At 45.9% G+C, this 144,179-nt stretch overlaps 2 protein-coding genes and 1 long non-coding RNA gene across 3 annotated transcripts; 1 reads left to right on the top strand and 2 right to left on the bottom strand.

The window, feature by feature from the left end:
- Positions 1-21,771: 21,771 nt before the first annotated feature.
- On the bottom strand, positions 21,772-24,406 carry LOC137220602 (large ribosomal subunit protein eL42-like). The gene is made up of 2 exons (XM_067730041.1): positions 24,394-24,406; positions 21,772-22,160 (listed from the first exon to the last, which is right to left on the bottom strand). The coding sequence occupies exons 1-2, from the start codon at positions 24,404-24,406 to the stop codon at positions 21,772-21,774; spliced, it is 402 nt and encodes a 133-aa protein (XP_067586142.1).
- A 53,016-nt stretch (positions 24,407-77,422) lies between these two features.
- Positions 77,423-137,973, top strand: DAP (death associated protein). The gene is made up of 4 exons (XM_067730377.1): positions 77,423-77,629; positions 90,366-90,462; positions 136,229-136,271; positions 137,715-137,973. Exons 1-4 carry the CDS (start codon positions 77,575-77,577, stop codon positions 137,826-137,828), a joined length of 309 nt encoding a protein of 102 aa, XP_067586478.1. The 5' UTR covers positions 77,423-77,574; the 3' UTR covers positions 137,829-137,973.
- LOC137221137 (uncharacterized) lies at positions 127,002-143,755 on the bottom strand. Its single transcript, XR_010941882.1, has 3 exons — positions 142,449-143,755; positions 140,567-141,683; positions 127,002-130,765 (listed from the first exon to the last, which is right to left on the bottom strand). It is a non-coding gene; the product is annotated as an uncharacterized lncRNA (long non-coding RNA).
- Between the last annotated feature and the right edge of the window lie 424 nt (positions 143,756-144,179).

Genomic DNA, 144,179 nt, shown 5'->3' with positions numbered 1-144,179 from the left:
ATCCATTGAGGACAAAACTATTTGTAACTTTCAGCCTTAATTTTTCCAGTCATTCCATGGGCATGCCCATATTTACCTTATTAAGAGAGTGAATTCCAATTTTCAAAGTATTAACAAATAGTCTTTCTCCCCATCAAAGTATCAAACACTTTCCAAGTAAGAAGAAAGGCTACAATATTTAGGGACAATACAGAATACTAGGTTGCTGGAATTCAAATTCAAAAGGCTTTCCTCTATTGTCCTTTTATTGGTCAAACAGGGATGGAGAGAAAAGACAAGCCATATTCAATATGATTGTTAATTTTCTGGGGTGTGATAACAGTATGGTGGTTATATAAGAGATTGCCCTTATTTTAAGGAAGTGCATGCTGTAGTACTTAGGGATGAAATGTCAAGACATTGGCAACTAACTTTCAAAAGATTCAGTAAAAACCATAATATATATTTACATATATTAAAATTTGCAATTGTTGAGCTTAGAATTTAGATCCTATTATGCTATTTTCCCACTTTCTGTATATTTGGCAATTTTTATAACAAAATGTTGTGAAGGAAAAGAGATGGTGACAATGGGAAAAGTTTTCTTCTTCTGGTAAATATGTCGATTAACACTCATCCTATATCCACACATCCAAGGTTCAACACATCACATCCCCTCAACACCCCAAAAGAACATAGTAAGGCTTAAAGCCCTTGGAAATATTGTTGGGAAGTGAAAACATTTCCGTTTATATTTTCAAATTATTGCTTACTTGATGGAGTGTTTTGAGGTTTAAATGAACTATTTTGAGTAAGGTGCTTAGGACAATACTTGGCACAAAGTAAGTACCCAATGCAAGATGGCTGCTGTAAACTGTAATTGCCTACAAATACAATGCATGCTGGTGGCCTGGTGCTAGCAGTTAAGTGCCACAAGTGCAGTTCTACTAGGAAATTAAAGGCATTGGTAGGAAGAAAAGACCCCTACTGGCTCTGGTGAATGGAGAAGGTGAGACAGAGCTGGCAGGACGGGGGCTTCCACCAGCAGGGAGGTTAGAATTCAGAGATGCGGAAGGGATACACATGCTCTCTCACTCTCAGTAATTCGAGAAATAAAATAAATATTCTATTAAAATGTGAATCTTTAACTGACCCTACCCTGACCCCAGCCCAAAATGGCATGAAGTGTAATTACTGTGATGAACACTTGTCAGAGTTAAGCAAGGACACTTTTTTTTTTTTTACAGTTCACGGGCCTCTCACTGTTGTGGCCTCTCCCGCTGCGGAGCACAGGCTCAGGACGCGCAGGCTCAGCGGCCATGGCTCACGGGCCCAGCCGCTCCGCGGCATGTGGGATCTTCCTGGACTGGGGCACGAACCCGTGTCCCCTGCATCGGCAGGCAGACTCTCAACCACTGAGCCACCAGGGAAGACCAAGCAAGGACACTTTGAGTCAGAAAAACTACTCCTTTAAAATGTTTGTTGACTTATTTCATTAAAAAATGTCTACCTTTCTTTACATAGGAAACTTCAATTTTTCTTTGCAGAACTTGAAGAAAAGTTGTGATGTAAGCCATATCATACCGATCGGCTAAGACTCTACTAAACAAAATAGGACTACATTTTTACCATGAATATACACGGAACATTCCAAGGGAGAAATACTCTCCATGTATTATCTCCTTTGAGCCTCCAGAACTCCTGGTGGCAGTCAGGGTGTGAGCCTAGCTTGTCTCTTGCTACACCCCACACTTTCTTGTGGAGAATTTTGAAGGGAAAGTCAGCACGTGCATTTCTGGAGCCTCACTCTTGAAACCGCCAGCTGGAACATCTGGAGCACGATTATAATCCAGCCAGGAGATTCCATCTGGGAGCTATATTAGCTGAAGAACCTTGTGTGAAACTTTCAACATTTCAGAACCTCAATTTTCTTATCCTTATTTACCACCCAGATTATTATGTTGATCAAAGAAGGTGTATGAAGGCACTTGGTGAATTTTAATACACTATATGAATGTTATTGGTATTGCTCTAAATGACCAATTCTCTAAAGAACTTACAGAGGAAAACTTAATAAAGAGCAGTGAATAGTTTCACTCTCCAACTTGACATCTAATACAGACCACCACTTACTAAGTGCTAGCTATGGGCCAAACTCTGGGCCCAGCTTCTTCATGCATTATCTTGATCTAACCTTCAGAACAATGCTACAAAGTGGGCATGATTGCTATTCCCATTTTACAGATGAAGTGTACAAATACCCCACCCAATACCACGCATCTTGGATGTGGGAGCCAGGCTTTTTTCCCTCAGGTGTGTGCGTCCAGAGCCAGCCGTCTCCCTCGCTGTGCTTCCTGCAGGGTTTGCAGTCCCTGGCTGTGCACATGGGTTTGTAAGAATATGGTTAACTTTACTAAATCACATCTCACAGAATTGTCTCTCCAACCACCTCAGACGCACAGGCAACAAACACGAGGTGCTGTGCACCACTGTGGTTGTGTGGTTACTTGGTGCACAGCATCACTGGGGCAAGAGATAACTGCTATACCAGGGTGTTCCAGCATGCAGCCAATGGGGAGAATCATTACCTGGTTCATCTCAAGTGTCCTAAACACAGCTCCTTCTTCCCCCAGCACACTGGCTAATTCATACCCCACCACGTCCCTATACATACCCACAGTTCAGGTTCTTGGTCTAAAGGTCATGCCATCTGGAAACATCTTCCCTGGTGCCCTCCCCTCCCAAGTCCCCTCCAGTTCCCCCTCAGAGCAGCTTTAATGCTCCTCTCCTGTCCTCCCAGGGCCCTAGATACTTTTCCCAATAAGCACATCTCCCAATTCATGTTTAGCAGATGGAGAAAAGCTTTATTCTTAGGAGGTGGTGGGAGTATTGAGAGTCTGGCTTACTCTGAAAAGGATTCTGCTAAGTCAAGAGGATGGATAATAAAGAAAGGCAAAAACCAGAAGAGGGTTTTAGTGAGAATGGTTAGAAATGACCCAACTCCGTGTTTGTTACTCTGCAGAAGAAGCATTTAGGAAAGAAGGAGGTGGAGGGAGGGGAGAGGACCTGAATATAACCATCACTAATAACGATCTCAGGCAGAATGCTTTACAGTTTGCACCATGACTTCTAGGCACAAACTCTCAATGAATATTTAAACATGATTAGAACTACCTTATTACCTGTGTCCTTCTTGATTAATTGGGGGAACAGTTCTACATGCCGATAAGTGTTCTGTGCTTATATGTGCACTAGAGCCATTCATCTAGGACAGTGCCACATCTAAATCCAATAATTTGAAATGACAGAATGTAGTATTACTTGTAAAAGAAATTGTCTGTTATATTAAAGTATCACCAACTCAGACCTACCAACAAAGCTTATTATTATTGCAAAATACATTTCCTGGGATACCTTGTTTTTATCTATAGATAAGATCCACTTGCAATTACCTTATGAGTTATACATGTAAATGTAGTGCCTAAAATGTTTGGTGACTGGATCTTGAATTTGAAATTGGCCCCTTGTATTGAAATATTGACATTAGCTTTAAAGAAAGTGTTTGCTAAATGAAAGAAATATCACTTGAGTTCCAGTCTAAATGATTACAAATTTTAAACTGATGAAGCCTAAGTGAATGAGGTATGTTTGCTATCAGAGGTCTTGACTTTCCATAAATTATGATTTAGATTATCAGCATAAAATATATAGATGGAAAATTATACTCTTTATATATTTTATCTTCTGCCAGTGGAAGAATATAAAAAAAACATCCAAAAATTAGGTCATATTTCCCCCCCCAAACTGTGTACCTATATGCATCATAAAAACTGTTCTAGAATGTCCACAGAGGGCCTATTAGTAATAGTCCCAAACTGGAAACCACCCAAATGCCCATCAACTGTAGAATAGATAAATAGAGCTATTGCAGAATATTTGCCTATTCTATTAGTTGTCTGGTCTATTACAATATATTATTTTATATATAATAACATTGTAATAAGGTATGCTCTATTACAATATAGTATTTTATATATAATCATAACAGTATTATAATAAGATAACAAATTCCACACAGTGAAATATTGTGCAGCACTGAAAATGAACACCCTACTACTGCATTCTACAACATGGATGAGCCACCCAAACATATTTTTGAGCAAATGAACACAAAAGACTTCATGTATAAGAAGCATGAAAACAGGCAAGGCCCATGTATGCCGTTAGAAGTCAGCCCAGGGATTACCCTTGGAGGGAGTGGTGACTGAAAGGGGACATGAGGGGTTTCTGGAGTGTTGGAAACTTTGTTTCTTGCTCAGAACACTGAATATATGGATGTGTTTCATTGTTGAACATTTACCGGGTGGAATTTTTCTGTACCATGGTATACATCAAGAGAAGTGTTTTCTTTTTTAAATTGGAATGAAAAAATAATACCCAGATCAGAGGAGTACAGAGCCTGCCACAGAAGAAGGTGTTTACAGTCCACTGTCATTGAAATTGCATTAGAATTCTGTCTGATAAAGAACAAATTCAAAATAAAACACTACAAACAGATGCTAGAACTGCCAGAGGATCCAACACACTTTAAAACGCTGTGTGTGTGAGTGTGTGTGTGTGTGTGTGTGTGTGTGTGTGTGGTGGCAGGTAAATTAGGAGTTTGGGATTAACATACACACACTACTATATAAAAATAGGTAACCAACAAGGACCTACTATATAGCACAGGGAACTCTACTCCATATCTTGTAATAACCTATAATGGAAAAGAATCTGAAAAAGAATCTATACCTGTATAACTGAATCACTGTGCTGTACACCTTAAACTAATGCAACATTGTAAATCAACTATACTTCAGTAAAATACAAAAAAATACCAAAACAACAACAACAACAAAAACCACTGCAGAATGAAGAGACTGCTCATCTGGCTTTGCCAGGCATTATGGAGTTAAAAATACAGACACACCTGAAGGAGCTGAGTGTGGAGGACAATAGAAATCGCTCTGGACATGGTGATGTGCTTGAGGTCCAGGGGAAAATTCTGCATTTGCAAGTTGCACAACCCCAGGCAAATCATAATTTCTCAATTCCCTCACCTGTCAAATGAGGCTAAGAATACCTACCATACAAGCTTGTTTAAAGGATCAAATGAGAGAAAGTGTGGGAAACATTTGTTGACTGCAAGGTACTATACACATGGAAGTTACCAGGTTAGAGTGGTGTTTCTTCAGCATCCTGTACAAAGCAGGCACAAAATACTGTCACTCCTGGCCACAGTGAGGATACAGTCTGAACATAGGGGTGTGTTTTTATACTTAAAGTCAAAATGATTCATCCAGAGCAACCCAATACCAGAAATTGGAATGCTGTTTCACTGTTCATTTATTAAACTTTTATCTAAAACACAAGATCTAATCATTCAAAACAACACCATTTTATTTCGTTTTTATTTAAAATAAAATTTTTTGTTTTTGGCTGAGTCGCATGGCTTGCAGGATTGCAGTTCCCTGACCAGGGATTGAACCCGGGGCCCCGGCATTGAAAGCGCTGAGTCCTAACCACTGAACCACCAGGGAACTCCCAAAACAACACCATTTTAATTCAGAATTATCTCTCATAATCCTTCAAAGAAATAAAAGATTGCTTCATTATCCTAGTGTTCTAAGACCAATATTATCACTTTGTGATCAGCTATGGCTTGCACTTTTCATCTTTATGAGCCCTTCCTTCCAGTGTATGTGCACCTAACTCTAATTTGGTCTAATTCGGGATCCACAAATATAAACTTCACATAGCATTTCACTTATCTCCGAATTAAAGTTATTGCTCTAGTTCTAAATTCCTTCCTCCAAAACATTATTGTTTGTTGAATTATTGATCTTATTTGGAAACTTAGAATATTAGCTTTCAATTCCTTTACATTAAAATGCCATTTGTTCATTTGCATTAAATAGCTGGCATTATGGGCCCACTGAGAATTAACTTTGCTTCTAGCTGTTACTAATTATTAACATATTTTTATCCTTGGCCTTCAAGTATTTGTTTTGATACCCTACTTTCCTAGCTGTTCCAAGTCATAAGTCATCAGGGAGCAAGCAATTAAACTATCAGATTGCCCTAATGGCATTCATCCTGGGAGATCATTCATATTATGAATTAGAGTTTGTGTTTTAACAACTGGTAAAGACAAATCTGTTTAAATATTGAGAATTAAAATACAGAGACTTCCTGATTTTATGTATGAATATCCAGAGTCTTCTGCTTGACGTTGGATTTCTGGCATTGGAGAGACCTGGGGACGTCCATTTCTTCCTCAAAAGCAGAGAAACCCTGGGTAAATATTACAAAATGTTTTAAAAGTACATAGTCAAGTTCAAACGTAAGGGAAATTTTCTGGTGCTGCCAGAAACTGTTAGGGCACTTACACAAAGAAATGCAGGTTTGGACAAGGGCCCTACCAGCTGAGGGCCAGAGTTTTAATGCCCATTTGGGAGACACTGGTGGGGTCTTAGACCCTGGGGAGCTAGAAGTAGCTGAAATTGCTAGCCCTACATAAACCCAGCACCTTTGTAGGCCTTCTGTCTCCATCATAAAGTCATTCTGTTATTCGAAATGGAGTAGGATTAGTTATATATGGCTGTGTAACTAATTACCCCAAAGCCTCTCAGCTTAAAACAACAAACATTTATTATCTCACAGTTTCTGTAGGCCAGGCAACTGAATGTGGCTTAGCAGAGCCCTCAGACTCAGGGTCTGAAAGACCAGGCTGAAATCAGGGTGTCAACCAGGGGTGGGTTTGCTTCCAAGCTCACTCATGTGGCTGTTGGGAATATTTCATTCCTCACAAGCTGTTGGCCTGAAGGCCTCAGTTCATTGCTGAATACTGGTCAGAGGTCTCTCTCAGATCCTCGCCACTGAGTCTCCCTATAGGACAGCTCGCAACATGGCAACAAGCTCCCATCAGACCAAGCAAACAAAACAGTGAGAGAGGGTAGGCATAATGAAAGCCAGAACCTTTTGTAACCAACCTCAGAAGAGGCATCCCATCATTTTTGCTACATTCTGTCTGTTTATTAGGTTCAGGTCATGCTCAAGGGGTGGGATTTACACAAGGCTGTGAAGACCAGGAGACAGAGATGGTTGGGAACCATCTTAGAAGCTGTGTAACACATGGTTATTGATCTGGACCCATATGTTCTTGTCCAGGAGTGAGTTATTAGAATGTAGAACTTTGGAGGAGAGATCGTGCAGACCTAAGATTCAGAGCTCTAAGGTGTGCAACCCAGCTGGTATTGGTGTTTCTTGGGGTAATGCTGACACTGGTGGTGTGAGAAGAAGCTAGAAGCTAGAACCACTGCCATCACTGGGATGATGAACCATTGCCAAGGTGATGCTTCAGGAGTAGTGAGCAAACAGGAAGTCTATTCTCTCTCCTTCTGCCTCCCACTCTCACTCTGAGCCCCTTATTGGCAAAAGCTGAAAGAAAGGAAGATGGCAGAAGGGAAATATGATTTGCAGAATCCCAGCCCTGGCATCAGAAAATACAGTGTAGAAGGAGCAGGGTGAAGGCTGAGATCCCACAGCTGAATAACCAGCACAAACAGCAAAAAGGACTATCTTCCTACTGGCCCAAGAAGGTGGAAGAGGCTTCTCTCTGCCTGGGGATCTGTATGGAAAACAATATTAACGTCTCCTATGAGATATCAAAACAGTAATTTTGTACACAGCATAGATGTGGAGTATGAATTTATGCTATCCACATAATACAGGGATTTCAACAAATAACAACAAAAAATCCCAGGTAAGTGAACCCCTGTGGTTCCCAGTAGAAGCAGATGCAAAAACCCTCTGTAGGGACGTTTATATAACTCAGGGCATATGGGCTTCCTACAGAAAGAAAGAAATCTCCACTAAAGATGAGCTCATTATCAAAATTAAAAAACCGAAGAGGAAATGGTTCACCATAATGGGATTCAATGATCACCAAAACAGAAGAAAGAAAAGAAAGAAAACAGAAGTAGCCCAGTCAAGGGCTTGAGAGGTTAGAAGAATCTTTAAGAGATTTTAAGTTCATCTGTTAAAAAGAATAACAAAGATCAAAAAATAATCATAATGAAAGAACAAGAAAACATGAGGAAAAAGAGGCAGATTTTTCTAACAGTTAAAATAGGACATCTAGAGGAGAAAAACATGTCAATTAAAACTTAAAACTCAGTGGTCAGGTTAAATAGCAGATTAGACAAAACTGAAGGGAGAATTAGCCAACTGAAAGCTCTAGATCTAAACAAATTATCCAAAATGTAGCACAGAGAGAGACAAAGAGTTACTTCTTAAAGGGGGTTCCTAGTTAAACATGGCACCTTCAATATAAACATTTATCACCCTCCTTCATGATATTTCCCCTAAAGTGGTGGTGGTAAAAAGAATGCAGAGGAACTTCCATGGTGGTTCAGCGGTTAAGACTCAGCACTTCCACTGGAGGGGACATGGGTTCGATCCCTGATCAAGGAGTTAAGATCCCACATGCCACAAGGTGCAGCCAAAAAAAAAAAAAAGAAAGAAAGAAAGCAGAAACTCAAAGCACAGACAGAATGGGAGAGTAGTGCAGTAATAAAATGTTAGTAGTTAACATTTAGCCCAGAAGAAGCTAAAACCTAAACTGGCAAACCTAAAATGGCAAAGCTGGAAAGCAGGCTGATTCATGCTGCAAAGATCTGGTACCTCTGAGGGCAGGGGTGCATGTAGAACTCCAAACAGAACTGGCTGAAAGACTGAATGAGAAAAGGTTGGGACCAGTTCCCCTCTCATTCCGTAGCAGAAAACTCTGAGGAGAAGTTGAACTAGACAGACTCTGGACTCAGCAAAATTCACCTCCATCATAGACAAGGACCACACTAAAAACTGACGAGTCAGCAAAATTCTGCAAATTGCAAGATGAGCCCTGGACACTTTCTGCATTTGAGTTTGAGAACGTCGGCAGCCACTGTCTACCCCTCAGACAATCAAGTTCAGGACATCCCCTTTGGGAGACCGAACAGCTCCAAAGAAAACATCTATTTTTAATATAAAATACTTTCCTCCAATGCCTGGTAATTTTTTAGCTAGCTTCATATTAAGAGTGAGGATTAATAAGTTGATTGGGGGACTTCCCTAGTGGTCCAGTGGTCTAGTGGTCCGTCTTCCAATGAAGGGGATGTGGGTGCAATTCCTGGTTGGGGAACTAAGATCCCACATGCTACAGGGCAACTAAGCCCACTGGCCACAATTACTGAACTCGTGTACCTCAATGAGAGAGCCCGCAGGCTGCAAACTACAGAGCCCATGAGCTCTGGAACCCGTGCACCACAACTAGAGAGAGAAGCCTGCATGCCACCACTGGAGAGAAGCCTGCGCACCACAATGAAGGGTCCGCACCACATCGATAGATCCCGAGTACCACAACTAAGACCTGATGCAGCCAAAAATAAAAAAAAAATAAAGTTCACTGGAAGCTCTATGTACTGAAAAGAAAAAGAAAAGAAAGAAGTGAAAAGAAAAGTAAAGAGGCTCTGAGGAAACATAGGCAATACTTAGAAGAAACAGAAAAAAGAAGCAAAAAAAAAGTATAATATCTTCAGAGTTATAAGAGAAGACAGCACATACATTAAACAAAAACAGGAAACAATTAAAAAAGGAACAACTGAAGAACAAAAATAATCTCTTGGAAAATAAAAATATGATGGTAAAAAGAAAATTTTCCATGATGAGGTTGAAAGATAATGGAAGAAAGGGGAATGATGATGAAGAAGGTGTAAATGAGAGCTAATTCCTCATCTTCTGTAGTAAAAAATCAGTAGATGATATCCAAATCTGAAAAAATCAATAATAACATCAGCATGTTGTAGTAATACAGAGGTGAATGTCAGAAGAAGCAAACAAAAGAGTTGAAAACAGTTGTGTCTGGGAGTTGGAATCTAGTGTGAGCCAGGGACTATTCCATCTGGTCATAAGTCTTTTAGAACCATTTGACTTTTAAGCATTACATATGTATTACTTCAACAAAAATAAAGTTAAAACTATATATGTAGAAGACGCCGGAAGAGTAAGATGCAGAGATCACCTTCCTCCCCATGGATACATCAGAAATACATCTACATGTGGAACAACTCCTATAGAACACCTACTGAATGCTGGCAGAAGACCTCAGACCTCCCAAAAAGCAAGAAACTCCTCACGTACCTTGGTAGGGCAAAAGAAAAAAAGAAAAAACAGAGACAAAAGAATAGGGACGGGACCTGCACCAGTGGGAGGGAGCTGGGAAGGAGGAAAGGTTGCCACCTACTAGGAGCCCCTCCACTGGCAGAGACTGCGGGTGGCAGAGAGGGGGAGCTTCGGAGCCGCGGAGGAGAGCATAGCAACAGGGGTGCGGAGGGCAAAGCGAAGAGATTCCCGCACAGAGGATCGGTGCCGACCGGCACTCACCAGCCCGAGAGGCTTGTCTGCTCACCCGCCGGGGTGGGCGGGGCTGGGAGCTGAGGCTCAGGCTTCGGTCGGAGCGCAGGGAGAGGACTGGGGTTGGCAGCGTGAACACAGCCTGCAGGGGGTTAGTGCACCATGGCTAGCCGGGAGGGAGTCCGGGGAAAAGTCTGGAGCTGCCAAAGGGGCAAGAGACTTTTTCTTCCCTCTTTGTTTCCTGGTGCGCAAGGAGAGGGGATTAAGAGCGCTGCTTAAAGGAGCTCCAGAGACGGGCGTGAGCCGCGGCTAAAAGCACGGACCACAGAGACGGGCAGGAGACGCTAAGGCTGCTGCTGCCGCCACCAAGAAGACTGTGTGTGAGCACAGGTCACTATCCACACCCCCCTTCCTGGGAGCCTGTGCAGCCCGCCACTGCCAGGGTCCCGGGATCCAGGGACAACTCCCCTGGGAGAACGCATGGCACGCCTCAGGCTGGTGCAACGTCACGCCAGCCTCTGCCACCGCAGGCTCGCCCCGCACTCCGTGCCCCTCCCTCCCCCCGGCCTGAGTGAGCCAGAGCCCCCAAATCAGCGGCTCCTTTAACCCCGTCCTGTCTGAGCGAAGAACAGATGCCCTCCGGCGACCTACACACAGAGGCGGGGCCAAATCCAAAGCTGAGCCCCTGGGAGCTGTGAGAACAAAGAAGAGAAAGGGAAATCTCTCCCAGCAGCCTCAGGAGCAGCGGATTAAATCTCCACAATCAACTTGATGTACCTGCATCTGTGGAATACATGAATAGACAACGAATCACCCCAAATTAAGGAGGTGGACTTTAAGAGCAAGATTTATTTTTTCCCCTTTTCCTCTTTTTGTGAGTGTGTATGTGTATGCTTCTGTGTGAGATTTTGTCTGTATAGCTTTGCTTTCACCATTTGTCCTAGGGTTCTATCCGTCTGTTTTTTGTTTTTGATTTTTTTTTAAAGTTTTTTTCTTAATAATTTTTTTTATTTTAATAACTTTATTTTATTTTGCCTTACTTTATTTTCTTTTATCCCCTTTCTTTCTTTCTTTCTTTCTTTCTTTCTTTCTTTCTTTCTTTCTTTCTTTCTTTCTTTCTTTCTTTCTTTCTTTCTTTCTTTCACTTTTTCCCCATTTGATTCTGAGCTCTGTGGATGAAAGTCTCTTGGTGCTACAGCCAGCACTCAGTGCTGTGCATCTGAGGTGGGAGAGCCAACTTCAGGACACTGGTCCACAAGAGACCTCCCAGCTCCACGTAATATCAAACGGCGAAAATCTCCCAGAGATCTCCATCTCAACACGAACACCCAGCTTCACTCAACAACCAGCAATCTACAGTGCTGGACACCCTATGCCAAACAACTAGCAAGACAAGAACACAACCCCACCCATTAGCAGAGAGGCTGCCTAAAATCATAATAAGGCCACAGACACCCCAAAATACACCACCAGACGTGAACCTGCCCACGAGAAACACAAGATCCAGCCTCATCCACCCGAACACAGGCACTAGTCCACTCCACCAGAAAGCCTACACAACCCACTGAACCAACTTTAGCCACTGGGGACAGACACCCAAAACAATGGGAACTATGAACCTGCAGCCTGCAAAAAGGAAACCCCAAACACAGTAAGATAAGCAAAATGAGAAGACAGAAAAACACATAGCAGATGAAGAAGCAAGATAAAAACCCACCAGACCTAAGAAATGAAGAGGAAATAGGCAGTCTACCTGAAAAAGAATTCAGAATAATGATAGTAAAGATGATCCAAAATCTTGGAAATAGAATAAAGAAAATGCAAGAAACATTTAACAAGGACCTAGAAGAACTAAAGATGAAACAAGCAATGATGAACAACACAATAAATGAAATTAAAAATACACTAGAAGGGATCAATAGCAGAATAACTGAGGCAGAAGAATGGATAAGTGACCTGGAAGATAAAATAGTGGAAATAACTACTGCAGAGCAGAATAAAGAAAAAAGAATGAAAAGAATGGAGGACAGTCTTAGAGACCTCTGGGACAACATTAAACACACCAATATTCGAATAATAGGGGTTCCAGAAGAAGAAGAAGAGAAAAAGAAAGGGACTGAGAAAATATTTGAAGAGATTATAGTTGAAAACTTCCCTAATATGGGAAAGGAAATAGTTAATCAAGTCCAGGAAGCACAGAGAGTCCCATACAGGATAAATCCAAGGAGAAACCTGCCAAGACACATATTAATCAAACTGTCAAATATTAAATACAAAGAAAACATGTTAAAAGAAGCAAGGGAAAAACAACAAATAACACACAAGGGAATCCCCATAAGGTTAACAGCTGATCTTTCAGCAGAAACTCTGCAAGCCAGAAGGGACTTGCAGGACATATTTAAAGTGATGAAGGAGAAAAACCTACAACCAAGATTACTCTACCCAGCAAGGATCTCCTTCAGATTTGATGGAGAAATTAAAACCTTTACAGATAAGAAAAAGCTGAGAGAGTTCAGCACCACCAAACCAGCTTTACAACAAATGTTAAACAATCTTCTCTAGGCAAGAAACACAAGAGAAGGAAAAGACCTATAATAACAAACCCAAAACAATTATGAAAATGGTAATAGGAACATACATATCGATAATTACCTTAAATGTAAATGGTTTAAATGCTCCCACCAAAAGACACAAACTGGCTGAATGGATACAAAAACAAGACCCATATATATGCTGTCTACAAGAGACCCACTTCAGACCTAGAGACACATACAGACTGAAAGTGAGGGGATGGATAAAGATATTCCATGCAAATGGAAACCAAAAGAAAGCTGGAGTAGCAATTCTCATATCAGACAAAATAGACTTTAAAATAAAGACTTAGAAGAGACAAAGAAGGACACTACATAATGATCAAGAGATCGATCCAAGAAGAAGATATAACAATTGTAAATATTTATGCACCCAAAATAGGAGCACCTCAATACATAAGGCAAATACTAACAGCCGTAAAAAGAGAAATCGACAGTAACACATTCATAGTAGGGGACTTTAACACCCCACTTTCACCAATGGACAGATCATCCAAAATGAAAATAAATCAGGAAACACAAGCTTTAAATGATACATTAAACAAGATGGACTTAATTGATATTTATAGGATATTCCATCCAAAAACAACAGAATACACATTTTTCTCAAGTGCTCATGGAATGTTCTCCAGGATAGATCATATCTTGGGTCACAAATCAAGCCTTGGTAAATTTAAGAAAATTGAAATTGTATCAAGTATCTTTTCCAACCACAACGCTATGAGACTAGATATCAATTACAGGAAGAGATCTGTAAAAAATACAAACAAATGGAGGCTAAACAATATACTACTTAATAACGAAGTGATCACTGAGGAAATCAAAGAGTAAATCAAAAAATACCTAGAAACAAATGACAATGGAGACACGACGAGCCAAAAACCTATGGGATGCAGCAAAAGCAGTCCTAAGAGGGAAGTTTATAGCAATACAATCCTACCTTAAGAAACAGGAAACATCTCGAATAAACAACCTAACCTTGCACCTAAAGCAATTAGAGAAAGAAGAACAAAAAATCCTTAAGTCAGCAGAAGGAAGAAATCATAAAGATCAGATAGAAATAAATGAAAAAGAAATGAAGGAAATGATAGCAAAGATCAATAAAATCAAAAGCTGGTTCTTTGAAAAGATAAACAAAATTGATAAACTATTAGCCAGACTCATCAAGAAAAAAAGGGAGAAGACCCAAATCAATAGAATTAGAAATGAAAAAGGAGAAGTAACAACTGACACTGCAGAAATACAAAAGATCATGAGAGATTACCACAAGCAACTCTATGCCAATAAAATGGACAACCTGGAAGAAATGGACAAATTCTTAGAAATGCACAACGTGCCAAGGCTGAATCACGAAGAACTAGAAAATATGAACAAACCAATCACAAGCACTGAAATTGAAACTGTGATTAAAAATCTTCCAACAAACAAAAGCCCAGGACCAGATGGCTTCACAGGCAAATTCTATCACACATTTAGAGAAGAGTTAACACCTATCCTTCTCAAACTCTTCCAAAATATAGCAGAGAGAGGAACACTCCTAAACTCATTCTATGAGGCCACCATCACCCTGATACCAAAACCAGGCAAGGATGTCACAAAGAAAGAAAACTACAGGCCAATATCACTGATGAACATAGATGCAAAAATCCTCAACAAAATACTAGCAAGCAGAATCCAACAGCACATTAAAAGGATTATACTCCATGATCAAGTGGGGTTTATCCCAGGAATTCAAGGATTCTTCAATATGCACAAATCAATCATTGTGATACACCATATTAACAAATTGAAGAAGAAAAACCATATGGTCATCTCAACTGATGCAGAGAAAGCTTTCGACAAAATTCAGCACCCTTTTATGATAAAAACCCTCCAGAAAGTGGGCATAGAGGGAACTTTCCTCAGCATAACAAAGGCCATATATGACAAACCCACAGCCAACATTGTCGTCAATGGTGAAAAACTGAAACCATTTCCACTAAGATCAGGAACAAGACAAGGTTGCCCACTCTCACCACTCTTATACAACATAGTTTTGGAAGTTTTAGCCACAGCAATCAGAGAAGAAAAGGAAATAAAAGGAATCCAAATTGGAAAAGAAGAAATAAAGCTGTCACTGTTTGCAGATGACATGATACTATACATAGAGAATCCTAAAGATGCTACCAGAAAACTACTAGAGCTAATCAATGAATTTGGTAAAGTAGCAGGATACAAAATTAATGCACAGAAATCTCTGGCATTCCTAACACTAATGATGAAAAATCTGAAAGTGAAATCAAGAAAACACTCCCATTTACCATTGCAACAAAAAGAAAAAAATATCTAGGAATAAACCTACCTAAGGAGACAAAAGACCTGTATGCAGAAAATTATAAGACACTGATGAAAGAAATTAAAGATGATACAAATAGATGGAGAGATATACCATGTTCTTGGATTGGAAGAATCAACATTGTGAAAATGACTCTACTACCCAAAGCAATCTACAGATTCAATGCAATCCCTATCAAACTACCACTGGCATTTTTCACAGAACTAGAACAAAAAATTTCACAATTTGTATGGAAACACAAAAGACTCCGAATAGCCAAAGCAATCTTGAGAATGAAAAATGGAGCTGGAGGAATCAGGCTCCCTGACTTGAGACTATACTACAAAGCTACAGTAATCAAGACAGTATGGTACTGGCACAAAAACAGAAAGATAGATCAATGGAACAGGGTAGAAAGCCCAGAGATATGCATGTAGTTATCGAAGTCTGACAATTTGGTTTTGCAGGTGTAATAACATCAGTAGGTACCATTTATTGAGCGCCAACTGTGTGTGACTCCCTGTATTTTACATGCAGCATCTTATTTAACCCTTGTGACAATCCTATGCAATGGGCACTATCAGGATGCCCATTTTACAGATGAGGAACCCAAGGCACAGGGAGGTTGATTAACCTCCCCTGAAAGATAGAGAATAGCAGATCCAGGGTTTGAATCCAAGTATTCCCAGCTCCAAAGTTAACTTCTCTAGAAAAGGGTTTCTCAACCTCAGCACTACTGGCACTCTGAGCTGGATAATGCTTTGTTGTGGGGCTGTCCTGTGCATTGTAGGATGTTGAGCAGCATCCCTGACCCTGAATCACTAACTCCCCCATCCAATCATGACAAATAAAATGTCTTCAGACGTTACCAGACATCCGCTGAAGGTGAACAATCCCCTGGTTAAGAGCCACTGCTCTGGATCATCTTCCTGTATCCCCAGACTAGAGGCTACAACCATCTCCTTAAATCAGCAGAACAGAGCTCAGGAATTGGGCTCAGGTGTCAGGACAACAGGCTCTGTTGTCTACATGGGGCTCTGAGTCTCTCCACACCTCAGTCTTCCCCACTTTAAAATGAAAGTGGATTGGATGTGAGCTGAGGATTCTATCACCTCTGAAATCACATGATCCCCATACAACCTGGAAATATTTTTGAGTGTGGTGATCCAAAAGTGGTATGTTTTTACCAGTCAGAATGGCCATCATCAAAACATCTACAAATAATAAATGCTGGAGAGGGTGTGGAGAAAAGGGAACCCTCCTACACTATTGGTGGGAATGTAAATTGGTACAGCCACTATGGAGAACAGTATGGAGGTTCCTTAAAAACTAAAAATAGAATTACCATATGATCCAGCAATCCCACTCCTCCACATATATCCAGGAAAGAAAAACACTCTAATTCAAAAAGATATATGCACTGCCATGTTCATAGCAGCACTATTTACAATGTCCAAGACATGGAAGCAACCTAAGTGTCCATCGACAGATGAATGGATAAAGAAGATGTGGTATATATGTACAATGAAATATTACTCAGCCATAAAAAATAATGAAATAATGCCATTTGCAGCAACATGGATGGACCTTGAGATTACCATACTAAGTGAAGTAAGTCAGGCAAAGACAAATACCATATGATATCACTTATATTTGGAATCTTAAAAAGAGATATTAATGAACTTATTTACAAATCAGACTCACAGATATAGAAAACAAATTTATGGTTACAGAAGGGGAAAGATAGGAGGGAGAGACAAATTAGGAGTTTTGGATTAACAGATATACACCACTGTATATAAGTAGATAAATAACAAGGACCTACTGTATACCACAGGGAACTATATTCAAAATCTTGTAATGAACTATAAAGAAAAAGAATCTGAAAAAGAATATAAATATAACTGAATCACTTTGCTGTACACCTGAAACTAACACAATGTTGTAAATCAACTGTACTTCGATTTAAAAATAGTGGTATGTTTCTGAGGCACAAATTGCAGCTGCCTACTCTACCGTGTCCCCTGGTTTGAGCGACTCATTAAAATGGCCCCATAATGGGAGCTCCCGGAAGGAATGGCCAGTGTAGACTGAGAGCAGCTTGTTTATCCTCTCATTTGTAGTCCAGTCGATCGGCCATGTATCTATTCCATGACACTCTACCAATTTACTCAATACGCTGCGGCATCCAGAGGGACACGGAGCAATACACAGTACTGCAACACGTGATTCTTCTCTGAGGGAGCACAGGATTACTAGAGAATTCTAAAAAAGCACCATTCTCCTCTGCCTGAAATGAGTAGATATCTCATTTTTAAAGAACATGAGTTCTTTTGAAAAAATTAACTTGTTTTCTAAAATAAAATATAAATTTACCTGTTTTTCAGCAGAACTTTGAGATTCTCAAAGAATGAAAATGCAGGGTCCAGTTACACAGTATCTAATATCTGTACAGTGCTTTTAAACCTATGACCATGTTTTAGTACCTACTTTTTATTTTCACAACACTGTGAGTTCAATATCAAATTTTCAGCTATTACCATTCTTAGATGAAGAGACTTAGGCACAGACCGCTAATTGCCACAGATGACATGACAGAATACTGCTGAGGTCCTTCCATATCGGGGTTCTCACTTCAGCGGTGTCCATTACCCAACAAAGAACACAGGTTGACCTGAAAGGGCAACTTCTCCACACTTTCCATGGCGGTCTGGTTCCCATTCATTTTATGTCAAGTTTTGAGGCTCTGCAACTCAACAGAGATAGGGGAGAATAAAAGGCTTGGGAAAAGTTCAAAAACAATGGACTCCATCTGAATTTGAAAAATGGAACCTAACAGAGGAAACTTGGAAAAAAGAGGAATGGGGAAGACAAGGCAGAATACAATTGTTCATACAAAAATCAGAATTTTTTTAAAATCCAACTAGAATTAATCAAGTTTAGACCTGAATTAAAGCAATGAAAACTTGAAAGTTTGCAAATAAGGTCCCATTAAGCCCCCTGCGGAGTTGCAGATGCAGGATCCTGGGTAGGATTCACAGGGCAAGGTAGAAGTAGGAGACAGCTGATGACAGATGATGATCTCCAATCCTTGTTTAAAGCTTCCCAAATCATTACCCTCCACCCTCTCATCTCTGCTAAGTTACTCTCTGTACAGAGCTTTGGCAGGGAACCTGGCCCGCAGTTTTCATTGCCCTTGTGGACATTGGAAATAACCTGTTGCAATTAAAAAAAAGTCAGGATTGGAAATCAGGAGACCTAGTCCTAGACTTGCTTCCACTATGGACCAGCCTGATGACCCTTGACAAGGCGTTAAACCCCTGGGGGCAGCGTTTCTCCCTTGTGGAATGACTGTATTGAACTAGCGGAACTTTAATGTCACTTTTTGCCTTGAACTTCAATAAGCCAGTCCAGATGAAGAGAAAATAGTTAAATCCCTGAAGTTTAACTGAGATCCCTAGAATCTCTAGCTTGTCTTTTCTCCCCGTTTCTGTCCAAGCAGTGTCTTCAGTTCTCATTTCCCCATTAAAATAGAGTAGAGCTGATTCCAGCATTTGTACTTTGTCAGAAAGCCTTTTATACCAACCTGTTGTCTCCCGTTATATTTATACAAGTCTCTGAGTCTACAGTAGCCCAGATGAATGGAGTTGCAGCCAAAGCCGAGAGGAGAGATTGAACGTGTAATAAGAATGTCCTCTCAGCTCTTGCTAAGCCTTGCCCTGTGGATAACCTGGCTAGAGCCATTTCAGAAAGTCTGGGAGGTTGGGTCAAAAGAGGGAATGTGGGGGCTTGCCTCCTCCACCGCGCACCCACCCCACCTCCGCCTTTCCCTTCTCTTCATCCCATCTCTTCCCAGAGGGAGGCCCAGGAGGATAGCACGTGTGGGCAGAGGTCTGGGGGTCTTCTTGCCATTGGACCCTGAGCCTGCAAAGTACATCTTCCCTGGGGTCCACACATTTGGGGGACTCTGCACACCTCTCAACACACGCAGGAGCCAATCGTGTGTAGAATATTCCATTGCAGACAAGTAAAACCTGTGACAAGGTAGATCTGACAGACTATACCTAAGAGTTATTGGGGCTTCGTGATAATTAGGAATAAACAATAAGAAGTCCATTGGTCTGGTTTGTGAATGGAATCTATTGCCTGCTATATCAGTAAGCAAAGGAGGTTGCAGCCATCAAGCCATCACATTACAGCCTTCCCGATGGTGAGCCCCGAGGGAACTCAGGATGAAATCAGGCTGCCCAGCAACTAAAGCAGTCAGCCGCTACAGCCACCCCCAGTAGTGCCCCCTGAGGAGACTTAGGATGTGAAAGCACAGGATACTGGCCCCAGATAGCTGAGGTGCATGTCACAGGAATGACTTCAGTGAGCCCAGACTCTTGCATCTTCCCATACACAGAAAAGCGCTAAATTCCTTAACTTGAGATGTCTGTTCTTCCTTAATTAGCAGTAACCTTTTGATGTTCCGACTACCTGGTCTTTGTTATAGAAACTCCTGTGTATCCTGGCTCCCTCTCTTGACTCTTTGGAGCAGTCCCTCAGAGTGATCTGAGATGCTGCGTCCCAGGCTTAAGTCCTCAGTTTTGTCTGCCAAATAAAACACAATTCTCAACTTTTAGGTTCTGCATTTTTTTTTCCAAGTCGACACAGTTGTGTCTGGGGGCTTTTCACTTTGCTGGCCCCTGGTTTCTCCGGGTGACAGTCTTCCCTGCTCTTTTGTACTATTGAATTCTAGTACCTTGCTCGCACTCACTCTCACACCCCCAAACACACTCAGGGGATTTAACTCTGTGCAACAAGGGTTTCATTCTCTTGGAAATCTGTGTCTTCTGCTCCATGAGATTTCCTGGGTTCTGTCCCAGACGCCCAGTTTCACCCTTCACATGCCCAGATTCCCAGAACTCTGCCTTCACGTCCTTCCTCTTCATCCTTTTACCTGTAACATCCCTAATCACCCCCTCGGGAAAGGTCTCCACCACCAGCACAGTGAGTGTGGGCTTTGACTAGTAGATAAATGAAAAGGAAATAAGGAAGCTCAAGAAAGGGAGAGAAACAAAGTCTCCAAACATCCAGAGATGCAGAGGACTTATCTTCTCTGATCTTCTCAAGGCCACTCCACTTTGACATCTCTTATTTTTCTTCTGAATACAGTGCCTAGAAGTAAACTGAGAAAATATGTAAAATAAGAACACATGAATAAATACCAAGAACATGAAACTGGGACACCAACTCTAGAATCTGATGATTCCTTGGAAAACTGTTTCTAACAGACGTGTGTGTCTGACCTTTGAGATCCAGAAGGTCAGACACACCATGACATTTAAAGCACCTCTCGCTGTGTATGAAATGTTCATCCCCATAGGGAGGGGAGGAGAGGATGCAAGTTACAGCCCAGATCAAGGTAGATTGATCTGCAGGAAACCAGGAAGCCGGAAAAAAAGAGAAGGGAGCTGAAATTTCAGGAAGGGGCTTTCTTCACTAAAAAGTCAAGTAATCGGGCTTCCCTGGTGGCGCAGTGGTTGGGAGTCCGCCTGCCGATGCAGGGGACACGGGTTCGTGACCCGGTCTGGGAAAATCCCACATGCCGCGGAGCGGCTGGGCCCGTGAGCCATGGCCACTGAGCCTGCGCGTCCGGAGCCTGTGCTCCGCAACGGGAGAGGCCACAACAGTGAGAGGCCCGCGTACTGCAAAAAAAATAAAAATAAAAAAGTTAAAAAAAAAAAAAGTCAAGTAATCAAATCCAGCTTAACAACACAGATGCTACAGGCTGTGATCAGAGAATTTTAAATAACCAGCAAACAAGACTTCCTTCAAACATGGGTTTCTTCCTCCTGCGAGAAATAGAATAGTCAGTGCATCTACTCTTACAGCAGGAGAGGAGGGGGGAAAATAAAGGAAGAAAACGTGAATATCCAGAAAAACATCCACTTGCTGTGATGCCTTAAAAAAAGCAAAAATATTGACTCTGTATTAATCAAGGAGGAACAGCCACACGCAGCTTCCCAAAGAAGAAGTAGTTATGGTTACTGCACTTTGGAAAGCAGGAGTGGAGGGAAGTGTCACTTTAAATAACTGCAATTTAAGCAAAACAACAGCTTAATAAAGTGTCAGCAGCTCCCTCACAGTTTAAAAACAGATGGGCTTTGCTACTCAGGAAGAAAGAATTTTTCGACGTGCTGAGATTTGGAGAGTCTGTCATCGCCCTTTACTGAACCATTAAAACTCTGAAAAGCAGAAATAATGATACAATTTCCATTTCACTTCAGAAACTTTGGTGCTGTATGTTTCATGTGGTCAACAGTACAAAACCATCATCGTTTTCACATTATTATACAGAGAACAGACAGTTATATATTTGCAAACTTTGAATAAGATTTTAGCTAAAGTATTTTTTTACAATCTTTTCATCTTTTTTTTTTTTTAAAAAAAAAACATAATCTCAAGACTTTATTGTCTTTGGAATGAAACAAGATACGAAGCTGAGAACTGGATCACTTGGTCCTTTCTCTTCTTATCTTTTCCCAGTTCAGGATGTTTGCATCTCTTAAGAGCCAGCGTTCTCCTAGACCTGCAGTTGGGCTCAATGCATTCAAACCTCAGCACAATCTTCTTGGTAATTTTAGGCTTTTTCTGGAAAATCAGTTTAGTCTGCCCACCGTAGCCACTCTGCTTCTTGTTATAATGCTGCTTTCCCTGGGCACACAGAGTCCTTGCCCTTCCTGTTCTGAGGGATTGGTGCCTGCCATACTTCTTACAGAAAGTCTGACGGGTTTTAGGAACGTTCACCAAGTTTACGTGAAAACCGTTGTCATGGAAAAAAAGCTTTTTATTTTTTCCTGATCGAATATTCAGGATGCTAACAAAATAGCTAATATTTCAACGTCAGACCTATGAATACTGTATGTGTGTGTGCACGCACAAACGTGCGCCCACATGTGTATGCATGAGTGTGTGTGTGTGTGTGTGTATTTCAGCTATGCAAGGTATAGCTTTCCTTCCTGCCACAGAGAGGGTGGGCATCTCCTTCCAGGATGTCCAGAATTATTCTAGTTTTAGCCATGGAAAGTTCCAGTTTCCTGGGAAATTCCTCTATCCTAAGCAAACCAGGACTGTTATTTACGCTAGTCACAGGAGACTTTACCTCAGTGCTGTCAGATGCTACTATAAATTGCTGTAGAGTCTTTTCCTTTCTTTTTCAAGTTTATTGACATATAATTGATACATAATATTGTGTAAGTTTAAAGTGTACACCATGTTGATTTGATACATTTATACACTGCAGTGTGATCACCACCAGGGTGTTAGCTAATACATACCTCTATCACATCACATAATTGCTATTTCTTTTTTTTTTTCCTGTGATGAGAACGCTTAAGATCGACTCTCTTAGTAACTTTCAAGTATGTGGTACAGTATTGCTATCTATAATCACAAAGCTAAAGGGAAGTTTGCACTTTTTGACCAACATCTCCCCGTTTCTGCCATCCCCTAGCCTCTGGTAACCACCATTCAGTTCCGTTTCTATGAGTTTGGCTTTTTTATATTCCACATACAAACAAAATCGTACAGTATTTGTCTTTCTCTGTCTGATTTATTTCACTCAGCATAATGTCCTCTAGGACCATCCGTACTGCCCTCAAAATATTAAAACTGGAGCTGACATATGATCCAGCAATCCCACTTCTGGGTACATATCCAAAGGAAATGAAAACAGGATATCTGAGGCCCCTGCACTCCCCTGTTTACCTTTTGTGATAACCATAGCAAAGAGCCTTTTTCCTGATGGAAGGGCCTGGTGCCTTAAGGAAGCTGTGAGAACCCATTTAAACCCTGATCCTAATGTAAGAAGCTTGGCATCTGCCTTAGTTTCCATTTGGAGCTGGAAACCAAATCATTGGAGAAGGAATATGTAGTTTGTAAAACCTGTCCTGTAAACAAACCTAGGAGTTACCAAGACTTCCAAGGGTTCTTTCATCACAAGCCCTGCAGGATATTTAAGAGGAGGGACTATAACATTCCCTCAAAAAGGTAGAAGCAGCCCTGGCCAGTTGAGGAGACCTAGGTTCTTAACCTGGTGCTGTTCTGACTAGCTGTGTAAACTTGAGTAAGTCTCTTCGCCTACATGGTTGGCTAACCAACTGCTTGACCAGTCAGCTGGCAGGTTGGGCTGGGAGTCCTCTTCCCAGATATCTGACTCTCATTGTTACCCCTTTCCAGTTACATGATATTAACCCTGCCCCTCTCTAATAATCTCCATATGCTTGTGTGTCCCAGCGATCGGGCAACTTGAGGCAAAGATATAGACCTTCAATAGGACATGTTTCTTCAGGCTACCAATAAGTTTCCGTAGGGATGATAAGGTTAGGGAACAACAGTTTTCTAGAACATTTACTCCTCTAATAATCAGGATTAACATTTCTCCCCAAATTCTGAAACCAATTAGAATTTCTACCACATGGAAGCTAGTTACTAAACGACACTACACCTTTGTGTTTAATTACTAGTGAAAAGAGAACAATATGGCATCATTTAATTGAAACAAAAGAAAGGACAGCTTTAAGTGATAGAAGAACTATGCTGGGGTTTTAACCTTAAAATAGAGAGATCATATATAGCTTTATCATAATGTTGTATACTTCTTCCCATTACAATTTGATTCTCATTTTGGGGTTACTAACCCCATCATGGCATTTTATTTAAAAATTAAGCTCTTATCACACCAACATAGAAATAAGAAGACAACACTGTTTTCATTGCAGCTCAGTGTCAATGTTGCAGATCCCAAGGTAACAAAGCTTTGTCCCAGAACAAATCTGTCTCCCTCACTTTTGCTTTGTGACATTGGAAGGAACCATCAACAAGCCCAATACTTTCTATGTTCACACTTTTTGTGTTAAAGGAGGAGTAGGTCAGTAAAAATTAATTAAAAGAACTACTTAAGCAGCAAAGAGAAATTTGTTGAGCAATCGCCCACTTCTTCGTGAAAACCTCATCCCAGGCACTAGTTTCTCCTGAGCAAGTGGCTTTATTTCTGATTTAACAGTGGGATATTTCTTAGCTTCCACATACCATCTGCATCCATTTTCACGATGACTGAACAAATGCAATTAGCTTGCAGTGAGCCAAGTAATGGTTTTCTTAAAGGATTGGGAACACTTTCTTAGACTCTAATATGCATGGACATCTGTCCCAGGTTCTTTCAGCCAGGCTCCCATTCGTACCAACCACATGTCTTTTCCTAGTGCAGCAAGGCCAAAGCTTCGTTGCAAGAAAACAATACCAGGGGATTGAAGAGCCAGCTGAGGGTGTGGATGGGGAGCAGCAGGGCCTTACTGCCATTTCTAGCTGGTAAAATCTACACAGAAAGAAAGAAAACTAACACTCATGGCACGCCTACTGAATGCTGGGCATTGCACTTATGCTGTTACAAGCATTATGCCAGTGGTCTAGAACGTCGGTTCCATCAGACCAGAGACCTCATCTGCCTCGCCCACTACTGTATCCCCAGTACATATGAGAGGCACTCAAAGAATATTTGAAGACCCCTAGGAGTCATCTCCACCCTCATATTTGGTAGAATCCAATGTAAATATCTTCTCACTGTCGGTGGTCCGGGAAACCAGCTGGCTTCTCAGCAGTCATCACACCTAGGAATCCTCTGAAAGCTTGAAGGTAGTAACTCCAAGACTTTCAGAGTTAAAAGAACTTGGAAACATTTTCATGGCTACCTTTGATTCACTGTTCAATGCAGAGGCCATAGTGAATAGTGTCTGAATGACCACGTGTGGATAAAAATATTTGAATGAGACAATCTAATCTTGAAAGGGGCCCTCCACCTTCACTGATTAAATTAGCTAACACTGTTCTCTAAAGTTACTGGTCATCCGGTATTCTTCATCTGTATTTCTTCAATATTTGTCTTCAATAATAAATACTTGAGAGTCTGCTATGTGAATGTTACACACTCTACCAGGGACGGTGGGTTTTACAAACTGAAACAGACGTGGCCGCAGTTGACCAACTGGCCAGCATTAAGACTCCTGCATGCCAGCCCACTGGTAACTATATTTCATCAAATCTAAGATATGTTAAATGTACGAAACATCTTGATTTCAGAGATGGTATAATGTGAAAAATGGTATTTTTACCGCTACCTGCATTTAGTTCTGCTCCGTTCTTTCTTCTATCGCTGTTGTGTTACCACTGACCCACACATAGGAATGAAGAAATCTGAAAGTGCATGATGGTTTAGGGTGGAAATGGGGCTCTTCTCATGGTAACAGTTGTTGTAGTAAATAGACTACCCATTGAACTCTACTCCAAGCCTCAATGTCCTTCTATTACCACAATCTACTATATCACTTTCATCTGAATACACATTTTGCAAACACACAGAATTTAATCTAAATGGGAATTGACAGTAAAAATACATGTTTAGTGGCAAAGTAAAGTGATATAAGAATTGAAAAAAACTAGATTCTTATGCTTGTCTACTCTTTGGTTGATCCATATTTAAATTCAACTGACGCTGATAAAAAAAGAATTCTAATGTTTTCATAATTAGTGTAAAATGATTTGGCAGGCTAAAATCTGCATGCTTCAAGTACTTTATTCTCGGTAGAAATTTTCAATGAGTTCATATAACAGACATATCCTGAGTCTCATTCCAGAAACTCACACCAATATCTTATGTTTTTGTAGCCCAGAGGAACTTGCCCAAACAACTTACTTTTTAAAAAAAGAAATTAACAGTAGTTTTCCTTAAAATCATTTCTCTTTCCAGTTCGTTTGGTGGAGAGGGTGAGTTTTCCATTACTAAGTAGAGTTTTCCATACAAATAAATCAAGACTTCCTAATCATCATGATTTCTAATGCTGAATCTTGAAGAATTTTTAGTATACAGAAACTTGATCAGCAAAGTAACCATAGTTCCCTGGAAATGTTCCCTTCTGTAAATTTATCACAGCAAACACACTCAAACAGGAAAGCAAGAGGCATAAATATGAAGTCCCTGAACCAACAGCCTCCCAAAGGGAAAGGATGGGTGCTGGGTTTCATAGCACCTGGCATATAATAGGCTTTTAATAAAGATTTAGTTTTTGAATGAATGGATGGATAGAAGGATGGATGAACGGATGGATGAATGGCTTGCATCACCACGTAAGAAGAAGCTATAATAAGCAAAGGATAATAGTTCCGGGACTAGAGAGCATTAAAGAATAGCTACAAGAAACCAGTGAGGGGATCCACTGGTTAACAGGATGCATTATCTGAGATCAAGTTAGCTAAGATGGAGGTTGTTCTTTATTCCCAGAATGAGTCATGGATTTATTCTATCCCGTAAGGATAGAGAGATTCTGCGTGTTCACACAGAGCAGGGAGGCAAAGTCCAGCAGAATATAGACAGGCTTTCTAAAGTGGGATATTTTAAGAGCTTCAGAGCCCAGTTACTGCTCTGTTGGCTTCCCACTGTGGACTCTGCGAGACTCAAATAAAGTTCATACGGGTTATTTAGAAAATTAGATGGTTTCGTGTATCATTTCTTGGAGATTGCACAGTCCGTAGATGAATTGCAACAGAGGTAGATACCAAATCCTTGAGTTCTCAGTCTGCACCCAGAGCTGGCTCTTCTAAAACATAATGCTTTCCTGAGTCTCTAGCAAGAAGGCCAACGGTTTGACAGATGGACTCTTCTTGAGTCCTGAAAATAACTGATATGGTGGCCAAAGGTAAACAGAACAGTCATTTGACTCCATACTTGCCATCTAGCTTTGTCACGTGTCCTAATCAAAGCCAGAGGGCAGAGTCCGATGGTGAACATTTCTGCCATCTGCTGCAGAACCCCTCCCCCGTCCCACAGTGAGGGGTGGGAGGAGAATGCAGCCAGGAGCCACCTTGCTTTGACTAATTCTAAACCACAGCAGCTCAGTGGCAGCAGACCTGCTGAGCTGGGTTTTACTTCGCCTCAGGTGTCACTGGCAACACTGCCAGTTGAGCAGGGATCGCTGCTGAACCTTTATTTCTGGCAATGAGGCAAGAAATAGCAAAGGCACAGCTGGATCTTATGATCACAGGTCGGGTTTGCAAGGTTTAGGGTTGGGGAGGGAGAGAGTCATCTTTTAATTCACTACCTGAACAGTCAGGCTGGAAGTCAAAATCTATAAAATCGAAGAGGGAATCCCATATTTTGTCTGCTTCCTGTTCTCAGATGGGGCTGTTCTTTCAAAAGAAAGAGCAGTGTTCTTTTAGGTGAGTTAAATGAAACAAGCAACCCCGCCTGCCCTGAAAAGAAGTAAAAGTCATTGGATTTAAATAATTTAAATACAAATCCTGTCTTCTCTTAATAGCTTGTCTATAAACTTCTTGAGAGTAGGGACCTTGTCTTCCCCCTCTTTTATGTCCCACAGTACAATTTATGGTGCCACGCACAAGGCAGGGAGTGAATAAATCTTTTTGGAATGAATGAAAGAATACAGACTCAACAGAGCTTAAATCTCCATCAGGCAGAAGTGTGTAGGCCTGAAAGGAGACATAAAAAACACACAGAGAATAAAAACTTCCGCAACTAGTATATTTGGAAGGAAATACTCCTAGCAGCTAAAGCAAGGCTTAAGGGTAAGAGTACCCGGGGCAAATCCTGGCTCCACCACCTTCTGTGTGACCATCAGGAAATTATCCCACTTCTTCTTCAAACTTCTTTATTGTTTGCTTTTAAAGAAGTTGAAGTATAGTTGATTTACAATAACTCGGGTGTACAGCAAAGTGATTCAACTATACGTGCAGAAATTATCTTGTTTCTTGAGCCTGAATTACTGACTTTGCAGGGTTGTCATGATCCTGTGAAGACATAAGTCAGATTATATCACCCCTCTGCCCCAAGACCTCCCTCCAGTGGCTTCCCATCTCATGCCAGGTAAAAGCCAAAGTCCTGACAAGAACATTCTCCCTACTCTGGCCTCAACCTCGACTTTCTGTGGGAGAAGAACTAAGACAGATCCTATATATTTGGTTGATTTCTTTCATTTATTTCCTGTTTTCCTCCTAGAATGTAAGCTCAGTGAGGGCTGAGAATTCATAGACTTTATCCACAACACTTTGAATGGTACCTGGAACTCAATAAACATGTATTGGATGAATGGATGAGTTTCTAGCACAGTATCTGGCACATAGGAGCACTAAATGGAGATTTTCACCATGAGTCGGCCGTCTCGCTGACTGTTAAATCTGCAGATGTGAAACCGGAGCATACGGAGAACCAACTGTATTCTTTGCACTGGACCATTTTACACAAGGGACTAGAGCATCTGGAGATTCTGGTATTCTCAGGGCTCCTGGAACCAACCCCCCGCACAGATACCGAGGAACAACTGTATCCTTATTTTCTAGGATCTCAGGAGGAAATAAAGCTATGTACTGTGTGCTTTACATTAGACACAAAAATCAGTCTTCTAAGAACAAAACCATAAACATATACAGTGAAATGTTTTTATATAATATTTTTAAGATCCCCCCCCAAAAAACCCCAATAAAACAAATAGGAGACACAGACCACAGGGTAAAGAGCAGCTGCAAGAAGAACCTTAAAAGGCAGGGCTTCCCTGGTGGCGCAGTGGTTGAGAGTCCGCCTGCCGATGCAGGGGACGCGGGTTCGTGCCCCGGTCCGGGAGGATCCCACATGCCGTGGAGCGGCTGGGCCCGTGAGCCATGGCCGCTGAGCCTGTGTGTCTGGAGCCTGTGCTCCTCAGAGGGAGAGGCCACAACAGTGAGAGGCCCGCGTACCGCAAAAAAAAACAGGAGAAAGAGGTAAGGATCTGCAGTGGGAAGAGTTAATATACAAGAAAATGGAGTAAAGAAGGCAGAGAAGGAAGAGGCTCAGAGAAAGGAGAGAGAGACAGAGACTATTAATTACACATTTTTCCAACGCTGTCTCCACCCTTATAACTTTGAGATGCCAGTTTGAGGATTTAAAAAGCTCTATTTTCTTTCCTTGAAGAGATTTTCCCCAGCACATTGCCAGCGTGGCAACTGCATTGATTCCATTCAGTGGTTCCGAAGAGGCATACTTTCTCAGGGATTCAGATTTCAAACATTTTTTCAGAGTTGCTAACATAAAAAAACTTCTCTTTATGATTACACATCTGGAAAACCCAAATGAATCCCAGGAAGATCTACGATGATAATAAAAGAATTTAGTAAGGTAGCAATTTTTTAACAAAGCAAAATAAATACCTGTTATATATAATAAACAAAAAACTAGTGAGATATAAAAAGAGATCACATTTATGATAGTGAAAAAGAGAAGACATACATCTTTCAGGCGTCAATCTTACAAAGGAGCGTCTGAAACCCATATGAAGAAAACTGTAAAACACTCCTGAAAAGACACAAAAGTAGGAAAACAAATGGGAGGACTTTCTGGGGCTGGAAGACTTCAGATCAAAAAGGTATCAGTTCTCGCTAAGCCAATGTATGAATTTAGTGTGATCTAAATTTTAAAATTTATCAGGTTTTTTTTCCCTCTGGGCCAGAGAGGTTGATTATAGAGCTCATTTGGAATAACAAGCAAGAAAGCATAACATCCTGGAAAATAAAAGGAATGAGAGAGAAGGGAGGGTGGGTAGACCTATCAGATATTAAAACACACTATAAAGCTTCTATAATTTAAGAGGTTTTGTATGGGTACTTGAATAGACAAACATGATACAGGATTTTTAAAAATCCAGAAACAAACTCACATGAATATGAAAATTGCATATATAGTAAAAACTACATCTTAAGTCAGTAGGGAAAAGATGAACTTTTTCATAGGTGGTATTGGGATAACTGCATAACCATATGGAAAATTAAAACTTAAATCTTTACTCATGCTGTACACCAGGATACACTGTAAATGTGTATGTTTAAATGTTTAAAAAATATAAGATACTAGAAGAAAATATGGGTGAACACTTTTTTAACCTTAGAGTGAGTAAAACTTTCCTAATTATGACTTGAAATCTAAAAGCATAAGCAAAATGATTAATTTGATTATAAGAAAAACACTTTTTATGGGCAAAAAAAAAGCATAAGCAAAGTAAAAAGACAAATGACACTAAGGGAAAAATTCATGCATCAGACAGTCAATAAACCTAATTTATAAAGAGGTTCTACAAATAAAGGAGAAAAAACTCCACCAAAAAGTAATCTAGAAATATGAATAGATAGTTTATGGGAAAATAAATGGACTCACTCTTAAACAAATGAAAAGATGCTCAAGATTACTTTCAGTAAGGGAAATACAAATTAAAATTATGCTGAGACAGAGAAAGACAAATATCATATGATATCACTTATATGTGGAATCTAAAAAATGATAAAAATGAACTTATTTATAAAACAGACTCACAGACATAGAGAATAGACTTATGTTTACCAAAGGGGAAAGGGCGGGGAGGGATAAATTAGGAGTTTAGGATTAACAGATACAAACTACTATATATAAAATAGATAAACAACAAGGTCCTACTGTATAGCACAGAGAACTATATTCAATTCAATATAAACTAAAATGGAAAAGGATCTGAAAAAGGATCTGAAAAAGATCTGAAAAGGTATCTATCTACCTATATATATAGGTAGATAGATACATCTGAATCACTTTGCTGTATACCAGAAATTAATACAACATTGTAAATCAACTTGACTTCAATTAAAAAAATTATTCTGCCATGCCATCAAATTGAAACACCTCAAATATGATGAAATCCCTATGTTCATAATGATATATATTAAAAAAATGTTTTCATTCTTCCCTCTGGAAGATGTCTGTGAACAAATTCATTAATGTGAAAATTAGTAAACAAAGAGAAAGGATCAAGCATTTATCCTGCCTTCCTTAAGTGATTGTCCTTCAGTCTAGTCAAACAGGTGATAAAGGGAACTTTTGCTTAACAGAACCATTCCAGCTAATGAATGAGGAATTATGGAAATTATATTTCACCATTTTGCAACCCCTAATGAATTAATGGATTGGCAAAAACCTAAAATTTGACACATGTGCTTCTCATTTACCCTATCTATCCCACTTCCGGATCTAACCCAATGATACACTGGCAAAGATTTGAAAACCCATATTCAAAAGGCTATTCTTCACAGCACTATTTTTTGTTTAATTTATTTTTGGGTGCGTTGGGTCTTCATTGTTGCGCGCGGGCTTTCTCTAGTTGCGGTGAGCAGGGGCTACTCTTTGTCGCGGTGCGCGGGCTTCTCATTGCAGTGGCTTCTCGTTATGGAGCACGGGCCCTAGGTGTGCAGGCTCAGTAGTTGTGGTGCACGGGCTTAGTTGCTCCGCGGCATGTGGGGTCCTCCAAGACCAGGGATCGAACCCAGCACCCAAGTAGCAGCCTTGCCAAATAAACCAAATCTGAATCTGATCATGCATCTACCTATCACTTCATAAGAAAGACAGCAGACAGAGGGACAGGTTAAATGTCACAAGCGGGAAAAATCAGCAAAATCTAGACTGCTGGAAACCCTACGGGATAAACACCCAGTCACGTACGCAAGCCAGTGCAGGGAAAACAAAGGATGAAGACAGACATAAGAGAGTTGTCATCCAATGCCCTGCCGGGGCCACGTTTGCATCGTGATTCAAACAAACAGATGGAGCAAAACCATAGAAATGTACAAGACAACCAGAAAAAGGGAAGCCCCACCTGGGTATTTAACAAAATGAAGGCATTCCTATTACTTTTGTTTGGATGTGATGATACATAATATATAACACACACATATACTTTATTTTAAATAAAGTTGCTCTAAAACCAGCTGTGTAGCAATCTACCCAATACACTACATTATTCTTTTTCCGTTCAACTCTAGCTTGCCTCCTGGCACCTGAGTCCACGTCCCTCCATCCTTTTCACGAAATAGGAACAGAGAAAGGTGCCTCCCACGGGTGTCTTTACCAACCAAGCCCAAGACTAAAGCGCCTTCAGTCAGAAAGAGATGCTGCTTCCTTTTATTCTTCACGAAAAGGAAAGCAGTTTCTCCCCCATCAACATCAAACAGGGAGGTTGGGAAACCCATTTGCCTCCCAAGAACCTCCCTCAGAACCTCAGAAATGCCTGCAGTTCTGGGGGGTCCCACTTTTACAAACTGTCCCCTGTGCAAAGCCTTCCAGAAAGTGTGCTGGTCCTTAAGTGGGGATGGAAAGGACCTCTGCAATGACCTTCAGTCCTGCCCTTGGGGTCTGAGATTGCTGGACACAGGACGGTGGCCCGAGAGGAAAGGGGGAGGCCTCTGCAGTGGGGACAGCTGGAGGTGGGGAGGCCGCCCCAATCCTGTCCCCTCCCCCATGACACGGAGAAGTTGCTGTTTGTGATCCAGACTCCTGTGCAGTCATACTTCCCGTTTCCACTTCTAATGCTGATCCTACATTGTCCTCCTTCACCTTTCCGTTCCCCCAAGGACACTGCTTCTCCCTAATCAGAGACTCTCCTGTCCCCGTCCCATCAGAGGAGGGGCGCATCTCTGTCCAGGGCCGCTCCCCTGACCACGCTCCCTTCCTGCCGGCCTGGCCTGAGGCCCTAGGGATTCCAGAAAATCTTTTCCCCTTCCCCCCGGCTTTCGCCTTCTCCCCAGCTTTTCCACTCTTCTCAGTGGCACAGTGTTATTGTGGAGAAAAGTGCTTTTCCAAAACGAATCTGTGCTAGGATATTAGTGTTTAACAGCCTTTAGCGCTTTTTGAGAATTGTCCACCCCAGAGGCTGTTTCATCTGAGAAGGTGCCAGAAGAAACCAGTGGTGACGCCTAAGATGACCCAACATGGGCACTTGCTTTTCTGTTCTACACGGCGGGGAGGCTGGTGGTGCCCAGCTTGGGTCCTCTTTACCATCGGGTAGGTGCCTCCACCTCCGGGCTGCTGAAAAATGTTGACTGGGGTTAAGGATTGAGTTGTGCCACCCCCAAAATTCCTGTGTTGAAGTTCTAGCCCCCAGCACCTTCTGCTGTGACTTTATTCGAAATAGGGTCTGTGCTAATGAAGTCATGGGAGGGGCAGTTAAACCAATATGACTGGTGTCCTTATGCAAAAGTCCCCTTTTATTTGGACCCTTACAGGGGGAAGACAACACGAGGAGATACATGGAGAATATTCTTTTTCAAATTCTTTTCCATTATAGGTTGTTACAAGATATCGAATAGAGTTCCTGTGCTACACAGTAGGTCCTTGTTGTTTACCTATTTTACATATAGTAGCTTGTATCTGTTAATCCCAAACTCCTAATTTATCCCTGCCCTATCACCTTTCCCCTTTGGTAACCATAAGTTTGATTTCTATACCTGTGAGTCTCTTTCTGTTTTGTAAATAAGTTCATTTGAATCATTTTTATAATTTTTTATTATTTTTTAATTTTTTTCACTTTTTATTTTATATTGGAGTATAGTTGATTAACAATGTTGTGTTAGTTTCAGGTGTACAACAAAGTGATTCAGTCGTACATATACAGATATCTATTCTTTTTCAAATTCTTTTCCCAACTAGGTTATTACAGAATACTGAGCAGAGTTCCCTGTGCTATATAGTAGGTCCTTGTTAGTTATCCATTTTAAATATAGCAGTGTGAATAATTTTTTTAGATTCCACAATAAGTGACATCATATAATATTTGTCTTTCTCTTTCTGACTTATTTCACTTAGTATGATTATCTCTAGGTCCATCCGTGTTGCTGCAAATGCATTATTTCACCCTTTTTTATGGCTGAGTAATATTCCATTGTATATATGTACCACATCTTCTTTTATTTATTTATTTATTTTTTGCAGTATGCGGGCCTCTCACTGTTGCGGCCTCTCCCATTGTGGAGCACAGGCTCCGGACGCGCAGGCTCAGCGGCCATGGCTCACGGGCCCAGCTGCTCCGCGGCATGTGGGATCTTCCTGGACCAAGGCACGAACCCATGTCCCCTGCATCGGCAGGTGGACTCTCAACCACTGCACCACCAGGGAAGCCCCTGTACCACATCTTCTTTATCCATTCGTCCATCAATGGACATTTAGTTTGCTTCCATGTCTTGGCTATTGTAAATAGTGCTGCGGTGAACATTAAGGATCTTGATTTTGGACTTCTGGCCTCCAGACTGTGAGTCAATAAATTTCTGTTGTTTAGGCTCCCCCCCACCCCATCTGTAATACTTTGTCCCTGCAGCCTGCGTGGACTAATACAGCTGGTAACGCACTACTGGCCCCAACTCCTGAGCATTCTCCTTGTCCTAGCGGAAGTTGCTGCACCTCACCCCATGGCCAGTGACCAGTGACGAAACGTGATATCAAGGGCCAGCCTTCTTGCCTCTAAAGGGACCAGCTGTGTGGTACGATTCCTGCACCAGAGCTCCCCGTGGGATCTGGTCTCCAGTGGAGCCCACATTCTCACCTGCTTCTCCCCCAAAACACATCTCCCCTACCCGTCCTCTCCTGACCCCTCCTGCCCTTGTCCTGAGAGCACTTCCTCAATGAACCCCCTGCATAATGTCCCTGCTTCTGGGAGCTTGATGTAAGACACTCAGCATCTAAGTAAGAGAGTATCTGGGTAGGTGGTACCCACCACCCCTTCTCAGCACAGAGGCAGGTCCTACCCCATCTCCATGTCTCCAGCTTGATATCCTTCCTCCCTGAAACCTCATGGCTCTGATAGCTAGGACCCTGGGGCACCCCAGAAATCCAACTCCATCAGGGACACTCCAGGGACACCAAGTCCCCCTCCCCTCCACTGAGCAGCATCGCAGAGCCCCAGGGAGACCAGCACATTTTATTCCTCTGTTTCCATGGCTCCTTCCCCACGTACATGGCTTCTCAATGCATTTAATGTGCCACCGTGTACGGATGCCTGTGGCTCATTACAGAGCCTATTCAAGTCCTTGTCAGCAGGCCTCCCAATGTGACAGACAGACGAGGGGAAAAGAAAAAGAAAGGGAGGGAAATCTTACTGTTTTAAGATTCACTAAGGGAAAAAAATCCACCTGTTTTCCCACTAGATTTCACGTCGCTAATGGTTTCATCTCTCAGTTTTCTCTTGCAGTAATGAAAAGAAAATATTTTTCTCCTCATTTTGCAGGCATTTTGGAGGAGAGGTAATATTTTTGGTTTTGTTTTTTGTGTGTGTGTGTTTTTTTTACCTCTAATTGGGTTCCTCAGTCTAATGACGGCCCCAAAAGCAAATAGGAAGGGACAGATTATGTAAATCACTTTCCCTTTGATCATGTTTCAGCGCGTCCAAGCCAACCCACACTTACACATGGTTTCCATGTGCACGCAGAGCAGATGGTGTTAAGGGTGTAGGTTTGCACTCAGAAGCCTGCTTGCTACTGAAAACTGCTGCTCCCACAGCTACAAAGCATCTCAAAGGCAAGGTAATTCCAGAGGAAAAAGAATTCAGAGTCCCCCCCCCCCCCCCCCCGCACCTTCCGGCCAGCTTTCCGATGCAAATCTTCTGTAAAGTTGTCTCCAGAGATCAAATGTTTTTCTTTAAGAAAAAATTCCACAATATTCAGGCAAAATTCTACCCTAAGTAAGTAGCCTATATTTTAAAATATAGCTGCAATAGCAGGTGAAGTAGTTAAGACTTTCTTCTATTCAGGGTTTCTCCCACCTAGAGTTTCACATCTTCCTCTGGGTCATTCCAGAAGTGACACAGTTCAAATTCGCGTTTCCTATTTCTTATTTTTTTAATGGGCATTGTTTTAAATTTTTGCTCCTAATTTAAAAACAGGATCAAAATATAGAGCAACAAAATTTAAAACAATGTTATTTTATCCCACTCATCTTTGTGAAAATATGCTATTTGCCTACTCATCCTGGATTGAAGATGGAAAGATGAGCGAGATGCAGAAGCTGTGCTCAAGAATTTTACAGTCAAATATTAAGGCAAGAGACTTTCCTGGTGGCACAGTGGTTAAGAATCCGCCTGCCAATGCCAGGGACGCGGGTTCGAGCCCTGGTCTGAGAAGATTCCACATGCCACGGAGCAACTAAGCCTGTGCACCACAACTACTGAGCCTGCGTGCCACAACTACTGAAGCCCACGTGCCTAGAGCCCGAGCTCCACAGCAAGAGAAGCCACCACAATGAAAAGCCTGCACGCTGCAATGAAGAGTAGCCCCCGCTCGCCACAACTAGAGAAAGCTTAGCCCGCGCGCAGCAACGAAGACCCAATGTGGCCAAAGATAAATAAAATAAATAAATACATTTATTAAAAAACTATATTAAGGCAATAAAAAATACTCTTAAGTTGATCACAGGGCAGAATACAGTGCCTGTCATGAGGATTTTACACAGTGGTGCAGGGAAGGGAAAGCGTGATCCCACTGAGTTGTGGGTTTGGGAGAGCACACGGCTTAATAAATGTGATTTCAACAGCTAGAGATGGGAGGGGCATGGCATGGAAATGCAAAACTATTTTCCATAAAAGGGACAACCTGTGTGTGCCAAGGCACAGAGGCAGGAAATGTCAGGCCCTGTTCACTGCATGGAAACCAGCGCAGTGTGAGTAGATAAAAAGTGAAGATAGTAAAGGCAGATCAGCTCCAGATCGTAAGGTCCTGCGAAAGCCTTGGGGGAGGAAGTCTGCTTAATGCTGAGAAACTAGAATCCATTATAAAGTTTTTGAACAAATGAGTGACTTGATCATAAGTGGTCTGTGTTCATTTCCTAGGGCTTCTGTAGCAAAGTACCACAGACTGGATGGATGGCTTAAACAAAAGAAATTTATCTTCTCACATTTCTGGAGGCTGGAAGTCCAAGATCAAGGTGGCAGCAGGGTTGGCTTCTCCCCTGGGCCTCTCTCTAGCCCCAGATGGTCATCTTCTCTTCGGTTTCTTCACATGATCTCCCCTGTGTGCACACCTCTGTGCCCTAATCTCCTCTTCCTACAAGGACACCATTCATACTGGATTAGGGCCCACCTTAATGACTTCATCTTAACTTAATCACCTCTTTAAAGGCCCTGCCTCCAATTACAGTCACATTCAGAGGTACTAGGGGTCAGGACTTCACCATATGAATGGGGGGTGGGGGGACACAATTCAGCCCATAATGTAGTGTATGTAAAAAATACCCTTAAAGAGGATGGAGGCAGAAAGAGCAAGTAGTCAGTGGAGTCCGGGAGGCCACTGGAGGCTGGTGCTATGGGTCCAGGGAGAAACAATGAATGGACAGGAATGAGGAGGTTTTGTGAAGATGGTTGCTTAGGACTTGGCACTGATGGATGTTGGAAATGTTGGGAGGGAAGGAATCAAAGATAGCTGCATGAAACTCCATGGGCCGGCTTGACATTGGCATGGACCTTTGCGTAAAATAGCTCATCAGTAAACAGGAAGGAAGGGATGGAATAGCGGGAGAGAAGATTTGGGCAGGGACTAGTGTGGGAGGCATATTTGCTTTTTTTTTCTGTTTTTTTTTTTTTTTTTCTGTTTTTTTTTTTTTTTTTTTTTGCGGTACGCAGGCCTCTCACTGTTGTGGCCTCTCCCATTGCGGAGCACAGGCTCCAGACGTGCAGGCTCAGCGGCCATGGCTCACGGGCCCAGCCGCTCCGCGGCATGTGGAATCTTCCCGGACCGGGGCACGAAGCCATGTCCCCTGCATCGGCAGGCAGACTCTCAACAACTGCGCCACCAGGGAAGCCCTTTCTGTAATTTTTAAAATTTATTTTATTGACATATAGTTGCTTTACGATGTTGTGTTAATTTCTGCTATACAGCAAAGTGATTCAGTTATACATACATATAGACATTCTTTTTCATATTCTTTTCCATTACGGTTTATCACAGGATATTGAATATAGTTCCCTGTGCTCTACAGTAGGACCTTGTTGTTTATCAAATTTGCTTTTAACAGTACTTTTGTATTGATTGGCTTTTAAAAAGAAACATACATGCCAATTCAAAAAATCAAACACAAAAATAAGTAACTGTAATTTCAAAGCCCTTCTGGGCTTGCTTTTTATATCACTGGACTCTCCCCCTGACTCCTGGGCACGTATGTTAAGGACACCATCCAAGAAAACAACCCAGGGAAGAAATTATAATAGTCAAAGGTGAGGTCAGCTGCTAGAAAGAGAAGACAAAATTCACCAGAAACACAACAAAACAGTTATTTAGAGAGAGCAATTTGATGTAAGAAGGATTAACCTTGGACTCTTCCAAGGAGATTCAGTTACTCAAGTTCCACCCATCTTCCTCCAAAAGTCTCATTACAAGGGGGCTTCAGGCTGTTGACATGATTGAAAGAGATGACACCTATGAAGTGCTGAGCACACCACCTGGTGCAGAGTAATTACCCAGTATGTTAGCTATTATCAAGGCACTGATAACATTCTATCTGTTATGTATCCCATTTTGAAGAGCATAGTCTATGAGTCACGTGGACCAGATGCAGTGGTTCTTGGTTGATGCCTGACCATCTCCTTCCTTGCAGCTTCCCTCCTTGCCTGCCATCAGAATCCCAACTGTGTTCAGGGACTGGAAGGCCTTGTGCTTCTGTGGACCAGGCTCTCTACAGTTCCAGTGAGAATCTTGATTGGTCTAAGCCAGTCACTGCCATTTTATTCTCCTTGTGGGTGATGGATTTAGGTTTGGAAAAGGGATGCAGTCATGGTCAAGTGCAATGGAAGGAGGAATCTGCTGGGAAATACCTGCGAAATTATTTCCTGCTCTTACAAAGGGGTAGAGATGGTGTCATCTGTGTGGTGTGATGGGAATTGCAGCAGCTATCTTTGGACTATGAAGGAAGCCAGCCTAAAAGGACAAACCAAGCCACTGAGGGTACCAGAGAGAGAAGGGGGAGTAAACTGAGTCCTAGATGGTTTTGTTGAGCTGCTGACTTAACCAGTCCTGGCACTGGCCCATCTCGGGACTTCTTTTAAAAGGGTAATGAATGACCTTAACCTTGTTATCTGTCTGTTACTTGCAGCCCAAAGTACCCTAATTAGTATAACTCCCTTTGGTCCACGTGGAAAAGTTCGACTCCTTTTCCTCTGGTGCATGTCTGTCTTCTTCGTCCAGACTAGGGGTGGAGTTTGGGCGTCCCTGTGTGGGGCTCTGTACACCAGCATCCGCTACACCAGCAAGGCACACATCCCTGAAACAGCCACCTCTTGGAAGAACCTGGGAAAACAAGTGCAATTTCCTGGTAGCCAAAGCTCACACATTTCACTCCGACTCCCCCCCAAGTTGGACCTTCTGTTCTGAGGTGACTCACATTGCTTTTCCCTGGACTCCTTCCAATGCTTTCAGCATCCTAAACCCCAATGCAGAATTCCAACTGTGGGCTCGTCTGCTTTCTCCAGACTATTTCCTTTGTGTTTGCCAGGCTTCTTTTCTGATATGAGTCACAATGCTTTGCCTACGTTATCTGCTGATAAAGAAACAAGTCAGCCTCCCCGCCCCGCCACCCTGGGCTGTCTGCCATTTTCCCCAGATCCAATCTCCCCTGCTGGACCTGAAATAGTAACAACCACAACAATGCCTTACATTGCACTAGAGTTCTCAACAGTTTACAAAGCATTTCCAACATGCCACCTAATTTCATCCTTGCAATGATGTATGAGGTAAGTGGAGCAGACACAATTATTCCTGTTTTGCAGAAGAAGAACCACATGTAGAGATGATGACTTCTTGGACTGAGGTCAAATGGCAGATACCTGGCACTAGTAGAAATCGGACCCAGAATTAGACAGTTTCTCTCCATCTAATTCAATTCCGTTCCACGTGTATTTACTCTGTCTTCCCTGTGTGCTCAGCATTTGGGGGCTTGCCTGGGACAACTGTGAGAAGAGGACTGGCATTCCTGCTTAGAAGAGATAGAGGGAGGTCAAACTGATACCAAAGAGCAGTGCCTAGGATCAAGTCGCCTCTCATTTTGTAACTTTTGTGTCAATTTAATGTGGTTCCAGGAATTTAATATACTCTGCTCTTTCTCCACTAAGAAGAAGCCCTTTGGTTTGTTTTTTTCTCTTGAACGCTACATTGGGAAATGAAATGCAGGGAGTGGAGGATGTCCATTATCTACAAAGCTGACAGAAGCACGTACTTAGCACAGCGAGCAGAGGCAAACGGGGACTGGAAAGGAGAGTCCCACAGGAAGGGGGCTCACAATGGTGGAGCCAGGACTTATTTGATGAGCTGGATAATAACCTAAAAATATTAGTTATGTTTACAAACACTTATTGTGCTCCAGGTGTATCAATTCATTATTGACGAGTAACAAAAAGCCCCCCAAACCATGTGCCTTAAAACTACAGCCATGTATCATTTCTGAATTGGCTGGACTGGGCTTGGGTGTCCTTGGCTGCCATGTATGTGAGTCTGCGATTAGTGGGCAGGGTGGCTGGGGACGGGCTGGTCTACGATGGCCTTGGGCTGGGACGACTTGGCTTTACCGCACATGGTCTTTCATCCTCAAACAGGCTAGCCTGGCCATGTTCTTATAGCAAAACAGAGATGCACGAGAGAGAGAGAGACCAGAAGTGCACAGGGTCTCTGGAGGCCCAGGCTCAGACCTGCCCCACGGCAAGGTCACATCCACTGCATTCTTTGAGCCAATGCAAGGCACAAGCTCAGCCCACGTGCAGAGTTGGGGAAATAGATGTCACCTCTTGATAAGCAGAGATGCAAAGTCACCTGATAAGAGGTTTGGAAAGAGGGAGGGGTGCCGAATAGAGGCCCATTATATGTGTTGAATTTTGAGGGCTGAGAGAAATCTGTAAGATTGACCGTCCTTCAACGTGGAAAATAATTACAGGTCAATCCTAAGACCTGTTAATGCATGCTGTGTAGGATCACTTAGAAAAGCATAAGCTGAGGCTTCTTTGATGATTACAAGGTCAAGGGAATATATATATATATATATATATATATATATATATATATATATATATATTTTTTTTTTTTTTTTTGGAGTACGCGGGCCTCTCACTGTTGTGGCCTCTCCCGTTGCGGAGCACAGGCTCTGGACGCACAGGCCCAGCAGCCATGGCTCACAGGCCCAGCCACTCCACCGCATGTGGGATCTTCCCGGACCGGGGCACGAACCTGTGTCCCCTGCATAGGCAGGCGGACTCTCAACCACTGCGCCACCAGGGAAGCCCTCAAGGGAATATTTTTGCATGAGAGAGAGTAGCAGTCCCTGCACCTAAAAGACGAAAGAGCAGACCAAGAACGGCATCTTTGGTCAAGGTCAGGAATATTAGCACCTCCTGGGGCAGTGCCATTGGGGGAGTTTGGAACGCTCACCACATCCAGATGTGGCTCGTGCTCGCCGTGCGAAGAGGGCTTTACGCACATCGTTATGTGTCAGCCCCACGGCAGCTAAAAGTAAGGAATATTCTGAGCGTTGTTATTGAGTTTTATTCAGCACACTTTCGAGAACCCCGAGGCAGACAGCAGATGTTAGTTTCATCTCAGCTGTAGTGGACAAGAACACCTCTTTGACGGAAGCAAAGGAAAAAAAGAATCTGTCGTCTACAATTTGTGTTACACAAAAGCAACATCCTTATTTCCTACCAGGCCCCTCGGAGCTATAGAATACTTTAAGGCTTGAATTCTTCTATTTGAAACTAAAATTAACTGTTAGGAAAATACAACATCTGAGATATGTTTTTGTAATTATCTATATATCAGTAGTCAAATTTTTAACGGCCTGCTGGAGATCAGACTTGATCTAACACCTACCAACAGTAAACAGGTGGGACAAAAGCATATCTCTCCATGAACCCAGACATGTCAGTGCCCTTGTTCTATTATAAAGAGTGTTTTAAAAATAAGAACTGCTACCTTTAGAACAACTGTGGACATGTTCTAAAGGACATGTGGAATCAGTCTGGAGACCCTGCTAAAAATCGAAAATATATGGAATTAATAAACTTGTAAAATTCGCGCATATTCCCTTTCACAGGTAGGCAGCAAAATGACCACTGTGCTCAGACAAACAAGTGACTCCAGTTAAGGAACGGACTATAACCGAGGCTTTGTTTGATCATGGCTGAGTTTAAACTCGTTAGAAGAAGCATGACTGGAAAAGAAGCCAAAGAAGACAGCCAAGCAGGTGAACCGTCAACACCGCCGCTGTTTACTCCCCTTTGCTTTATTCATCAACTGCCGGACGTTTTGAGCACCTGCTTCTGGGAGGGCATCACCTCAGAGGTAAAAATCTCCGTCTAGCCCTGCAATGGTTCTGAGAGGTTTGAGGGATGGAGGGCAGGGGGACAAAAGGCCTGGCCCCAGCAGCCATGCGCTTTTGGGTCACTTCACCAACGCCCACACTTACGTGGCCTTACATGGTCCAACCAGGCACCTGGGACATTTTTGTGTCTCTTCTGAGATGGGCCCTGTCCTTCTGCAGCTCTTCCCAGTGTCCGAGGGCAGTGATCTCCCGCCACCATCCAAGGGTTCTCAGGCACCCCACCCCCAGCCCCAGCAGAGCCCAGGGGACACCCTCAGGTGCAGGGAAGCACCCAGGACGGGCCTGAGCTGGCCTGGTTGAGCGTGAATTCCACACCCTGCCTCAGGCGAATCTCTACTCCCTGGGCTCTAACTCCCCCCCAGAGCAGAGCCAGGGGCTGGGTCCAGGCATGGACCCCCCTCCTCGGGCCTTGCCTGCTGAGTCCGAACAGGGGCTGTCTCCTGGGTGCAGCAAAGTCAGGGCATGGCACGCAGCGAGAGTTAAAGGCCCCTGTAGAAATGGATTCCTCGCCCGGCCTGGGAAGGCAGCATTGCTATGGTTACATTTGAGACAGAAAATTGGTGGAGGAGAGAGTCTCAGAAACTGGCAACTAAACTCAACAGCTGCCTTTGGCCCTTGAGAGACTGAATGGAGATGAGGGGCTGGAACTTCGGCCTCCAGTTCTGCTTCTGACACTTGCTGGCTGTGAGATTTTGGACGTTACTTCATGTCTTGGAATCTGTCTCCCCACCAGTGAAATGGGAAAAGGAGTTGCCGGCCCCAGTGGACCCCTGTGAGGTCTAAGGCTTCTATGATGCATAAAGATTGTAGAGCAATGCTGGCAAACTGTAAGCCCATATAGCGGCCAGAGCAGCCCAGCCTCAGGGCACAAGGTGGAGGCCAGGGCTCCTGCCCACATGTCTCACTCTGGGTGGTGACTCAGGCCTCCACCCCAAACAGCCTAAGCAGTAGCTACAGAGGTCAGACAAGAGGCAAGAGCTGCAAAAAGGTTCAGGTCCCTGAGATCAGACTGAGATTTTAGTGGTGAGGAAAAAGAGGCAGAGCCGGAGGCCGGAGGATTCTAGGGAAGCCGGGGGGCTCTGACACGTGGCCAGTCCAGACTCCCACCTCCACCCACTACCAGCCAAGCAAACAGGCCACATCAGCTCTGCCTCCCTCTTCACTCCACACCAGCTTCCCAGCCAGGGCATCCTCTTCTCTGTAAAGGGCCCTGAATGTTAAGTTTAAAGCGCAGGACGGAGGAGTGGACGAGAGAAGGGGAAGGACATGATCAGCGTCGCCCCAGCCTCATATTCCCCTGGGGAGCCACTCTTCACTCTCACGAGGCCATGTTTGGCTCTGAGCAGCTCTTTGCCCAGCTAACGAGTGCCCAGGTGGGTCTGATGGGCTCAGGTAGGAGGGGAAGATGGTGAGAAGGAAACCGTGCAGGAGGGAGGGGCTGTTCGGGCCCTCGCTCACAAAGAGGCTCACACGTGTGTTCACATGCGCACACACACACAGAGGCGCACACACACACACAGGTCCACCTTCCAGCTGAGTGATGGCGGAGGCAGTGGCGGTAGGACCCTCCAGTGTTCTCCTCTGTTGATGAAGCCCCAGACCAAGGTCCTAGACAGCAACTCTTTGTCCAACACTTGTACCATGTCTTCTAGGGCTTGAGTCACTGAGACGTGATGGCCGCAGGCACTGGAGAGCTGTAAACATTTAACAACGGGCTCTCAGGGAGCGGGGGGGAGGCCATGATTTGTAGGCCTTGCCAATTTCTATGGTGTAACTACTCCATTGAGGCCGGTTTCAAGCTCTGACATCACGTCACCTAAAGTGTGACTGGGAAGACACAGCTATGATCAGCTGTGGTGAGCGGCACACCTCGCGGGTACCAGGGAATCACAGGTCGTGTGAATGCAAGAAAGGCTTCCCAGTTAAAAGACCATGATACTCAACCCCAGCAAGAAACAGAACTGAAACACCAGCCGAGCTGCTGGCTAAAGTTGACGTGTTCAACTGACAATATTTACTTGAGTAAGCGAAAACCATGGAGAAAAACTGGGGGGAGGAAAGGTCCTTGTGACTTTTGCCACAATGCATGGTTAACATAGGTGGAATGTTTTTCTGCCCAGAAATTGGCAGAATAAACATTACTGCGTAAGCTCAGGGAGACATCACCTCTTATGAAATGTTTGTTTATTTTGGTGTCAAATAACTTCAAACAGCTTTATATCATACGAAGTCAGAAAAGAACTCACTAGAAAGGCACTCCAATCTAACTGAGGTAACGTGGAAGGATTCTCTGCCTCAGATGTGTAGGATCCCCTTGCATGAAGGATGAAGGGTCATGTGAACCCTCTGGAGTGACTGCCTGGGGTGGGCGGAAGCAAACTCCCCCCTCCTAAGAAAAAGCGAAGTCCTTCTGCAAGTGACAGCCTTGGCCCACTGTTCTGCAAAATCCTCATCAAACAACTTCTTTTCATTCCTCTGCTTTTGCCCAGTTGTTTGCACCTCACATTTTTAGTAGCTTTTCTGAACGTAAATCTGAGATGACTCCCAATGCAGACAGAGAAATCTTCTGTTACAGTCTGTTGAAAAACTGCTCACTGGAATAGGGGAAGAGAATGGGAAGAGAAAACACATTTCTCTATTTATCTAAAGGAAATGGAGCCTCAAACAATCAGTTAAGATTATAATATTCTTGAGGGAGGCAAAACCCTCAATTCCAATATAAACTACACAATTGGTTATCTCTATACCGTTAAGAAAGTGTCCCAGCCAAATGAACTAAACATACTCTGGGTAGCCCAGATCCCTTACAGAACAGCAATCGGCGCAAAGGCAAAGAAGAGATAAAAATAGAACACCTCCCCCAGACGGTAACCCCAGGTGGAAAGCTCTAAACCTATTAGTAGTGTGGGTTTAACATCTCACCCATCAGGAGTTTATTAATGAAGCTGTTAGACTATTAGCGCCTGGATTTATGCAGCACAGACTTCAGAACTGACACCCAGACACCAGGACGCAGAAAGGTGAACGTCCAGCCACAATCCCACTGCAGGGATGTGGAAGGTGAATTAGGTCAGGAGGGCACGGGGGTGTCACCTTATCAAAGCATTCTTTCCATAACATTCCTTTAAAAAATAACTTCCCCCTCGTGAATTGGAAAGATACAAGCATTCTACTTTGTACACTTTTCCAGAAACGCATACGTTGAGTGAACAGAAGTGAATCTGCTTTTGCATGCAACAGGGCGGGTAGAACAGGGAAAGATGCAGCCTCGTGTTCCTCAAAAGGCTGAGGTATGAGGGTCCTGGGGTCCTCAAGCTGATTTCTTCTTCCACCATTTTAAAGCTGTGCAATCCTTGGCAAGTTAATTTTTCCGTGACATGTCAAGCCTGGAAAGGAGGAAACCCAAGTAGCGTACTTGATAAAATGTCCATAGTGGGGTGTCCAAGCCGTGTCCATTACAGGTCAGTGTCTCTAGCTGCTTTTTAGACCATGCTGCCCGAGCAACTCACCAGTTAGGTGGGATGTACATGAGCTGGATTTGGCTTTGTAATTGAAGAAAACTTGCCTCAAAGTTAAGTAGACATTTTTTTAATGTGCATAAGTGTTTATCCACCCCGTGACAAGTAGGCATGGATGATAAATAGTTCATTCAAATAATAGTTATTGAAATTATTTCTGCAATAGCTCCCTGATATTTTGTCTCAACTCACCTTGCTATGTAGCTGAAATCAGCACCCTGGTTAACAATTTTCCTGAATATTCTCTACAGGTTAGCCCCAAGGCTGGGACCTTCTGCATCCCTACCTCACTAGCCACGGCCAGGCTGGTTTCCTGGGGCCCAGAGGAAGGAATCCGGAAACAGCACAAACAATTACTTCCTGCTTCCTGCTTCCTGCTTCCCGCTTCCAGTTTTGGCCAATGCAGCGGGAATGACAGGCTCCTGCTGTCTCTGCCTCAGAATACATGGAGGAACCTAGGCAGAGGCTTGGTCCACAGATGGAAGAAGGCGCTCAGGAGATGAGCTCTGCAGAGTCGGAAATCTTTGCACAGGAGGAGAGAATCCAGCCTAAAGAAAGGGGAGGGGTGACGGGAGGGGGAAGCTTCAGCCTCTGTGAAGGCTGCAAAGGGAGGGAGCCAGTGGGGAAAGCCAAGAAGCGGGGACCACTTCACAGGGCAGAACTCCGAGGAAGTGTTGGCCTCTGGCCTGGGGCTGCAGCGGGGGCAGCCCAGAAGCCCCAGCTGATGCTTGGGCCATGCGGTCAGTGGCCTGCAAGTAGCAGGGATGGCCCACAGGTTAGCCTGGCTGCTCAGGAGCAGGCTGGAAGGCCGCCCTGAGGACCGCGTCAGCCCAGAGCAGGATTTCAGAGTGACCTGGAGGCTGGGTTCACAGAGGTGCCCAGACCTCCTCCCCACTCACTGCCCAGGAGACAGGCAGGTTAGTTGGCTGACGTCTGAAATATCTTTAAAGGGGGCAGGATCTCTCACTCCAGAAGAGGAAAATGGTTGCCTAAAATGTTCATTAAAGAGAAAAGCAACAGCCTGAGAGAATTCCCACTCAGTTATAGCTGTGAGTAGGGGCCTAGGACATTCAGTACGGCTACCAGCTTTGTTCTACTGCGCCTCAGGGAAAAAAAAAGGCCTGGTAAGTGCTTTCTCTCTTCCCCCGGATGTGAGAGCCTTCTGCCTGCCTTGGGAGGACAGTGTTTATTCTGGTATGGATCCCATCCCTGGCTGCCTCGTCCAGGCCTCGCTGACGTAGGCAGGGCCAGGGCTAGCCTCACAGCTCCTTTTTCCTTGTGCAATGGACTTACTGGGGTCCCCAACCTACAACTCACTCAGCCAAGCTCAGGGTCCTCAGGGATGAGAACTGCTGAGGTCACAGAAAAATGCAGTATCATTATTCCTGAATAGAGGGCCCCAGGCCTGGTACCCCTGACCCTGATTTTCCATTTAACCATGAATACATGATAGCCAGTCTTTTCTTGTTTTGATAAGTGGAGAGGACCCAAGGTGAAAAGGCCTGAGAGGTGGACGAGGGCACTGCTGAGGAGATGAAAGGGCAGAGGAACAGAAAACAAAGACCATCTTGCTGGACTCTGCAGTTTTTCCAGGGCTCTGCTTTGCTTCCACCGACTCTCACAAAACAGAGAGGTGGTTTCAAGGAGGTCAGATCATGTCCGACATCCAGAATCACACCTGGCTCAGTGAACACACTGGCAGGAACCACTTGTAGTTTTAAGTTGGTTGATTGCATATTTAATCATCTTAATTCCACCATTGGGGTAAATTGAAAAATCCCTTTGCAGAACCTCATCTGGCAAATAAAGGGGGCTGAAACGTGTGAGCTGGTACTGACATGAGATGTGTCAAGAGAATGTAGGTTTGCTGAGAAAGCATAAATTAGAAGCTGGAGAGTTTAGCACTGGAGGAACTGGAAAAGGGGGCACACACACATACACACACCTTGTTATCCTGTTTTATCTCCATCATTGCTGTTCTCACAACCTGAACACACTTCATGGATTCACTTGTTTGCACCTGTCAGCCCAGCATAAGAACACCCCTGAAGGCAGGAACCTTGTGTGTCTCGTTCGACTCTAGGGTCCCCAGGGTCTAGAACGGTGCCTGGAACCAGAGCTCATCACTGTTTGGAAGAGAGGAGAGGAGGGAGGGCAGGCAGCCAGGCACTTGTCCCATAACAGATGCTGAAACCAACCGGGCTGCACGGACCCACACAAGCTGGTCATGCCAATCTCCTCCATGGTCAGCAGGCCAAGTAAGAAACCATGGATTTGGGATAATGACCATCTCTTGAATTCTACTGTTACCCAAAGAGCAGCTCCGTGAACTAAAGAGAGTAAGATGGAGAGAAAGAAAGTCTTTCCCGGTTCCAGACACCCAGGAGAGGAGGGGAAGAAACAAACACGCCAACAGAAAACCTAGCTGATGGCTTGCGCTTGCTGTGAGAAGCCCACGTAAGAGGAGAGTTTGGGGTTGGCCCCGTCCAGTGAGCTGGAAACCCCGGGAAGGGTCCCAACAGTAGGGGCCCTGTCCCTGCAACACTGGGGTTTCCTTGCCTCAGTTTATAACTTTGCCCTGGTCGAGATAGTGGGAATGAGTTCTTTAGGGTGACATACGCATAGAGTCTACAGTCTGTGGCCTACAATCTGTGCTTAGCCCATATTCCACTGTTCTTATGTGGAAGGAACAGAAACTGTGTGGTCCGTCCTGATGGGACACCAAGCACAGATAACTGGGAGAGTTTTGTTTACTCTGAGCATGATAAGCCAGCACTTTTAGGGCAAGACTGTGTGCAAACCCAGTTCCAGTCTACACTGGGGACAACACGTTAAGATGCTCATCAGCAAACTGGAGGGTCCAAGAAGATGGGCCACTGTGGTCTGAGGACGCCAGGCATGTCACCCAAAGAAAGAACAGGGGTGTGTACCCTGGAAAAATGAGGGCTCAGAAGTTCCTAGAAACCTTCGGGAAGCATGTGACAAAGAGGAAAGAATACAGTTACTCTGGCTACAGATGGAAGACAAAAAAGGTTAGACCGATGAGATAGGAAAGCAGAGACTGACTAAACGCAAATGGACTTTAGTAACAATTAGAAGTTTACGACAATTAAATGTGCAATAGGGAGCAGCATGGCTTCTGGAATGTTCTAACCTGGACTGGGGCCCTCCCTCACCACCTACTAATTGTGAGGTCTTGGGAAAGTTATCCAATTTCTTTAAGCCTCAGTTTTATCATCTCTAAATTGGGAAACATGACAACAACTTCTTCAAAGTTTGCTGTGAAGGTTAAATTTTAATAATTCATGTAAAACAGTTAACACAGATAGTAAGTACCCCATAAACATTACTATGATCATTTTATTATTATAGAAGATTCAGGACGTAGCCACCTATTACATGAAGGAGTCCTGTTATAGGTTGAATTGTGTCCCCAGAAAAAGATATGTTAGGGTCCTAACCCCCAGGACCTGTGACTTTATCTGGAGACAGGATTTTTACAGCAGTAACCCAATTAAAATGAGGTCACTAGGGTGGGTGCCAATCCAATAAGCCTAGTGTCCCCATAAAAAGGGGACATTTGGACACAGATGGGGGGAAGACAATGTGAGGAGACACAGGAGAAGACAGCCGTCTACAAGCCAAGGAGAGAGGCCTGGAACAAGATTCTCCCTCACAGCCTCAGAAGGAACCAACCCTGAAGGCCTCTTGAGTTTGGACTTCTGGCCTTCAGAGCTTTGAGACGATAACAGTCTGTTGTTTAAACCCCCGAGTCTGTGGTACCTTGTTACAGAAGCACGAGCAAACTAGAATGGGTCCCCACTCACCAAAATCGTGTGGCTTCTTGCTGGGGGCGGAGATGGTCATGACCAATTTACCATCTGACTCCTGGGCATCACCACCAGAGACCAATTCAACTAGGTCTGGACTGGACCCCAAATCTGCATTTAAAAATCATGCCTAAAGTACAGCATGTGATGGTTGGCTTAAAGCCACTGGATGGACAAACTTCAAAGTATTCTTCAGCTCTGTCTGCTGTCCATGTGAAGCAAATATGAGAAGGAAGGTGTGTGTGCACACGTATGTGTCTGCGTGTATGTCCACGTGTCCACGTCTGGGTCATTCAAAGCATATGCCCGTGTCCAGAAAGGATCTCCGTTTCAAGATTCTACAGATGAAAATGAGAGAAGAAAGGTAAAGAACGCAAGTTGAATTGATCCGCCTTTTCCACACGCAGCTCCCATCTCGGTCCAAGCAGCGCTGGCAGCAGAGTTACGCCTCCTGCTGCCTCCACAGTTCTGGCTGACAGCCACCCCAGCAGCTGTTGGGGGTTCGAGGGGCAGTGGGGTGAGCAGATCTGGCTGGGGCAGCTGCAGCTGCTCACGGCGCCTCTGCAGACTGCGGGGGCTCGGAGCTGCCTGAGCACGAAGGCTGATCCACCGAGTGCACAGGGCAATTTTTGCAAAGTCCAAACTTGTCTTTGTGATACGCCATAGTTTCATTTTCAAAGAAAGAAATAGCAGGTCAATACAAAGTGGGCATCTTCTGGTATTTTCTTTTATATAAATATTAGCCGATTCAGATATAAAAGACCATTTTCCACATAAGCTAAGATATTAGGTCTGTGCATAAAGATAGGTGAAGAACCAGCCCCCAAGCAGTGTGCGAACCTAGGAGAAGACAGACAGGCCCGGCACATGTTTGAAAATAGGTGGGGACATCTGAACTTGTGTCAAATAACAGTCTACTTCCAAAGAGGGATACTTCAGCTGTGTAGTATTTTCCGATTTCATTTAACTTACATAAAGCAGACTGAACAAGTTCTATCAGCCTGAAAGCTGTATTATTCCCTCATTCAGGTCTGGGTTTTTCCTCCTGTGTAATGGTTATCTATAGCTGCATAACAAATTACCCCCAAAATGTAGCAGCTTATCGACAGATAAATGGATAAAGAAGATGTGGTACATATACACAATGGAATATTATTCAGCCATAAAAAAGAATGAAATAATGCTATTTGCAGCAATGTGGATGGACCTAGAAATTATCATACTAAGTGAAGTAAGTCAGACAGAGAAAGACAAATATAATATGCTATCACTCACATGTGGAATCTAATTTTAAAAAATGATATAAATGAATCTATTTACAAAACAGAAATAGACTTACAGATTTCGAAAACAAATTTATGGTTACCAAAGGGGAAACAAGAGAGGGAGGGATAAATTAGGAGCTTGGGATTAACATACACACACTACTATACATAAAATAGATAACTAATAAGGACCTACTGTATAACACAGGGAACTCTACTCAATCCTCTGTAATAACCTATATGGGAAAAGAATCAGAAAAAGAATGAACATATGTATATGTATAACTGAATCACTATGCTATACACCTGAAACGAATGCAACATTGTAAATCAACTGTACTTCAATAAAATAAAATAAGGAATGGCACACATGTTGGGCTTCCCTGGTGGCGCAGTGGTTGAGAGTTCGCCTGCCGATGCGGGGGACACAGGTTCGTGCCCTGGTCCGGGAAGATCCCACATGCCGCGGAGCGGCTAGGCCCGTGAGCCATGGCCGCTGAGCCTGCGTGTCCGGAGCCTGTGCTCCGCAACGGGAGAGGCCACAACAGTGAGAGGCCCGCATACCGCAAAAAAAAAAAAAAAAAAAAAATTAGCAATAAAGGTACAGTAGCACTAGTATGTTACTATTTCTAACAAAGGCCTTCAGGTCACATATATAAAATGTTTCATCACAAACACGTGCAGATTATATTGAGTCCATATTGGTAATCACCAGCCAAGTAGCGGACATATGACCTGTGAATTCTTGTTGCCTGCAATCACGTTAGAAGTTGTGTGACAATCGACTCAATAGGGTGAGCGTAGGAAGGCCTGAAATTACCTGATATTTTCCCTTTGCCACCCTAATAATGAATTTCTACCTAATCAACTAGAACAGGAGTACCATTCATTTCTTTTAGTTGATGATACAACAAAAGAAACATTTTGCTGACTGTGAAAATCCCATCTGATCGGAGGATACAGGACATGTAAATGAAAGAAAAAGTTCATGATAATAATTACAGTACTAAGCCTAAAGTGAAGATAGAGGAAGAGGCTTGGTCATGGAGATTTTTAAAGTCTGAGCACCTGGAAACAGGAGTCAGGCCCATCATCACAACATCAAGGAAGTGTGATGGAATCTTTTTGTTAGGGGAAACTCTGGCCGAAACCGCCCGCCCTGGCCAGCAACTATAGTAACCATTTGCATGAGTTATCTTACAACAGGAGGTCCTGGTAAGGAATATGGAACTAACAAGCTACCACCAACTGCAAGAATTCGAGAAAGGTCAAAAGGAGAGAGGAGGTGCCAGTCCACATATCCCACCAACCTCCCAGAATCCTTCTCACTGGAATCCATCTTGGCTGACTGATGCACATGCCACCAGGAAGGACCCTGAGTCGGAATGATTGGCCAGAGACAACCTGGAAACTAACCCCATCACCATAAAACCCGAGACTGTGAGCCACGTGAAGAGCGGTTCTCCTGGGTGCCCTTACCCTGCTGCTCTCCGCCCGGCCGCCCCTTCCCAATAAAGTCTCTTGCTTTGTCAGCGCGTGTGTCTCCTCGGACAATTCATTTCTGAGTGTTAGACAAGAGCCCACTCTCGGGCCCTGGAAGAGGTCCCCCTTCCTGCAACATTTTCACTCATTTTTTTTTTTTTTTTTTTTTTGCGGTACGTGGGCCTCTCACAGCTGTGGCCTCTCCCGTTGCAGAGCACAGGCTCTGGACACGCAGGCCCAGCGGCCATGGCTCACGGGCCCAGCCGCTCCGCGGCATGTGGGATCCTCCCAGACCGGGGCATGAACCCGTGTCCCCTGCCTCAGCAGGCGGACTCCCAACCACTGCGCCACCAGGAAGCCCTTCACTCATCATTCGTCCACGTAACCAGGGAAACATATTCCAAACAATGGACTAAAGTCTCCCAGTGCTTACCCTTCAATTTCATCATGTAGACTGCATTTTGGAAATCCCAAACTTTGAAACTCAGTGTTCCCAAATACAGATTTTTTTTCCTCTTTAGAAGATGGCAAGAGTCAGCAACCTCGGAGGCAGTATCACATGTACCCCGAGCAAGAAGGGCACAGCCATCTCCCTCCCTTTCTCATACCTTACACGGGAATCTGTAAATCAGCCTCGTTCACAGCGTCCTGGGACAGCAAGGAAGTTGTTTGTAATCACAGAGCACTAATACACGTAATCAGTCAATGCCTTCTCAACTGTGATCAAAAATTAATTTAAAGAGTTTTAACTTTTAAAAGGGACATTGATGTGATGGTCATAAATCAACGAGCTAAATATTAGCCCTCATAAGTGTTATAAAATCAGTCAACGATCCCTTCTGCGGTGAATACAGTTCTTAATCATTAATGCCACTGCTATATGTAATGCCTCTCTTAAGATGCTTCAGCCAATGCATCTCAACATGCAACATTCACTTTCTTAGCAACCATGTGAAAAAATAAGGATATATCAGGAATTCAAAAACTGCTTCGGGGTTTTGACTTCTTGGTAGGTCCCTAAATATTATAGGAAAAAAATCATATATTCGGTGGTTCTCAAACTGTAGCGTGAAACAGCATCACCTGGAAGGCTTACTAAACTACAGGTTGCCAGGCCCCACCCCAGAGTTCCTGATGGAGCAGGTCTAGGGTAGGGAGAGAACTTCCATTTCTTCACAAGGTCTCAGTTGATGCAGGTGCTACTGGTCTAGGTTTAACAGGGAAGAGCCAAATCTGACTACGTGTTGGATCTCTTTCTTTTACTTTAACCTTTCCGTTCCGCCGCTTTTGTTCACTGAAAGGATACTGTCTATACAGAATGGCCTGCCTCGGGGAACCCTGCCCCTCTGCCTGAATGTCAAACCAAAGTGCCTTTGTTCAGGGAAGCACCCTGACCCTGTCCACCTGTGGATGGCTGCAAGAAAGAAGAAAGTAACACATCCCCTCCCCAAGGCTGGCCATTCCAGGGGACATTTGCAAAACTTCTGGCCTTCTTACTTTACTTCCTCATCTCCTCCCCCTCTCTGTGCTATAAAAGAAACTGGCATCCAAATCCCAATAAGATGGTTATTTTGAGACTTTAGTCTGCCATCTTCTCAGCCTGCCGGCTTTCTGAATAAAGATGGCGTACTAGGAGAACGCGGAATTTGTGTTTCCTCACAACTAGGGCACCTACCAGGCACCGGTGGGGGACCACGGACACCTAAAGGTATGGGAGGAACCCCCAGTGACTGGGTAGGACATGGGGCGTGGGGGGAGTGAGGGGGGAGGAGAAGTGGAGGCAGGACGGGACTGGCGCCCCTAAGGGGCGGCTTGGGGAGGGGAAGGGATCCCTTGCCCAAAGGGGGAAATTGGGGAGCCATTGGGAGGGCAGAGGATCAAAAGGGAGTGTGGCCAGGTTTGCCCTGCCCACTTGGGACCCCAGGAACCTGCTGAGATCCCAGGCCTGATCCTCTGCCCACCCGAGGCCCCCTTCAGCCACACGGGTCCTGAGGGAGAGGGAGGGAGGGAAGGGGGAGCAAAAGTAAAGGCCGGACCTCCGGGACCAGCACCCCTGAGGGGCGGCTAGGGGAGGGGAGGGGTTCCTACAGCCAGTGGGACCCACCCACGGTTAGGGGTCCAGCCGCGATGGGGGAGACCCTGGGGGATATGGTGGGGGAGGGGTGCGAAGGAACGGAAGGGAGCGGGGCCAGCGCTTTCCCTGTCCACTTAGGCACCGGGGAGCCTGTTGGGCTCTGGAGCCTAATCCTTTGCCCTTGGGGCCTCCCTCCTGCCGTGCAGAGCCAAATCCCCACCCCTACCTCCCCACTCAGGCCCCCACCTCTACACTCCAAGACCCCCTCTGAGACCCCCTCCATGGAGCTGGGCCTAAACCCCACCCACACACCCCAACCCAGGGCCTTTCCTCCAAATTCCAGAACTCCACACTCCAGAGGCCCTCCTTTCCACGTGCTGCCTCTCCCCTTCCGCGCAGGTCTTAAACAGAGGCCCCGCCCCACACTTGAACGTGGCCCCGCCTAGACCTCGCCCCCAGGGCCTTTTCCGACTACGTGGGTCCTGAGCCTAGGCCCCGCCCCACACTCAAACGTCACCCCCCTACCCTCCTAGGTCCTGCCCCACCCAAAACCCCGCCCCTGTCTAAGTTCTACCCCCGCCTAAACTCTGCCCCTTAGCCAAGGCTTTTTTTTTTGAATTTTATTCTATTTACTTTTTTATGCAGCAGGTTCTTATTAGTCATCAGTTTTATACACATCAGTGTATACATGTCAATTCCATTCGCCCAATTCATCACACCCCCACACCCCCCCACATATTACCCCCTTGGTATCCATACGTTTGTTCTCTACATCTGTGTCTGGACTTCTGCCCTGCAAACCTGTTCATCTGTACCGTTTTTCTACGGTCCACAAACATGCGTTAATAGACAATATTTGTTTTTCTCTTTCTGGCTTACTTCACTCTGTATGACAGTCTCTAGATCCATCCATGTCTCAACAAATGACCCAATTTCGTTCCTTTTTATGGCTGAGTAATATTCCATTGTATATATGTACCACAACTTCTTTATCCATTCATCTGTCGATGGGCATTTAGGTTGCTTCCATGACCTGGCTATTGTAAATAGTGCTACAATGAATATTGGGGTGCATGTTTCTTTTTGAATTATGGTTTTCTCTGGGTATATGCCCAGTAGTGGGATTGCTGGATCATATGGTAATTCTAGTTTTAGTTTTTTAAGGAACCTCCATACTGTTCTCCATAGTGGCTGTAACAGATTGGGGTTCTGTTTTACCTTGTTGATTCATTGTTGTTGATTTTTTATATATTTATTTTTCCTGATAAATCTTTTATTTTTCTAATTTTATTTTATTTTATTCTTTATACTTTATTAGTGCTCTCTCCTTTTGGTTTGTTTGCCCCCCCCCCCCGTTTTTTTTTCTTTTTTCTGTTGTGGTTTTATTTTACCCTGTTGCTGTGTTTCAATTATAGTTTTACTTTTCCTAATATATTTTTTATCTTTCTAATTTTATTTTGTTTTTTATTCTTTGATATTGTACTGCTCCTTTTTTCTTCCTTTTTAAAAATATTTTTATTTTTTAACCACACCACAAAACTGGCAGTATCTTCGTTCCCAGGCTGGAGGTCAGGCCTGAGCTCCAGTGATGGGAGCTCTGAGTCCAAACAGCTGGACTAACAGAGAACCTCAGACCCCAGTGAATATCAGTCAGAGTGAGGCCTCCCAGAGGTCCTCATCTCAGCACCAAGACCCAGCTCTATCCAACAGCCTGCAAACTCCACTGCTGGACATCTCAGGCCAAACAACCAGTAAGACAGGAATATGGCAATACCCATCCAAAAAAACCAAAAATGAAATGGCAAAAAAATTTAACAAACAACGGAGCAAGGTAAAAACCTACAAGAACAAATAAACGAAGACAAAATAGGCAACTACCTGAAAAAGAATTCAGAGTAATGATAGTAAACATGATCCAAAATCTCAGAAACAGAATGCAGAAAATACGAGAAACATTTAACAAGGATCTAGAAGAACTAAAGCACAAACAAACAGTGATGAACAACACAATTACGGCAATTAAAAATACTCTAGAAAGAATCAATGACAGAATAACTGAGGCAGAAGAAAGGATAAGTGGACTGGAAGATAAAATGGTGGAAATAACTGCCAGGGAGCAGAATAAAGAAAAAGGAATGAAAAGAATTGAGGACAGTCTCAGATACCTCTGGGACAACATGAAACGCACCAACATTCAAATTACAGGGGTCTCAGAAGAAGAAGAGAAAAAGAAAGGATCTGAGAAAATATTTGAAGAGATTATAGTCGAAAACTAACCTAACATGGGAAAGGAAATAGTCAATCAAGTCCAGGAAGCACAGAGAGTACCATGCAGGATAAACCCAAAGAGAAACATGCCGAGACACATATTAATCAAATTATCAAAAATTAAATACAAAGAAAAAATATTGAAAGCAGCAAGGGAAAAGCAACAAATAACATACAAGGGAATCCCCATAAGAGGATTTCAGCAGAAACTCTGAAACTCTGAAACTCTGCTGAGCTTTCAGCAGAAACTCTGCAAACCAGAAGGGAGTGGCAGGACATACTTAAAGTGATGAAAGGGAAGAACGTACAACCAAGATTACTCTACCCGGCAAAGATCTCATTCAGATTCGAAGGAGAAGAATAAAGAATGTTACAAGAGACAAGGAAGGACACTACATAATGATCAAGGGATCAATCCAAGAAGAAGATATAACAATTGTAAATGTTTATGCACCCAACAAAGGAGCACCTCAATACATAAGGCAAATACTAACAGCCATAAAAGGGGAAATCGACAGTAACACAATCATAGTAGGGGACTTTAACACCCCACTTTCACCAATGGACAGATCATCCAAAATGAAAATAAATAAGGAAACACAAGCTTTAAATGATACATTAAACAAGATGGACTTAATTGATATTTATAGGACATTCTATCCAAAAACAACAGAATACACATTCTTCTCAAGTGCTCATGGAACATTCTCCAGGATAGATCATATCTTGGGTCACAAATCAAGCCTTGATAAATTTAAGAAAATTGAAATCGTATCAAGTATCTTTTCCGACTACAATGCTATGAGCCTAGATCTCAATTACAGGAAAAAATCTGTAAAAAATACAAACACATGGAGGCTAAACAATACACTACTTAATAACCAAGAGATCACTGAAGAAATCAAAGAGGAAATCAGTAACTACCTAGAAACAAATGACAATGAAAACACGATGACCCAAAACCTATGGGATGCAGCAAAAGCAGTTCTAAGAGGGAAGTTTATAGCAATACAATCCTACCTTAAGAAACAAGAAACAACTCAAATAAACAACCTAACCTTACACCTAAAGCAATTAGAGAAAGAAGAACAAAAAAAACCCAAATTTAGCAGAAGGAAAGAAATCATAAAGATCAGATCAGAAATAAATGAAAAAGAAATGAAGGAAATGATAGCACAGATCAATAAAGCTAAAAGCTGGTTCTTTGGGAAGATAAACAAAATTGATAAACCATTAGCCAGACTCATCAAGAAAAAAATGGAGAAGTCTCAAATCAAAAGAATTAGAAATGGAAAAGTAACAAATGATACTGCAGAAATACAAAGGATCATGAGAGATTACCACAAGCAACTATATGCCAATGAAATGGACAACCTGGAAGAAATGGACACATGCTTAGAAATGCACAACCTTCCGAGACTGAACCAGGAAGAAATAGAAAATATGAACAGACAATTCACAAGCACTGAAATTGAAACTGTGATTAAAAATCTTCCAACAAACAAAAGCCCAGGACCAGATGGCTTCACAGGCGAATTCCATCAAACATTTAGAGAAGAGTTAACACCTATCCTTCTCAAACTCTTCCAAAATATAGCAGAGGGAGGAACACTCCCAAACTCATTCTACGAGGCCACCATCACCCTGATACCAAAACCAGACAAAGATGTCACAAAGAAAGAAGACTACAGCCCAATATCACTGATGAACATAGATGCAAAAATCCTCAACATAATACTAGCAAACAGAATCCAACAGCACATTAAAAGGATCATACACCATGATCAAGTGGGGTTTATCCCAGGAATGCAAGGATTCTCCAATATGCAGAAATCAATCAATGTGATACACCGTATTAACAAATTGAAGGAGAAAAACCATACGATCAACTCAATAGATGAAGAGAAAGCTTTCAACAAAATTCAACACCCATTTATGATAAAAACCCTCCAGAAAGTAGGCACAGAGGGAACTTTCCTCAACATAATAAAGGCCATATATGACAAACCCACAGCAAACATTGTCCTCAATGGTGAAAAACTGAAACCACTAAGATTCCACTAAGATCAGGAACAAGACAAGGTTGCTCGCTCTCACTATTATTCAACGTAGTTTTGGAAGTTTTAGCCACAGCAATCAGAGAAGAAAAAGAAATAAAACAAATCCAAATTGGAAAAGAAGTAAAACTGTCACTCTTTGCAGATAGCATAATACTATACATATAGAATCCTAAATATGCTACCAGAAAACTACTAGAGTTAATCAATGAATTTGGTAGAGTAGCAGAATACAGAATTAATGCACAGAAATCTCTTGCATTCCTATACACCAACGATGGAAAATCTGAAAGAGAAATTGAGGAAACACTCCCATTTACCATTGCAACAACAAGAATAAAATGCCTAGGAATAAACCTACCTAAGGAGACAAAAGACCTGTATGCAGAAAACTATGACACTGATGAAAGTAATTAAAGATGATGCAAACAGATGGAGAGATATACCATGTTCTTGGATTGGAAGAATCAACATTGTGAAAATGACTATACTACCCAAAGCAATCTGCAGATTTAATGCAATCCCTATCAAAATACCAATGGCAGTTTTCACAGAACTAGAACAAAAAAATTGCACAATTTGTATGGAAACACAAAAGACCCTGAATAGCCAAAAAAAGCTTGAGAAGGAAAAACGGAGCTGGAGGCATCAGGCTTCCAGACTTCAGAGCATACTACAAAGCTACAGTAATCAAGACAGTATTGTAGTGACACAAAAAAAGAAATATAGATCAATGAACAGGATAGAAAGGTCAGAGATAAACCCACACACATATGGTCACCTTATCTTTGATAAAGGAGGCAAGAGTATCCAATGAAGAAAAGACAGCCTCTTCAATCAGTGGTGCTGGGAAAAGTGGACAGCTACATGGAAAAGAATGAAATTAGAACCCTCCTTAATACCATACACAAAAATAAACTCAAAATGGATTAAAGACCTCAATGTAAGGCCAGATATTATAAAACTCTTAGAGGAAAACATAGGCAGAACACTCTATGACATAAATCACAGCATGATCCTTTGTGACCCACCTCCTAGAGAAATGGAAATAAAGACAAAAATAAACAGGACCTAATGAAACTTAAAAGCTTTTGCACAGCAAAGGAAAACATAAACAAGACGAAAAGACAAACCTCAGAATGGGAGAAAATATTTGCAAACAAAGCAACTGATAAAGGATTAATCTCCAAAATTTACAAGCAGCTCATGCAGCTCAATATCAAAAAAAAAACAACCCAATCCAAAGATGGGCAGAAGACCTAAATAGCCATTTCTCCGAAGAAGATATACAGATTGCCAACAAACACGTGAAAGGATGCTCAACATCTCTAATCATTAGAGAAATGCAAATTAAAACTACAATGAGGCATAACCTCACACCGGTCAGAATGGCCCTCATCAAAAAATCTAGAAACAATAAATGCTGGAGAGGGTGTGGAGAAAAGGGAACCCTCTTGCACTGTTGGTGGGAATGTAAATTGATACAGACACTATGGAGAATAGTATGTAGGTTCCTTAAAAAACTAAAAATAGAACTACCATACAACCCAGCAATCTCACTTCTGGGCATATACACAGAGAAAACCATAATTCAAAAGGGTCATGTACCACAATGTTCATTGCAGCACTATTTACAATAGCCAGGACATGGAAGCAACCTCAGTGTCCATCAACAGATGAATAGATAAAGAAGATGTGGCACATATATACAATGGAATATTACTTAGCCATAAAAAGAAATGAAATTGAGTTATTTGTAGTGAGGTGGATGGACACAGAGACTGTCATACAGAATGAAGTAAGTCAGAAAGAGAAAAACAAATACTGTATGCTAACACATATATATGGAATCGAAAAAAACAAACAAACAAAAATGGTTCTGAAGAGCCTAGGGGCAGGACAGGAATAAAGACACAGACGTAGAGAATGGACTTGAGGATACGGGGAAGGGGAAGTGTAAGCTGGGACGAAGTGAGAGTGGTATTGACATATGAACACTACCAAATGTAAAACAGATAGCTAGTGGGAAGCAGCTGCATAGCACAGGGAGATCAGCTGGGTGCTCTGTGACGACCTAGAGGAGTGGGATAGGGAGGGTGGGAGGAAGACACAAGATGAAGGAGATATGGGGATATATGTATATGTACAGCTGATTCACTTTGTTATACAGCAGAAGCTAACACAACATTGTAAAGCAATTATACTCCAATAAAGCTGTTAAAAAAAAAAAAAAACTACAATGTGGTATCACCTCACACCAGTCAGAATGGCTGTCATCAAAAAATCTACAAACAATAAATGCTGGAGAGGGTATGGAGAAATGGGAGGCCTCTTGCACTGTTGGTGGGAATGTAAATTGGTACAGCCTCTATGGAGAACAATATGGAGTTCCTTAAAATACTAAAAACAACATTGTAAAGCAGTTATACTCCAGTAAAGACGTTAAAAAAACAAGAAGAAGAAGAAGCTGGCCTCCAAACCCTGATAAGATGGTCCTTTTGAGGCTTCAGTGCGCCATCTTCTCGGTCTGCAGGCTTTGTGCATAAAGGCATACTCCCTGCCTCAACACCTCATCTCTGACTTATTGGCCTGTCGTGTAGCGAACAGAGCGAGCTTGCACTCGGTAACACGGGGACCACACTTTGAGAACTGTCCACTGAAAAAAAAATCCACAGCCTAAAAGTTGAGGATTATGTTTATCTGGTGGCCAAAACTGAGGACTTAAGCCCAGGAAGCAGCCTCTCAGATAGCTCTGAGGGATTCCTCTGAAGTGATAAGGGTGGAGCCAGGATTTATAGGGGTTTTTGTAACAAAGTCCAGGTGGTAGGAACATCAAAAGGTTACTGTTAAATAAAGAAAACCAGACATCTCAAGTTAATGAATTTAGTGCTTTTCCGTGTATGAGGAGATGCAAGAGTCTGGGCTCATTGAAATGGTCCCTTTGATATGCAGCTCAGCTCTCTAGGGCCAGTATCCTGCGCTTTCCCATCCAGGTGCCCCTCAGGGGCACCGTTGGGGGTGGTCGCAGCGGCTGAGGGCTTGGCAAAGAGGCAGCCTGCTGGTCTCCATCCTGAGTTCCCTCAGGGCTCACTGTTGGGGGCTGCTGTCGGGGCCTGATGGCTGCCACATCCTTTGTTTACTGATGCACAGACAGCATTTTCCATCCATAGCACCATTATTCTAAAGGAGTGGGCAAACTTCCTGTGAAGGGTCCAATAATAAATATTTAGGCTCTGCAGCCCACACCATATCTGTTGTAGCCCCTCAGCTGTGCTGTTGCAGCATGAAAAGCAGCCATAGACAGTACAGAGATGAATGCACATAGCTATGTGTCTGTAAAATTTTATTAGAAACCAGTGGCGGGTTGGACTTGGTTCACGGGCTGCAGTTTGCCCACAACGGGTCCAGAGGAGGAAGGTCTGTCCCCACCAGACCTACCCTGGATCCCAGGGCCTGAGCCACGCCTGAAAGTGATGAATGGAATATTTATAAATGGAATATTTCCTGCCGTATCAGTAAACAAAGGATGTCACAATCATCAGTGATTGCAGCCCTCCAGTGTGAGCTGGTGAGCCCTGAGGAAACTCAGGGCTGAAAAGAATACCTGCCATCTAGCAGCCAACAGGCTGCAGCCACTCCCTGCGGTGCCCCCTGAGGAGACTTAGGATGGGAAAGCACAGGATACTGGCTCCAGATGGCTGAGGTGCACATCAAAGGAATGATTTCAGTGAGCCCAGACTCTTGCATCTTCCCATACATAGAAAAGCGCTAAATTCCTTAACTTGAGTTATCTGGTTTTCTTTAATTAACAATAATCCTTTGACGTTCTCAACTACCTGCCTTTGTTGCAAAACTCCTCTATATCCTGGCCCCTCCCCTTGCCCCCTCAGAGAAGTTTCTCAGAGCTCTCTGAAATGCTGTCTCCCGGGCTGCAGTCCTCATTTTGCCCCAAATAAAAATTAAACTCGCAACTCTCATGTGGTGTATTTTTTTTAGGCAACAAAAAGCATAAAGGGTATGCAAGAGAATCCCTCCACACCCACAGTTTCTTCCCGAAGGGTCTTGCCTGACATGAACAGAGAACCAGAAACACCATGACACCAGAATTTTATCTTTTAAAACATGTCCCAAGGAACCCTTTGTTCAGTATTTGTGCAGAAACAACAGCATATTAACATCACGAAGCTTCAGGACCTGGGGAGTTAGCCAGCGTTTCAGTTGGTTTGGAGGAGAATATCAGAAGTCTACCTCTGTCGTCGCTTGTCATCATGCATAGTTTCAGCCTCCAGTCGTCCAGAATAAAAGCTCTAAAAAAGCTGAGAATTATCTTCAATTTGTAGAAAAGTGCCTGGCACTTTTGAGGGTAGGTCCTCAAAAGTGTCTGTTGAATCAAATAAAGTCTGTGACGTCCATAAACCTGTTTCTAGTCTTGAGACTTCTAGATTTATCCTCAGAGCCTGGTAGCCAGCTGTGCCTCCCTCCTCCTTTCATTATAACCCTGGGATGGTAGTGAAACTGCACAACTCAGATGAGATGCAAACTCAGTCGAAACCCGGATTGGGACCTGAACCCATGAGCTGGGACTCGAACCCACTGTCTTTTAATTAAAATTGCACACCTGGTCTCCAGACTTAATGAAGCTCAGGTTCTTTATGTCTCAGCACAGAAGGAATTCAGCCAGAGGCAAAGTGATAGGTAAGAAGTGGATTTATTTAGAGAGACACACATTCCATAGATAGAATGCAGTCCATCTCAAAAGGGCAAGAGTGGCCCTGGGAGAAACACAGTCCACAGGCAGAGTGTGGGCCATCTCAGAAGGCGAGAGCCTCCAGAATATGGGGTGGTTAGTATTTATGGGCTGGATAATTTCACAGGCTAATGAGTGGGAGGATTATTCGAACTGTTTTGGAGAAGGGGCGGAGATTTTCAGGAAGTGGGCCACCACCCACTTTTTGGCCTTTTAGGGTTGGCCTCAGAACAGCATGCTAATGTACTAGAATGAGTGCATAACGAAACTCACCATCTACTGGAAGTCAAATCTTCCACTATCTTGGACCTAGTTGGCTCTAACCAGTTAATGTCTCGCCGGTAATATCATTCTTTTAAATGTTGTGTCCTGCCCCCTTCCCTTCAGTTTCAGTAGGAAGGACAGGGCCTCCAGGAGGGAGGCTTGGGACAAGCATATGTCTATCAAGACCACCTCCTGTGAGTAGGTGGTGAGGACAGTGCTCCTTTCTATCTCTCAGCTACTGTAGCAGGTGCTGGAATCTCAAGGACCACTCAGTTCTCCAACCATGTAAGTGAAAGTTGGAAATGTTGGGATAGAACACCAGGGAGGAGCCTGGGATAAAAGCAGAGAACCTAGGGCAGCTGATGGAGAGCCTGGAACGAATGCTGTGTCTCATGCGACAGGGAAGATTTTAGTATCAGAAAGGCCAGCAAGGTAGTATCAGAAGGGGGGTGACTGGGGGGAGGAGTGGTAGAGAGCAAAACTTCTGCGCGTGTCATGAAACCATTAGAGGAAATGCTTTTTATTTATGTGCAATTTGAAAGTGTGAAAGGAGAAAAACTAGACCTCGGGGTCTGAGAATTTTCCAACAAACAAGAGATTTTACATAAGATATACAATCTATGGTGGTGCGTTAAACTGATACAAAGCCAGAGAGGTCATTTTGCAGCTTGAGTTATTAACATTAGGCATGATTTGTGAAGTAACACTATCCCTCACTAGATGTAGGTTTAGGACCTGACGCAATTCTCTTAAATGTAGTTTACAGCTTGGTGTTACACAAGGAATGGGGTTAAAGGATTACATTCCCCAATGAGTAAACAGTGGATAGCAGGAGTGTCCTTATCCCTTGACATCAAATGCCAGAAAAACCTGACAGAGATGATCAGTAGCATTTTATGATGGATAACAGAGCCTCGTCAAATTTATGTTACTTGAAATCTTCTAAGCCTGATCAGTCGGTTAACAGAGCTCCTTGTTTATTTAGTTCACTGGGTTGTAAATGTTCTGTCCACTCCAGCTTATTTAGCAGCTCCCAGAAAAGTCATTTAGAGTGTAAAACAAAGCATGCTGCCCACCATCCAGTTCTACAAGGATCAAGTCGTTAGCCACTGCAGTCACGGAGTGACAGAGCACCCCGAAAGGAATTCAGATACAAATGTTCCAGCAGGGCTCTCAGGAAACTTATTTTCTAGACCATCCCCAGTTCCTGAGACTGAGGAAAAGAGAGAAAAGAAGCCTTTTTAAACCCAAATGAATAGATGATTCATTCCAACTGTTATTTATAAACTAGTGAGTTTTATACCGTAATACCTGATTCATGATTAAGTTTTTAAATGAAAACTATCCAGGATAGATAAGAAGATGTACCCTACGATTCCCTTGGGCTCAAGGCCACTCGTGTGCCAATTTAGATAGGACTCCAGAAAATTTACCATTGGTATGAGCCTGATCGATCACTGGTATCTCATGGGTATAACCGTTTAGCAGCTATCTTTGCACCTTCAGTAGGATTGGAAAATGTAATCAGCCACGTCAAATCCTTAACGAAATTCATTCAACAAGCCTTAAGTGATAGTTATCAGGCCATTATGCTACTGAATTCTGAAGTCTCTATGTTGAGAAAAGTTAGCAGGCCATTATGCTACTGAATTCTGAAGTCTCTATGTTGAGAAGAGCGGTATTACAAAATCACATGGCCCTAGTACCTCAAGGAGGCACCTGCACCCAGCTTCAAACTGAATGTTATGTCTTTATACCAGATTAATCCTTTAATGTGACATATATCCTTTCAATATAAAATCCTTTAATATTTAGTGACCCACATGAAAAATCAGATTTCTCCTTGAACAATCACTCCTTAGTCTCGGTGGTCTCTTAAAGAACTGGGCTGGTAATGGAAATTCTTGGCTTAATTTCCTTTTTTTTTTTAAACATTCAAATAATCTTTTCTGTTTGTTTGTTTGTTTATTTATTTATTTATCTGTGTAACTTTTTTTTGGCTGCGTTGGGCCTTCATTGCTGCCAGTGGTCTTTCTCTAGTTGCCGCGACTGGGGGCTACTCTTTGCTGCGGTGTGCGGGCTTCTCATTGCAGTGGCTTCTCTTAGTTGCGAGCGTGGGCTCTAGGTGTGCGGACTTCAGTAGCTGTGGCACACTGGCTTAAGTTGCTCCGCAGCATGTGGCATCTTCCCTGACCAGGGATTGCACCCATGTCCTCTGCATTGGCAGGTGGATTCTTAACCACTGAGCCACCAGGGAAGTCCCTTAAATTCTTACTTATGACTTTATTAATGCTACTAGCTCTATTATCTGTATTTTACCTATTGTACAAGATTGTTGTTGTTTGTACTACCCAATGTGTAACAGAGTCTCTGACAAAAATAATGATGACTAAGCAACTTGAAATGGTTGACCAAATATATAGTTTTACGTAAGACTGAAATGACTGTAATAGTGTAACTCTGGATATGGGAAGAAACAACAAGGGAGAATCATTTCATGGACCATAACAGAGTAGTAAGTCATGTGATCCAGAGACTTTTATTGCTACCATTAACAGGGTCTAGAAAATGAACTGGCTTATCAATGGAATCCTCACCTGACCTAGGTACGAGACTTCCTAGCCCTGTGAGACACATTGGTCATGAAATGCCTCCCAAACCTTGGTAGAATGTATAACCCAAAGGGGGGACTATAAAACAAAGAATGTTGCCCACCATCCAGTTCTACAAGGATCTAGTTATTAGCCACTGTCGTTACTGACCGACGGTGCACCCTGAAAGGAATTCAGGACAAAAAACAGGATGAGGCATCCTGTGCGTTAGAAAAACAGACCCCCTCAAATAGTTAGTGTATATTTTAGGAAGAATTTTAATAAACCCGCATTCTTTCATCCTCTCATACACAGAAAAACACTAAAATACTTAACTGAGATATCTGTTCCTTATGCCTATATCCGTTATCTTTCGCTGAGATGTGTGCTTGACTACACGAACTCCCTAGTCAAAAATCATGTGTATACTGGCTTCTCCTCCTACTTCTTTGGAGCAGTCCCCTCAGAGCTTCTCAGAGGCTGTTTCCCATACTCTAGTCCTCAGTAAGGTCCCTGAAGAAAACTGAAACTCACAGCTTTTACATTGTGCATTTTTCTTTCAGTCAACAAGAGCACAGCACCTGAATTAAAGTAGTTTGAGGCCCAAGGATATTTCATGTTCTCTGAATCTGACCTTGAATGGAGAGCCAGGTGAGTGAAAACAGCTGTAGCTAGTGTATGAGTCAGGGTTCTCCAGAGAAACAGAACCAAGAGGAAATATATCTATATCCACATCTATACGTGTATCCATATCTATCTAGATAGATTGAGAGAGAGACAGAGAGATTTATTTTAAGGAAGAGGCTCATGAAATTATGGAGGTTGACTAGTTGTAAGTCTGCAGGGTAAGCCAGCAGGCTGGAGACCCAGGGAAAAATTGCAGTTTGAGTTTGAAGGCAGTCTGCTGGCAGAATTCCCTCTTCCTCTGGGAGGTCAGTCTTTTTCCTGTTAAGACCTTCAGCGGGTTGGATGAGGCCCACTCACATTATGGAGGGTAACCTGCTTTACTCAAAGTCCACTGATTTAAGTGGTAATCTCATTTTAAAAATGCCTTCACAAAATCATCTAGAATAATGTTTGACCAAATACCTGGGGACTGTGGCCTAGCCAAGTAAACACATAAAATGAACCATTGCCTGGGGTCATCCTCTGACAGCATTTTAGACATAGAAGCTCAGTTATTGGTATTCCTAGGGCTTCCATGTTTGTTCCTGAAGCTGCAGGAATCCTCTCCTTAATTTCATGCATTCTTCCAGTATTCTACAATACTCCAATAAATACTCAGAGTTGGTTTCTCTTTCTGAAAAGAAAAAAGAAGAGAAGAGAAGAGGAGAGGGGAAAGGAGAGGGAAGGGGAGGAGAGGAGAGGAGATGAAAGAAGAATGAGATCCTTAAATGATAGGGGAGAAGTGAATAAGCCAAATCCAAGCTAGCCCAGCAGTTACTCTCCCATACTGTGGGAGTGATATCACAGCACGTTTTACCTCTTCTGTGGGCCCTACAAGGAATAACTTAAGTGTAGCTTTTCTTTACCCGAACACTCCATGGTTCTTTGTTAAGGAGATGAACCATTATGTTGGAAGTTTCCAGCAAGCTACCGAAGCTTGTATATTTTCTCTTATCTTTTCCATGGTCAGTGGCAGTTTATTAATTTATGTCAGTGAAAAGCTATGAACGGTGTCCCAGAGGGTCCCTGCAAAGCTGAAGGATGGGCTCGGGATTTGTTCTTATCTGGATTAACAGCAATCACATTTCCCAAGCTCGGACGTTTTTCTAAAAGTTGAGCAAGGAAGGAGGTGGCTTTTCTGCAAACATGGTAAGAACTAGGATGCTGACTGAAGTCATTATTTACAGCCTTCTCTAGTCTGCAAAGTCACACACAGATACTTCAGCCTGAATGGAATAATTAATCAATTATATGAAATCACTTGGCTGAGAAAAAAAGATGGCTTTAAAAAGAAACCCAGGGCTTCCCCGGTGGCACAGTGGTTAAGAATCCATCTGCCAATGCAGGGGACACGGGTTTGAGCCCTGGTCCGGGAAGATCCCACATGCTGTGGAGCAACTAAGCCCTTGCACCACAACTACCGAGCCTGCGCTCTAGAGCCCATGGCCACAACTACTGAGCCCACATGCCACAGCTACTGAAGCCCATGTACCTAAATCCCATGCTCCACAACAAGAGAAGCCACTGCAATGAGAAGCCCGCACACTGCAACGAAGAGTAGCCCCTGCTCACTGCAACTAGAGAAAGCCCGCGTGCAGCAACGAAGACCAAACGCAGCCAAAATAAATAAATAAATAAAATTAATTTATTTAAAAAAAAGAAACCCAGGTAATTTCAGCAGGGAAAATAGGTTTTAAATTTGTAAGGGAAAGTATTTGCCATCTCTAACTCCAGAATTGTGAGAGAGAAGAAAACTGAGGTGGGAAGAGCCCAAAGGTTATCTTCCAGAATCGTCGTCAGGTGTATGCTTATTAATATAGACTCTTATCAATTATTAGGCAACTTCAAGGTTATGATATAAAAAATGTAGCCTGTGTTCACACTGATTCCTAGTAGACAGCTTAATTCACGAATACATTAATCTAAACCTATAAAACAACCATATTTAAAACACTTTCTATCAGAGAGGCGATCTAGGTGAAAATTATCAATGGTAAGTCATAGTGATAACATGTGCCCTGGATACCATGTGATGAAAATGACACTTCACTTATATGGACTTCCTTTCCAAAACGCATAACCCCTGTTTAACAATGAGATGGGAACTCTCTGGTGGTCCAGTGGTTAGGACTTGGCGCTTTCACTGCCATGGGCGGGGGTTCAATCCCTGGTCGGGGAACTAAGGTCTTGCGAGCCACGTGGTGCAGCCAAAAAAATGAGAGAAACATCAGACAGACATAAATTGAGGGACAATCTACAAGATGAGATAATCAAAAAGAATCCTTATCTATTTTTTTTCTGGAAACCTAGAGGGACATACAAAGTATAAGTGGTAGACTCTGATGCTGGTAGGATTATTGAGAAGCAGTGACTTGCTTTCTCCTTTGGACATAAAGAATACCGTTATTTAGGTTTTCCAAAGTATACTGCTTTTGTATTTTTTCAGAATGTATTCATAGAAAGTATTTCTTGAAAGTAGTCAGAACGTTCATATGGCCTATTGAGGGAAGGCACAACGTGCAGCTTTGGAGGGAAACATATGGCCAAGAGCTTCATGTTGGAGACTTCTGCCATTCCTCACTTAAAAGCCTGTGAACTGTTTTTTCTAGTTCATTAGAATTTTGATATGGATTGCACTGAATCCAAAGACGGCTTTGGGCCGTATGGACATTTTAACAATATTGTTAAATTGTTCCAATTCATGGGATATCTTTCCATTTGTTTGTTTCTTCTTCAATTTCTTTCATCAAAGTCTTGTAGTTTTCACAGTACAGATCTTTCACTTCCTTGGTTACACTCATTCCTGACTATTTTATTGTTTTTGATGGTATTGTGAATGGGATGGACCTTAAGGTTATTATACTAAGTGAGGTAAGTCAAACAGAGAAAGAAAATATTGTATGAAATTGCTTACATGTGGAATCTAAAAGAGCTGAACTCATAAAAACAATCATAAAAACAAAGAGTAGAATGGTGAGGGTCGGGGGTGTGGGGAATGGGAGGGATGTTGTTTAATGTACAAATTTGGAACTAATAGATAAATAAGTCCTGGAGATATAATGCACAAGATAGCGATTATAGTCAACAATACCGTATTATAAATTTCAGAGCTGCTAAGAGACTACATTTTAATTGTTCTCACCATAAAAAGGAAATTATAACTTGTGACATGATAGAGGTGTTAGCTAGCACTAAGGTGGTAATCATATTGCAATATATAAGTGTATGAAATCAATACATTGTACATAGTAAACTTACACAATGTGATATGTCAATCATATCTCAATTTCTTAAGCCTGTGAAAGCAGAGCTTTTGAAAAATGATGTCAACAACGTTATCAAAACTCTAAGATTGCTCAGACCGCCTTTTCAAAGGCAAACAGCACAGCAGGTGGATTTTGTGGATCCGGAAACAGCTGTGGTGAGTGGGGAAGCCCAGACAGTGGGGACCGGTGCTGTCATTCTGGAGGCCAGCCTCACACCTCCATCTCAGCTGACCCAGCTGGCCCAGCGCCAGAGAGTCAGCCTAGAACAGGGGAGCCCCTGAGAGTCCCCCTGCTGCCTCGGCCACTGCTGGGACGATGCCACCTGGCATTGTAGTCCTAGCCAGTTGTAGGGCTGACATCACCACTGACTACAGTGTGGTGGTTGTATTTTAATCCAAACATATATTTTTCTTATTCTTAGATCAATAAGTGTCTAAAGAATGATCAAGAACAGCAATTCTCAGAGTGTGGTTCAGTGACCCCTGGAGGTTTTCTAGACCCATCCAGGTGGTCTGTGAGGTCGAAACTAATTTTTTTTCTTTTTTAATAATACTGAAATATTACTTGCTTTTTTCCAGTCTTATTCCCTCTCGAGCGTACAAGGAAGTTTTCCAGAGGCTACATGACATGATATTGCAAGAGACTGAATGCAGAGACAGAGATAAGAATCCAGCTGTCTTTCTTCAACCAGACCTTAAACCAGAACCTTCTGGTCCGCTGTTACCTTTCCACGCTCATCCCACCCTCAGGTCAGACTGGACCAATCACCGTCTTGGGCACGTGGACTGCTGCCCCAGCTCCTCGCTTCTCCTCCGCCCTTCCCCCGGTGGACCGCCCTCCTCCTGCCTCCTGTCAGCCGGAAGGGCTCAGTTCCACACCCCGTCCCTTGAAACCTGTTCATTATCACTATGCCTACCCACCCACAAACCAGCGGGAATCTCCTTTGTGTCCTATAACATTCATCGTCTGTTTTGTATTTTAAAATAAATGTTTACTTTGCTTTTGCTCTAAAATCTCTAAGAAATAATGTGCTTTGGGTAGACTTGTGTTTAGTCATTTAATGTTTACCAAGCATTTTCAATACGCTATCACATATACTTCCTGTGAATATTGTAGAGGGGCGTGTTATGTTCCCCACTTTTAGGTGAGGGCGCTGAGACTCAGAGCTCTCTGATGGAGAGCTTCTGATGCTGTGGAGTTTCTCTGATGTTGCACATTTAATGTGTGATCAGGCTGAGTCTCAAATCTCAGTCTAGAGACCCCAGGACCCGTGCTCAGTCATTTATAGATTCTCCTGCTCAGACTGATTCTACATGGCAAGCTGAGTAGAGGCTTGTGGGCCTGAAAAGACAGGAGTAAAGCCTCAATGTACTATGTCTATTCACCTGTCACTTAAGCTCTCCGAAAAGGATATACTCATAGCCTTTCACACCCACAAAAAAGAAATTTAAGGAGAAAAGGGTCAAATAATGTCCTAATGTCCTAGTACCACTGAATCCTGGATAGATGGTTTAAAAAAAAAAAAAAAAAACTAACAAAAGTACATGTTCTTCAATTTCAGATTTCAGACTCCCTTGAGATGATTTTATCTTGCCTTCGAAAGCCTCTTTATTCTTGATGTCTTTGTCATGTTTATTTTTTGTACTTATAGCAATTCGTATACCCCTGCAAGAAATTTTATACAGGGAGATAAATGCTAAGACATAATATTGAATAACTATTTGAATCCTTGTGTAAGATGGGTATTACTGCCTCTACTATGGAACTATGATCACAGAATGTGGAAGTAACTTGCGCAAGGTCAAACAATGACTCAGTGAAAGAGCCAGAAATAAAATGATCCCTACCCTCCACCCCCATTTCTCTGCTAAAACACATTTTTCATAAATAACTTACATAGCATTTGCAATTCTGTGGGAAATCAGTATTCATGGTTGTAGCACTCCCATCATTTTTGCAGTTTCTGTTTTCTAACTTCCAAATAAAGATAAGAGGAATATTTTGCTGAGATCCAGGCTGGTTATTTTTTCCTTCAAATATCCTTAGCTAAAGGATGACCTCAGATGTGATGAAAAGTGACCTCCACGTCCTTCACCAGCTGTTGAATCACTTTTGCAAAATGCCTCAAAATGTTTCTCAATTACCCTGTGACTGACTGACAAGTTGGAGCCCAGTGAAACCCTGGAGGATTCCCCATGTGTGTGTGTATGTGTACGTGAGAGAGAGACAAAGACAGAAACAGAGACAGAGACAGAGAGGGGTAGTCCATCATTTTTATTTTGGGACATGCCTATCTTCTTCAAGTATTGTATGTGTACTTGTGGGTGTCAAAGAAATTATATTTAAATAACCGTTATTTAAAACCCCCATAACATAATACAGTGAGAAACATCCTGGATGTTACAAAGCAAAGTTGAGAATGGCTGCTGCCCTCCCCTTCCCAGCAATATCAACAATGGAAGAGAAATCCTGTGAAGTGAATTCTCATCCATCAGACAACAGCACAAGGAGACAGAACATATGGGCCAGCTGGGAATAAGAAAGCAATTGTTCATCAAACTGATTGATAGGCGGGGTTATTTTAATACACCGTGGAACAATTCTTGTATTTCATGAATGCTAACGAAAACTCTGTCTGCAATAATAGCAGTATATTCTGTAGTATATTATGGTTTACGAAGCACTTCCAAACGTGCAACCAGGATGGTGGTAAGAGCGGGCTCTCCCGGGTTTCCCCACATTAGCTATCGACTCCTGTGCTTGGCCTTTCGCAAGCTCGGTTCCTCCGAAAAGGAGGGCAGAGAAGCCCTCACGTCTCAGGATCTTATGGAGAGCAGACGGGACAATGCTGAGCTATAGGGGCTTGCAGGCGGCACTGAGACGGCCCCGGATTCTCACACCAGTCCTGCGGGAGGTCAGTGTTCACATCTCCAACTTGCAGATGAGAAACCGAGACTCAGAATGTTTCAGTGACATAGTCAAGGTTCCAAAATATACACATGGAGAAGAGAATCTGCATTTTCTGTTTCTTCTTTGAATACTTTTTCCAGTGTTTACAGCATTCGCATTAAGTAGTGTCTTAGACTCAGTGCCATTTTTTCCAGCACCACTTGGGATTACAAAAGAGCCTGCTTAGAGACGAAGGGGAAACGGCTCCCAAAACTCAACTCTAGAAGGCAGCCAACGGTGGGGAGAAATGGGATTGGGGCTTAAAGACCTGGCTTCTGGTTCCAGTATGCGCTCAACAGGGTTGTGTCCCACATAAGTTCAACCATCCTTTCTTCCCCTTTTTGTCTGTTTGCTTTTGTCTTTCTTGGTAAAAATGGGTCAACCTGCCTTACTCCCAGAGTTATAGTGAGCTTATAAGATTATTCACTCAGAATTCTAATAATATCTATGGAATGTGCATGTCCACATAAAAAGCTTCCAAAGGGTGGTGTCTGACATATATCCTCAGCAACTAGGACTTGTGGGGCTGGACACACACACACACACACACACACACACACACACACACACGCACGAATATACTTGTGAGTGAAAGTATCAGGAAACATTAGTGGTCATCTGTATTAATGTATTAGTGGCCAATCTGTATTAATTATCTATAATACATACTGTGTATATTTTTCATTCTCTGCGTAGACCTCACTTGCTGTTCTTCATTTACATAACAGTTGTGAGAAACTAAATGTATCTATGCTCCAGAATTATGCGGGATAATATCTATCAAATGCTTCTTCTGTACCCACCGCGGTTCTGGGTGGTAGAAATACAGTGAGCAAAGATGGACAAGCTCTCTCTCCTCAGTGGGCTGCCAGTCGACCGTGCAAGTCAGAGGAGAAAGACAGTAATGCCCAGGGAGATACTGATGGATGACGATGAAGACAAAGTTATGAGAGTCGAGTGCCTGGACTGCCTTCTTCAGATCTGGTGGTCAGGAATAGGCCCTTTCAAAAGCTGATTCCAGAATGCCAAGGAGTTAGCCATGCACAAATCTGGGGGAGACGGTCCCAGGTGGACGGAACAGCTGATGCTAAGGCCCAAAGGGAAGGGTTGGTTTGTCACATCTGAGGAGCATCAGAAAGGCCAGTGTGGCCAGAGGAGCTGTGAGAGATGAGCTCCTAGAAGCAGGCAGGGCCCCTATCACCCAGGGCCTGGCAGGGGTTGCATTTGGTTGCATGTAAAGACACCAACCACAGGGACTGCATCTACTAGGGGTTTGTTTTCCACACAACAAAACAGTCTGGAGGCGGGGTCCACTGCCCTGCAGAGACACCACAGAACCTCAGAGTCCAGCTTCCCTTCGTCTTCCTGTTGTGCCACCTTTAGCATACGGCTTTCATGCCTTTGGTTGCCTCGTGGTTGCGATACAATTGCTCTGCCTTCCACCTCCTGTCTGAATTCAAGGCGGTGTGAACAATGAAGTCACCAGGAGGAAGGGTGGTCCCCATATCAAGAATGCAGAAACTTCCCCAGAAAACCCCAGTCAACTTCCACTTACATTTCAATGGCCAGAACTGCCTCTTGGCCACCCCTAGCTGTAAGGGAGGCTGGGAAATATGGGTGTTTTTTTTCAAGCTAAATTCCTTAAACAACCGTATTTTCTTCAGTAGGAACGCTATGGATTAGGCAGGTACTCTAGTTTGGATTCTACTCTAGATGGGAAGGTATCTATGGGTAGATGGGTGAGTCAAGAGTTCTGCTTCCACATGTAAAACTAGGCAAGGCTGTTAACACTAGAGGGTCTTGATCAGTGTGGTCCCAGAACAGGCCTCGGGCAAAGATATGGATCCTCTCAGGCCTTGGTGCAGCCCAGTGGTGACCGGAGCCTCCAGAGCCCTTGGGTAGCTTAATTCCTTCCTCAGCATGCTCCTTCTTTTACCCCCAGGGTTCCCTAGCAATACCATGGGTCATTGAATTGAAGATGCCATCGCTCTTAACATATGACTTTAGGTACCACTAAGAGGAAACAACGCTGCAAACTAAACTATAACACAATGTTTTCTAACCTAGAATTTTTATTTCATACTTCTTAGAAATGGTGCTTTTAGACTTAAGGCATGAGTTTTTAACCATATAGCACTCTTGAGCACACATAAAGAAGAAAATATTCATACAATTAGTTGGGTTAGGTATCCTCAAAGCTTCCTTCTATTTAGAATCAAACCATCAGTGTCTGTGGATTTCCTCACTCTGTTCTATGAATAGTGTTAGTGATGGAGCATCTCCTAAGAGTGTTCCACTACTGATGTCATATTTTCTTCTAAGCTGCTGACACCTGTCTCCAAGTTTTGATATGAATGCAAGACAAAGACAACTATATCACGACTGCTGCCTGGCCAACAGCTGTCCCACTGGTAGTGTTACTGAAACGTCGGGGGAAAGTCCCAGATCAACGTAGAGTATGTGCATCTCTCTGTGTGCCCTGATGCAAAGAGCTGGGCAGCACTGAGTTAGACATCTGGGTAAGGGAGGTCAAGGGCGCAGTGGAATGTGAGTCTGGAGCTTAATGGAGAGGCAGGCATAGAGAAATGGGTTTGCAGATTTGGGGTCCATACGCATCTGGATGACAGTGGGCCTCATGTGACCACTGAAGCCAAGTCTAGACACGGAAGAGGACTGATGTTGAGCCTTGAGAGACTCAAGTGTTCAGAAACCTAGAAGAGGAGCCAACCAACCCAACTGAGAGTTAGCAGCCAAGCCTCCAGCCCAAGCACTGGATGTCAGCGCCACGATGTGGCAACCCTGAAGCTAAGGAGGAAGGGGACGGTCAGCTAGGTCAAGCGCTGCTGACAGGTCAAGGAGGATGAGAGCGGAAGAGTGAACACTGGATTGGGCAGCGTGGAGGTCACGAGTGACCATGATAAAAGGACTTTCCTGGCTGGCGGCAGCCTTTGGGGCGCTGATGGCAACCAGATGGACTGGACTGGGTTGAGGAGACGGGGGTGGGGGTGGGGGTGTTGAGATGCTCTTCGAGCAGCTGTGCTGTCAAAGGGAGACATACAGCCAAGAGAGCCGATGGTGTTTCCTTTTCTAAAGACACTGGACATGTCTGAACGCTAATTTAGCAAGGCGGGACTGATGGTCCGTAGAGGATACCTGCAGTTACAAAGCGCTTGAGAAGGCGAGAAGGTTGCAATCCGAGGCACAAGGCCAATGGGTCAGCTTTGGACAGAATCAAGACCCAACGCAACATGAAGACGGCAGAGACAGGGGACACAGACGCAACCTTGCAAGACCTCTGTCCAGGTTTCCAGGCTTCACAGCTCTGCCTTTCTCCCCCGGAGTGGGGCGGGGAGGAGGCTCTCCCATTTGCAGCATCTTTTAACAAATCCCTGCTATTCTTGGGCCCCCGGTCGGTCCCACCTGGGGTCTCATTTCCGCACTTCACCGGTCGCTCCGAGCGTGAGCCGGGTGAGGCCACCTGGCAGACGGTCCGGTTCCCCGACGGCACACAGCACCCCTGGGTGCCCCACTGTTGAAGCTGTTTCCCCACCACCGTCTATCTGGAGGGTTAGTGGAGCACCGTGCACGGGGGTGCCACCCTCCTGCTGGGCGCTCTTCAACCTCGGGCGACTGTGCCCGCCGGCACCAACGCCCGCCTCTTCTAACCGTCAACACCCCGCCCCCGCTCCCCTTCTACCTCCTCCGCCCTCGGCCGAGGCTTCCAACGTGGCGCCGCCGACTGCGCATGCTCAGTACCCGGGGCGCGCGGGAGCCGGCGGGAGCGGGCGGGAGTCGGCGGGCGGGGCGGGGCGGGGCGGGGCGGGGCGGGGAGGGTGCAGTGACGCCACCGCGCAGCCGCGGGCTGGCGGGGCCGCGCCACGTAGGCGCGCAGCGGCCGCGCCCCCTCGAGGCGGCCGCGGTCGGTCCGCTCGCGCGCGGCCCCGCCGCCCCACGCACGCGCCTCCCTCGCTCCCGGCTCTAAAGCTCGCGCGCACTTCTCTCCAGGCCCGCGAGCGTTCGACGACCGCCGTCCAGGTCCCTCTGAAACCCGGTCGCACCATGTCTTCGCCTCCCGAGGGGAAGCTAGAGACGAAAGCTGGACACCCGCCCGCCGGTACTGACTCGTTCCCACTTTCTCTCCTCTCGCGGGCCCGGAGGGCGGGCTCGAACCCGCGGGCACGGGGCCAGGAGCGCGGAGCTGGGCGCCGGGCGGGGGAGGCAGCCGGCCAGCCTGGGACGTGTCCGCTCGTGGGGTCTAAGTTAAACTCAGCCCCGCGTTGGTGAGACGTGTTTCTTTATGCGAAACATCGCAAGCCTGTGCGAGTTGCATGCAAATTAGAGTGACTTGAGCAAGCCCAGATGCACAACTTGCTCCTAGAAGTTTGGGCGGTGAATACTTACTTAGAATGTACAGATGTTTTAGAAAAACGAGTAGCCGAAACAACGACAAATCAGTGTTTTTAACGTCATGATGATAAATCGTAGGCTGACAGCATTACAAAAGAACCAAAGGAGCGGAAATCATTTTTATCATTAATCACTCAATATGACTTTTTTCCCCTCCAGTTTCTGTCGCATTCTGCTTTTCCTCAGAAGTGGTTTTGTTTTTTGCTTTTTGCTTTTGCACATCCTAAACTTCCGAGCCAAGGAGGTTAAATGCAGGAAAGAGTCATCTTTCTTAGCAAATGAGTCTCTAACCAACCTTCATGTTCAAACCGTCTCTTCCCCTTTCTGAGCCCAGTTCCTGTTTGCTCTTTCGAATCTGCCCAAACTGGTGGATTGCTTTTTCTCCTCTCCTTTGGAATGACGATCGATCCGTATGGAAGGACACTGGGAGGGAATCAAAGGTGATTGGGTCCCAGGATACGAGTCATTTCAGTGTGTGGGGTTTTAGGGTCTTAGTTGCACACGTTAGTTAAAGTATCAACTCAGTTTGCTAATAACAGAAGCCTTAGCCAAACATGGCTGCTTTTTATGGAACATTTGTGCCATCTTCTTGTTAGAGGAAAGATTCCCCTAATTTCTGTCTGCCGCCCCCCACTATAGGGCACTAATTCTCTGCCTCAACACGGTGAATAGAGAAGTTCTTTACATATGTTGCATTCCAGAGTAGGGAATGCTTTTCACTAGTGAAGCAAGCTCTGAACAACAAGAAGACTGACTGGCACTAGGAAAGAAAAATGGCTAACCGATGCGTGGGGATGTAAGAGCATGGGATTTTAGAAAATAGTTCCACTGTAATGGAAAATAGACTTTGGGGGTCTCTGTGTTGAATTAGTTTAAAATTAGAAAAGAACTTCAAAGGCATTTCCTTTAATCATAATTCTGACGTTTAATTCCTGCCGCTGCGGGTTCATGTCCATCATTCCTGCCTGATGACCTGGGCAGCACGGCAGGAGGGAACACCTTCATTTACACTCGTGGCCATGGACCACACAGCAGCAGTCTGCACAGGGCTCCCCTGTCCCCGGGCGATGAGTGGCATTAGATGTATGTGTTGGAACGATACCAAAGCAAAGTAGCGGTAATGAAATTACATATAGAGAGAGCCATATGGAGAGTGTTAAGATCAGAGGTATAAACGGTCTATATTAACTCCCTGGGAGAAACTTCATGAAGGACTCTGATTTTCTTTGAATTGTAAACAGCTAGGCTGTGTGAGTTACAAGTTAAACATCTTATTTACGCCCAAGAAGAGGGGAGCCAGTGTATTTGTGCTGCTGTAGCAGTGCACTTGGGTTTTAAGTTTTGAGGCCTGTCACTTCTCTAGGGTTCAGTTTTCCTAATCCATGAAATGGGAGGTTCGGGCCAGATGGTCCCTGAGAAAGTAGCAGGGCAGGGCTGCCTTTGTGCTGTTCCTGTCGCCATCCATCAGGATTGGAGCCCAGGGGCAGTTAGTCCCACAGGTAAACTCCTCAAGTGACTTCAGGGCGGGTCCCTTAAGCCTTTGAGACCCCCTTCCAGCAGGAGCTGCTAAGGAAGCTGTCACTGTCATCCTGCATTTCACAAGGCCGGTCACACTTGGCCAGGGGTGCAGGTTAGAAAGAGACCTTTCGTCCCTTGTGGTATATTGCCTGCCAGGTAGTACCGCTCAGGTGCTTTTTCTCCCTGTGGTACAGAGGCCCCTGGTTGGAAGGCTGTTTTGGCAGAAAGTTCTGGGTGGCCTTGTTTACTCCGGTATGATCAGAGGTTAGACAGTTCTGCAGATTAGATGTTAAAAAAAAAAAAAAAAAAGGCAACCACTATAATAAAGGATAATCATCAAGTACAGCCGAGAGCCCAGTTCATAAATCAAAATAACAGCCTTAAAAACACTGGGAAAACTTTCATTAAGGGCTTAAGCTGGATAACAAGAGCTTGTGCTTAACTCTGCAATTGAAAACAATGAAACTCTCCTCCATGACTCTCTTCTTTTTCTTTTGTGTTTTCCCGTTATTGCTGTCTGAACCGGGGACGCTCCTGTGCATCCCCACAGCCTCCAGCTGTCCGCCTGTTCTTCTTGCTTCCAGGGCTACCCACTGATGCGCAATGCCTGGTTCAGAATACTCAATAAACAGCTCCCGAGTTTCTCCGGAGCCTCTTACTGCCTCTCCCTTCCTCCGCAGCATGTGCAGCCCACGACTTCCCTCCGCCGCTGAGCTGTCTCCAGCGGGTACTGGGGGTGCAGGTTGGACTGTCAGCCAGCTTCGGCAGCAGCATCACAGCGGAAACTATAACTAACATTTGCTGAGCGTTACAATGCGTGGGGGTATAGGGGAAGAAGAAGAATTTTCCCTTTGCCCGTCTAGGTTCTTAGCTGAGATCCCCCTTAAGATAAAGGACAGACAAGAGAAAAACAGAAGTTTAATAACATGTATATCTCCTGTATACATGGGAGATACTAAAGAAAAATGAGTCACTCCCAACCACCACCTTAAATAGTAAAGATGAAAAATGCCAGGGAGAAGGGGAGGCCCCCGTTATGGGAGGGAACCAGGAAATGCACCAGTGGAAGGAAGACGGTTATGCAGATGTTAAGATTCTCCTATAATTTAGTCATCCTTTTCTTCCTGGTACAGAGAGAGAGACACTTACAAGTGGAGATTTCCCTTGTAAATGTTCCTAACAAGGGTGACTTCTCGGTATACGGCTTTTCCTTGTGTGCCGTTTCTTTTTTTTTTTTTTTTTTTTTTGCGGTACGCGGGCCTCTCACTGTTGTGGCCTCTCCCGTTGCGGAGCACAGGCTCCGGACGCGCAGGCTCAGCGGCCATGGCTCACGGGGCCCAGCCGCTCCGCGGCATGTGGGATCTTCCCGAACCGGGGCACGAACCCGCGCCTCCCGCATCGGCAGGCGGACTCTCAACCACTGCGCCACCAGGGAAGCCCTGTGCTATTTCTTAATCAGCTCAAAATCATACTTATGGCGAAGAGCCATGTTTTGGGGTGGCATGCTCTGCTCCCCTTCACCAGCCCAATTCTAATTGCTTGGTACTCATGAGCTCATTTAACTAGCAGTCACCTTACAGTTGGGATACGGAGGACAACACCTGCAGTATTGCCGACACCCCAAGCCTTGAACCGGCAGCCCTTCTCGACAGGGGGCTCCATCACTTGCCAGGGGCCTCCTCCCAAGGTGTGAGATTAATGAGGCTTCTGAGGAGCCTGGGAGAAAGGTGCTAGGCGAATAAATACAAAGTCCACCCACTGAGTGGTGGCTGGCACTGCATTGTGTCCTGCAGTGCGCTGGGGGCCGGGTCCTCTGGAAAAGTAACCAAGTCTTCACGATTTGAGACCTTGCCACCGCCCTCGGCCACAGATACCTGCGGAGACACGGGTGAGACTGCTTGTTTTATGGGAGTTCTTGCAAATGCAGATTAGCAAAGTGAGTGAGGTTCTGTTTCATCGAGCGGCAGCGCTCTGATTGCCGGCAGAAGGGGGGACGTGACGCCAAGCCCCACTATTACTCCAGCCGGTTTCCATGAGTTTGTGGTGGCGACGAGGATAACGTCTCTGTGTTAAATACGTTTTGCTGGCCCTGTTCCCCCCCATTTCCAAGGGGAGCCAAAACCGTATGTCAGGAAAGTTCTCATAAATCTAATACAGGATAGCTTGGAGCGTTACTAATTTTACGTATGGTTTTCTTTCAAGAGTAGAATTTATGTCCCTTCTAGAACTGAGTCAAATGGATTTATTAAAGTAAAATGGGAAAAGAGACCACTTTGCTTTTCTTTAGTAACTTCAAAATAATTCAGTTCTCTGTTCTCTTAATCAGTCAGGATGCATTTAAAGGGTTGTGGGTGATACTTCTCCTTGAATTATCTCCGTCGGGGGTTTTCATATTATCGCGGCCACTCTGTTGCTAGAAAGGCAAGACTGATTTGGTTTTTAGTGTATTAACTGTGCAATCAGCAGGTGTGCTAAGCACACCTATGTCACCCAGTCACTGATCAACGCTTGAAGATACAGGAGAGGGGTCTGCCTTTGCTCCTGACATGTCAAAAAAAAAAGGAGAGACCCTTTTAGTCACTGCATTTTTTTTGATAATAATATTTTAATTATAATCTGAGCCTTTTTTAAAAAAATTTATTTTGTTGAAAGTCACTGCCTTTTTTAAAAAAGCTTCCTGTCAGGGTGGACCGAGCACCTCTAAGACGTGTTTTCAGTTTCCCCTCTGTGCTCTAGGACTTTGGGGGACAGACGCGTCCTCCTCTTTCTGTTTATTCCAGACGATGCCTGTGCACTCTTGCTTGGTTTTGTGAGTAGTTTCCCCTTCCCAGCTTCAGAAATTCTTTTGTTTGGATAGGGACTATTCACTTTTGTATAAAGTACTGTGGTAGTTACAGTTTTATATTGTACTCACTAATTGTAACAAATGGCCCCAAATCTCAGTGGCTGGGCAGGTCAAGGTGTATCTCTCTCCCGGTGGCAGAGGCCCAGGTCCCTCCTGCCCAGCGACTCCGCCTCTGGAGGGGACTGAGTGCGGGCCGTGGTGCCGGGGCCTTGTGGTGCTTCGGCCTGGGAGCGGCACGTGTCACTGCGTTAGTTTCCTGTGGCCACTGTAGCAAAGCGCCATACATTTAATGGCTTAAAACAGCACAACTGTATTATCTTCCAGTTCTGGAGGCGAGACGTGCAAAATGGGTCTCACTGGGCAGCAATCACGGTGTTTGCAGCTTCCTTCTGGAAGCTCTAGGGGAGAATCCATTTTCTTGCCTCTTCCAGCTTCCAGAGGCCATCCACAACCTCAGTTCCATCTACGGCATTCCTTCCCCTTTGCCATGCGGCCCAACACGTAAACGGGTTCCAGGGACTAGGGCGTGGCCATCTGGGGAGGGCTCATTACTCTGCCTCTTTTTGCTGTATTAGGGCCACGACCCAGGTAAATGGCCCCAGCCCAGCTGCAAGGGAGGCTGGGGTTAGGGTTGATGAACGCTGCCTCCCTGCCTGTCCCCAAGTACCTCCAGGCAGGTATGCTACCTCTCCGTGGACTTTCTGAAATCCGCCGCCCTGAATGCAGGGTTTTCCCCTGTGGCTGCCCACACCCTCCTCGGGTTTGGCCCGGTCTCCGTCCGGCTGGTCCTTGTCTTGGCCTGCTCACCACGCACTCTGCCCTCTGGGGCGGCCTGTCAGGGGATGGAGCGGGCCCTGCGTGGAAGACGGGTTGGCCTGTCCAGTCCCGGTCCACAGCCCCATGGCCCTGCCCCACGCTCCACGCCTCTGACTGCCATGTCTCCTCTCCTGTGGGGTGAGCAGGGTTGCTGCCGTGTTGTTGAAGGGCCTTCCCACCTTAACACCTTCCGACTCGGAGCGCAGAATAGCAGTTTCCCTTGTTTGGTCTTCAGTTTTCTTAGAGAGGAAACCGTCAGGGCTGCAGGTTCAGCAATTTATCTGGGACACGCTTTTTAGCACAAGCATCACGTTCGCCCGCTGCCTCAGGCCGGAAAGCTCCCGTGGGGGGAACTGCACTTGGCCTCGGAGGGAGGGGTGCCGGGGATCCCGGGGTCCCCGTGACTCACTGCCTTTCGCCCTTCATCCTCCACTCTCCCTTCACAGGGCTCCCCACCTCAGGGCCACCAGCCTCCCCAGACCGGCGTGGCTCTTCTGCTGGCCAAGGAGCCTCCTCTCCTGGTGGAGCCCTTCCTCTTAACCAAGAGGGACCATATTCCTTTGCCCTGATCCCACCACTGTCCCCCATCCCGGGGGCTGTTTGGTCCCGTGTCCACTTTGCTTTCCGGCCACAGTGCTGCTTTACCTGAGACGATCGCGTTCTCGGGTAACCTGCAGCTCTGGGTGTTTCTGGTTTGCTTCCTTTTGTTCTCACCGGAGCAGTTCTCGGAGGCTTTCATCTCTTTTTTTTTGCGTGGATTCGGTTTCCTTTGAATCACATTTCAGTAGCTCTTCTTGGGCAAGAACAAAGAAAGCATCCGCTCACAAGTCCTGCTCAGCACGGCAGCCAGGGCTGGGGCTGCTCCCTGGTGCAGGGTGCTTTTGCTGTCCATCTAGGGACACCCTTCTCATCCCCCTGCCCGGCGTGCAGCTGGGGGGTCTTCCTAGCCTGCTGTTGAGTGTGGGCCCAGAGCCAGCTGTCGGGGACCATCTCACAGTCAGGCACCCAGATGCCTGAGGGGATGCCCGGCCCTGGGGGGATATGGCATCAGCTACTTCCTCGATATTTACCCACCTGACAAAGTCTGACCTGGAGGATGCTTCCTCTTCCCCCTTTGCTCCTTGGGAAGGAAGCTGCTCTGCAGAGAGCTTTCAACATCAAACATACTTTCTTTCCTGTCCTAGACCCTCTCCATAGGCCATCACTCTTGTCTCTCTGAGGAGGAGTGTCGCTCTGTTTCCTGGAATGTTCACGCAGGGCAAGGCCTGCGGGTTGTGATTAAGGGTGCAGGCTGCCGGGGTCAGAAGCTTGCTACCTGTGCGACCGGGGCCACTGGCTTCCCCTCCTCGTGGGGGGGCGGTCTACACCATAGGGTGATTGGAAAGTCAGGGGGTAAAGGGGCGCCTGGCCAGTGGTTACAACAGGGCCTGGCATGTGGCGGCACAAAGAGTGGAAGGATTCTCCAGGATCTGCAGGTCACCAGAACTTACTTAGGTGTGGTGAGGTACTGACGACAGTCCTGGAGGTGGTCAGCTGACCAGGGCAGCGGAGCGCCCCATGGTGGGCGAGCACTTTGCAGGGTGTGTCACTCACTCCCCAGCAACCCAGTACATCGGTCCTGCCATCCCCACTTCACACGTGAGGAAGCTGTGGGGAGGAGGTGGTAAACCACCAAGGACTCGCACACTGGAGGGTTCTCTAAGTGCTCGATGCTAGTTGTGAAAACCCGTCTCCTAAGAGGAGCTGAGAGCTGAGCATTCATGGGAACCAGGCCCTGGCGGAGGTGTTTCACATGGGCTCACTCCTTCAGTCCTCAGAGAACCCCTGGGGGGAGAGCACTGCCACCCTTTCTTCACAGGCAGGACCCTGAGACAGTGCCAGCAACTTGCCAACACACACACACACACACACACACACACTCTCTCTCTCTCTCTCTCACACACACACACACACACACACACACACACACACACACACACACACAGAGAGGCAGAACTGGGATTTGAACCCAGGGATCTAGCTCCAGTATCCATGCCCTTAACTTCAGCTTGGCACTCCTGTTAAGAGGAAGCTTGTTATTCTTTTCTCCCCCCTCCTTAAATTTATTTACTTATGGCTGCGTTGGGTCTTCGTTGCTGCACACCGGCTTTCTCTAGTTGCAGCAAGCGAGGGCTACTCTTCGTTGAGGAGCACGGGCTCTAGGCACCCGGGCTTCAGTAGTTGCAGCACATGGGCTCAGTAGTTGTGGCTCGCGGGCTCTAGAGCGCAGGCTCAGTAGTGTGGTGCACGGGCTTAGTTGCTCCGCGGCATGTCAGATCTTCCTGGACTGGGGAGTGAACCCATGTCCCCTGCATTGGCAGGTGGATTCTTAACCACTGCGCAGCTTGTTATTCTTTAAATTTGAAGCTCACATTTGAATAACAAGCACCACAAAAAAAATCTGAGTTGTTTTTGTTTTTACTAATGTCTCAGAAAAATACTTACATTCACAAGGAATTCTGCAAAGATTTCTGCAGAACAAGCTCTGCCTTTACATTTTTTACCAATGAAGAGTCCTAGAGACAGTCATAAAACATTTGATAAATATGTGCTGTTGTATTTTTTGGCAGTCGTGCAAGTTAGAATGAATCTGTCGCAGCCTTGAGTTATTATTATTATTGCCACTTTTTATTGCTGCATTAATCACCACACATACTGTGAGAGATTGATGAAGTTAATTGTTTTTATAAACTAGATTAAATGAAGTGCTAATGTGGGGTGACTGGTTTTGGACGTGTGTACTTACGTCAACAGAGAAGTGGACAGGCTCCCTGCGAGCTTTCCGAGACGTGATTATTTCGAACGTCACCTTGACGTTCATCCTCCATTCCTTTTGTAGTGAGTTGTACACTCTTTTTACTGTTAGCCAGTTTATAGAACACACCTGGGATTTATAGTTTTAAGGCTTTTGTGTCTACCAGGTCGAAATGATTCAGAGATCATTTTTAAATGGGCATCTGTATTAGTTTGCTAAGGCTGCTATAACAAAATACCACAGACTGGGTGGTTTCAACAACAGAAATTTATTTTCTCACAGCTCTGGAGGCCAGCAGTCCAAGATCAAGGTGCTGGCAGGTGTCGTTTCTCCTGAGGCCTCTCTCCTTGGCTTGCAGATGGCCGCCTTCTCGCTGCGTCCTAACGTGGCCTTTCCTCTGAACACCTGTCTCCCTGGTGTCTCTTCCTCTTCTGATAAGAGCATCAGTCTTATCAGATTAGGGCCCCCCCATAACAGCCTAATTTTAACTTAATTGCCTCTTTAGAGGCCTGTCTCCAAATCCAGTCAGGTCTGAAATTCTGGCGATTAGGGCTCCAACCTGTGGATTTAGGGAGATCACAGTTCAGCTCATAACAGCACCTTTCATCAGTTTCTCATGGGCATGGGATAGGGGTGGGATAAATGGGAGAGGAAAAGGAATTTTTAAAAAATTTAGTGGGACAGTTCTTCTAGCCTCCTCTTTTGGCCAAAAACATTCATAATCTTATATTTCAAGAGAGTGAGTAGATAATTATCTTAAATATATTACAGAATTTTATTTTCAGTCTCCATTTCTTAAGGTTTGGCAGGCTACATAACCTGGGAAATCTTTTTTTTTTTTTGCGGTGTGCGGTCCTCTCACTGCTGCGGCCTCTCCCGTTGCGGAGCACAGGCTCCGGACGTGCAGGCTCAGTGGCCATGGCTCACGAGCCCAGCCGCTCCACGGCATGTGGGATCTTCCCGGACTGGGGCACGAACCTGTGTCCCCTGCATCGGCAGGCGGACTCCCAACCACTACACCACCAGGGAAGCCCTGGGAAATCTTGATAAGCCACCTGCAAATGGTATTTTTGTTTTCTTATTTATTTATTTTTTTAATTTGAACCCAAAGTGAGGGAAATCTGTAGGAATCACACCCAGAAAAGTAGCTAAATTCAGAACAGTTAGCCTGAACCTTGGGCCCACGTGAGGCAGGAAGTGACCTGGTGTCTCTTCCTCTTTTTATAAGAGCACCAGTCATACTGGATTAGGGCCCCATCTCTATGGCCTCATTTAACCCAAGACCCCAGCTGAAAGCTGGTGCTCAGAGGCCAAACTCATGGAGAAAGGGTGCAGGAAAAAAACTGTGTACAGCAGCACAGTGGGATGGTGGGGAAGCTGGTATGTTTCAGCTTGGCCTCTGGATGGCAAACAAAGGCTCCTGGAGAATTTGAAACTGCAGGCCTGCCTTTACATGGGCAATGAGTTCAGATTTACAGTTTGGCCATTCCTGTTCTCAGTTAATGTAAAAAGGATTTCCAGGTTTGACAGAAGCGTGTACAGCAACTCTCCAAAGGGATGCTGCCTGCACCCCACACCCCAGAGGATCCCCACAGATAAAGGCTTACTGAAGACAAGCCCATGGCCCACACTCACCCCAAACAAGAGCCAGAATCAGAGAAAAACGAACAGTAAATGAGACTCCCGAGGACCTCAGATAATAAAATAATTAGATATACAACCATAAGACAAGTATGCCTAAAATGATTAAATACATAAAAGAATTAAAAACATGAGATATGAGTAAGGCACCATCAAATAAAGAACAGACAGATTTGAGGGGGGAAAAGCTCTAGAAATGAAAAATAAAAATGATTGGAATAAAAATTGTCAGGATAAAAGCAGATTTTTGAGAGAATTACTGGACAGGGTTATATTTCCTTCTTAACAAAGTAAATGTCCCCTCCCCACTGAAAAGAAGTGATGGGAGATTCTCGTTCCAAAACCAGACCAGCAGACGCATCATTAAACACGGTCCTTTATTTCACATGCCCTCTGCTTTGCCTTCCTCTGATGGACTGCAGCTGGGTACTGCTGGCCGTGCAACAGGCATTGTTAGCTTCCTGAATCCTCCCAGGGAAATTGAAAACTAATAAACCCGAAGCGTATAAGCCTCAGGGTGTTTCACATTCTCCTTCCTGTCCGCAGCATCATAAAGAAACCAGTCCTGGGCTTTCATAATTCAGCAGGGTCCAACGTAATTTGAAACACCGGAGGATGTGGCCTGGCAAGCTGGTGGTACTGTGTGGTCGGAGCAGGGCTGTGGCAGAACATAGAGTGGCTATCCTGAGGAGGGAGGGTGAATACCCTGAGCCCCACACCCGAACGTGGGGCCAATGAGCTCCATTAATACACTCTACTTTCTATCAAGTGCCAGGAAGCTGCTGAGCACCTCTATCTTCGTCCTTTTGGGCTGCTATAACTGAATACCACAGACTGGGTGGCTTATAAACAACAGACATTCTCACTGTTCTGAAGGCCAGAAGTCCAAGGTCAGGGCACCAGCAGATTCGGTGTCTCGTGATGTCCTGCTTCTTAGTTCACAGACGGCTGTATGCTCTGTCCTCACCTGGCAGAAAGGGTGAGGGAGCTCTCTGGGGTCTCTTTGTAAGGGCACTAATCCCATTCATGAGGGCTCCACCCTCATGACCTAAGCACCTTCCAAAGTCCCCACCTCCAAACAGCATCACTTTGGGAGTTAGGATTCAACAGCCTCTCTTCTCATCTAAACTTCTCCATCTTAGGACGTGGCTCTTATCCCCTTTCTGGAGATGAAGCATTGAGGCTTTGAGTGGCTGACTGATCTAAGACCACATAGCTGAGTACGTGGAGGGACTTGCTGACCCTAAAACACGCACAGGCGACTGCCATGTGGGGCTGGCTTTTTGGATATAAGGCCAGCATTTCCATACTTTATCCCATGGAACACTAGAGTCCTGAAGAATGATAACCAGCATTACCTGGGGGAGGAGTTCTGTGGTGAAATACACTTGGGAAAGATGGCACATTATATGCCCCATATAAAGCTTACAATGCACACTAAAGGCAGAAAATCTGTCTTGAGGAAACACATTTAATTTGTTCAACCTCGCATTTCCCACACTTAATAGATCCTAGAATCCCCACTTCTGTTGTCATGTTTTTCTCTTGCAAAACATCATTAACATATTAGCCATTAAGGGAATACAAATCAAACTACAATAAGACACCACTTCACACCCACTAGAATAACTATAAAAAGATAGACAATAACAAGAGTTGGCGAGCATGTGCAGAAATTGGAACCCCTACTGGCTGGAATGTAAACAGTTCCATGGCTTTGGAAAGCATCTGGGGTTCCTTCAAAAGGGTAAATACGGGGTTACCATGTGACCCAGCTATTCCATTCCTACATATGTACCAAGGAAATGAAGGTACATGTCCATGTGTCCACACAAAAACTTGTACATACACGGTTGTTTATATCTGCATTATTCACAGTAGCCAAAAAGTGGAAACAATACAAATGACCACCACAGATGAATGGATGACAAAATGTGGTCCACCCTGTGTGCCGTGGAGTATGATTTAGCCATGAAAACGAGTGAGGTACTGACATGGGCTGTGACATGGATGGACCTTGGAAGCATTATGCTAAGTGAAAAAGCCTGCCACCAAAGACTATGTACTTTATGATTCTGTTTATGTCAAATGTCTAGAAGAGGCAGATGCAGGTGACTGGTTGCTAGGAGCTGGGGGAGAGGAGGGATTGGAGAGTGACCGGTGATGGGTTTCTGTTTAGGGTGATGAACACGTTAAAAAGGATCATGTGCAACTCTGAATACACTCCAAACCAGAGAACTGTACACTCTAAATGGGTGGATTATATTGTATGTGAATTATATGTCACTAAGGCTGTTTTTAAAAACCAAATAAACTTCTGACAACTCTAGGGTTTCACAGCACAGTTTGGGAAAGGTTGCCACCGGAGTGGACTCTGGCTGTGTGCACAGCAGCTGTCCTGTGTCACCTGTGGCTGTATCGCCCCTTTGAAAGCAGCATCGGCATTTGAGAAAATACTACAGGCAGGGATTAAGTGGGGGTTTTTTTTGCATCGAGAAGCTGAGTGTAACCGAAAGCAAGCAGCCACTGTGTCCACACGGTTTATACTCTGGTTGCACTACTGCTCTTACCAAGTACTTGAAAGGAGACCAGACAAGCAAAGGAGGCTTGGAAGCTTTCTAAGTGGATCTGAATAAGAGACAGTGTTGAGTGTCACATCATATTGAATCTCCCTCTGACAGCCTTAACCTCTGCGGTTAATCCCTGTCGCCGCCGGCTGATCTGGGCTAACCTGGGGCCATGGGACAAACACACACCCTTGAGCTAGTTCCCCTGCCGTCCGGTGGTTCCGTGTCCACACTGATCATTCCCTCTTTGTCTTCACCGCAGTGAAAGCCGGTGGGATGCGAATTGTGCAGAAACACCCGCATGCTGGAGACACCAGAGAAGAGAAGGACAAAGACGACCAGGAGTGGGAAAGCCCCAGGTAGGAGAGTTCTGGCGAACCTTGAGATGTCTCACGAATCCCCGTTACTCAGTTAAACGTTAATGTTTGTTCTCTGCTCCGTGCTTCTGATAACCCCTGGGCTTCGTGGGCCCTGTGCTGTGTGCTTTTCCTCTCCTGAGCAGTGAGGCGGGGCTTGTGTTCCCAGATGGGAGAAACAGGGCATCGAGAGCACGCCCTCTGCCTGCATAAATCCGAGCGGGTGCATCTGTCTGTGGGCAGAAGCCCTGAACCTCCACTGCCAAACTACTAGTTGAATCTCTGGGCTGGGCCTGGCATTCTGTGCAGTGAGGGCAGAGAACTACTGATTGGAATAATGTTTACAAACGTTAGGGCTTTGCCAGTTTCAGCCAAGCAGAATCACTGAGGCCACACCCTTATGAGTGACCGAGTGCCCTTAAACGACATCTCAGCCCCCAGCTTCCCGCGTCCCCGACAGCTCATCTTCCTACAACACAACCATCTCTGTTTACACCTGTCTTCCTTGGTGATTCTGATGTCAAGTTTGGTCCAACGACCTTGATACAAGTCCATTTCCTTCCGCCTTGTAACATACAAACATGCACCACCAATGCCCACCTGTCTGTGAGCTTGTCCATGTAAAGGAAAGTGGACACTAAGCTTTCTGCCTTATAACTCGCCCCCAGACAAGTGTCAGTCAGGGGAAAAGGAAGAGTGGAGGACAGCCAACCTGTGTTTCTGTACTTCATTCCAGCAGTCCTGAATAGCAGGTGGAACGCTCCCTGGGTTACACACGGGAGACTGAAGTCCACAGAGGCCATACGCTTGCCATGCCGAGCAGGAACTAAACCCAAGTCTGGGGTCCAGAGCAGGGCAGGCTTCCATAAGAGTAGCTGCTGACAGCACGCACCCCCTAAGAAGGACGTGCATGTGCTTGGTGATCCCACATGTCTGCTTACATATGTGCTGCCCCGTTGGGTATTTTCTATAAAACCTCATGTGATATGACTTACAGGGCAGTCACTGGAGGGGAGGACAAAATTTGAGGTGAAGTTTCTGAGTGATTATTGCCCATTTTAAATCATGAGATCAGCAACGGGAAGGTTCTGCCTAAGTTCTGGTTTTATAAAAGAAGAAGGTGGTTTAAAGAAAATTCTAGAATTTTCTTTCCACTGGCTATCTTCACAAAGCTGTGTTTGGCACGTAACATCAGGAATTCTCCTGCAGGTCCATGGTCCTGTATCTGAAAACCTTGGAGCCTAATTTATTTCAGAATTGAGAAATTCTGATGTTTTAGGAGATGAAGCAGGTTTTAGGAGTATAGGACCATACACATTTCATACAGCACCCGTAGTGGGGTCTCAGGCAGCCTGATCTGTGTATGATGTTCGCACCAGCAGAGATGCATTTTAAAAATTTACAGACTTGGATCAGTCCAGGTTAAGTTTTGCCTGCATAAGAGTTGTAACAAAACTTTAGTTCAGTGTGTGAGAATATTCTTGGATTTGGAACCGAACGTAAGAGCATGTGGCCTGTAGTCATTTCCTCCTCTAGGAAACCCAGGATGTCATTTCCCTTCATACCCACTGGTTCCCTAAGAAGGAAGAGAGGATGAGACAGAGGGCCATGCCTGGAAAAACATCCTGGAAAGTTAATGAAATGTGCATGAGTTTAAGTGGAATAAGGGACAAATAGCTATTTCTCTGCATAACACAGTGTCAGTACAGTGACAGATGATAATTTATTAGCGTGTTTAGAAATAAGGACAGAATAGCCCATTAGTTTTCTTTCTATTGATTTTTTTCTCATGAGGTGAAATACAGCATTTATGGAAGATGTACAATTTAAATATATGTGCTAGAGGATGAACGATTGCACGAGCAAAGAGAGAGCACCCAGCTCTCTAGATTTTATCATCTTATCCACTTTGAAGGGTGGTTGGCATGAAGTGTTTTGAAGCAGGCGGACTACAGGGCAGGGTTTGCATGTGACCAAGAGTATGTTTGTTCCCTGCAGTCAAATTGTTGTACTGTGTTCTTCATGGTGTGTTAGCTCTTGTCCTCTGGACTTTGGCTTCTCTCTTTACTGCTGTGGGTTAAACCACCGGACACACCATTGACAGAAGGGGTAAGCCCCTGCAGACTCTGAAGCTATTGGCATATGTTGCCAATGCAATTTCTTCCAAGCCCCTACAGCAGACCTGGTACTCTGTATAATAGGTCATTTCCATCACCATGCACTCCCCGTTTTTCTGGTGGGCTAATTGACTAGTCATAGTTTGTAACGGTCATTGATAATGTGACAGGATGCAGCGGACCTGGCCCTGCTCTAAGTGCTCTGCCCGTGTTTATTCATTTGAACTACTTGCAACTGCTCTGTTCTCATCCCTCTGTGAGAGCTGGTTCTCGATTATTATCCTCATTCCAGATTACTACTCCCACTTCAATGGCTCAGAGCGGTTAAGTGACTTTTCCAAGGGCACATGGCGAGTGAGTGGCAGAGCCAGCCTTCCAGAGTGGCAGCTGGGTCCGTAGTCCCCTACTCTTAGCCCCTGGGGTGTGTGTACCAACTGAACACCCGTTTTGTGCTAGGCACTTACTAAGTGCTTCCCATTGGGTTTAGTGCGCACACCACCCAAAAGTTGGTATTACTATGCCCATTACACAGACGAAGAAACCAAGGCCCAGTGAGGTTATCTGACCCAATGATATGTAGCCAGTCAGTGGTCTGGCCAGGATTCAGTCCTGACCCTGTCTTGACTTGGAAGCCTAGGTCCTTAATAGGCTACAGAAGCCCCCTGAACTGACAAAATACTTTTAGGATCAACAGACTGTAAATCCAAATCCCTCTATAAAATAAACTTACTGATTCTGGGGTTGCCCATAACCTATTCCATATTCCTCAGGCCCATAATCCCACCTGTGCAGCCCTACCATCAGTAGATGGCCTAATTCCAGCTTACAACAGGGTTTCAGGGCACTGGGCTGGTTTTACTTTACATGTGGAAAGACCTCTTCATCTCCAGAATTTGTCAGACATTTAATGTTTTACATTAATTTCCCTTGGAAATGTCATGGCATGTGACTTCCACATTCATATTACCCTAATCCTGAAGTTCTGTATTTTTTCATGTTTTGATCCAAGTGTTCTCCAGATATGAAAATAAGTGCACAGTCTCAGATGCCAATTTCCTCCTTAGATCTGCATTTGCAAAACTCTTTGCTTTCCTTCCCAGATATTTAAAACTGGCTTTGTATTTACTGACTCATCTCTGGCGGCTTCCTTCCACAATCAGTAAATCAAGTACTGATTACAGAGAAAATGAACAACTGGAGCGTTAAAGAGGTTATTATGTGACCCCAAAAAACCCCCAAACACTTTTACTTGTAACCTTCTTTTGCAAGTCTTTATGTTACTCTTACTCCCCATAATCTGGTAATTTTTCAGATATAATAATAATTTCTTCTGCCACCAAATTGTTTTGAAATGCTCCATTTAAAAAAAGAAAAAATAATAATGTAGCACAAATTTGAAAATGTTTCCCAAGAATTCCATCGAGCTGAGTTCTAGTTACCTGTGGCTCTTCATATCCAGGCAGAGTAAGAGACTTCATTGTTATGAGCTAATACTTTCCTGAGTGGCTGCTAGATATCGTCTCAGAACTGACCCAATCAAGGAAAGCTCTGATCTTCCTCAAAGCCTTCTGTTGAGCCTATTAAGATGAAGTGCCCAGTTTCATTATGTAAAAGAGAATTTGCAGCATAGAATGGACTTCAACAGTCAGTAGGATTCACTAAAAAACAGTGTAGTGGTGAACATGTACTGAGGTCCTACCATGAATCGAGCTTGGTAAAAAAAATATTTTAAAAGGTAGGTGACAGGAAGAGTAAAGTAGAAATGGAAGGGTTTGTGTGTGGACTGGGGGTGGGTAGGAAAGGGGTGGAAGGAAGAGGGAAGTGGGGATGGGGCAATAAGGGTAGGAAGGGAGCAGCCCTTCTCTGAGCTCGGCAGTTTGTACAGCTCTGACTCAGGGCTGTGGTGCTGTTTTGTGTTCACATACCCCCAAAATAAGCAAACAATTCCAATCATCCAGAATGTGGGAGAGATCCAAGATGGAACACACACAGTAACAGATGGACCTAATTGTAATACAAAGGCTACTATTACCAACTGAAAGGCGTGGGTGGGAGAGCGACCTAACCTAAGTACAATAATAGTATTTTGGGAAACAGTATTTTGACTGGGTACTATAAGGCTAAAGACAAGAAATGCAAAAAACTGTGCATAAATGCTACACTCCAGTTAGTAAATACGTCTTCAGGGGTTTGGGTTAGCAATTCTGAAATTGCTTTATGGGTATATTACAATTGAACAAGTAAGTAAATATCTTGTGGCTAATGAAGAGTCAGACTTCTCACTGTTAGAGAAAGAAGCTTACAAATAGGAAAGGAGGAAGACTAAAATGGCTTTGTGGTGTTTAATTGGAGTTGGAGGTATTAGTATGAACTCATAGTTTTAAATGGATGGATGGTTGGATGGATAGCAGATACATACAGACATGTACATACATATATAAATAAATATACGTGGGGGAGGATTTGTGTACACACCTGTACTTCCCAGCTGTGTTCACTGACAGGGCATAAAAGAACTGGCACCATGTAGCCATGAGCATCCCTAGGGCCAGGATCTTGGTTTCTAAACACCATTCCCCAATCAAGTGAACTGGGGTGTTTTGGAGAAGTAGTTAATTCCAGGGCCAGGGCTGGAAAAATACCAGATGAGCCTGTAACAACTTGTAGTGCCAGAACATAAGGAAAATTCCAAAAAGGATGGGACATGTCAAAACAACACAGAAGCCAACATGAAGACACACCTAATGGCAAAGACGGAACAGTTTGTGATAAAATAAATAATGATAGTATTGGAATATAACCCATAGAGTGAAATAGATATCCATGAGTCCATACTGATATAAATAAGTTGAATACATAAATGAGAAGGGACAGCTCTTCTTTATAGAAGAATTCCAATTAATATTGTTATAAGGAAGGCGAGAACTAGACTATCACCAATAGGCAAACAGCACAGTGGTTGTCAGCAGGATCCACGGACGGATACTACGACTAGTGGGCAAAAATTTAAGGAGAGACAGGATAATTTTACAGTGTCAGTTTCCTCCAATATATTTGTTAATTGCAAAACAAGGGATGTCTTTACATGGAGACCATGAAAAGGACGCTCTTTCACAGCATAAGCGCTGAAATAAGAAGGCAGAGAGTCACGGATATGCAGGCAGCCGGGCACCTGCATATCCGTGCCGATCATTTTTGTTGCCATGTGCACGTCTGTGAATGACCGTGAAAGTGCCGCGAGTATTTGTTTCTCATCAAACTCTCACCTGCTTTTAGCCGTCACTGATAACTCCTGCCTGAAACAGTTATTACCAGATGCAGGCTCTGTTGCCATGGGGCTGCCGTCACAAATACCGCACACTGGGTGGCTTAAAATAACTGAACTGTATGGTCTCACAGATCTGGAGACTGGAACTCCAAGATCCAGGATTGGTTCCTTCACCGGCCATCTTTGGCATGCCTTGCCTTGTAGATGTGTCACCTTGATCTCTGTCTTCACATGGTCTTCTCCCTGTGTCACTTCACCTTCCCTCTGTATATGTCTGTCTCTGTGTCCAAATTTCCCCTTTTTGTAAGGACATCAGTCATATTTGATTAGGACCCACCCTAAAAGCTTCATTTTAACTCAGTTACTTCTGTAAGACCCTATTTCCGTAAAAGGTTAAATTCTGAGGTACTGGGGGTAAGGATTTCATATATTTGGGGGCGGGGAACAAGTCAGTGCCTAACGGATGTCAAATAGTAATCTATGGCCATTTTTAATGGTTCTCTCAGTTAAAGTTAATTCTGAAGATAAGAAACAGAAAATTGAAAATGCTGAAGTTAAAAGCCCGTATGCCTGGGAATTTTTATCAAGCCATTATCTGCGTGTTTGAACTTGAACTAAACCATGTGGCTTGCGAGCCAATTTCAACATCATCCTTACTTTGCAACAATATCATCTTTTATATCCAAGCTAGTTGTCAGCTGCCTTTTAAAAGGGATGTATCTTTCTCCCTATGATGTGTGGAGATACCGTTGGACTAGGAGTGCTGAGTGCCAGCCAGCTCCCAACTCCTGTGCTGTTTGGATGGCCTGTGTCGGCAGGCAGGACCCATGACGTGGCAGCAACAGTTGACCCGGGGGCTGGAGTGCCGTGGGCCACAGGCCCCTGCCCTCGGCCGAAGGCAGAGTCTCGATGTGGTGACATGAGTGACGTGGGATGTCCTTGTGAGGGGGGTAGCTGGTGTCACCTGCTTGTGGTACAGCAAGATACTCAGAATAGAAAGTACAGGAGGACGGATGTCATAGCAGCGTGAAATAGTGATGGACGGCCCTGTCTGCCTTGGTGAGGAAAACGGGGAGAGTCTAGTTGCTGTTCGGCAGCTCTCACTGTCAGGTTTGCCCACGTAGGGGCTGGATGTTTGAGATGAAGGTTTCAGCAGGACCTGCCCTCTCTGAAAGCAGTAGGGAAGGATCTGTTCCAGACCCGTCCCCTGGTTCCTTGGCTGGTGGTAACGTAACTCCAGTGTTCACATGGCATTCTTGCTGTGTGCGTGTCTGTGTCCAATGTCCCCTTTTCATAAGGATGCCAGTCATATGGGATCAGGGCCCACCCTAATGACCTCACCTTAACTAATTATGCAACAACTCTATTTCCAAATAAGGTCACATTCTGAGGTACTGGAAGTTAGGGCTTTAACATAAGAAACTTGGGTGAAGGGTAGGGACACAATTCAAGCCATAACAAGCAGGCAGCGCCTCAATGCCACGAGGCATCGGTGGGTGGTGCCCAGCTCCAGTGACATCCCAACAGCAATGGTGGCTCAATAACTTGTGAACCGTGAGACCTACGTGGCAAGTGACTCTTGCTTCTGTGCGATCCATTATGGTTGCCCAGGCTGAGCACTGCAGCAGCCTGCCTTCCCATCCAGGTGGATGCCTTGTACCAGGGGTGTGGCCCCAAACTTTGATCATGCACTCCATCAATTTAAAAAAAACGCTTTTTGCCTGCACCCTCCATATGTATATATTCATTTTAAAATTATACATGCATATTTTGCTCCCATTATATACATTGTAAAAGGTATACAAAATGGATATTAATGTATTAGATCAAGGTGAAATAAGCAATATTTTACATGTCTTGCTAACCATTGACTTTTTATTATCATTAGCTAACATCTGAAGGTCCAAATACCCTCGAGGTAGTGTTTCTTATTAATGATTCCAAGGTAAATCTAAATTTCTAATGTCTTTCCTGGTGATTTCAGGTTTTATGGAGAAGGGTGGCTTCCTGTCACGTCTGATTAGATCTTCGGTGTTTGTAATGTGGTTCATGAAATACCTGTGCCAGGGCAAGAAGCGAGAGCTCTTCTCTTTTATTATTGTTCACTTGTGCTTGTATTGGTGTTAACTTCAGCCTCTGGAGGATTTTTTTTGCGGGAATCTTTTGAAGCCACATGTTCATTTTGTCACAGTTTGTTTAAATTCATTCACTCCACATTTGAGCACAGATCTAGGTGCTTGGGATATATCAGAGATAGAACTAGAGAATTTAATTCATTAGCCCATTAACCAGACAGTGTCCTATATATGTGGCAAAGGAAGGGGCGCAGGGACCTGTGGGTGGTGACCCCCCTCCTTCCTCCAAAGCCTTAAGGGCCATGAGGCTGGGTGATGGACAGTCAGCCTGCAGACTGTAGTAAATAGTGGTAAAGCTTAGTTCGTTGGGTTTTGGTTCTTTACGTAAAAGATAAATGCAAATAGAAAAATTTGCACGTTTATCTCACTTTCCCAGTGATGCCCTGGCCTTCTGAAGCGCAAGGACTGCCTTCCTCGCTGATCGATTGGCGGTGGCTCCAATACCAGTTCTGTGGTTGTATGTAGTATAAATTAAACATGTCTTCCAAAACCTGTGGCTATCTGTATTTTAGTATGATCAATAGCAGTGCAACTGTGTACATGAAGAAGTTTTGCCCAGAATTGTCCAGTGAACACAGAGCAGCTGGTGTGGGACGCAGATAATTTGTGTCCCAGGAGTCGTGGGCAATGGCGTTGATAGGAACTCGGTGTCTGAGCTCCCCTTTCACGTAGATGGGCCCCAAGGAAGACTGGGGTCTGGCAGGTAGTGAATCAAAACCTCACCGTGCCACAGAGGGAGGAAGAACATGGGCATCCCTGTGTCACGGGAGCCTGGCTGGACTCCACCAGGGTGAGGATGAGAAGGGAAGTACGGAAGGCTCGGCTGCCCTCCAGCGCCTGGTGGTGTTGGTCACGGGCTCAGAGGCAGTATTCGCTCAACCTCAGGTTCTGTAACGGATGCGGAAATGGGGTGTGATTGCTGAGCTTCAGAGCATCCCGTTCCCGGTTCCTCCCCCTCCACAGACGTCCAGCCTCCTATGAGACTGCCACGCTCCCCGCCACCTTTTATCAGATAGAAAGAGGGAAGAAAGGAAATGGAGCAATCAGTTTTCCTCTCCAGGCACAGCCCTGTTCATCTGTACTGGAGTCAGCCTCTTGGAACAGATCACTCTTTCGTGTTCACGGTGTTCCTCAAAGCGTTGTGCTGTTTATCAGGAAGTTGTTTCCTTATTACATAAACGTAGAAACTGAATTCAAATCAACTCTCCAGCAGTTGGATTTTACAGGATGCAATATGTAAGAAGAACTACATAGAATAATGCTGCGTAGAAGAATTACTGCATAGAAACAAGAGCCCTTTATTGAGTTTATTACATTACAATGACTATTCCTGAAATTTTCAAACCCTCTATTTAAATAAACTCCCTTGACTTAAACTGGGTCAGAATGCATAGCGCTCAGAAAATACTTAGCGAATCAGTAATAATTAGCTTAGAAGTTGATTCTTTAGAGGTATGTTGTTAATTAACTTATTAACTTGATTACTTCTTATTTTCCGGCTGGTGAAAGAGGTGAGCTAGGTAAGGCCAGTGTTGAGGATGAAAATTCTTCATCCTCGTGGGCATATTCTGTTGAGCCCTCAGCTCGCTCTAGGGAAGATATTGACTTTGATTTCTGGTTGTGCACATCCTCAGGGGCAGAGATATACTCATTAGTGTGGACTAGAGTCATGAGGATGGTATTATACTCAAGAAATCCTCACAGAACCATTGGATTTAGAGCTGGACGTACCTGAGAGGTCACCTAATCCAGGTGTTCCCAGGTGGAGCTCTTGAGAAGTAAGATGGCAGATTTCACTCAAGATCTCGAAGGGTCTAGATACCATGAGCAAAACACCTATTAGGTAGAGATCAACAGAGATTTTTACGTTAAAAAGAAACCCTTGCCCACTTATGGGTATATATCCCAAAGAATTGAAAGCAATGTCTCCAAGAGTTATTTGCACACCCATGTTTATGGCAGCATTATCTACAACAGCCAAGAGGTGGAAGCAACCCAAACGTCCATTGATGGATGAATGGATAAACACAGTGCTTGCGGTATATACATACAATGGAATACTGTGCAGCCTAAGAAAGGAAGGAAATCCTGTCACTGCTACAACATGGATGAACCTTATGCTAATTGAAACAAGCGAGTCACAAAAGGACAAATATTATATGATTCTACTTATACACATAAATATACTTAACACTACTGAACTGTACACTTTAAAATGGTTATGATGCTAAATTTTATGATATGCATTTTTTACCACAATAAAAAAAATTTTTTTTTAAGAAACAAAAGAAGCCCTGCTGCTGAGGAAAGTAGTTTCTGGCCCCTCAAAAGGTAAACACGGCATTACCGTGAGCCCCAGCAGTTCTGTTCCCAGGTGTGTATCTAAGAGAATTGAATACAGAAGTTCATACAAAAACTTGTACGTGAATTTATCACATCGTCATTCACAATAGCCAAAAAGTGGAAACAACCAAACACTGCCATATACACCATATGGTGTACCCATATAGTGCAATAGTATTCAGCCATAAAAAAAGGAAGTGCGGATGCATGGTATGACATTGGATGAACCTTGAAAACATGATGCTAAGTGTAAGAAGCCAGACACAAAAGACCACACATGATATGATGTCATGTATACGACATGTCCAGAATAAGCGAATCCAAAGAGAAGATTCCATGTAGATTACGTATAGCAGATTCCTGGTTGCCAAGGAGCTGGGCAGAATAGGGAGTGACTGCTTACTGGGTCTGGGCTTTTGTTTTGGGAGGGAAGTATTCTGAAATTAGATAGAGGTGATGGTTGTGTAACAAAGTCAATGTTAAAAGAGCCACCAAATTATATTTTTAAGTGGTTAAAATGGTGAATTTTATGATGTGTGAATGTTACCTCAGGTTAAAGAAAAAAAAAAAGAAGTCCTCAGGCACTAAAGGTTGGCAACCATGGCTGTAATCCAGCCCCCACATTTTCATAGCTGGGGAAGCAGATGCACACTGAAATGACTTTCTGGAGGGCCATGGCTGCAGTACTCGAGGACAGCAGGACCACTCGGGGAGGTGAGGAGAGAGACATTAGTTGGATGCCATCCACTGCCAACAGCAGATGACCCTGGCGCAGATGGGCCCAGGCATCAGGGACATGCGCTGTCTCCCATGCAGAAGGCCCAGAGCAGGTCTGGCTGCAGGGGAGGGAGGTGGGTCTTCCTTCCAGAACGGCCCTGCCCCACTGGTGTCTCTGGCTGGTCCTGCAGCAGCTTTCTCCGGTGGTGGGTTAACCACAGCAGGTCCCGTCTTCACATACCGATGTATGGTACCCAGAGGAGGAAACGGGCATCTCTTCTTGCCTCCTTTTTAGGAGAAAGAAAAGCTTTGCCAGAAGCCCCCTAGCAAACTCATTGGCCAGAACTGGGTCTCGGGACTCTTCCTAACTCGTACCCTGTGGTTTGCAGTAACGTGCATGTGTGCACGTCGAAAAGTCAGGCGCAAAGACCAGTACCCTGGGTCATGCGCTTCGTCCATGGAGGGTTCCTGGAGCTGGGGAAGGGGTGTGGGAGGCCCCAGGTCTACACAGGAGAGGAGGGAAGTCCAGGGAGGACAGTGGAAGCAGAGCAGAGGTCGGAACCTCAGCCTACAGCCTATGGAACAAGGTTTGGGAACCGTAGGGTCTCAATTCAGAGCAGGGTCTGAATTAAGAGCTGGCACCTAGCCAACGCTACAGAAAGGTTCCCCTCCCAAGGGCACTCACAGACTCCCCACAGAGTGCATGTTTGAACCCATACCCATTTAGGATGAAAAACTGAGGGATTTGTAAGTTAGGCCAAATCCTCTTAAAGGTTATTCCCTGTTGACACCATCAAAACTGACCAAAGACCACTGGTTCAGTTTCTAGAATTGCACCGTGCCCAGTTCTTCTCCATCTTTATGGGACAAAGCGTTTTTGCGCCTCAGTGTTTTTCCACATGGCAGCCTTTAGTGATTTCCCAGGGTGAACACCTCCATGTCCCCCCTGCTTGAGGCTTTTCATTTACTCCCCCCGCCTCTGTAAGCACCTACTGTGTGCTGGCCCCATGCTCTACAGCTGGGACATGTTAGTGAACAAAACGAAACCCCTCTTCTCACAGAGCTTACGATCAGGTGTGGGCACCAGATTCACAGGTAGGCAATTGGATATATGTGTGGCAAGTAGTGGGAAGGTTCTTCATCGCCTAGGAGAACTACACAGGGAGGAAGCCAGCCGAATGTTCTTCACCTCTGTTAACACAGCCAAGGCCCCTGGGAATGAGGTGGCCTGAGGCAGTCACGGGAGGGGGTGGGGTAGAGAGGAAATGAGGACGGCTGCTGGTGCCACAGTCCTAGGACACAGCTGTCAGTGTCCTGAGCACATGAGTGTCACACATTAGCTGATCACCCGGATCACTGACCACTTTTGCTCCACCGTTGACATCTCTTTTCTGCAAAGGTGAGTTTTCTGCTAAGGGGAAGCGAGAATAGGATCTTGGTGGAAATGGCTTCAAGAATAGTGGTCAAGCCTGAGGCTAAGCATTTTGCAAATAGAGTACAGTCGTTATGGGCTGTTTGGTCTGCTGGTGGGAGATGGCTGGCAGCTGCCTCCCGGGCGCTCGAGGTGGTGAGCAGAGCCTGGTGAGGGCACCCCGGAGCACTAGAGAAGGCTGTAACCATGGGCCCCCATGAATTTGTCCGGAAGTTGGACTGCTTCCACGAACTTTTTATTCTGGCTAACTTTGAACTTATGTAAGTCAAGACTTAAAAGATGAAAACTGGGTGTGGGGGGGTGAAGGTTCTAAATGACATCTGTTACGAGTTCCTTTGTAGCCGGGTCCCTCCGTGTGATGATAATGAGATTTAGAGCATCTTCGGCCAGGCTAACTAAATTTAGAGAAGTAATTGCTGTTTACCCTTTTGGGTGGCGTCATGGGAAGCATGAAAATGAAGGGACCGAAAGCCAAGATGACAGAGTAGAAACAGCTAAGTTGTGGTTTGGGTGCCCATTTTCAAAGATAGCAGTCGAGGATAATGTTTAAGTTCGATTATAGGAGCGCTAATTCGTTCCCTTTCTTTAACAACATTCCTTCCTACGGAAGAGCTTGACCTTTGCAACTAAAGTTAACTTTGCCACATGTGGATTTAGTAGAAAGCTGACCAGATGGAGTAGTTTTGACAGTTTTTTTTTTTTAGCTTAAATGTAGTTGATTTACAGCGTTGTGTTAATTTCTGCTGTGCAGCAAAGTGAAAAGTGTCATTGGACTTTTGATAGTGATTGCGTTGAATCTGTGGATGACTTAGGGTAGTAGGAACATCTTAACAATATTAATTCATCCAATCCGTGAACACAGGGTATCTTTCTATTATTTATGTCTTCTTCCATTTCTTTCATCAATATTTTATAGTTTTCAGTGCACAGATCTTCTACCTACTTGGTTCAAGTTATGCCTAAGTATTTTATTATTTTCAATTCTATTGCAAATGGGATTGTGTCTTTTATTTCTTTTTCAGATAGTTCACTGTTATTGTATAAAAATGTAGCTGATTTCTGGGTGTGCTGGTTTTGTTTCCTGCATCTTTACTGAATTACTTTATAAGTTCTAATCGTTTCTTGGTGGAGCCTTTAGGATTCACTAAGATCGTATCTCTAAGCTGTTTCACTTCTTCCTTTCTGATTTAGATGCCTGTTTTTTCTTTCTCTGGCCTAATGGTTCAGGCTAGGACTTCCAGCCTCTGTTGAACAGAGGTTTTGAGAATGGGTGTCCTTGCCTTGTTCCTGATCTTTGTGGGAAAGTTTTCAACTTTTCATCATTGAGTATAATATTAGTTGTGGGTTTGTCCCAAAGATCTGTGTCTTCTGTCCGTACAGACATGCAAGCATGCACACACGCGCGCGCGCGCGCGCGCGCGCGCGCACACACACACACACACACACACACACAGTGGCTGAATGATTGGTTAGCTGACAAGTAAGGTAAAACCCACTTGCACCTCACCTGGGAATCTTGCCAAAATGCCCTGGTCTGGGGTGGGGCCTGAGACTGCATTTCTCCTCGGTTCCGGGGATGAGGCTTGGGGCTTGGGGGGGTGCAGTGAGGGGAGGTGGCCTTGGTGCTGCACGTTCCCACCACACTTTGAGCAGTGAGACTCCATCCCATTCTCTCTAATGCTAACAAAGTCCGTGTGCTTTTCAGAAATGTATCGACACTATTTAAAAGGTAGAAAATGTTATATAAATAATTTACCTTTTAGCTGTTCGTTAGTAATTATAACTTCCTGATTAACCAACATATTTATAAGTACTCCAGAGAGAAGGAGGCAGATGCTGTGAGAACTGTCCATCGAGCAGAATTGAACCTTTTTTCTATGGGACTTGCATCTTTTGAGAAAGTATCTATCACTCAGCTGGTTGAGTTTATGACTGTGTCTCATCTTAATCGGGCCTCGGGGAATGAGAAGTTTAGATTGTCCCAGCTATCAAACAAGCAATTCAGCATCATTCAGAAGTCTAATAGCCAAAAAATGACAAATCCAAGCCACTGATAGACTAGGTGCTTTATGTACTTAGTCGTATTATGTCCTCCCATTCTGCAAGGAAGGTGGTGGATGCTTATTTTATGAGTGAGGAAATTTGCTCAGAAAGGCTAATGACATGCCCAAGGTCATTCTGATAGGAACTGACGGAAGTCGGATTTGAACCCAAATCTATGATTCCAAACACACGCAGCTATATTTAAAATGGATAACCAACAAGGACCTACTGGATAGCACAGGGAACTCTGCTCAATATTATGTAACCATCTAAATGGGAAAAGAATTTGAAAAAGAATAGATACATGTATATGTATAACTGAATCATTTTGCTGTACATCTGAAACTATCACAACATTGTTAATCAACTATACTCCAATGTAAAATAAAAAAGTTTTTAAAAAGTGTCCTTTTTAAAAAAAAAAAAAAGTCCTTTACTATTATTAAAAGCAACAACAGAGACTTGCTGCTCTGCTGCCCGGCCCTTGTATTCTGGTCACCAGCCCTCTTTTCACAAGGAGTTGGAGAGAAATTATTGAAAAGAGAGCCTAAAACTCTACTTAGAGTTTTAAAGTCCGGAGATCTATTTTCAGCACTAGGATTGTATTAATAGATACCGGTTTCCAGCTAAGTTCATTTAAGATGGAAGAGATTCTGTGATTTTTCTTCCACCCCAGTTGTCAACAGGCTTTGCTGTTCCATAGGGTTCTGCTGAAGGAGCCCTACAGTGACCCGGGCCCCTCCCACAAGGGCACGTTCCCCCACCCCACCCCACCCCACCCCAGACACGCCCCCTCGGCCCGAGTGACGTCAGCTGCTGCTCCAGCCGGAGCCCCAGAGCCCGGAAAACGACCATCCCCTTAGGAAGCGCCAGCCCCGAGTATGGGGGACACGGGGCCCAAGACTCAATTTAAGAAGCTCTGAGGTCCCCAAAGTCGGCTGCAAGGAAAGGAAATCAGAGCAGGAAAGTGCAAGTAAGAGGAAGTTGGCAGCAAGGTAAAACCGATGCCTCACGGCTACTAAATTGTTACGACTTTAAGTGGAAAAAAAAGAAGGGCTTAAATTGGAAGGGTGGTGTCACATGGACCCAAGACAAATACTGCTAAAGAATGGAAGTGTCTGTTTTCATTTTGCCAGAGATTCCAAATGCGATTATATGTAAACGAATGCAAACCCTTCCCACCTTCAGCAAGGGTGAAGGGTGGATTTCTAGGAGAAATGCCTTTGTTGGGTCAGAGAGGAGCCTGAAGGGGAGAGAGGCTCAGGTCAGCAGGGTCGATGTGTTGCAGGAAAGAGAGCGGAGCGGAGCGCAAAAGGATGGTCGCATCCCAGGTCTCAGGTGAGTGAGTCCCTGGGACAGCTGCCGAGTGTGGGTTCTTGGCTTCACGCAGGAAAGAATTCAAGAGCGAGCCATAGTAAAGTGAAAGAAGGTTTATGCAGGGAGAAACACACTCCATAGACAGAGTGTGGGCCATCTCAGAAGGCAAGAGGCCCGGGGATAACGGGGTTGTCAGTTTTTATAGGGGTGGGTAATTTCATAGGCTAATGAGCGGGAGAATTATTCCAGCTATTTGGGGGAAGGGGTGGGGGTTTCCAGGAATTGGGCCAACACCCACTTTTTGACCTTTATGGTCAGCCTTGGAACTGTCATGGCACCCGTGGTGTGTCATTTAGCATGTTGATGTGCTACAGTGAAGCGTACACTGAGGCTCAAGGTCTAGTGGAAGTCAGCTCGTCCTCCATCTTGGACCTAGTTGGTTCTAACTAGTTTATGTCATGTCCTCAACGGCTGTCTTTCTTTTAAAGTTTGTGCCCTTCCCCCTCCTGTCTCATATTGACCCCCTCCTCTCCTCCAGGGAAGATGGGGACATTCTACCCCGAGCATCTCTGGGCATTCAGAGCTCATGGCTTCGTGCCCAGATGGCTATCGTCCTGGATGAGAGGCACTGAAAACCCAGGCCTGGGGGTGAACACAAGGGCTCCTTAGGGGGACACAGAACCAGAAAAGAGAAATGTTTCTCCTTGAAGCGTGAGCTTGGCCCACTCAGGCCTTTCATCTGTTAGTTTATCTGTTGGTCTTCTCAGCTTCCTTTTTAATCCTAGACCACCCTTATGACCATGAAATCAAGCAACTTAGGTACACGTCATCCTCAAGAACCAGCTTTCCGTGTCTGCCTGAAGTGTGCGTAAAGCAGCTTGGCCTGGGAAAGGCCCAGGCTGGGGGACGGAGCCGGCTCCATGAGTCCTGGCCCGTGGCCCCTGGGTGGTCCCAGGTAGAGTGCTAACCTTTGGGGCCTGTCCCCTCATCTGTAGCACTAGATTTGTAGACCAGTCTATTTCCCTTACAGAACTTTTATAGTGAAAACAGAATGAGGGCGATGAATATCTGCGCGCTTTGAAGAGAGCTAACAGCACAGCATGAATGGACAACAGCCTCACCTGGTTATGGCGATTCTGCTGTGTGGCGGGCACTCCCCTAGACTCAGGAGGAGATGAGAAAACATAAGTTTGTCCTCCAGAAACTTGGGGAGACGGCTCAGTCCTCACTGAGCTCCTCTGCATTTCTTCGGTGGTAGAGTAGTTCCTGGTAGGTGTTTATAAACCATGTCAGGCTTAAGCAGGATGAAACGTGCTGTGTTCTTAAGTCTTTTTAAAGGTTTTACTAAAAATTATTCTATGACATTTTTAGGGTAGCACAGGTGAAATGGCCTCTGTGCTCAATGGCAAATCTCTCAGGTTTACTTTTGTTCTATATGTGCCTTTCTGCCGCCGAACGATGCACCCTTTGTATTTTAGCGTTTCTTCAATAATCTTCCACATGGACGCCTGGCAGATGCACTCGATGGCACGCAGGCTCCTTAAGATGCGGGGCAAGATGGACGAGCCTCCTTTTCTTATATCCTCAGGAGCCCTGTCCACACTGCAGGTGTCATGACTCAGCGTAATGAGGATGAAGATCATGACATATAATAAAATGTAGAGCCAACTCAGACCAAGATTTTTAATAAGGCAGGAGCTTGGTTTCACACATTTCTTCTTCTGCTTTAGTATGTGGCCCAGAACCTGCAAAATCATCTCTCCTCGCAAAGTGCCATGTGGTAATTAGTGACTGTAGCATGCTGTCTTTTCCTTTGCTAAAAATGCCCCAAACTGTTTTGTTTTCTCTCTTGCCTGGGTATTCTTAATGATCGTTCCTATATGTGCCTCTGTTTCTCATCTGTTATTTCTCCCCAAGTGTCCCAAGGAAGTGGGCTTAACAATAGGCATGTTAGGATGAGCCCGAGGAGGTTAGTATTGTTTCCACAGCTCTGCAGCCACTGCATTGTTCTTACACAGCATCAAGGTGGAATAGAACGACTCACTTGGAAGACCTCAGTTGGGCCAGCTGTACCACTACCTCATGCAACTCAAATTATATTTATAGGATAGATACACACACACACATACACATATGGGGAATTGAATTAATTTCCATGGTTTTTTACATTCATCTATTTTTTATCTAATGGGTTATGTTTTTTAAGTCTTTATTGGATTTGTTACAATGTTGCTTCTGTTTGGGGTTTTTTGGGGGGTTTTTTTGGTTTTTTTTCTTTTTGGTTTTTTGGGCATGAGGCATGTGAGATCTTAGCTCCCCGACCAGAAATTGAACCCATACCCTTTGCATTGGAAGGCAAAGTCTTAACCACTGGACCACCAGGGAAGTCCCTCTAATGCACTATTAATATGGTATCTTTCCTCTTCTATCAGCTTAAAAGTTTGTTTTCGTAAGTACTGTTTTGGAAGGAGGAAACGGTTCCTTTTTTTTCTTTCGTAAACTGCTTACTCTTTAGAGGAGAGCATGATAGCAAGAAGAAGGTGAGGCCGCAGATATGTAAGGCATGTCTGTCTGTATTTCTTTGGCGTTGACATTTCACCAAGGGACGTGGCTCTGAAGGATGGCTGTCCCTTCTCATGGCCAGGACTTTGCGGCTGCAGCGGCCGGGAGCATAAAGACGTGTATAGCGGATTTTTCGGTACTTCGAACACTGAATGTCTTGCTGTGCAGCTTCTTTGATTGACATTCTGTGGGCTCCTTCCTAACTGCGTCCCTTAAAGGGTGGTCGGGAAGAGCAATTTCCAGAAAGACTCTGTGTGAGGGTCCATTGCTGGGTGGTGGGTGTGAGCTGGGAGGACCTCACTGTCAGTGGCTAAGCATCTTCATTGAGATGCCAACGTTTTTCCCCCAGATGGTTTTCCTTAGGATGGCCGGGACATTCCGGGGCATCTGGACCTGGCGGGGGTCGGGAGGGGTGGGTGGCAGCCAGCAGCTGCCTCCCATGCCACAGGGACAAGGTTTAGTTAGCAGCTGCTTGTAGGAGGGGCGGAGGGGTAGAGATGAGAAGATTTCTTCTGGCTGTCTCACAATGTCTAGTTAGCAGCTGCTTGTAGGAGGGGCGGAGGGGTAGAGATGAGAAGATTTCTTCTGGCTGCTCACAATGTCTAGTCCAATGGGAGTTTGCTTGGCACCGTTAATGTGTTCCTGAGAAATTCATCATAAATCAGTTTCCCCAATCAAATGTTCATTTCTTCCTGACATAATTTCAGAGTTTATTCACCCTTGTTTTCCCACTGAGTCTCCATTGATGGCACTCACTTTCTGCTTCTCCTCGCGTCCTGTTCACCTCTGAAAACCGTAAATGATCGGTGAGCAACCCTGGGACGCCGAGCTTCCTAAAATTGACCACAGCTGTTAGGGGAAAAGGGGCCACGCGGCTGTGAGCTGCCCGCCGAGCTGAGTGCTGTGGGAATTACAAACGCGTCCCCATTGATCCTTGCATCTCTGCCGGCGAAATTAAAAAACGGTGTTCATCTTTGCCAAATCCAGGCGTGCCGTATCATCAAGAGGCTTCTTGCCAGGTCCAATTTGGGATCATCAAATTAATTGTTACATGTGACAAGCTGACACGTAAAGAAAGTGATAAATGCCTTGGTACAGCCTCCCTGTGAAAATTCCACGGTGAGGTTTCACGGCCCCGGGGCCCGGATGATGGATGAGGCAGGAGAGCTCCCCTTGCTCCAGTGGCTACTCATCTGTCTCCACGGCATCAGGAACATGCCCCCGTTGGCCTAAAAACCCTCATTAACCCGCGCCTTTCCCAAACTGTGTTAATTCTTCGCCTTCGTCTTTTGCTTCCTTCCCAGGTAAACTCTTGTGAATCGCTTTTCACGGGGGCTCTTCACTCCCTAGAAGTGACCCAGCAACTATTTCATGAGACCGCTGGCGGGGTCCTCAGGATCTGCCTGTTAAGTGGCCCAAAGGACAGGCAGATGACTGCCACTCGCCTGGGTTTCTCCAGGGTGGAGGATGCTGCTGGGAGAACCCGCAGGGGCGGGCTGCTACTGATGTCCCTTGGGGAGGGGGCGGGGCACGGCCCTTAGACTCAGCTACCTGAGTGACACCTGGAGGTGGGCGGACGCATCAGCAGCCTGTGGCCTGGGAAGTTACTCCCCGAGTTCTTCAGCGCCTTTCCCGTCATGTCACGAATACTCTGTAGTACCAGATGCAGCAACATCCCTCCAGGGAGCAAACCCAGGGCATCAGGCTACGATATCTAAAGCGCTGCAGCATTCCACCTGTGGGTGGTGGGTGGTGGGTGGGCCCTCCCTTCTCTCACCTCTAAGAGCAGCTTAGCAGCTCTCACCTCTACAGCAGCTCAGCAACTGTATTTCCCTCCACGGTGGGTGCTGGGAAGTTTATAGCCACATTTGAGGCTCAAACCATAGGAAGGACCTACATAGGAAATCCCTACTTTCCTAAGAGGAGCGCCTACACTCTGCCCATCTATGTTTCCTCGTTTTTCAAATGCTTTTGAATTTTTTCCTGTATATTTTTCCCGATTTTGTTTTTGTTTACTCCTTGTAATACAGGTTTTCTCACCATAAGAGGTATGAAATGCAGTTATCAAAATAGTACTTTAAACTATGCTATACTTATTTAGAGGTTTAATCACAAGATTTCATGATCACTGCTCTCACTGTGTAGTGGTGGTGAATGTAAACTGTAGTTTGAGGTATCTGCAACAGCAGGAGCGTGACATAAGAGTTACAGGTTCGGCTGATACGACCGTGGCTTGTTGCCTGAGTTTGTAACAAAAGAGAATGAAGGGCTTCCCTGGTGGCGCAGTGGTTGAGAGCCGCCTGCCGATGCGGGGGACACGGGTTCGTGCCCCGGTCCGGGAGGATCCCACATGCCGCGGAGCGGCTGGGCCCGTGAGCCATGGCCGCTGAGCCTGCGCGTCCGGAGCCTGTGCTCCGCAACGGGAGAGGCCACAACAGAGAGAGGCCCGCGTACCACAAAAAAAAAAAAAAAAGAGAATGAAAATAAAGATACAGGTTTGGGTTTTGCTTGTTTTCCCCTAGCCCTAGTTCATGGGGGCCCTGATTTTTAGTTCTGGGACCCTTGGGTTAAGAGCCCTTGTCCTCTTTGAGCCATATTGTATCAAAACATATATGTCTAAACTTGTATAACAGGTTTCCTCTAATTTTCCATCACATCAGACAACTTTTCAAAGGTCTAGATTCCGGCATGATTTTCAGGTTCCTACACCCCACATGTACCTTCATTCAGTGTGGGAAGGGCCCTCAGCTTAGTGTAAGTGATTGGACAGCAAGTCTGCATCCCTGCCGGCCCTAAGCACCTTCTCCATTTTCAAATATAACAAAAACACCCCCAGGCAGACTGACGAGACTTCCTCTCACACCGTGCATGTTCCCTCAGCTCAGCCCTCAGACGCCTCTGTGCTGTTTGCCCTTCAGCGTCCAATCCAGAACCTGCGTGTCTTCCTGCCCTTGGTCCTCACCTCGGGTGTGGGGTGGGTGCCGACTGCTTGCCCAGCTCTGTGGTTCCTCAGGGTGCACCAAGCCTGCCCGCGGTTGCAGGGATAGCATCCCGGGGAGGTCTAGCCTCCTCTCGACCTCTACCGTGGAAAGGAGTTAGGGGCAGAAAACTTGGGTGTCAGTCTCAGCTTCGTGACCTGCTGCCTGTGTGGTGGTAGGAATATATCGTAATTCTTAGAACCTGGGCTTTTGGGGGTATAAAATGGGGGTAAAATAATAACCCCTCGCAGGGTGAAAAGACACCAGCTTTGTACAAGATACTGCTCATCGGGAAGCCAAGGGCTTCCTCAACCAGGGCTTCAGGGCTTCTTTACAGACCGCACGCTCGCCCGGCGCTGGTCCACAACTTTCCACTGCGCCACGTCGGTCTCTGGAGCCCCTGCTCTTTGTAACCTGTCATTGAAGGCCCTACCCAGCGTCACTCCATCCAACCTTCACTGCAGACCCCAGGTCCCACACGTTTCCATGAATCCAGGCCTGAGCAGAGAGCACACAGCGCCCAGCCCTCCTCCACACTTGTGCACTGCCGCACCTCCCATCTGGAAGGTTCTCTCAGCTCACCTCAAGGCCCCGCATAAGCTGCTCCCGCATTCCTGCAGCCCCCGGGGACTTCTCCCCTCTGCATTCCTTCTGCACGTGCAGCTGCATGTGCCCCTGTATCACTTTGCTGGGGCTGCCGAACAAAGTGCCACGGACTGGGCGGCGTAGACCATGGAAATGTGTTTTCTCACAATTCTGGGAGCCGGAAGTCCAAGGTCAAGGTGTCGTCAGGGTGGATTTCTGAGGCCTCTTTCCTGGCCTTGTAGACAGCCATCTTCTCCTATGTCTTCACATGATCTTCCCTCTGTGTTCGAATTCTCTCTCCTTGTGGACACACCAGTCATACTGGATTAGGGCACACCCACCCTAATCACCGCATTTTAATTTAATGACCTCTTTAGGACCCTGTCTCCAAATAAGGTCACATTCTGAGGTGCTGGGGGTTAGGACTTCAACATAGGAATTTGGGGGACACAATTCAGCCCGTAACAGCCCCTCATTTAGCACAGGGTCACCACCTGCCGGAGTCCTTCCCGGGTTGCCCGTGAGCTGTGTTTGCACCGAGATTGTCTCCGTTTGGGGGGAAGCACCATCTACTGTCCCTCTGAACCCCTGCGGTGCTTGAGGACTCACTCGGAGGGCAGTGTGATTTAGGGACCTCTGCCTGAATCAGCTGGTCTCGGTCTAGTCAGGGACACAGGGTGTATACACCTGTGGACAGGACGGTGAGAAACACCAGCTGAGTGAAACAGGAGACAAAGCACTGTAGGAGCTCAGAGGATTTTAAAGCCACAAGAGTGACACTCAAGGGGCCCGTGTGTCCTCAGAGCACCAGTCGGGAGGATCCCATTAGGATGCTCTTCTCAAACCATGGTAATCATGTCCCCAGCCGCACCCCGTCCGGGGCTGGCCCTCGCTAGAGGACGGACACAGACGCGGCGCTTTGGCTTGGCAGGTGAAACTCTAATGGTTTCTAATGAAGGGAAAGGGTCAGGCCCACACCGGCTGGAGGCCGGCCATGCAGCCAGCTGGGAGCTGCCAGTCACTGTTGGCCACGTGGATTCCCCGGTCCTGCTCGTCCCTTGCGGTGTGCAGAAGGGCAGAATCCTCTGCTCTCCCCTCGTGCCAAAACCGGGAAGCAGGTACCCCCGGGCAGGATTTGTGTCATGTTTGACAATTTCAAATATTTCAAGAGCTCAAGTTTTACATTCACTCGGGTTTCAGATAAAGCCCTCAGTTGTCATTGTTTTAGCTACATTACGGGTTTTCTCCATCCCTTCTTCTCCCACTCGGTGCCCTCCCGGGGTAATCTCATTTCCACTCACAGTTTTCACACAATGCACGTGCAGATAGGCCCTTAGCCATGGTCTGCGGGTGTAGATAACCCCAGGGCCATATCTCCAGCCCTCACCACTTCTCCAGTTCAGGCTGGAACGGCTGACTGCCTGCCAGGCCTCTCCATCTGCGTGTCCAAGGCGAGCTAAATCCCATTTGCCCTGCCCTTCATGCCCGCTTCTCTTTCACCCCACCCCCTCGTACCTTACAGTCCTAACAGGGGAACATCTATAGCCCCACCATCACCACAGACACACACACACACCACTGTCCAGGCCCGGGCCCCAGGACTCTGCCTCTCAGGGCGGGACTCTGGGCCGTTTGCGCTTCGCTTCCGGAGATGACTGCCCACCTCAGCTCCTCTCTGCCCTGCACTCTCTCTCTCGGAGGCCCAGGAGGGTGAGGGCTCCCTGAGGACGTCCAGGCCTTGCTTGCCTGTGCATTCTCCCATCCTGGGCCCTGCGGCTCTGTGGACTAGATGATAGACGCCAGGAGCCGCCCCTTCACCTGGCTGATTCCTGCTCGCCCTCAGGCTCCACCTGGGCCTCGGCTGCCCCACCTGGGCTCCGTGGAACTCTGCTTAAATGCTTTAAGGGCACCATAGGTTAAAGTTGTGTTTTAAAAAACTTTCTCCTGCCTCCTTGGAACTCTCACTGCATGCCGGGCTCTAGAGTAGGCATGGCGCGACACCTTGGGCACAGGCCAGCCCGAGAGCACTGGAGCCGCCTTGCAGGCAGCCCGTCGGCAGCCCCGAGTGCCAGCCCCCGGGAGGGACAGGTTGAGCGGGTGTACAGAGGCGGCCGAGCCTGGTTCTAAGCCGGGAGCCTGGGCATTTTCCCAAGGGAGGCCCGTGGGAGGGCACAGTCCGCCCGGCTCTCACCAGCGAGGCGCAGAGCTCTCAGCTGACGGGGCTGAAGGACATTCCCAGGGAGGTTTCTCCCCATCACCTACAGGAGGCACCTAGTGTAAGGAACGGCACCAAAAACCGGAGGAGAGCTTAAACAAGCTTGGTTTGGGAACGCTCCCGGGCGACGTTCACTGGTCCGAGAGAAAGGGGCCAGAGAAGTCGCACCCGGGTGCGGGCGCTAACAAAATTTAGAGGGGCGGGCGCAGGGGAGGTGCTTGCTGTGTGAAGCAGCCCTTTTTTGGTAATCTCTCGGGTGTTGTGGCAATGTCAGGTGTCGGTTGCATCAGCCTCAGAGCCGTTGGTTCCGCCCCTCGGGGAGTGGGAAGACCGGGGCCGAGTGGTGTGGCAATGTCAGGTGTCGGTTGCATCAGCCACTTTGGCGGGGATTCCGTCTGGCTCCCTGGGCCCTTCCCCGGACCTGCTGGCCTTACACCTAGCAGCGCATCTTCCTCAGCCCAGGTGTGCCTCCTCCGCCCACATCCCCACGTGATGCCCTTTCCACTGCGCCCACCGCTGGGTCTGGTCCTTGCTTGCCTTTCCCCTTCCGAGCGTCCCCGCCCCTCCTAGGCTTCAAGACCCGATGCACCTGACTTCCCCTCTGACCGCTTTGCGGACCTCCGTGACTCCCGTGCTCTGTCTGTGCTGTGGCGACGTTTCCTGCAGGCATCTTGGCGCCATGGGCACAGGATGGGAGGGTGCTAGTTAAAGCCGCTTCTGCCGCAGCTGCTGTGTGCTTTGGCCACGTGCCTGCCTGCAGTGCCCTGAGCCTCAGTTTACCGTCTTGGCGATGGGGTGGTTATATCTTGTTCGGAGGATTGTCCGTGATAAAGCTGGTTGAGGCTTCTGCGTGCTGCCTGGCCAACGTCACCTGAGGCCTGAGGATGGAATTACTCTGGATGGGCATGGGGGGGGGATAGTTTTTACATTTTGTTTGTGTGTTTGTTGTGTGCGTGTGCGTGTGTGTTAATACAGATTAAAAGCTGTTCCCTGGTCTGTATCATTGCCGGGACACGCGGTAGCGAATTTTCCCCTAGTTGTTTGTGAAGGTGGAGGTGACTGGACCTCCCCTCTCCCCGCAAGCACGGTGACCTTGGGGACAGCTTGGTTCTCAGCCTGAGTCATGGCAGCATCTCCTGGGAGTGGATGAAGCACAGATCGCCAGTCCAGCCCCCAAGTTTCTTGCTGAGCATGTCTGGGGGGGCCGGGGCCAAGGATGTGCCTTTCCAACCCGTTCCCGATGAATTGATGCTGCCGTGCGGGGACCACATTTTGAGTCACTGCCCTGAAGAACATGAGAGAAATGTGATAAATCTGGTTGACTACTAACAACCATCCTTCCCTTTTGAGGACCTGCCCTGGGACATGTTACAAGGAGCTGAATGTCAGCTTATTTTACAATAGCCACATTTTTCGATGACATTGTGAGATATGGGTGCCTTCCTTCTGTAGCGTTTTTCAAAGCCTGCTTCCTAGCAGTTCAGCCCTGTAAAATACCCTGATAAAAAAGAGTCCTGTGGCCCCAATTCCCCCCCCCCCCGCCTTTGTCTTGCTGTAGCCTCGGGGTTCCTGTGCGGCCCCTCCCAAGAGGCCGCCGGCTGGGAACCAGGTGGCCACTGTGTGGCCTTAGGTTCCACATCCATGGATCGCCCACCAGCCAGTGGGCACGCACAGGGCAAGGCAGGCCCAGGAAACGACCTTCAGGCAGCACAACTCAGGGACTACAATCAGGACAGCATTTTTTAAAGTATTTTAAAAATATTAAAAAAAAATGTTTGTTAAAGCTCCGAGTATTCTTTAACTGCTTCAAACAAACCAAGGGAAAAAGGATTTAATTTTCAGTCAACGAGGAAAATTGAACACATTATTAATTATGTGATATTTTATAAAATGACTGTTAAATTGTATTGGGTGTGCTAAAATGGTATCATTTTGTTCTGTCAAAAGTCCTTATCTGTTAGAGATACCTGCTCAGATGCTTATGGATGGAATGCTGTGACATCAGGAATTCGCTTTAAAAGCCACCAACACAACAAAGTAGAGGTGGGAGGAGCAGATGAAAGAGGAAAGTCAGCATGTTAGTTGCTGGAGCTAGGTGCCAGCATGTACTACACTTTCCGCCCTTGCTTGTGTTCGCAAATTTTAAATAAAAAGTTAAAATTTAAAAGAAAAATTCTAAGAGTCCCATAGTCGGAGAAGTCTCGCCAACGTCTCTGGTGGTCCCCTCTTGGGAATTCCTCGCACACCTGAGCCTGTGACCCAGCTGGGGAGGCCCAGCCGCAGAGAAAACCACAAACCCCGTGCAACCCAGCATTAGCCAAACCTGTCTGCAGCCCTCCGCAAAGCGCAGCGGGGAGTTTACAGTGAGGCGGGATAGGAAACCTTCTCCGATGGTGGAATGTCTTTAGCATTTGACCTGTTGAGCTCATTCCTCTCTGGGACCCGTTCTGTTTGGCTCTCGTACCCTGGGCAACAGCTACGCTGCCTCGAGTAGACTGATGTGGGATCGCGTGGAATTAATTGGACTTCATTTGTTATCCGCCATCCCAAGTCATTTGCCTGACTCTTTATGGGAATGTGTGTATATATTCTGAATAGCGAACTTAACAGCTCTTGTAAAGTATAACCTCATGCAGTAGAACTTTACGAATTCGTGTTAATTCTTCTCAATAACAGTGTGATATACTTTCTGGAATTCCAAGTTAGAAAATATAAAGAAATGTGGTATTGTCGCTTTTGTGACCCTACCGTAACTCAGACTTGTCTAATTAGAGCGTTGCCAGTAAAATCCCTCACAGAGGAGATGTGATTTCATGCATAAGTAAGAATTCTTTGTAATAAACATATCAACTATCTGTGTCTACAGGTAACACACAAATAATATTTTCACGGTAGGGTTTTGGGGTTTCCTCCCCAAACCTTATTTTCTTAAGGGGTTTTAATATTCTTCCTGTTCTTCTGTTTATGTTGCCTACTTGTCCAACCTTTCTCCTAAGGGATATAAACTTCAAATTAGTGACATCTGATAAATAAGGTTTTACTCTAATGGAAAAATCATTCACCTGATAACAACACTCAAGCCGCCCGCCAGTGCCTTGCCATCTGGTCCAAGGACGTTGTGTCTTGATCGGAGCCTTAGCTGTTAGTCTCCACATCTGTTCCTGTAATCGCCCTATGGTGCAGGAGTTTACCTGCGAAACCCTACAGTAACTTTCATGCATTATTATAATTACGGAGAAAAATGGAGGCTCAGGAAAGTTTATCATTTCATGCGTTTCCTCGGAGTAGACTGTAGGCTGTGGTCCATTGGTAGATCCTGAGGTCCGTTCAGCTGGAGACAGACCAGCATTTTTTTTTTTCTTAAATAGAATAAGATCAAGCAGAAAATACGAGAGTGCATCCCAGACTGTAAGAGTCAGAATTGCTTGTTTTAGGTGTGTCTGTGTGTGCACACTGGGTCACAAGTGTTAATGACCGAAGTGTTTATTGTGGGTCATGATCAAAGCCATCTGATAGAGAATAGTTAAAGCAGTTCCATACTAGAGAAGAATTAATAACTGAAGATTAAACTTTTTCTCCTCAAAGTTAATAATCTGGTCACATGTGCCCCCAAGTCGTTTCCGTGCTCTGGCAGCCTACGCCCTCTAGGAGCTGCCTGCTAAATGGAGTTGCAGCGAAGCGCAAGTTTGTATCGCTGGTGGGATTCCTTTGCGTTGTTAAAGGATGATTCAGCTCCTTGGGGTACCGTCCAGCTCTTAGCACTGACTAAGAGTTGGAGCCCCTCGGAAGAAGTGATGACATCACGGTGAGGCACCAAACTGGTGGGATCATGGAGAGTTAAAGGGAGAACAGCACTGTTAGCAGCCCTGGTGCCACCAGTGTCCCCCACCGGGTGCTACATTGTGAAGTACTGTGAATATGAAACTTTATTCAGGGATAACCAGCGTCCTGCAGTTGAGAAAATATGAGAACCACCCATGGTCCTTTCTCTGCGGTCCCCTGCCCCACCGGGGCGGGGGCAGGCGCTTGTCTGTTTCAGAGCCTCCGCTGGACAGGTGTCATCCGTGCTCAGCACCGCTCACCTTCAGAGCGCAGCTGAAACCTCACGGGTCCTGCAAACCAAATCCCCTGCTGTATGCGCTCCCATCACGCCTTGGCTTCTCCGTAACTGCTCTTTGCCTAAATATACGCCCTCGATTAATTTCTCATTACTCATTTTACCGGCCTCAGACTCGTGCAGCCTGGCCGACTGCCTCGGAGGCAGATCACCGGCTTCCCTTTAAAGCCGCTCCCCTCTGACTTCTCCGTGAGGGTTTTGGAACTAGCTGTCCACCTTGTGTCTCACAGTCGTGGGAATCCAGATCCAGAAAGGAGAACTCACTTGCCCGAGGTTAGGGAGAGACAGGGGTGGTTTGCATTGTTCCTGAAGCAGGAACAGACTAGTCCATGTGCACCGGGCATGCTGTCAGAGCCTTACCTGCTTTCTCCACGGCCATTCTCTGACCTACAGTGTAGGTTTACATAAACCCATCGGACGACCTAAGTGTAATTTAATGTATTAAATTTGGATAAGCTTTTTCTGACCTCAGGTCCTGTTTTGAAGTTAGGAAAAAGTGCGTCCTTGATCAAATCCCATGATAATTTTTCTCCCAGAAACTGTTGCAAGAAATTCCTCCTATTAAAATGTTTCTCAGCTGCCCGGTCATTGATTAGTAAAGTGAGTTAGTCTTAACTAGTCAGTCTGTCACTGTCTGATTTTCTTATAAAATAAGGGACATTTGGGTAAATTCAGAAAATTGTGCCGCAGCTACAGAAGACCTTAAAGTATTTTGAGGTTTGGACTTTGAAAAGCACTGGCTACCGTTAGGGACCCAGGCTTGTGGGTTTGGATCCTGGCTTCTCCTCTTACTAGCTGTGTAGCCTTGGGCCGCTTACTAAACCTCTCTGTGCCTCAGTGTCCTCATCTGTAAATAAGTTGTGGCTGATGGCAGCTCTTACCTGATCAGGCCCTTGTGAAGATTACATGAGTTACTGCTTCTCCAGCACCTGCATTAGCTCCTGGCACAGAGCAAGAGAAATGTTAGCTCTTATGAGCAGTATGTCCGTAACGGACTCTTCACCTCCATCACTTTACAGTCAAAATCCTCACGAGCTGAAAGCAACCCTCGCACTCTAAGTGGATCACTCTGGTTGTTCTTGAACACTGAAGCCACAGGGTTCTCAGGAGGCCACCTGCCTCTCAGGTTTGGGGGCATCGTTTCAGTGTCCCACTGCTTGATACAAGTGCCGATGCTGAGCGAAGCTCAGATTTCCCCGTCCAGAGTTTGGAGGTTACTGTGGCTTTCTCATCCCACCTAATAACACATGTTTGAAAAATGCTTTGTTTCTAGGGATCTCACATGATTTCGAGGGCAATTGTACTCTTACCCAAAGGAAGGCAAAACTCTTATTGCCCAAATGAACGTCACTTTGTTATGGCCCCAGGAACAAATGTTCCACCAACGATACTTGGTCCAGCTTTCCCACCTGACTGCATACTTTCTAGAATTTCCCAACATGTGGATATATCGAATAAATTCCAAGGGAGAAATCAAAGCTCAAAGGTATGACTTCACTTTATTTCTAAATCTGCTGCTGTCCCCTCGTCACCTGGCTCAGGAAAGGGTATACTGCCGTGGAAAGGAAGGCCGGAGGAGGGCAGAGTCTTAAACCGAAGATGGTTTCCCCTTTCTCCATTAAAGATGCCCATTGTCGACCGGGTTTTGCACAGACGGCGTGTGCCGGTGAGGGCATTCAGCCCTCGTTGGGGGCGCTTTGTTTCACCACAAGTGACAAGGTGCCCCTGTGTCTGTGAGCCACGTCCACAGCCTTGCTTACCGTCAGCAGTGGAGCGGGCCAGGCTTGTCCATCCAGCGACCCCAGCAGCACATGACTGGAGGTAACTGGCCATGGGGAGGAAAAGGAATGGAAAAATGAATGCCCTAGACTTGGGCCTCGAGGTGAATCGCTGTAGTTTCCCTTCCAGCCTTGGAGGTAAAAGTCTTTCCAAGTGGAACAGCCACTTTCAACTCTATGCACAGTCAGAAACACAACTGAAACTGCCTTTAATCAGAGTCTGAGCGTGTCAGTGCTGACAGGAGTTCTGCCCCAAAGGGTTCCACGTTCAAATGCATTTAGGAAACATGGGTTAAATGAAGTTTACCTGGTTTCCTTATGACGTCTCAGGGCCCTCATGTACCAGGGGCATTTAAATCTCTGAGAGGAGGAGACAGTCAGCAGTGTTTCCAAAAATTGGTCGAGCAAGGTTACTCAAATCACGCCGCAGGACTGGAGTTGGTTGGAACGTATTTGGGGCCACAGTCCTGAGGGCTGTGCATGTGACCGGTATAAGGGGGACAGTTTGCCAGAGAATCTGAGGACCCAGGTTCTTGTCAGGGCTCCACTCCCTCCCAGATCAGTGACCACAGGCCACATGGCCTCCTCTGTCACAAGTGGCTTCCTCATCTGTACAAAAGGGGGCCGAGCTCCCCATGTGCCAGCCACCCTGCGCACCTCGTAGTGAGGTGGCTGGAACGTGGGAAAGCGGGCTCTGAGCTCAGCTGCACATGTGAGACAGGGTTATGAGTACAAGTTCTCTGAACCCAGAAAAGGCTGAGGCAGGCTGCCAATTTGGGAGGAATTCCCTGGTTGCAGTCGTTTTATCCTGCCTTGCCAAAGGTTTTGCTTAAATGCACGAATCAAATTTTACTCTCTATAGATAAACGTACAGAACTGACCGCAGCTTCTCTGTGTAATCCCAGACTAATGCCGATGATTCTCTTTACCCCTTGACAGCTGTACTGTCTTCTTTATTCCAAATCCACTTCTCTTGCTTGGTGGTGGAGGGAGTGATAGCCAGGGCCTCATAGGAGGTACTGAGCAGAAAGTGCCGCAGTGTCCCCGGAGCAAGCAAAGTGCACAGTCCGGAGGGTTCGGAAAACTGCAAAGGTTTTCGTATTTTCACACTGAAGCTCATATGGTGGCAGAAACGGAACCGATGTGCAGCTATTTACACTCTTTACTTATCCTACTTAGTGTAATCTCTATACGTTTTGCTGTAGAAAATAGTAATGGTTTTGACTGTGGGCTGCTGCCCGGGACCCTTTCAGGAATAGTCATTGTATGTGATTTAGGCAACGTGGTGCCTTTATAATATTTGCAAAAAATATGAATTCTGAAACCCATCTGGCCCCAAGAATTTGGGGTACGAGATCAGGGACCATAATGGAAACTGAGGCACAAAGGCACATGTCGCCTGTGGGGTTGGCGGAGCAGGCTGCCCTGTTACCGGGTTCAGGAGAGAGGTTGCCGCCCCCTTGTGGCTGCTCTTCACCGTCACGCACCTGGGCACCTGGCGAGGAGAAGCCTCTTCAGTGCTTTGGAAGCCCCTCCCTCTCTCCTTCCTCCCTTCCCTCCTCTGAAAGCCACAGAAAGGGGAGGCACATCACGCCGAAGGCCCCTGCTCTCTGCTCCACCGGGGCGCCTTGGGAGACCAGCCAAGGAGAAGGCTCCCGGGTACCCCGGCACCCGGGCGGCCGGGTAAAGAAGCAGTTAACGTGCACCCCAGGTGCTAGCTACCGCCAAAAGCCAGCAGTACTTTATGAGCCTTGGAAGTCTTGTTGTACCAGTCCGTTCTGAATTATCAAATTAACACTGCCTGTTTATAGCAACTTCTTAATAGTTTAATGATTGACTCATCCCTATGGGTCCTTTGGTATATTTGTTGTCGTTGTTAGAGGAAACAGAGGAAAGAGTCCTTTAGAGCTTCTTTACCGGGTGACTCCCTTGACGATGCTTCCAAAATTCTAAAATAGAATCCCGCTCAACTCTTCCTGACACACATATTGAGAATCCAGCTGAAGAGGCAAAGGGAGCTTAAAAACTGTCCATGTCGAGGGTCGGAATAGCAGCTGCCCATCTTTATCGTCTCCAAGCTCCGGAGACAATGCCTTGGATATTCTGGTCCCTCTTGCATTAAGCGAAGTCACACTTTATAAAAAGACTCCGGTTTCTTTATAAGGTTGGCTGCCTTTAAGCCTGGGCCTTAGTCTGGTCACCTGTATTTTTTGAGACTTTTAGGGAAATATGGCAAGAGTCCTGCAAAGAAACCCAGCCCTTGTTGGCATCTGCCAGGAATTGCCATATAGAAAGTTGATGGATTTTTCTCCTGTTAAATTTAATTCAGACTCTTGAAAGTGGTCTCAGTAAGGCACTCCCCCTTCTCTCTCTTCCATCTGCCCCTGTTCTTATCATCCGAGACTCGACGCATGGTTCTGTCAGCACTCTCTCGGTTTGACTTGAGATGATTCGAAAACGTACCTCCTAGCCTGAGCCCTCTCTTAATAGGGAGAGAGAGACTCTTTACTATTCTTCAAGATCATTCTGGCAAAAGCTGGAGGGAGAGCCCATGTGCTTGGGAACACACTCCAGGTTATGCCCCCATCACGGGCAGATCTGGCCCAGCCAGACTGGTAGGTAACAAAAACAAATCCACATTTTGAATCGCTCCTTTGCAAGCCTTTGAGGCTCTGGTGCAAGAGGAGTTTCATGCATTCCTAAGACGTGAGCCACAAACAGCGCCCAGGGAGTCACCCTGGTTAATTCACCCCCTGCAGCTGCTACAGGACATGCCGCTCATTTGGTGCTGACGGCATACGTTGAGCCTCTGTGTGCGCCAAGCACTATGTCAGGTGCTGCGGACACAATAAAGTGAACCGTTGACCTTGACCTTGAAGCAGTGTTAGGCGTGCAAGAGCCTCCACTACATCGTGATACGTGGGAAGTCCTCGTGGGAACACAGCTGGGCAAGGGTCAGCTCAGGGAAAGCAATGGAAAGATAACATGTGAGCCGCCTTTGAAGCTGGCTCAGGTTTTCAGGTCATACAGTCAGGAGTTCCAGCATTTCCTTCTTTTTTTTTTTTTTTTTTTTGCGGTACGCGGGCCTCTCACTGTTGTGGCCTCTCCCATTGCGGAGCACAGGCTCTGGACACGCAGGCTCAGCGGCCATGGCTCACGGGCCCAGCCTCTCTGCGGCATGTGGGATCTTCCCAGACCAGGGCACGGTGTCCCCTGCACCGGCAGGCGGACTCTCAACCACTGCGCCACCAGGGAAGCCCAGGAGTTCCAGCATTTCTAACACGCATGATGAAACTCCTAAGAGCCCCAGTAATGTTGAGAATCTTTTTAGAATTCTGTGTCGTGGCTTTGCAACATGTTTAGACTGGTATGTTTTGGGGAGTGAAAAGAGGCGTGATGAGTAACGACACCGTGACCGAGGCCTAAAGCCGGACTGTCCCAGAGAGTCAGGGACACCTGGGCCAATTCCGTCTTACCTCTATCGGTCAGGGAAGAGGCAGGAGGGGGTTGGCTGCTTTTTTTTTTCTTCCAGAAAAGGATAGGAAGACAAATACAATGCCATCTGCCCTTACGATCGTTTTGAAGACTGCGATGCAGAAGATGTTTGTACTTATGTCACCAATAATTGTTTTAGGATCTCACAGCCCTGTTACTGAGCCATAAAGATGTTGCTTTTTTCTCTATATTCAAAGCAGCACCTTTTTGAAGCAAATGCTGAGGAAAAGCAACACCTGGCATCTCGAGCTTCAGAATTCCTCTTGACTGGGGTTCTCTGAAGGGGATAGAAATTACTTCTTTTAAAAACAGTGTTTCAAGTTAGTACTCCCATTCCATCCTCACCTGCCTGCGTGAAAGAAGCAGCACAGACAGATGCAGGTAATTTTCATCCGGGTGCTTGGTCACGTGTCTCACGTGGAACACTGCCCTCCGATTCCCCGGGCAAGCCTCCGGGCCAGTCTCAGGCAGGCACCCACTGCCCAGCAGACTCTGCGCTCCACGCCTTTCCAGGTTGTCTCTTGGTGTCACCGTTCCTTAAGGTCCTCCCCTCTGGTTTCCAAGGTGACAGCTCCGCCATCGGCTGTATTAACAGAGGCTGTGCAAACCCTCTACTCCAGAGACCATGTGGCCCAGATTCCCTGGAAGAGCTCTCGTTTCAAATACCATCTTCCATTGTCCACATAAGGGCTTCTACTTGTCAGGCAGTGTGTTCTAGTTTGCGATAACAAAATGCAAAACAATGGGGTTCTTTTACCTGTGGCATGTGACCCAGAGAAACCCAGAGGAAGCAGGGCCCTGGGTCCACTTGCACGTAGTCTGTCTTGAGCCCCAGTCCATCCTGAGGAGCTCAGAGCCTGGCACAGTTAGGCTGTCTGGTGCCGCTGGGTCTCCAGTACCCAGCCCTGTGGCTGCACCGGCAGTTGCTCAGTGTTTATTTAACGCATGGGCCCAGGCACAGGTGGTGGTGAACAGACTCACATTCATGGACCCACCGTGCCTTGGGCATCCGTGCTGCCCTGGATCCCAACAGTGCCAGGTTGAGCCCCCAGCCAGAACCTGCTCTTCGACTGAAACATCCTCCTCTCCCGACCCTAATAAAACTCCCCTTCTTGCAGGGCCCATGGGTGTTAAAAAGGAGAAAAGTGGAAAAGGCTCCCAGCTCTTCCTCTCCCCCAGCCTTAGTTTGCATCTCAAATCATTTACCTTCCTGGCAGGGATCCGTCGCTGTCCTTGACTGAGGGTGTCCTTAGGCGCCTCCGAAATGTGGCCCTGCTGTTATCACACTTTCCCTCACTCCCCCTTCGGTGTGGATTAACTTGCCCAACGATGATGGAAGGCGGGCTGTGGGGTAGGCTGTGTTCATGCCTGCCATCTCAATGTAACATATAGGTTCTCCTTTGATCTCTTAAACACTGAGTTTACACTTAGCCCTAATCCTCCTAGGAGCTCATCATGACCGACCTCCTAAGAGGTCGGCCCAGGGTGCCTCATCCCAGCTGCCCTCGTTGTGGCCGTGGGACCGACTCTCCAGCTGTGACTGGGCTTGCTAGGAAACTCCAGATTATGGCCTGTTCAGTTCTTCCCCCAAAGCCCTGGCGCGATCCACGCTGCGGTCCCCGAGTGTTGCCTCGGGTTTCGGATCGGCGCCGTCCTGCAGACACAAGGATGTGCTTCTCTGCTCTAATTTTCCCAAGTACGACGACCATCCTCCAGTCCTCCCTCCCCACTGTAACATGGGGATGCATCTGCTTTTGTTTACACGCTCAGCTCACGACAGCTCTCTCCTGGAGTCACGCCTTGCGTGCAGCGTGCCTAACGCGTGATGCTCCCCTGAGCTTCCCCAAACCCCCGTGAGATCCAGGGGTAATTAGCCCCTCACCTCAGATGAGGAAGCTGAGGCTCAGGGGCCCCTGGCCACCTGGCCATCAGTGAGAATGTTTTCTGTCTGCCGGCCCATCTCTCCCAGCCCCACGCATCCGCCTTGATTGTTAATGCTTCATTGGTGGCAAAGGCAAATTATCTGGCTGCCCCCAAGGAAAGCAAAGGGCCCTAAGGGAGGAGATCCCCGAAGGGAACATCCGGCAGGGAGGGTGCTGATGAGAGGCTCAGGGTGGGGCGCAGGGCAGCACGCCTGCTTCTGCTCTTCATCTCCACTTGGAACCCTTACTTGCCAAGTTCGGAGAGAGTCTCTGCTTCCCCACACGTGCTCGGGAGCGGCCCTGGAGAATGCGCATCCACCACCATCTGGGGGAGGATCGTAGCCTGTGCTAGTTCCTCCTGTCGATAAGGACAAGCTTGGTTTTCTTGTGGTTGTCATGGAGACTGGCCACACTGAGTTAAGGAAAACCCATTTCTGGAAAATCACGACGACCTGTTTTCCGGTTTAGCGTCTGGTAAACCTCACAGGTGTGCTGCGTCGGCCTCCTGATGACATTCGGGGGGCCTGTACGACCAGCTCTCTGAGGACTTCCGTCTTCACCTGGCCCCTAACTCAGAGCCCTGCCACGCAGCAGGAAGAGGAGGGCCGCCACGAGAGGGGGGGCAGGTCCTCCAGCTGCTACACATGCAGGAGGCAGGAGGCAGGCCTGACGCGACGTCGTCGGCGCTTCCTATTTCTGTTGGGTACTCAGTGTGTATACGTACGTATATTTCTGTTAAGTGGAGAAATAAATGAGACTGATGAATCCGCAAATAGCCCAACAAATGAAACTGATGGATCAAAAACCAACCTTAGGGCCCCGAGCAGTGATTTCCCAGGCGGGAACCTGGGCAGGGGAGGGGATCAGAGCTTCCCAGACCATTCACTATCAGGCAGAGAAGGAAGACCGATCAGCGCCCCGCGTGCGCGCCCCACAAATTTAGTGACCTTGACAAGGTCTGTCCGGCTGCGCTCTGGGCTTGCTCTAAACACGGGGGCGAGGGTGGGAGCTACTGGATTGAATGGAAGTTGTCCTAACTCACTAGCTGGCTTTTTTTTAAGTAAGCAGAATTGGCGGTGGGTTTACTTTTCTGCGTACCTGCTCTTTTTCTGTTAGTTGTGGATAAAGGCTTGAGGGCGTGGTATGATCCACAGAGGCAGCGTTTTAATCAGGCCGCAGCTGAATGTGCGAAGCCAGAGACCACTGAGGACCGCAGCTTATCACTTATCAGGTGTACCTGGATGCCCAGGGAGGGAGTGACGGCCGCTAGCAGCTCACCAAATCCCTCTGCGCCGTGAGTTTGGAGGGTGGATTAAGGATGTAATTACCGGTGAATCCAGCAGCCGAGAAGTCCAAATGCTCTTGTCCATCATTCCAGGTACTTGCCTTTAACCTGAGCTGTGTTTGGTGCTCCCAGGCCATGTCCTGACTTTTGCAAGAGGCGAAGCTCCCACGGCCAAGAGAGACCTGCCTGGCAGTCTCCTGAGAGCAATTTAATCTGGGTCTCCTCTTTCCTTGCTAGGGTCTCCCAGAACCAGCCTAGTGAGAGCTGGTCCCACGTAAAGCCAGCCCCCTGCACCTCCCAAGATGGGAGTAGACCCAGACCAGACGAGTGTTTTGGTGTCTGTATTTTATTTAATATCAGCGTGTACTTCTTTCTAACAGGAATTCTATTAACAGTCGTTTTACTGTTACACATCTTGCTTACACGATCATTTCCCTTTTGTTAAAGCCATAATAGCTGTCCTCTAGAAAGTACATACTTTGTACTGTGAACCATGGATACTGTCCTCCCCCAAATCGCACCATTATAAAACATGACCTTGACCCTGAAGACAGCCGACAAGATCTGATTTTAAGCTATAGACAATAAATACCCTGGTTTTTAGCGCCTGTCTAGTCAGCATTAACTATTCACGGGTACTTCCCTATATTGGAATTCAGAAGAATGACACTGAAACAGATGTATTCAGAATCAAAGATGGGATGGTTTAAAGTGTAAGTGCTACTTACTGAAATGACATAGCATTAGAACGTTTAATACATATGTGTGATAGTTACCCAGATTATCTGATAGTTACACAAAGTATTCTCCGGTTATGCCCAGAGCATGTCCCTGTTGTAATGAGCTGATTTTGCCAGTGGAGGCAGTATGCTGTTCTAAGCACAGTTTATCTACATTATTTCATTTGAACTCACAACTGTTCCATAAAATAGGGATTGTTCCCATTTCACAGATGGACATTGAGGCCCAAGGAGCCTACTCATCTGAAGTAAGATGTGAACTGGGAGCCATCTGTCTCCAAAGCCCAGTCCTCAAATGCTGCATTTCACAGCTTTCCTCTGTGATGCTGAGTCCGCTCTGAGCTCTGTAGAGACAGGGGCAGAATGCGGTGAATTTCCAAACAGATGCTCAGCTCACCCCCGCACTGTCGGGAGGCCTGGCCGGGTTTCTCTCATCAGATATGGTGACCACTCTGTATTGTGATGAATGCAGACACACATACTGGTCCAGAAAGGCCCCCCTGTACGAAATCCATAAGATGCAAGCTAACGATTAGAATCATGACTGTATTTATCTTATCTTCTTTGCATCCAGCACAGGAGAGTGAATAAGGTAAGAGCAGAGGGAAGACAGAGGAGGGAAAGCCATAGGTCACACGATGAGACGGTCTTGTGTGTAAAGGGCATTGGTATGAAACTTAGAGTGCCTTTCTGGAAATACGTGTCTAGAGGGAAGACGGGGCTTCCCGGGCCCTGGTAAGGTAGCTGTCACTGTACCTTGTGTGTCTGTGGGACACATCGTTTACACATAGGCCATCCTCGCCCTACACACTCAGTACTTGGGGTGGCCGCCTTCTCGAAACAAGCAGGTGGTGAAGTGTTGGCATCTGGATCGACAGTCAGCCAAGCATCTGTGGGTGGAGTGTCATCTGGAGAGCAGGCTTTTTAGAATCCCAAAGAAGAGCATCCTCCCACCTGGAGACCGGACCGCACACATCTCTAGGACAGACTCAGAGGCACAGGCTGGGTTTGGGCTCTGTCCCAGAGTCATGGCATCCTGGGATCAGCAGGCCTGAGTCAGGGAACTAGAGGCACCACAGCCGATGCCGAACCTTGGCCTTCTCGTTGAAACAAAGATGGAAACACGAGCTCAGACATTGTCCCCCAGAAGAGCACCCTTTAAAAAGATAATACAAACTCTGCATGCCAAATCCTACAAGGAATTGGGTCCCTGATTATTTTCTCTAGATTTAGAATTTTGCCTAAAGCCCTTGAGTCGTGTTTCATTTCCCTTTAGTGAGGCTCCCTGCACAATGACCTAACCCTTAGGGAGAAGGGAACACACTTGTCCTAAGGTGCCAGTAGCCCCTGCCCACCGCGGACCCCCAGCTCCCTGTTACCCTGGTCCTGGCTGAGCCAGCCAAAGCCCTGCTGGCCCAAGAGCCACCAGCTAAGAGGACCGGCAGTGCCATCTTGTGGGAGTTCTCGAAGCTCCTAAAATCAGGTGGAAGGCGGGAGACAACCTTGACTGTCACGCTTTGAAGAATGACACACGAAGAAATGTATGGATGCAGTCAAGTGAGAGGGTCCCCTCTGGTCACCAGCCATGCTAATTATTATTTTGGTGTCCAGAAAATTAATAACCCAGATAAATGAACACCAAGGCAGAAAGATATTTCAAGAACTACAGTGGCTAGGAAGGATTTCGTTTTCCTTCTATTTACTAGGAAATGTATTTAAAATCACCCCTGGTGGGAATATATTTTTCCGTAAACTCTATGAAAACACAAAGCCATAGGTATTAAAGTCCAAATATAGCCGCGGAATCTGCTTCTAGATCACCTCGAGGCTCTGTCCTTTCATGAGGAGGGTCACCAAAGAGGTGCCTTTTCCCAGGAATCTGTCATGGGAGCAGGACCCAGACCAGCCCACCTCCATCACTAAGAGAAGAGGGGCCTTAGACCCCATTCGCTCTGCTGACAGCAGCAGATTAAACTGTGCCCCTTCCTTCAGCTCACTGTGCTGTGGCATCATGTCCTTCCCATTACACATGCGTGTGCACACTCACACACACGGATCTCCGCCTTCTCAGGCTCCGCCCAGACTCCCCTCTACGAAGTACCTCCCCCGCCCCGCCCCCAGTGTGTTAGCTGCTTGTCAGAAAATGAAATTGAAATCCTGACGTAGCTTTTTGGGCTTGAGTGTTCATGAGAACAGTGTGCTCCCTGACTCACCAGGTGGCTTTGACTTTTAGGGAGATTCTCGGGGGAAAATCCCTTTCTGAGCGCTCGTGTGCTTTCTCACCGGGAAGGAAGGGAGCGTCACGTGGTGACCGCTCCCAGGTCCTGATGTAGCCTGGATGGCGCCGTGCTCCCACCACCACTGCCAGTGTCCCCACCAGCTTCCTTCCGTGCTTGCTTCCTGTACTGAGACCAGGAGCTGTGGGTGGGGGAGGACTAGTGGTCTGGACGGAGCCTCTCACCGCAGGGCAGCAGCCTCGCTGTGAGCTCGAGTGGCCTCATCACTTCAGGCTTTCTCCCTGTCTTCAGTGGGCTGGGAAACTAACCACCAAGCCCAGGCCATTCCCATCAGGTCAAAATAGGGCTCAAATAGATCGAGGGCCCGGAGAGTTTTTCTTCAAGTCCATGGTTTGGTGACATCTGTTTCGTGTATCCCAGACCCTCCTTTTGCTTCCTTGGAGCTTTTCTGTCCCAGATAAGCAGGGCTATTCTGCACGGCTAGGGGATCTGAAGGTGAGGCAGAACTGATCCAGTTGTGAATTAGCAGTGGAGACATAAGGAGGGGCTAGAGATGTGTCATCCTCATCCCGACACCTACCATTTGCTGAGTGCTTGCGATGTGCCTGGGAGCATGTGTACGTAGAGTCACCTGGCGAGGGAGGGTCCACTGCCTCCCGTTTTACAGATGAAGAAACTGAGCCTCAGAAGGTCAAATGCCAGCCTACCAGCCAGTCACTGGCAGAGCCAGGATGGTCTGACATCAGAACCCACACTCAGCTGGCGTCCACCTGCCACCTTTCCTCTGGGCCTCCTTCTTAGACTGTGTTGACTGCATCTTGACTTGACGGATAGTTTGAAGCCTTCACTGCGCTTTGTTCCTGAAGCTTGCGAGCTGAGATGTGGGTGATGGTGGGACCCGTGACCCAACAAAGAACACGAAGCTGAGAGCTCCAGACCCGCATCCTCCAGGCTCTGCCTCTGGGACCACGAACAAGGTTCAGCCTCCTCCAGCCACCCATAAAATTGGGATAACACCTGCTGAAGAGAACCAGTTGCATTAATAATTTATGTGGAAGAACTCTATACCCTAGTTGAGTGCTACAGACATAAATGATAGTTTTCAAGGAAAAAAAAATCCATTATCAAGTCAGAAAGTAAATGCTTAGGCAGAGTTGAATACCTTGTACTGCCTGGTTGAGTAAGGGATCCTCTGATGGCATTTAGATTACTTACTGTAAAAATCTGCATCTCTAAATCGTGTATAGAAGGCAGAACCTGAAAATAGAGGCTGCTCCGTGACCCACTTCTCAGCCCTAAAATGAGGGCATCAGGCTAATGCCCTGGGCTGCCCTCGTTCCAAGTCTGGCTTGGAGCACTTCTCTACTGTGCAACTGTCCGGCGAGTTACTGAATCTCTCTGATTTACTGTTCCCTCATCTGTAAAATGCAGATAACAGTTTCTACTTTGTAGGGTTGAAAGGTTAGATATCACAATTCTGTGTAAAGCCCTTAACTCAGTGCCTGGCCCACGATAAGTAATCAATAAGTAGTAGCTGTTACCGTCTAAGATCATTCCCATCCTGTAGAGAAAATAGAGAACAAACAACTCATTAAAAGCTATGATTCTTTCAGAGCGTATTTACATGAAGAGGAGAAAGCATTTGCAGAGGATGACTTGGTGGACTGCCTTGAACCCAGATCAAAACTGCTAACATGAAAAGGATTCTGTGAAATAGAACTCTTGGCAATGCCTTTGCTGCCCTTTTGACTACTTGCAATGGGATTAGTGACTTGCCTGGTTTCTCGGTCTTACTGATTACTCTGTGTGTGTGTGTGTGTGTGTGTGTGTGTGTGTGTGTGCACGCCCCGATCCCAAAACACTCCTGCATGGCAACTCAGCGACCCCAGTCCTTGTCAGGATGCTTGGGAAGGCATAGGCTGACCAGCCAAGCAGAAATCCTACCCACACCCGACCGTCCCACTTCATGGAAGCCTGTTCTTAGATGAAGAAGGAGCCCTGCACTTTTCTGAGGGTGGAATCCCCCCTTAAAAAGGATTTCTAAGGGCTTAACGCCCTGGAGTTCCAGGAAAGAAGGGAAATGACTCCATATCACTAGCTGGGAAAGTGGGCCAGCGTAGGGAGCGGGCACTAGTCACTCTGACCACGTTGCTTATCAACAGCAATCCAGGGAAGACGGTCAGCATTTTGATTCTCTTCGGGGCGCCCAGAATCGCTTCCCCAGGCTGAACTTCTCTCTGTAGTCCCTGAGAAGGGTAGCCTCCATGTGCCTGGGCCAGGCACAGGGGTGTCCTGCAGAAGGCTGGGCTGCCAGAGGAGCTTATCTTCAGTGTGTCCACTGCAGTCTCGGGCAAAACCCTAGAAGCCTCAGCAGAATGGAGGCGGGGAGGGGCCTGAGGTCGTGAAGGAATTTGCAGTCAAGCCCGTGAGTCTGGGAAAGAGCCCTGCTAACCTTCCTCAAACATGCGGGGCCTGTCCCACGGAGGAGGTCGTGGACTTGGGTTGGGGCCACTGGGCGAAGGGCAGGGAGCCAGAGACCGTGTCACCATGAGGACACCCAGAGGGCCACGAGCTCCTCGTCTGCAGAGGCACAAAGGCACAAAGGCTGTGGCCACGCTCCACGTGGGCGGGAAGCTGGACGAGGTCACCACTAGGCCCCTTCCAGCCCCAACTCACCAGCCAGTGGATTCACACCTCTCAGGGCTGGACAGAAAACGTCCGCATCGCCCGGGGCCTGCGCTGACAGCCCAGGTTGTGAAGCCTTAGGACAGAAACAAGAATGTGATCTCAATTATTTTCCTACGTGGTGTTTTGGATATGAGTGAAATAAAATATATTGAAATTTATTTCCGTATTCGCTGTTTTAGAGTTCAGCAGAGTTTTTAAGATATGAACTCAGTTTTCTTAGCCCTGGGGACTTTCATTTAAAGATGAGACCGTGAAAACTCAGTCCTAAAGACGTCTGCTTTCCACAGGGTCATGCATTCACTAAGCATGTCTGGCATTTTGTCCTGCCTTCTGCCTTTTCTGAGAATGTCAATAAGGCATAAACCTTATTCATCAAGGAAATTTATAAAATAAAGAATAGGAAACTTTTGTTAAGGACAAACGACCCCGTTAAGAATTTGATGTGGTCCTTGACAGGTGAATACCGGAAACGTACGTGCATCAAACATTTGGCGTGTGCGCAGGCCAGGTGTGGTGAAGTTGCAGTTTCTGTTGATGTGTAGGAGGGTTCCCAGTGCTCTAATCCCCACTAATTGCATCAGGTTCTCAGTTTCTTTAAATTTAAATAAATATGGTTTTCAAAAACTGGAAAGGCCTGAGGATGTAGGGAGGACAGGAATGATATTTTTCTCTGTCTCTGTTTCCTGCGAGAAAGTACTGTTGCTTCTTCAAAACAACATCTGTCAGAATGATTTTCATCAGATTAAATAAATCCTCAAAGCCGCTATCACAGTTTATAGAATCTTGGAAACGTAGGATATGCTTCGCGTGGAACCCTAATGGAATTTAAAATATGTGTGTTTTTGCAAACACAGCTTCGAGAGCAGACTCTTTACTGGGGTTTGTGAATTTAAGCTACCATGTCTCAAAGAGTTTAGAAAGTGTTTTTACTACATAAATGTAATAGACAGTCGTTTACAATTTGAGATGCTATTAATTGTAGATGGAAAAGGCATTGAGCTTGGGGCTTTTTGGCCAAGCCTGATGAAAACCAGCATTACACACTCTGACAAAGAGCTGTGTGAAAACAGATACCGCGCTTAAGTATGGCACGAGAGGCCAGGCTTCTGTCATCTTTTCACAGGCAGCTACCATATGTCCTTATGGTCAATTATGGCCTTTTCAGTTTTTTAGAGGAGAGAGAACTTTGTTGCCGCGGGGCGGGGGGCGGGGGGCGGGATTATGTCCTAAAGACCTTCAATGATCAATACAGATTGATATTTATTATTCCTTGCTGCAAAAAGCTTACTCTTAAAATTAGTTGCTAAATTTAATCCCAGTGAGATACCACTTCACACCCATTAGAATGGCTACTATCCAAAAAAACCCCAGAAAATAATAAGCTGGGAGCGTGTGGAGAAACTGAACCCTGTGCATTGCTGGCGGGAATCTAGATGGGTGGAAATGCTGTGGAATGCCGTTTCTTGGTTCCTTTACAATATTAGAATCTAGAGCATGGTTCTCAAGCTTCAGATGCGAAACCCTTGGCCGTGAAATCCCTGGAGACAGACTGTGGGTGATTTGGACCAGTCAAAGCAAGATTCCTTGGATTCCAAACAAATCCAAACGTACTACATCAGGGACTTAACACTTGAGCCAAACTTGTTCATCCCTGGCTGACTGTTGATTCCACAGCCAAATCATATCTGTAATAAAAGGAAAAAAAAAAACCCAACCCAGTTAACAAAAGCTAAATAAAACAAAACCAGCGTCATATAGGGAACATTTCTGTGCTGCTTAGTAAGACTTGAAGTTTCTTAGTCTCATGGAGTAACAGAAATTACTTGGGGGAATTTGGGGTGTTTTTGTTAAACTCTTTGGGATGTAAACAGTGAACTTTCTGAATCCTGAGACTTTTGCCTGCGGCAAAAGAAAGCTAAAACAAGGACCCCTGCGGCAGGGTGGAACAGCAGAGCTGGTGGAAGGCGGGCTGGGCAAATCAGGGATGGATTCCGCTCTGCCTGCCCACAAGACCAGCCTTAAGCGAAACTGGCCACTTCTGGGAGCATCTCACTTTCCCCACTGGCCGGCCTTGCATTCATCTACAGCTCCCGCGTCCCCCGACCTCTGACTGAGGCATTTCAGAGGCGTGCACACCTATGTACTACCTGGAACTGTGTTCTGATGCTTTTAAGCTACGACACATGCAGTTATTTTTTTAAAGGCATAGAAGAGTCTATAATACCATAGAAGTAAGCTCGCCAGATACTAAGTGCAGAAAGCAGACTACAGAACAAGGTGATTCTTTTGGTAAGAAAAATGGAAATTTAAGAAGAAATCAAGTGCCTCTGTCTATCCATAGAAAGAAAGGCTGGAAGCACATCCCACGTGTTAACAGTGGTTATCTCCAGGTGGTAGAACTACAAGTGGTTTTAACGTGCTTGGCTTGTTGCTTTTCAACGATGAACATGTATTGCTTTGGTCCTACATTCCGTCCCCTCGGTATTGGTGACAGGGTGGGCCAGCTTAGTACCATGAAAGAGGTTAAGAAATGGCAAGAGCTTCACAAGGACCTTACTTTTTTAAAAAATTTATATTGGATTATAGTTGATTTACAATGTTGTGTTTGTTTCAGGTGTACAGCAAAGTGAATCAATTTTACATATACATATACCCGCTCTTTTTTAGATTCTTTTCCCATGTAGGTCATTACAGAGTATTGAGTAGAGTTCCCTGTGCTATATAGTAGGTCCTTATTAGTTATCTATTTTATATATAGTAGTGTGTATATGTCAATCCCAATCTCCCAATTTATCCCTAGCTCCCCTTACCTGCTTCTAACCATAAGTTTATTTTCTACATCTGTGACTCTATTTCTATTTTGTAGATAAGTTCATTTGTACTCTTTTTTTAGATTCCACATATAAGTGAAATCATGTGATATTTGTCTTTCTCTGACTTCACTCAGTATGACAATCTCCAAGTCCCTCCATGCTGCTGCAAACGGCATTATTTCATTCTTTTTTTATGGCTGAGTAATATTCCATTGTGTGTATGTATGTATATATATATATATATATATATATATATATATATATATATATATATATATGGAGAAAACCATAATTCAAAAAGACACATGCACCCCAATGTTCACTGCAGTACTATTTACAATAGCCAGGACGTAGAGGCAACCTAAATGTCCATCAGTGGAGGATTGGATAAAGAAGATGTGGTACATATATACGAAGGACCAAATGTTTTTAATACTTGGGGTCCTGTAGGGGCCAGGAGCTTTGCATCGGCTCTGGGATCTCACCCGTTAGAAGCTTCCGGAAGCCGTGGACTCTGCAAGGACTCTGAAAGGGTAGCCCCTCAGTCCATAGGACAGGAAGCTCCCTGGTTGGAGTCTCCCATTTATCCAGCATGACCCTGCTCCTGCCCTGCTCCGGGGAGCGCCCAGGTCCATATCTCTTGAGACCAAAACTACCGCGCTTGCCCACAGTTACAGTTTAAGGATTAACCAAAAACCGAAAGAGGGCTCTTTGGTGACGCGCCCGCTGTCTGCTACGATCGTTCTCCGCTCTCTGCCTGAGCTCAGCCTCCGCAGGAGGGGACCCGCAAGTGTCCCAAGTGCAGCAGCCAGCGGGTCCATGTGATGAAATAACGGGAAGAGGTGTGCCTCCCGCTTCCCGCACCCTCCCGAGGGTCCTTGTTTGTCACACGGCCCTGAAACCAGTCTCCACATTCGCGTCACCTGCGTGTGCCTCTGTTGTGAGTCGTGATGGTCAATGTGTTTTCCTTCTTGTCTTCCAGTCCACCCAGACCGACCGTGTTCATCTCCGGTGTTATCGCCCGGGTAAGAGCCCTTTCATCACATCGGGGCCTCGGCCCGCGATGTCCTGATTCCTCCTGTCCTTATTCAACCCCACTTGTCCACCCAGGTCCGGAGGTCACTTAATCAATCGCCCCCTGTCCATAGAGCGTGCTTCTGCGCATGCACCCGTCAGGGGCAGATGGGACGGTGGTGACGCGGAGCCTGAGCTGATGCAGCTGCCTCTCCTCTGTCCTCGCCCGTCTCCCTTCTCTTTAGGCTCAACCAGGGTCGGCAAAGGGTTTCAGGGTGATCTGTGAGCTGAGACTGTTTTTACATTTTAAATGGTTGAAAATTTGAAATAAGAACTGTATGGCGTGACGTGAAAGGTACATGGACTTTAAATTTCTGTGTCCATGGATAAAGTTTTAGTGGTGCACAGCCTTGCTGTTCATGGATGTGTATCATCTATGGTCCTCTCGTGCTGCACTGGCAGAGTGCAGAGACTATGACCTGAAAAGCCTAAAATATTTGCTATCTGGCCCGTTACAGAAGATAGTTGCTGCCCTCTGAACTAAACTGATGGGTTTGGGTCACTCTCTTTGCCTTTCAAGAGCCCCCTCTTCTTGTGAGACCTAACGGTTTTGTAACCGCAGACCTCCCCCCAGCAAGCCCCCATTTGGGGGACAGTGCACTATTCCATCCATCGATCTGCAGCTCACAGCCCATTCGAGCCCTTAGCATAGGATGTGTAAAGAAAATGCCACTGTTGGGGACGGCTCAGCACAGCCATCCAGGGACCTGGGACAGACGGAGGGCACATCTACTACATGCGAGGAAATTAAATGCCCGCACAAATCTGAGGTCACCCCAGAGCTCAGCCACCATGGCTCGGTCCTGCCCGGGGTGGGCTGGACCCCAGCCCCTGTCACAAATGCACAAGAAGGCAATTCCTGCCTGAAAAACAGCCGGGTACCTCCTCTGAGACTCGGCTGGTTGAACCTGGCTTATCTCACAGCTTCCAGCCCTGCCCTGTGTGTTTCCTTCCCAACGAGCGCTCCAGGCCCAGCTCGCAGCTGTGGCAGCAGATCTGAATTTAAGACCCTGGATTTGGTTCTGTCTTGCCCCTCAATTCAAAAAAAAATCACAAGAACTGTTCTAGCAGAAGAAAGCCATCCAACACCCAGCTTAGTTCTGAGTGAGTCGTACATACGGTACCTGGTCCCATGGCGTGGCGGCAGAGACAGCGAGCTTTTCACCTTCTGGAAGGGACACGGGCCTGGGTGCCTGCTTGGGCTCTCCAGAGAGCTTCAGGACCCCCAGCAGTCCCAGGAGACAGGCTGCTACCTGCCGACAGGTTCCCCACTCCATCACCCACCCGCCCCGTCCCCAGAGGGAAGCCAGAAGATGCTGGCTTTGCGTCTCGCTTCACGTACTCACTCAGCTGTTCACGGTTGATGAGGCAGTGCTTTCCGTGTCTCCCGCCAGGGCGACAAGGACTTCCCCCCGGCGGCTGCCCAGGTGGCCCACCAGAAGCCCCACGCCTCCATGGACAAGCACTCTTCCCCGAGGACACAGCACATCCAGCAGCCTCGCAAGTGATGGCGAGGACCCAGCGCCCTCACCAGCCGGGCCTCAGTTCCCCGACACTTGGTATTTCCCCAGCAAAGAGAACTGGTATTTTCTTCAAGACACTGCTCCACTGGGAAATTTAAGACAGAGCAAAGCGCCCCTTCCTTTGCCTTGAATTTCCATATCTAAAGCTAGAATCAGACCCCAAGGCTTGTTTCCAGGGAGTCCTGGCAGGTGTCGTCTGCGAATCACTGTGGCACTGCAAGTGCCGTTAGCAGAACTTGCTAAGACTTGAGTGAAATGGAATCGTTCAGAGTTTAGCTTCAGTTCCGGTTTATCAATTGCCCTGAACTTAAAAACAAGTGGGCACAAATTTGGGAGGGTTAGATCAGGTCAGGGGAAAACTCAATCATTTCATGCTTTTCGGTAAGAGGACAATAAAGTCTTAATACCTAGTGAGGAGAGAAAGAGATGAGAGCGTTAATTACAGAAAAACTGAGCAGGGGAGACTTTTGCAACAGGCAACAGCCTCACTGCATTTCTCTCCTTTGTGTGACGAGGGATCACAGCACAGGGCGTCACCAAGCACTCCCAGGAAAACCAGGGAAAAGCTTACAGCTTTGAAACGGCTCTTTCATTCCAGGGGTCATCTTGCTGAAAAATTTGCCCAAAGGGAATACTTCCAGAATGAGGTTTCTCAGTGTGGGTCCCAAGTCCTGCATTGCCCCACCATCCAGACAGGCTTGCCGCGAAATCAAGGCAAACCTTCATTTTTTCAGTGATCACCTCTCGAGCTGCTCTTGAGCTCTGGGAGTGATCACTGACCAGGTGGAGGAATAGATGTCTAGCTAATTCTGGAACACTAGAGCAAAAGCACTGACCATGTGGGAAGACGAGACGAGAACCTGCCCTTTGTCTCCCTAGGGCAGAGTAGAACTACCACGTGCCATTTGAGCTAGAAAAGCCTGTTTGTCCATCAGTCGAAGTATCAGGAACTCCCTCTGCCCAAGGGCACATGGACCTGGGCCCATGTTCACTTGGGCCTCTCAAATTATCCTACGCTTTCTGCCCGGGTTTCCTACCCAGAGCTGCCTTAGACTGCTCGCTGGCTGATGGCTATTGGGTGCTCTGCTTTTCTGAAAAGCCAATGGGCTCGTTTACTCAGATGTTCAAATCTCCCGGAGCAGATGCTTTGGGAGAGGGTGCAGCCCAGCTGGCACGCTTGCCAGCGTGGTGTTTGCCGCGGGGTCAGCAGTGGGCACACCACAGCCTTTCTGATGCCCTTTCCAGCTCCACATCCGTGACTGGGAAAGGTGACACAGACCTAGCTCTCACCCTTCCCTAAGGAAAAAGCTGGCCCTGCTTCACATCCTAAAGGCAACATTTGGTTTCCCATCTCACTGACTTGCGGCAGCCGGGGTCTCACCCTCAAGGCACCGTGTAGTCACCTCTCATACTTCTTAATCGCTGAGATGTTGCTAAAAACTGAGGCTGGCTTTTAGAGATGCAGACAGGGCGGGCAGCCTCCTCCCAGCCGTCTCCTGGAGCCGGCATCTCAGAAGGATGCTGAGAGCAGGCAGCACTAGGTCAGTCTGTGGACCACTGCACCCCCTGCTGCAGAAATGAAGACGCACCCTTGATACTTTTTAGTGTGGCAGCCAGGACTGCCATGCTGTTTCCCAAGGTGCATTCTTCTTGTCCTTTTAGCTACATCTGGCATGTATCTGTAGATCACTGAAAGCAAAATGTTCTTCTGAATGAGTTTATCAATGGTTAACCTCAAGAAGAATAATGATTATAATAAAGCGCCTGCATTTCTTCTCATGGTTTGTTTTCTCTTACATCTCAGAGACTTTTCCTTCTCATTTTACTGGGGTTGCCAGATGGTTTCAGTAGAAATACGAACGTGCAAAAATGAGCGGTATTTTCACAAACTGTTTCCCAGACACAAAGCCAAACTATTGGACAGCAGGCACCTTGAGTCTAATCGTCTACTTTAAAATGTCATAAAATGGAAAAGCTTCATGCAGTGGATTAAAACGCATTCCTTGGGTTCAGCAGCTGGCCCCGTGCTGGGAAGGCCCTTTGGGAACAGACTTAGAAGGAATGATTAGTAGTAAGCCCGGGGATGGCTGTATGCAGCTTTTGATAAATAAGCTAATTTATCCAAAGGTCTTCTGGAAGCTTTATGATCAGGATGAGAAAATAATCACAATCACGAAACCTCAAGATCCAGAATCAGAGTACAGATTTGAGTTGGGAGAGACTCTGAGGTGTTTTCACCTGATGAGGACCTCGGGGGGCAGCCTGGCAACCCTGAGCCTGGGGATGCAGGTATGGCCAGAGTCTGCATCTCCCAACAAGCCTCACCTCTCCTTAGCCCTTAGGGTCACCTCTGGGCCCTGCAGTTTGTATTCACGCGTCCAACTCCCTTACTGTTGGGTTGGCCAAGCAATTCGTTCAGGTTTTTTTCTGTAACATCTTACAGGAGAACCCGAATGAACGTTTTGGCCAACCCAATAACTTGAGGATGGAATGAGGGTCTTATGCATTCAGTGTCACTGGGTAGAGAGTCGTTCTCGGTACATAAATATGAATAGAAATGCCAAACACACACTCACCGTGGAGCAGAATCCCCCCTCCACCCCAGAGTTTGCACATTGTTACTGACGTCATTGTCACCCAATGTCACGTCAATGTTAGTTCCCCATTGCCGCCATAACAAAGTACCACACATTGGGTGGCTTAAAACCATGGAAATGTGTTACCTCACAGCTCTGGATGCTAGAAGTTTGCAGTCAAGGTGTGGGCAGGGCCATATTCCCCCAGAAGGCTCCAGGCGAGGGTCATTCTCGGCCCCTTCCGCTTGTGGCAGCTGCTGGCAGTGCTTGGCGATCATCGACTTGTCGCAGCATAAATCCAGTCTCTGCTTCTGTTGTCACATGGATGTCTTCTTGTGTATCTGTGTCCAAATTTCCTTCCTCTTCTAAGGACAACGGTCGCTGGACCAGTGCCCACCCTGATCCAGTGTGACCTCATCTCAACAAATTAGATCTGCAAAGACCCTGTTTCCAAATAAGGTCGTATTCACAGACACTGGGGGTTAGGACCCGAAATAGTGTCTTCTGGGAGAGACACTGTTCAACTCAGGACATCAACCATATGCTGAAACGCCAGAAACCTAGCTCCCAGCTCACACCATTTGAACAGCTGTTCATTTGGTAAATTGCTTTCCTGAATGAGCTTTACTATGAGAAGGCTTCACCCGCCACAGGTTTTGTTACAGTGTTGCTGGCCACGGAGCAGTCAAAACCTGTGTGCAGGGGTAAGGGGAGGAGAGCAGGGCAGAGGTGCCAAGGGAATGGTGCCCCCAGGCTACAGGGGGCTGTCTACCCCCGGTTTCAGTAGCTCCTGAGACTGCAGCTCTCAACTGCACGTGTCCTCAGATCAGAGTCACCGTGTTTCTACAGCCTACATCTTGTCTTTTGTAAGAGTGCTGCATGGGCAGTGGTCGTCCCATATTACAGATGGGAAGACTGAAGCTCGGTGCCCAGGGTCCAGAGTCATTGTTAGCCAACACTTGTCCAGGGAAGATACACAAATGGCCAATAAGTACCTGAAAGATGCTCGATATCATGAGTCACCAGAGAGATGCAAATCGAAATCACAGTGAGATACCACTTCACACCCACGAAGATGGCTAGGATCAAAAATCCAAATAATAACAAGTGTTGATGAAGATGTGGAGAAATCAGAACCCTCATACCGTGCCTCATGCAGAGAATGTAAAATGGCGCAGCCCTTGGGAAAACAGTCTGGCAGTTCTTCAAACGATCAAACATAGAGTTACCATGTGACCCAGAATATCTATTCCTAGGTATATACCTGAAAGAAATGAAAACAAGTGTCTATGCAAAAACTTGTACACAGATGTTTAGGACAGCATTATATATAACAACCAAAAGGTAGAAACAACCCAAATAGGTCCATCAACTGAGGAATGAATAAACAAAATGTTGTATATATACATACATACATACACACACACACACACACGCAAATGGAATATTATTCCACTGTAAAATATTATTCCGTTATTTGGCCATACAAAGGAATGCAGTACTGATATACGGCGCAATACGAGTGGACCTTGAAAACATTATGCTCGGTGAAAGAAGCCAGCCACAGAAGACCACGTATTATACGATTCCATTTACGTGAAATGTCCAGAATAGGGAAATATCTAGAGACAGCAGCTGCTCAGAGCTGGTGAGCGGGCAGGGAGGATACAGGGGGTGAGAGCTAAAGGAAACGGTTTCTTTTTCAGGTGATGGAAATGTTCTAAAATCAACTGAGAGGATGCTCGCACATGTCTGTGAATATGCTAGACCCATGGAATCGTACACCTTATGGGAGCCGTAAGGAAGTCACCGGTAACTGTAAAGTGATGGGGGGGGGGGCTTGAGGAAGGGTGTGGGGTGGTGAGCTTTGCACTGCGGCAGCCTCACACCTGCCTGGTTCACACCTGGCCCCTGCTGGAGCGAGAAGTTCCTCAACTAGCATCTCTGGACCTCAGTTCTCCGCCTGTCTAAATGGGCCATTTTGTATGCAGTGTCTTGTAAACATGAAAAGAAAATTGTGGATACTAACCTCCTGGTTAACATGGAAACCAGTATCAGTAGAATAGGGCTTCCAACACGGACAACATGCTGGGATGGTGCAGAGACTGTGGGTTAGCAGGGAGAGAAGATTCCAGAAGGGGATGGTTGGATCAGTGCCAGTCTAGACTGTGTGCCGGAACAGCAGCAAGGAAGCACAGAGGAGGCCAGAGGCCCAGTTAGTGGTCAGTGGAGCGGGGACGGGCATCCTGAGGACCAAAGGACCCTCTGCGGACCCCGTGTGACCCAGAGGTCGACAAGGCTGGCTTTTGCCCCGGCTCCTGCACGCTGTGCCCCCGTCTCTGGGCTCATGTCACCCCGGTACAAACAGTCCTTGAATGGTTTCGGCAAGAAGTCCCCTCACAGCTTACAAGCGTTACCAGTTCAAGTCCAGCCTTGAGAGGTTATTGAGCGGAGCACATCGTCTTCCCATGGCGGCGGCCATGTGATCTTCCCATGCCACCGCCTCACCTGGCCACCGCCCCTGGGACCCAGAGCCCCATGCCCACCCAGGGTCACCCGGGAAGCAGACACCCCCTTGCCAAGCCCCCGGTGGGCCATGTGTGAGGCCCACTGCTGCCCTGGCCAGACCTGGGGAGACCAGCTCCCTTCTTGGCATGTGCCCTCCTGGGGGGCTGAGAAGCCATGGGACATTTCCTCCCCGGGTCCAGGGAGAAAGAACTGTGCTGGTCCTCAGGTCCACACCTGCGGCATCGATGCCTGCCAGCTTCAGCGGACGCCTCAGCTGCACCCTCAAACCAGAGTTAGCCCCTGATGGAGCTGTGCGAGCCGGCGGCACAGCCTGGGAGCAAGCATGTGCCCTCAGAGTCCATGCCCACGTCCCCACTCGGTACCTGCAGGACCTGGGCAGCTGGGTTTTCTTCTCGGCGCCCAGCTTCATCACCAGCAAGAGGAACCCTCCAGAACCTCCCTGATGGGGCTGCACGAGCATTCAGTTGATGTTAACTTACCATCATTATTGTGGTTGTTGTTCGTTTATGATGTAGGACCAGAGACGCCATGAGACTCCACCCGATTAAAGCACATGCCTGGAGTCTGAGGGGCAGGTGCAAAGGAAACCCGGCCCTGAGATGAGCGTTTTGCACACACTAATAGGTTACGCTGACTCAAGCGTGCACCAGCGCACGCCAGCCTGAAACGAGCCTGCTCCCGGACCTGGTCCTGGCTCTTCCACAAGCCAGGTGTGGATGCAGTGAGCCCGTGTGTGCTCAGGAGAAAGGCTGCAGGTGTGACAGGCCCACGTGACGTGGAGGGACTGCCCGACCCCTATGGGCAGCGGGCTCGGGCACCCCGAGAAAGGGCAGCGGGGAGGGCCTGGGGGGCGGGAGATACTGCCAGACCCAGAGGGTTTTTAATCAATGAATTCTTTTTGAAACATCTGCCTCTTGCCTCTGCAGTCTGTGGGGTTCTTCTGTGGTCCTGCAGCTTTTTCTAACTTCACAGCTGCCATGCTGGTTAAATGCTTCCCTCTACAAACCCCAAAGTAAACTTGTCTTCCCCAAGACTTGGCATGCTGCTGCCTCTGCAGTATAAAAACAAAAACAAAACAAAAACCCAAGCATTTCGTAAACCCTCCCAGGAGGCGTCTACAGCCTTACGCTCCTGAAGAGCGGAGAGAAGGTGAGGGGATGGTGGCGGTTAACAGGAAATGCTGGGCACTGGAAATAGCCTCAGCAGTTGTATTAGCCTGGGTTCTCCATAG

This window comes from Pseudorca crassidens, chromosome 3, assembly GCF_039906515.1.
Source record: "Pseudorca crassidens isolate mPseCra1 chromosome 3, mPseCra1.hap1, whole genome shotgun sequence".
NCBI classification, from domain to species: Eukaryota; Metazoa; Chordata; class Mammalia; order Artiodactyla; family Delphinidae; genus Pseudorca; species Pseudorca crassidens.
Note: the sequence above shows the minus strand (reverse complement) of the source record. Positions and strands in the feature narration are given on the sequence as shown.

What these genes read in the sequence shown, in the direction of transcription:
- DAP (XM_067730377.1), top strand. Translation starts at nt 77,575, where the DNA reads ATGTCTTCGCCTCCCGAGGGGAAGCTAGAGACGAAAGCTGGACACCCG. An exon ending in AGCTGGACACCCGCCCGCCG is followed by an intron (nt 77,630 to 90,365) that starts GTACTGACTCGT and finishes TCTTCACCGCAG; the next exon opens with TGAAAGCCGGTGGGATGCGA. An exon ending in TCTCCGGTGTTATCGCCCGG is followed by an intron (nt 136,272 to 137,714) that starts GTAAGAGCCCTT and finishes GTCTCCCGCCAG; the next exon opens with GGCGACAAGGACTTCCCCCC.